The following is a 140,376-nucleotide window of genomic DNA, read 5'->3' as shown; positions in this document are numbered from 1 at the left end:
ATTTCAACTTTTGTTGACCCTGTTCTGTAGCTGTTTGCTTTTTTGTAACTTCAGGGCTGTTTTGTTCCTGTTTGCTGTAGCTTCTGGGAACTTCATAATTGGGTTTTGCATTCTGTAACTATGTTTGTATTTTCTTGCAGTGGACACCAATGCTTCTTATGGAACCAATACCATCATCCGTTCTCCGTTTATTGTATTTAACTACCATAATCTTCTAGTTCCCACTGCACACTGTTTGCCTAGTCTTTGCAACTGCAGCAGTGTTGACAATCCTACTCTGAGAAGCAATGCAGTGTAATGGGTATAGTCCCCGGCAACAGTTTTTGACTACAACTCCCATCAACCCCAGCCACAGTGGGGAAGGCTCATCTTGGGCCTCTGCAATACTTCTTGTTATCACCCACACCATCTCCCATGCACGTTAGGTTTTCCGACACCGCTTGCCCTAGGCCTGGGATAGTCAATGTGGTGCTCTCCAGATGCTGTTGAACTCCAGCTCCCATCAGTCCCAGCAAGCATGGCCAATAGTCAGGGATGATAGGAGTTGTAGTCCAACAACATCTGGAGGCCCACAGGATCCCCGTCCCTGCACTGGCAAAGTAAAGCAGCCACTTCAGGCAGCAGATGTGGCAGGAAGTGACAGAGATGTACTGAAGAAGATCTCTTCTAGCCTGTGATATAGCCTGCTTGCAGGTATAGTGAGAGGAGGGCACAGTCCTGTTGCCAGCATCCAAGTAACCTGCCAGTTTAGCTGGCTTCTGTATGTGGAAGAGGAAGGGGAAGCCATTTTGTCCCTTGCTTCAGGCAACAAAATATATTGGGCTGTCAATGGAAGATGGGATCGCAGTGGAGGAAAAGGAGCTGGACCACTGGAGTGAAAAGGGAAAAGATGGGTGCCTCCCCCCCCCCTGAAAATGCAACCTGCTCCCCCTCTCCCACAGGCCTCTAGCTAGTAATACATTAATTTTTTGAGGAGAATCAATATTAGCGAGCAAAGGGCAGCCATGTTCCTGAGCTGCTGATAGTTTCATTGGAAGAGGAGTAATAAAAGCGCCACAAGGGTATTTTGTTGTTGTTGCCTTTGCCACAGCTGCTCACAGGGAAAGGAACCCACCACAAAAGAACATTTCTAATTTTCCTTTGGCTTCTGGAGAACTCTGCTGCTTTCTCCAGATGAATTAACATGATGACATTTCAGCTCTTGGGCACTGTCTTTAATTAAAATCATTTACTTTGTGGGTTGAGGTTTGCTGTTCTCCAGTCTCAATTACTAGACGAATACAAGGAGTTCTTAATGCAGTGTTCTACCTTGCTTTTCTGCTGAATCTGTTTGAATGGAAAATTTCACTCAGGAAAGTCATAGCAGAGCTTTACAGGCTTTATAAATCTTATTTTGAAGCCTGCAAACCTTGGGGATTTCCCTGAGCCTGCCGATACCTCTCTTTTGTGTGTGTGGGCGATGCTGTTTTGGTTGCATTTAAGGTCTGGCACTGAGAGAATTGAATTCACTATTAGCATATACAAAAGGGACCTGTAACAAAATCCGGCAGTGCAGAGTCCTCTGGTGCCAGGGTTACATAAGGCCAGAAGACAAGATTGCTGGATCAGGCCAATGGTCCACTGTAGTCCAGCATCCTGTTCTCACAGTGGCCAACCAGATGCCTATCTGAAACTCTTAAGCAGGACCAGAGCACCACATAACTCTGCCCACCTGGGGGTCCCAACAAGTGGTATAAGGAGGAATAATGCCTTCAACCATGAAGACAGAGCATAACAATCATGGCTAGTAGTTGTAGATAGCATTGTCCTCCATGAATCCGCCAAACCCTCTTTTAAAGTCATCTAAATTGGTGGCCATTACTGGGTCCTGTGGAAGCAAGTTCCCTGGTGTGGTGTGTGAATAATAACTTTTATTTTCTCTATCCTGAATCTCCCAACATTCGGCTTCATTGGACATCCATGCAAGGGCGTACCCACCATTCGGCAAGTTAGGGCAGCTGCCCTACTCTAGAAGCAGGGCTGGTGGGCAGAGGCGGAGCACAGCCCGGCGGAGCGCGAGTTCGCCATTCCCGCCGCACCGCGCCGCACCCTCCCTCCAGCTCCCCGGCGCGCCCTCAGGCAAGGCCAAGCGCGGCGGGGAACCAGGGAGCGCGGCGCGGCGGGCGGGAACGCTGAACTCGCGCTCCGCTGGGCTGGGCTCCGCCTCCGCCCACCAGCCCTGCTTCTAGGGAGGGGCACAGCCCGGCGGAGCGCGAGTTCGCTGTTCCCGCCCACTTTGTGGCCCCTCCCCTTCCGTGCCTTGGCCCCTCCCCTTGCCCCCCCCTAGTTTTGATCCTGGGTACGCCCATGCATCCATGAGTGACAGTGTTATGAGGGACATAAACTTTCTCCATGCTGTTCATCACTTTTAAAACTTCTACCTTGCCTTTTCGCTCAACTAAAAAGCCTTAAATGCTGGAACCTTTTCGCATGAGCTCATAGAATCATAGAATTGTAGAGTTGGAAGGGACCATGACGTTCATCTCGTCCAACCCCTTGCAATGCAGGAATCTTTTGCCCAATGTGGGGCTCGAACCCATGCCCCTGAGATTAAGAGCCTCGTGCTCGACCAACTGAGCTATATGGATTATTGTCCTTGCTATTTTATTTATATCCTGCTGGCTTGGGAGTACTCAGTGTGTGGGGGCGATGCTGTGTGTGGGCGATACTCAGTGGATCTTGCTTCTGAGTAGACATGGAAAGGATCGTGCTAATAACTACGCACATTTCTAAACAGTGAAAACAGATTACTTACTTTGACTATTTTCACAATCCAATGCCAGGCAGCGAGGACACTGGGCAAAACATTTTTCTGAGACTTCATGTTTTGCCAGTGCGCCTTATCAAACTCTCTATCCTCTTTTCGCTGCTGGAAGTCCTTTGCAGTCTCTCTTCTCTGGTTCATCATTGTAACAACCATGAGGAATTGGACCACCATGACCACTGCCATATTTGCTGCAGGGTATTCACACTCTCTGAATAATTCTCCATTTCCTAGTACCCCCACCCCGCCCTTTGTTACCAGAGGGTGCTTTAAACAAGCACAGCAAGAATCTGGGTCAAGCTGACCCGTTTGTCAACCTAACATAGGGCCATTAGGACTGTGAAAATGTACTGTGCGTAATAGCTACGTGTGATGACTTGGGTTTGTTCTGAGTCAGCCAGATAGCAGGACCACATAGCTGTAATACTAGTCTTATCTGCAAAACTGTTGATTCACATGGCTTGCAATTCAGTTAATAGAATACCCTGCAGTTTCACCATCAAACTTGAGTCCAGCTTGCAATGAAAGATCTTTACGGTATTATTTCTTAGGCACTTGTTTACCCTCTTCCAAAGACCTCAGAATGCACCTCTTCACCTAATACATATTTTATCCCCACAACCCTTTGAGGTAGCTTAGGTGAACAGCGAGTGTCCCAAGATCATGCAGCGAACTTGAAGACTGAGAAGGGATTTGAATCCAGGGCTTCTTGGTCTGAACTGAAAAGAGTTATAATTATACCACCAATTACAGTGGTATCTCGGTTTAAGTACACAATTGGTTCCGAAAGTCTGTACTTAACCTGAAGCGTACTTAACCTGAAGCGAACTTTCCCATTCAAAGTAATGGAAAGTGGATTAATCCGTTCCAGACGGGTCCGCGGAGTACTTAAACTGAAAGTACTCAAACCGAGGCGTACTTAAACCGAGGTATGACTGTAATGCTGTTTGCATGCACACAAAAGCTCATACCAACGACAAACTTAGTTGGTCTCTAAGGTGCTACTGGAAGGAATTAATTTTTTTTTACCTTTCTTTCTTTTTAAAAGATTTTTAATGAAGTACGAAAATTTTTACATACATTATATTCTCTCCTTCCAATTTTTAATTTCCCGTACCATTTTTTCTTTCCCTTCCCACCCCTCCCCCACCCATAATCCATTGGAAGGGTTCAAACAGTTGTCCTCAGCCACGGGCACAATGTCTTTAATTTCCACTGAATGTCTTCTGGTCCAGTAGTTGTTATCCATTGAAGATAGGGGTTCCATCTGGTCCTTATGACAGTAGACTTGGCCTTCCATGTTATTTCCTGTGACGTTACTGCCACGATGTCTGACTGAATAAATTCAAACAAATAATTAGTCCAGACCTCTACTGTCCATTTTTCTCTATCTTTCCAACCTAAAGCTATTGTTGCCTTTCCTGCTAGTATCATTGCTTTGAAAGTGTGCTGGTCACCTTTCTCTATGGCCGTGTTTCCTAGTATACCCATTGTCATAAGATTGAAGTCTATAGGTAGCTTCACTTTAAAAACTTCATTAATAACCTTAAGGATTTTATTCCAAAATCCCCCTACCTCTGGGCATTCCCAATACATATGGGAGAACCATCCCTTAGCTTGTTCACAGTGCCAGCAGTTAGGGTTCAATCCTGGTATCATATTAGCTAGCTGGGCCGGAGTTCTATACCATTTTAGAAAGAATTTTAGTTCGAGCTCCCTAAATTTGCTTACTTTAATCTCATCTATTCCTTTCATTATCCTTTCGACCTTTGATTCGCTAATTTGTTCTTCCTTACTCCATATCTTTTGAATAAGTTGGGTTGTCAGTTCTTTATTTGTAATCATCTTCTTATAGATTTTACCTATCATTCCTTGTTTAGTTTTTTCCATTTGTTTATATAGTTCCTCTATTGGCTCTTCTAATCTCATATTTCCTACCTCTTGGGCTTTAAGAATTTTATTATATAACCCTCCAATTTTTAACCAGTATTGGTTACCTATGTTCTCTGTTACTTCCTGCAATGACTTTAAGGACTCTATACATATCTTGGACTATGTGATATCCCTTAGCACTAAGAATTTTCCACCATTTGGGGTCGTCTATTGCCTCGTATATGCTTTCTAAGGGTGCCCACAGAGAGATCCTTTTTAACCATGACCTTTCTATTTTGTTCAACTTCATTGGCCATTAGTGTCAGTTCTTCTGCAGTTCCTATTCTTTCTTCCAGTAGTTACTAAAACCATTAGGGATGTGATGAGCAATACACTCTGCCTCTTCATTTACTCCACTGCCTCCAAGAATGTGTACAGTATGTATATATGTATCAGCATCTTTCAGTCTTGGATGTTTTTGTAATACCTTCCTAGTTGGCTACTTGGTGAACCCTTTGCTAACAGCATCATTGTAAGGGGCCTTTTAAAAAAAGGCGTTATGAAAGCCTACTTTGTCAGTTCTGACTTATCCACATGTTCATCAAATGCTTCTCCTCCACAGACATGGCTGCTCTCTCCCCGCAGTGGCCTTGCTCATTGCGGTGAGTAAGAATCTCGTTTTACAAACATGTTCTGCAATAAACAAAGAAGAAAGGAGAGTTCAAAGAACGGGTAGCTAGAATTTGAAACATGGCATCCCAAAAGTCAGATCAAAGGTCCAATGAAAGATAATGAATACAAGTGATTGGAGTATGAAATTAACAGGAAGGGAAGAAAACGGTATATTTTGATTCTAGAAATGCCAGTTGTCTCAAGGCCTAGCTTAAATATTTCAGTAGCTAAGGAGCTGGTACTGCTCATTTTAGGTTGTATGGCTGCATCTGCCGCAGTATCTGGAATTTATGAATTCTTCATGATAGCAGATGCGCCCCAGAAGCAGATAAACAAACAGTGCGGCATTTTTGTAGTGTTATCAGAATGCCGATGGCCTATAGCAAGGGGTGGAGAACCTGTGACCCTGTAGGGTCAATGGTCCTCTTCGTATCATCATCGCCCAGCACAGTGTTATAAAATCATATTGGGGGGGGGGTTTGCAGGACACCATTACTAATGAACAGAGAGGGGTGACCGAATCTGACAGCTGCAGTTACCCAGAATCCCTCGCAACACCACCTTCGCCTCTGCTCCACTCCAGAGACCCGCACCCCTCCCGCTCGGATGCAACCCTGCCCTAAGGATCAGCATATGCAAACATCTCCCAACGATGCCATAAACTCACACATTTCCCCTCTCTACCTCCCCTCCGCCCAGAACAAAACAATGTTTCCAGAAGAAGGAGGGGGGGAAGCCGCCCAAATCCAAAGCGACACTTTTCTACTCAAGTTAATAATACAGCCTATTATATGCTCTCTTACCATGAACCCTGCCTTTTTTATATGTCCCCTTATATGCCTTCTTAGCTTATATGTCTGCTCATTTTATATGTCTTCTTATTATGAAATCCTTATGTGTAAGGAAATGCTGCATAACCTGTGCATGACCCCAGCCCACCTGAACCATTTGAATCGCCATCCTGATTCAAAAGACACACATGGACAAAGATGGATTAACTGGGACAGTTTATTCAAACCTCCAGAAGTGTCACCTTTTACATAATCCCAGGGATCATCCTTGCATGACCTGGGGGAAAACACCTGCCGGATGGACCCCAAAGCCAGGAACGGCCCCACCTCAACTCCCATCTAGACTGATCAAACAAAGGGAAACCCATCAGCAACGGAGAACAATTGACATTTCACCATATGAAAAAATAGTCGTCTCTGCACCCAGTTAATCCCATCACCACCCATCCTCCTTGTCCTTCCCCTCTCTCCCAGTAAAGGGATTTTCACATGGGGACAGGAGGGTATAAGAGGGAGCTTCACCATTTCCCTGGGTTCCCTTCCTACATTCTTTGAGGCAGGGACCCTACAGCTGTAGTTCTTTCTTTTCTGTAATAAAAGGATCAGTTTGTTTTTCCTGACAGCATCGTGTGGTCTCTGTCATTTTCCCGGCAGAGCTGAACTTAGTGCAAATTTTGGAGCTTCCGACCCGCGTCTGTCCTTCCTAAAAGGCAACGCATTTTGGGGTACATTTTTCATAACAACAGAATGTGAAGCTCACGCAGGTGTCCTCTAAATCCCTGGGAATAGATTACACCACAGAACTACAATCCCTGCTCTCGTTCGCTAGCTCTTAAGAAATGCATACCCCTGCAAATAACTATGGGGAAATGCTGCCCTAGGGAAAGGGGAGATCTGTGGCCTTTGCTGCAACTCTTGCAAAGCCAATGCTCAGGGAGGACAGGAGCTGTAGCCTGGGGTTGGGAAATGGGTTTTCAGCCTGATGACTGCACTCCCATTCTGGGTAACCCTCAAGAGGTAGGAGGGGCCAGAGGTGAAAGTGGGTGGAGCAATGGATGTAAATTTGGGCTTACTGCACTAGGGCTACTTTCTACAGACATTCTGTCCTCCATCCAGACAAGCAAGTCATAATCAGAGTTCAAAGGCACATTTCAGCCAGGCAAAAATAAAGGATACGAAGCAAGGGGTGGAGGGTGTGGCCTGGGGAGCATTCCAAGGGCCAGACTGGGGGCTGTATTTGGCCCCCAGGCCTGAGGTTTCCAAACCCTGCACAGTCCAACAGCACATTGAGGGCTACTAACATTAAGTGCTAACATTAAGTGATCCCCTTCATGGATCAATGCCTTGTCGTGGCGAAGGGGCTTGAATAACTCAGAGAAGCTATGAGCTATGCCATGCAGGGCCACCCAAGATGGACAGGTCATAGTGGAGAGTTTTGACTAAACGTGATCCACCTGGAGAAGGAACTGGCAAGCCACTCCAGTATCCCTGCCAAGAAAACTCCATGGACAAAGACAACAGGCATATAAAAGTTATGACGCTGGAAGATGAGCCCCTCAGGTCGGAAGGCGTCCAACATGCTACTGAGGAAGAGCGGAGGACAAGTACAAGTAGATTCAGAGCTGATGAAGCGGCTGGGCCAAAGCCGAAAGGACGCTCAGTTGTGGATATGCCTGGAAGCGAAAGGAAAGTCCGATGCTGTAAAGAAAAATATTGCATAGGAACCTGGAATGTAAGAACCATGAATAGAGGTAAGCTGGATGTGGTCAAAAATGAGATGACAAGAATAAATATCGACATCCTGGGCATCAGTGAACTAAAATGGAAGGGAATGGGTGAATTCAGTTCGGGTGACTATCATATCTACTACTGTGGGCAAGAATCCTGTAGAAGAAATGGAGTGGCCCTCATAGTCAACAAAAGAGTGGCAAAAGCTGTAATGGGATGCAATCTCAAAAATGACAGAATGATCTCGATACGAATCCAAGGCAGACCTTTTAACATCACAGTAATCCAAGTTTATGCACCAACTACCGGTGCTGAAGAAAGTGAAATTGACCAATTCTATGAAGACCTACAACACCTTCTAGAAATGACACCAAAGAAGGATGTTCTTCTCATTACAGGGGATTGGAATGCTAAAGTAGGGAATCAAGAGATAAAAGGAACAACTGGCAAGTTTGGCCTTGGAGTTCAAAATGAAGCAGGGCAAAGGCTAATAGAGTTCTGTCAAGAGAACAAGCTGGTCATCACAAACACTCTCTTCCAACAACACAAGAGACGACTCTACACATGGATATCACCAAATGGGCAGCATCGAAATCAGATTGATTATATTCTCTGCAGCCAAAGATGGAGAAGCTCTATACAATCAGCAAAAACAAGACCTGGAGCTGACTGTAACTCAGATCATCAGCTTCTTATAGCAAAATTCCAGCTTAAACTGAAGAAAGTAGGAAAAACCACTGGGCCAGTAAGATACAATCTGAATCAAATCCCTTATGAATACACAGTGGAAGTGAGGAACAGGTTTAAGGATTTAGATTTGGTGGACAGAGTGCCTGAAGAACTATGGATGGAGGCTCGTAACATTATACAGGAGGCAGCAACGAAAACCATCCCAAGGAAAAGGAAATGCAAGAAGGCAAAATGGCTGTCCAACGAGGCCTTACGAATAGCGGAGGAGAGGAGGCAAGCAAAATGCAAGGGAGATAGGGAAAGATACAGGAAACTGAATGCAGATTTCCAAAAAACAGCAAGGAGAGATAAGAGGGTCTTCTTAAATGAGCAATGCAAAGAAATAGAGGAAAACAATAGAATGGGGAAAACCAGAGATCTGTTCAAGAAAATTGGAGATATGAAAGGAACATTTCGTACAAAGATTACCATAATCAAGGACAAAAGTGGTAAGGACCTAACAGAAGCAGAAGACATCAAGAAGAGGTGGCAAGAATACACAGAGGAATTATACCAGAAAGATATGGAGGTCTCGTACACCCCAGGTAGTGTGTTTGCTGACCTTGAGCCAGACATCTTGGAGAGTGAAGTCAAATGGGCCTTAGAAAGCACTGCTAATAACAAAGCCAGTGGAAGTGATGATATTCCAGCTGAACTATTTAAAATTTTAAAAGATGATGCTGTTAAGGTGCTACACCCAATATGCCAGCAAGTTTGGAAAACTCAGCAATGGCCAGAGGATTGGAGAAGATCAGTCTACGTCCCAATTCCAAAGAAGGGCAGTGCCAAAGAATGCTCCAACTACCGCACAATTGCGCTCATTTCACACGCTAGCAAGGTCATGCTTAAAATTCTACAAGGCAGGCTTAGGCAGTATGTGGACCGAGAACTCCCAGAAGTGCAAGCTGGATTTCGAAAGGGCAGAGGAACCAGAGACCAAATAGCAAACATGCGCTGGATTATGGAGAAAGCTAGAGAGTTCCAGAAAAACGTCTACTTCTGCTTCATTGACTATGCAAAAGCCTTTGACTGTGTCGACCACAGCAAACTATGGCAAGTTCTTAAAGAAATGGGAGTGCCTGATCACCTCATCTGTCTCCTGAGAAATCTCTATGTGGGACAAGAAGCTACAGTTAGAACTGGATATGGAACAACTGATTGGTTCAAAATTGGGAAAGGAGTACGACAAGGTTGTATATTGTCTCCCTGCTTATTTAACTTATATGCAGAATTCATCATGCGAAAGGCTGGACTAGATGAATCCCAAGCAGGAATTAAGATTGCCGGAAGAAATATCAACAACCTCAGATATGCAGATGACACAACCTTGATGGCAGAAAGTGAGGAGGAATTAAAGAACCTTTTAATGAGGGTGAAAGAGGAGAGCGCAAAATATGGTCTGAAGCTCAACATCAAAAAAACCAAGATCATGGCCACTGGTCCCATCACCTCCTGGCAAATAGAAGGGGAAGAAATGGAGGCAGTGAGAGATTTTACTTTCTTGGGCTCCTTGATCACTGCAGATGGTGACAGCAGTCACGAAATTAAAAGACGCCTGCTTCTTGGGAGAAAAGCAATGACAAACCTAGACAGCATCTTAAAAAGCAGAGACATCACCTTGCCGACGAAGGTCCGTATAGTTAAAGCTATGGTTTTCCCAGTAGTGATGTATGGAAGTGAGAGCTGGACCATAAAGAAGGCTGATCGCCGAAGAATTGATGCTTTTGAATTATGGTGCTGGAGGAGACTCTTGAGAGTCCCATGGACTGCTAGAAGATCAAACCTATCAATTCTTAAGAAAATCAGCCCTGAGTGCTCCCTGGAAGGACAGATCGTGAAGCTGAGGCTCCAATACTTTGGCCACCTCATGAGAAGAGAAGAATCCTTGGAAAAGACCCTGATGTTGGGAAAGATTGAGGGCACTAGGAGAAGGGGACGACAGAGGACAAGATGGTTGGACAGTGTTCTCGAAGCTACGAACATGAGTTTGACCAAACTACGGGAGGCAGTGCAAGACAGGAGTGCCTGCCGTGCTATGGTCCATGGGGTCACGAAGAGTCGGACACGACTAAACGACTAAACAACAACAACAACAACAACAACATTAAGTGCTACCAACTACCCTAATTTCCAGCTTATTTCAAGGTTACAATCCTATGCCGTTACGTGGGAGTGAGCTGAACACAGTGAAACTTGTGATATAGGCAAAAATCTGCCCTTATTCCCTTATTGGGTTCTCCATCGGTTGGAGAATATAACAGAGGCCAACCAGAGAAGTTTGAGAAGCAAAGCCTTTATTTTTGTTGTTGCAACAGGGTCCTTCCCCTCATGCAGGAGAACAAGGAAGGAACCCAGAAGGGAACCTCCACTTTTATCAGTTTTCCCATCACCAAGAAACACCCCCAATACATAATTCCTACATCACAGCTGTGTAATCAATACCTCACAAAAAAGGAGGGTTCAAGGTAGAAATCTGAGCACTTTTGACACCTCCTCTCACCCCTCCCAGGTGTGAATTCCTAAACACAAAGAGAAATTAACATTTTCGTAAGAGTTGATCACTGTCTTTTGTTTGGAGGAGTCTTCCATTGTGAATGAGATGGCTATCAGTCTGGCACCATTTATGGGGAAATGTCCAGTTGGCAGAGTCTCCGCTTACAGGATTATGGCTCCCAAGTTGCTAGTCATGTGGAAATGTGTCTGTGTGATTCAGTGGGGTGGGGAAACTCCTACAACAAGATGGATAACACTTTAATTCTGGTCAGTTTGGGAGTGTCAAAATGGTTTTCAGGCCTGTCTTCCTGTACTGTTTGTGTGGTACATTTATGAACATTTATTATACCGTATATGTGTGACCTCAAAATTATTATAACACTTGCTTCTGAGCAGACTGCAAAGCATTGCACTGCAGATCTCTCTCCCATCCCCATCATTATGTGCCCCCCACGTGCCAAACTACCTTTATTGTACCACGGTATATAGATAATAGGGACGCAGGTGGCGCTGTGGGTTAAATCAGAGCCTAGAGCTTGCCGATCAGAAGGTCGGTGGTTCGAATCCCCGTGAGCTCCCGTTGCTCGGTCCCAGCTCCTGCCAACCTAGCAGTTCGAAAGTACGTCAAAGTGCAAGTAGATAAATAGGTAAACGGCGGGATGGTAAACGTGTGTTGCTCTGGTTCGCCAGAAGCGGCTTAGTCATGCTGGCCACATGACCTGGAAACTGTACGCCGGCTCCCTCGGCCAATAACGCGAGATGAGCGCCGCAACCCCAGAGTCGGTCATGACTGGACCTAATAGTCAGGGGTCCCTTTACCTTTTTATATAGATAATACAAAGATGTCCATACTATCTGTATCTTTGAATCAGGAAGCAAATCTATCTAGGAAAGGTGAAGCTTTCAGGCCCATGATTCTAGGTTCAGGTAGGTAGCCAAGTTGGTCTGACGCAATCAAAGCAAAAAAAAAAAAAGTCCAGTAGCACCTTAGAGACCAACTAGGTTTGCATGCACACTTCTTCAGACCCATGTTATGAATAAACAAACATGGTAATTATGTCTATTCAAAGGACAATGGTGAAGTATGAAGCACATGACATTTTCTGTGATGTGTGTTAACTTTAACTTTAGACTACTTCTGAAATGGAAGCGGTAACAAGGGGCAGAGCCTGAAATAACATGCATGAACGTAGAACTTTTTAGTCTGTGCATTAAGTCGAGGATGGTGCAAATATATGGTGTTGGAGCACTACAAGCCTCACTGGAGGCGAACTTTGTGGTGGATCAGGTCCCCTGCATGCATGCCTGATGAGTGGAAGCCTGGATTTCATTATCCCTCCCCAACCCTTTTTCAAGGGGGAAAAGTGCACGAATAAGGAAGGTCTTGGGAATAAACAGTTGGCGAGGAAGGTCTAGTTCACAGCGGAGGCTAACCACACGGCAGAGGAAGGTTGTTCCTCTCGTACACAAGGGTGTTTCAGTTCGCCTTGCAAACGAACCAGGCTGCTTCCACTGGAGAGGGACTGTCCCTCAGAGGAAGAGCATCTGCTTTGTGGGTGGAAAGTTCCAGGTTCAATTTCCAGCAGGTTTCACACAAGGCTGGGGACAGTCTTCTCTGAAACCCTCAAGAGCCACTGCCAACCGCCTGACTTGGTGTAAGGCAGCTTCTTATGTCTTACGCAGCTCCTGTTCTTCCAAAGGGAGAGCTTCCACCGGAGAGCTTCCCATGGAATTGTTCCCCATTTTCATTTTTCAAGTGTGGATGGATATCTTAAGCAGAAAAGCATGGTCCTTTCTTGCTTCCTTTACCCACACAGTGAGAACTTGCAGTGACCCTTCCTCGTTTATTATTATTATTTTATTTTTTTACAACATAAATCCACCACAACTCAAATAAACAAATCCACCACCATTAGACATAAACATAACATAAAATTTAACAAACGACAAAATAAAAGACTTTATCCTGCACATGGCCTCCTTGTTTACTTCTTATGAACCGTTTCCTTTATGAGCTGTTATTACGATTTTTCAAATTATGACTTAAAACAAAACAAAACCACAAAGTCTCCTGCAGACATTAATCGAAACAAGACCAGGTATGTATATTCGGGCACTGTTTTGTAAAGTATTCTTTACATTTTCCCCATTCTTTTCGAAATTCTTGTCTGGGAGTCCCCTAATTGCCTTTGTTAATCTAGCCAATTCGATATACAGTGGTACCTCAACTTACGAATGACTCGACGTACGAAAGTTTCAATTCACGAACGGAGCTCCGTCCGCCATTTTGGATGCGGCGCGAATAGGATTTTTACTTACAAATTTTTAATAGGGGTTGCTTCGACTTACGATTTCATTTTTTCCCCACATAGGCTTCTACTTACGATTTTTTCGACTTACAAAGGTCCGTTCAGAACGGATTAAATTCGTAAGTCGAGATACGACTGTAGTTTAGAAATTTATCCTGCCATTCCGTTTTTGTTACCACAAATTCTTTTTTCCCAATTTCTGGCAATTAAGGCCCTTGCCACGCTTGTGGCATAGAGGAATATTTTCTGATCCCCTCTTGTTATACCTGTGTCTGTTATCCCCAATAGGAAAGCTTCTGTATTTTTCATAGTTATACTTAAAACATTTTTTTAAGTTCATCATACACTATGTCCCAGCTTTTGATTTTTTCACAGGTCCACCAAACGTGTATGAATGTCCGCTCTGCTTTACCGCACCTCCAACACAGACCTTTCCTCCTTTTAAAACAGGTGAACTACACCTCGCATCACCCTGACTGACAAGAGGTACAGTTTAGCAACATCTGTCTTAAAATGTGGCTAATGAGATGTTCTCAAAAACGAAGAATAGGTTATGCTTCTTGTACTACATACTTTTCCTATCACCCGAACGGCCCTTTGTATGTGGTGCCCTTTCCCACTTGTCCTCCTGTTAAAAAAGACTGCCCACGTTTCCCACCACCTGGCGAATTGCTTGAAATATAAGGACATTCTGCACCCTCCTCTCGGCTATTCCTCTCCCCCAAACGGTGATTAATGTTTTCGCCGGCTGCACATTAAAGGAGCTCAATGCAAAAATGTGATTCAGTTAGACAGCCTCGCTGTTTCCCAGGTACAGTGCACGTAAGTGACTGCCAGGAAACTAGCAGGGGGTAGCAGAGACATTGATTTTCATGGAGTCCTCAGCAAGTCTATTAAGAGTTAGGAGGCCGCAACCGTGGGATCAAGAGCCGCAAACACAAGACGGAGGCAGAAAATTACATCAGGTCTACAGACTGCCTCAGCCTTTGAGCTTAAGGCAATGAGACACTGTCAGCTTTCATTTCAATGCAGTTTGCTCAAGTGAAGAAACTACCGAGTCCACCTCCAGGCCCCAGGGAGAGAAGACAACAGGGCGGTGGGGTAGAAAGAAGAAAAGTAGGCAGGCAGAAATGTGCAAAGCCACCCTGAAACCAGACAGCACTTTATTGAAGTTTACAATGGAAAAGTTCAAATCACCTCCCACCCTCCTTGCACATCGTATTAAAAGTTCTCCGTATTCATAGTGACAGCTCTGGCAAGGTCAGAGTCAAGTCAGTCCCAAACTTCCCTCCCCTGAGCATTCAGGATTTCTCCTATCAAAGCTGCTTAGCTTGTGAAATCCAAAACATGGACTTCTGTCGAAAGATACGAATCCCATTAAATCTTGTTTTTCACAAAAGCAGCACACTTTTTAAAGCAACAACAAAAGAGTCATAATAGCTTGCTAGGCTCAAAGTTCAGAAGCAGCCTTGGAATTTCAATGATGCAGAAATCAGACCACAATAATGGATTTGCTACAAATGCGCCCTGCCTCCTCTGATTAAAAAAAATGTGGGCTGGCTGAAGTCAAAACATGCTGTTATGTGGCAGCAACACCCTTGAATCCAATGAGTTGGCATGTATCAGGCAAACAGAGTTCTTCTCTCGTGAGCATAAGGGCTGCTAAGTCTTTTTGTCTTTTTTAATTTTAGCGGCAGAATGAGAAGGCAAGCCTCCCTCACTTCAGTGACAGGCAACTACTGCAAATGGGAAGATATACATTTCCAAGGCCCATTCGACCAAAGCAAAGTACAGCATTGTCATAAATAAAGTATCATCTGTCCTAGGCATGCGCCCACACACTGAGAAAGCAACCCCTCTCTCTTCCCTTTATGGCAATATCCACATTGGAGTACGGGCTTGGTTTGCTGCTGTGATCACAAACCTTGAACTCACGCTCTTCCCTCTCGTGTGTGTGTGTGTGTGTGTGTGTGTGTGTGTGTGTGTGTGTAGGAATTTAAAGCTTCTGTTCCTGTTTCAGAACAAATTGTGATTTGTCACTGCGTCTAAACTCGCCAAACTGTGGTTTTCTGTTACTTCTGAATCAGTCCTGTCTTTGAAGGAAGAAAAGTAGTGTATGAAGCAGCCCTGAGAGACACCATTACTTCCAGCTCAGGTTTTTGAGGACTGATATAGATTATGTTAGCCGGCATAGAGAGCAAAAGAAAGTCCAAGGAACAGTAATCAGCAGGAGTAGGCAATGGGTAGCCTGGCGACTCATTGTAGCTCCCTATTAGGCCTGAATCCCAGGCAACCCGTAACTATGAAAAAAGTAAAAGATCGGTGCCAGCTGACAGATGCAAGCAAGGAATTCTTGAAGTCTCTTACTGGCCCTCTCAGACAAGAGATTTTGGCAGAATTCTTCCCTTGCACACCTCGGCTACCAATGCAGGTGCATGAAAAAGGCAGAAAATGAAAGCGGTATGGTTCATAAGAGAGGAGCATAAGCAAAGAACCCTGTAAAAATCCTGGAGGAAGGGACAGAGGAGGAGGGAATTAAACAGCATTTTAGTGGGCAAAGCTAGCATTGCTGGCCCTTTAGCCCTTTCTCAGTTTAAAATAGCCCTCCTTTAAAACTTAGTTGCCCAACAGGGTGTAGTTTCTCACTGTTTATGCAATTGCTCAACGATTCATGTCCTTAGAAGTCAGACAACTCATGTGGGATGCTGTGCCCAACAGCTTCAGTTCCCCCAAATGTTCTCAAAGCACGTTGGGTCTGTCACTTGGAGGACCACGGAGATGCTTCTGAAATGGGGCAACTCCCCTGTACAAGGTGACCACATTTACTAAAAAAGTTTTCACTGATGCATTTTTTTAAAAAAGTGATTCATTGTCCTGAAAGTCAGAGCCTCAGTATGAACCTCTTGTCCTGAAGGAAGCGTCCATGGCAGTAATAGTGGCCCAACAAGTCTTGGGCAGCTGAGAGTATGTATCCAATAGGAAAAGCATGTCTGGTACCAGCAGCAGCATGTCTGAAGTCTTGCTAAGGAGCTCCACTTGCTCTTTCTCCTAAGGCTTCTCCGTTTGATTGAGAAAACAGTGGGAAATCCCGTTACCTCTTCTCGATCTTCTCCTTCTGCAAGCTGAGGGAGGTGAAGCTGGCCAGGAGGTCAGTAACCTCATCCACCTTCCAGAGGGGAGGAAAAAAGCACAAGAACATGTTATAGAAGTCAAAGAAGAATATGATGAAGGAAATGAAATTTGTGAGGGGACCGAATTCATTAATTCACAAATAATGGGACTTGGTATTGTCCTGTTGAGCAAGAGAAATTTCTGCTGCTAAATGACAGAGAGTAAAGAGAAGTATGTCCACAAACATAAGAGACCTTGAAGAATGGGCGAGAGGGTAAGGTCAGTAAAAGAGATTATTTTTTTACAATGATCATCTTTCAACAACAATCATTTTTTAAACAATGACCATTGCAAGCTTTGAAAATGGTGCAATTCATCAATAAAAAGCCACAGTTTAAAATTTGGTCGCCGATTCATGAGGGCTGACAGTGAGACTTGGGACTGTTAAAAGGATCTGCTGCCATGCAGAAGCAGAGTTGCACAGGCTTCCTGTACCAGATTTGATGAAAAAGAAATCAGGACAATGGCTTTCCCTTCTAAGTGGAGCCACAGCTACTAAATAATTTTATTTTCACAGCAAAGCTATTGCGACATTGCTTCTAGCAGTAAGAACCACGTGCAAGTGGAGTGGGCAATGCTCGGTTGAAATCAGGATAGTCTTTAAAATTTAAACTTCTCCAACTGTACTGATGGGTCTTGAATATTTCATCCTTATGTTTCCAATAACAGAAAGTAATGTACCACCACCAATTTGATAAAGTATTATTAAACTAAAGCTTTTCCCCCACAATGTCTTGTAACTAGAGTGTATCATTTAATAAATATATTTTTCTCTACCCTTCTGGAGTCTCAAAAAGGCAGTGTCATTTTGCAACACTGAAATATATTTAAACTCGGTTAAGTCAGATGTTAATTAAATATACAAAATCCCCCCGGTCATTCATTCACCTGCTCTTTTGTACTAGTCATCTGTAGCCTGGAGCAAAGATCATCCAGCTGTTCCCGATGTTCGTGGCGCCCGAGGCGTTCAAGGTATTCCCGCAACATCTGGATGATCTGAAACAAGCAGCATAGGAGAGATGGGATTTACTATGAGCAATGAGGAGGGTTCACACTTCTAAGTACAAGGTCAAAATTTAAGTAAATCTGCTATAGGTTTTGATGAATTCCGAAATAAAATGGAAGCACATTTGACATAAATAAAACAGAACAAATGAGAACTAAATGGGGCAAACACCATGGCTTTTCCACTGGCACAGAAACAAACTAAATATACTTTTCAGAGCAGCAGACTATTAAGATTGGACTTTCCCCCTATTTTATATGCATATTAAATCTGACAGCAGATGGCAGGAGCCTATTTTCCTTCAGGGTTCCTGGAAAAAAAATGGCTTTTACAGAAAAAGCTCCATAAGAAATGTCTATGCACAGAAGACCAACATTTTGCAACCAGGCTCTATTACCCTATATTATGTATTAGATTTCTTGCCCATCCATTATCCTTATTACCTGCTTTACTTCCAGGCGCACGATTTCCAGACTCTGTGAGAGGCCCTCCTGCAAGATGTTCAGCTTCGACTTGGCCAAGTGCAGAGGGGTCCGTCCAGCTCGATCCAAGGCATCTACTCGAGCTCCTGGAAGATGCACATGCAGAAGAAGAAAGGGGTGTTTTAAGGATCAAGATAACCCCCTATGGATATCTATAAACAGGGAAGGCAGCTCTCTAATTGGCATTACCTCCACGAAGCAGTGTGGTGATGATGGGTACATGGTTCGTGCAGGCAGCTGGGGAGGGAAAACACGAGTCACACAACTAAGTAGTTACAGTAACTTGGTGGGGACTCTGCTTAATGGGGTAAAGGTTGGCAAATGGCACTCTCACAAAGGTGCCAAGAAATCCTCAATTCAAATCTCAACTCTGAATCCCTAGGCGGCCTTAAACAAGCCAATACTGCCTCAGCCTCAGCAATCACTTTCAGCAGTATGGAGATAAGGATTCTAGAGATAATGTCCCCATTGGCATGTAACCTAAACCATGGCTTTTAGTGCTACATCTAGAAGCCGGAACAAGTCGGAGCAAAGCCTCATGCGCACATCCTTCGTCCTCCTGCACAGCCAGGGGAAAGTCTTCACCTGCATTTACTTTCAGTTTCTCCTAATGGGTCTTGTGTTTTTTATATTGTCGTTATATGTTGTGGACTGCCCAGAGATCTACGGGTATAGGGCGGTATACAAATCTAGTCTCAGTTTGGTTTCAAACTCCCTAAGGCAGAACAACTTCTTCTAACTCTCTCCTTGTAGTACTTTAGAAAATCCAAATATCCTTAAGCACACAAGTTGCTACTGTGAGGCAAAGGAAGGAAAGAAGATATAAAGGAAAGAAACAGGCAGGTCACAGGTAAGGCCAAATGTGACAACGTGTGTGTGCGAGACGCTTACCCAAATGCAGGGGGGTGTTCCCCAGCCCATCTCGCTGGTTTGGGTCGGCTCCATGGTCCAAAAGCGAGTGCACTAAAACAGAAACAGACCCATCCTAAGTTTGTCTTGAACTTGATGGGCAAAGAAAACCCACCAGATCTGAACTATTTACCTCTACAATAGATAAAAGACTGGCTATTCGACAGCACCGACTCATTAATGTGACAAATATGTTACCATTCAAAATTTAAAAGCATATATAACAGAAAACAATGCTCTAATCATAGCCGCAGCAACACATTTCACTTTTTAATGATTGGTTTCTTGCATTTAAACCCCACCCTTTAGCTAAAAAGGCTCTTGGACTAACTTACAAATACTGTATCAATACTACTACTACTTCAATTCCATCAGCCATCCATAAAAAATCAAGAGCCCCCTAGCTCTTACATATATGCTCACTAAAAGCAGACATTAAGAAGAACATTTTTAGAGCCCATCTAAATGATAACAAGAAGGGGAGCAATCGTCTTATGGCAAAAGTACCCTTGCCCGAATCTCGCCAAATCCATCCCTCACAAAGTGCTCCACAGGAACTAGGATCTCCTGTAATAAAATGCCTATTTTATGTCTCCTGAAACTCTTCTTAAGTTTGCACACAGAGTATTAAGAAGCCATCATATGCACCAATGTGCCATTCTTCCTTGGAAGGAGCTTCTGGCGTTTTCAAAGTTCCTTCCTGTTCCTGCTTTCTAAGATCCTTTTAATTAAACCTTTCAGGACTCAAGACACAAAACCTCAGCTCCTCTTGAAGTTGTTCAGAAATATTCTGACAATCTTACGTGACACCACAATATTTTAGGAAGAATATTCCAAAATTGCATAACATCACTCCTCAGTCTCCTTGCACATGCTGGGTGGGATGCTTGCAAAAAGGATATGGGTGTTTTTTTGGTTTTCTGAAACTCAGCTTTTAAAGCTGGAAAGAAAATGATTAGCAATCTATCCTGGAGAAATGAGGCCAGAAGCTGACAGGCCCACCTCATTTCAATGTGACTCACCAATACTGTCATTTCCATTGCAGGAAGCAAAGTGCAGGGCCGTTCGACCTTTGTCGTCAGCTGCACAGGGGTCCACCCCATCTTCCAGAAGCTGCTGCACTGTTGCCACCAAGGAAGACAAGACAGCAGTCAGAGAGCTGTTCTGTCGGTGATTCGTCATTCAAATTCCAACTTCTGTGTCCGGGCTGTGGAACTGGATCTGGCTGGTGGGCTAGATTATTATCTCCCCCAACTAGGTCCCCTTGAGCAAAATCTGATAGGTGGGCAGGGCAAACGCACACTTTACAAAGTGCCTTTCAAGCACTTCACAGGAGTTGCCAAAGAGCCAAGTCTTTTGAAGCCCTTTGCATAAGGTTTTGCTTGAAAACCCTTTTCACCTGCCCCACACATGGTGTCAGATTTGGCAGCAGGGGGGCATGGCCAAAATGAGCAGGCAGGCCTTGTTAGGTACATGGGCCAGAGGTTTCCCATCTCTTTTCTGCACAATGGATTCTGGCTTGAGGACACTGTTGTAAGAGGGACTGTTGTAAGCTACTCTGAAGACCTTTGACAGCTGAAGAGTGGGTAAAAGTGCTTTAAACAAGTCAAGCTTTTAGTCTGGTTACTGGATACTTCCTCAGTTCACTAATTCCCTTCAAGCTACTGACAAGAGTCTTTTAAAAGGTGTTCCTCCCAAGGGGATTTTGAAGCCACCAAAACCCACAATTCAAAACATTATCCTTACCATGCAGGAAACCACATTCTTGCTGGTTGCATTTCTAGCTTATAAGGCACACATAACCAGAACTGATGTAGAAGACAACAACTCACAAAGATATACACTAGGGCCCAAATGATGTAACCTTACCTGTTTCTAAATCATTAGAATTGGCAGCTTCTCTCAAGCGTTTCAAAGCTGTGGAAAAAGAGAGGGTGAGCTTTTTGGAAAGCAAATAGGACAACAAGAACTGCTTGATTCCTGACTCCTAGGCTCAGTAATTCAGATTTTGCAAAACAGATGCTTATTCATTTCTCATTTCCTATACAAAAGCCATACCTTTTCACAAGGCTGAACTTCTTTTATGGGATACAACATTTTGTGAGTACTCATAAATACAATAAAATAACACATAATTGTATTTTGTGTTATCATATTCCATACTAAGTGTAAAAAATATATATTAATGACCTAGTGCATACTGTAGGTGTAAGCAAGATGATGTCAATTTCAGACACATTTGGTGGGATTGCAAAGAAATTCAAGAGATGGTGGGATAGGTTACGGTAGCAGGAACTACCGGTATATTAATTAACTGCTCTGATACGGGGGGGGGGGAGGACTGGGAATGTCAGAAAAACTGAAAATTCAACCATCTCCATTATTAGAGGAATGGAATAGAAACTTATTGAGCATGGTGCTAATGACGAAGTTCAATTATAAGAAAACCTAGAGAGGGCTTTGGACTTGTTAGTTTTGTAATATAATTTCATATAACATTAAAAACAAAGAAGAAACTACAAAAAATGGAATGGCATTTCTAATTGTTTAAGGGTGAGAACTTAATGCTATGTTATATGCATGATAAAAGTTAAGACTGATTATACAAATAATGTTTCTAATTTATGTCTGCATTTCAGATTTTTACATAATGCAATTTATTTTACCCAGATAAATACAGTTGTCTAGCTAATATTCATTGCGACTGCCATGCAGAAGGCGCTTGTTCAATTCCCATAGACACTAAACTGGGTATTTCCTGCATTTCAATACTATTCTACTTCCATATGCACTCCTTAAAAAAATATCTAAAAGCCCATCTGCTTACCCACCATGTAAGTCCTGTGCAAGAGCGCTTATCTGTTAAGAAAATAACTACAGGTGCAAACAGCAGCAAGGCCTCCCCCCCTTGTCTGATAATCTCATTATTTTGTAAAGTTTTACAAAAGATTTTGAAGGTTTTGCACTCCCCATCTTGTACATGGGAGTGCAAATTTACTTACAGCCTGGCTGCATTCATGTAGCCAGTCTATAAACTGTTTTCTCTCTCAAATCACTTCCTCATTTTGCACCCTCTCATACAAGTGCATTCTGAAGAAACTCTTCAAGTGCCAGTGATGCTGTATTTGTATAAAGAGACAAGTGTGACTCAACAGGGTATTCCCATCTCATTTCTTCCCATGAAGAGATGACCCAGAAGAGAGTATTTTCATCAGAATGACCCAGAAGAGAGTATTTTCCCCCCTTCTCTTTTGCTTGCTATTTCTCCAGGTTCTGCAAAGCCAAAACTGACTTCACTTGGGCTGCAGTCCTATGCACACTTACCCAGGAGCAAGCTCCAGTGGGTCTTCCCACTGCATAAGCATGCTTAATAATCTTGCTTTTGTAAGGCTGCATACTCAGAATTACTCAAAACAGATCAATTACTCCTTCACAGACTTCAGATACCCTTTCTACTCCCAATCAAGATAGTAACATGCCCCAAACCTTCAATAGGTAAAACAGGTAAAATGAAGGTTCCAGTTACTATAAAACCAAGCCACTGTAGTTAATTCAGATTTGAGTGTGCACTATTGCATCCCACCCTTTTTATGGGGAGCTCAGCATGGTACTTTGTGCCCCATAATCACACTTTGGTCGCTACACTAGTGTGGGTCCTCAATGGAGCAGCAGAAGAGCTGAGGCACAGTGGATCACAACTTCAAGGCAGTATGGCTGAAATACCTGACCATGTGACCAAGCACGAAAGCCCAGGCCTGTGGCTGTTTATTCAGTGCACAACAGGCCTCACTTCCTAGTAAGCACATTTGGGGTGGAAGTCCAACTCTGTGCGTGTTTAGTGGGGCACAGCTGCCTGGGAATCCCCACTGAAGTTACACTCCCCTAATGCATATTTGCATGGGTGCGAGCCCCGCTGAACCCATTAGGATTTCCTCCCCGTAAAGCATGCCACAGGTTGGGCTTGTTAGTCGTGCAATAATAATAATTAATAAGTTTATTATTTATCTCCTGCCCCTCTGACTGGGTTGCCCCTGCTACTCTGGACTACTACTACATACTACTGATTAATATTAAGTTTATTATTTATACCACCCCGCTCATCTGACTGAGTTGCCCCAGCCACTTTGGGCTACCAATACAGGGCCCAGCACCTCACCGTGGATCTCCTTGCCGGTAGGCCCCACCTTGCGGTGCAGCCGGGCGGCCTTGCGGCGGCGGCCAACAATCTTGCACACGCGGTGCTCGCACTGCCACGGCAGCTGCAGGTAGTGCAGCGAGGCAGAATCCGGCGCCTCGGGGACGGCCCGCAACGCAGCACCGAGGCCCGTCAGGGAGAACATGTTCGCGGAGGCCGAGCTGGGGTCTCCCGCGCCGCCGCCGCCTTCCATCCTCGCCGTCGAGTCGCCACTGCGCGTACGGATCTCAGGCGAATCGGGCCCAGGCTCAGAGCGCGAAGGCGGGAGCGAACTCGCGTAACCATAGGAACAATAGAATGTGGGGCGGGGAAGTGGGGGGGGGAGAGGAGCGAGACTGACCGCCGCCGCCAGTAGCCGCCGCGTAGCCAATGGCAGAAGACGGGCGGCTCTAAGAGGCGGGGCAAATAACGTCAGAAGAGGGGTCGTGAGCCAAAGAGATGTTTTATTTGAGGAAGGAGCCACCACGCAGGAATCCGCCATATGCGGGGCTACATCGATGGGACACGCTGCTAATGTTAATAATAGTTTTCTTTGCTTTTGGGTTTTTTTAAATAAAAAAGCTAGATGTGCGTGGGTGGGAATCATAGCTGCCAAGTTTTCCCTTTTCTCGCGAGGAAGCCTATTCAGCATAAGGGAAAATCCCTTTAAAAAAGGGATAACTTGGCAGCTATGGTGGGAATGCTGACTTTGGAAGGGAAGTAAAATGGAGTATCTTGGGAGGAGGGGATGGCCGGCTTGAGCTCCGGTCATGTGCAAAGTGCTCGTTTTGTTGCACTTTTCACATGTAGGAATCCACATTGATTTGCATTATAGAGCAAGGTTAAAACACCCTTTCGTTGAAGTGCTTTCTCCCTAAAACCCCCCACTATTTTTGCCCCATTTAAGAAATGCTTTCAAAGCAATTGCAGCAGAAAGAAGCCGTAAGGTACATTCTGGGCCTTTGCAGGTGCAAATTCAACAGGTGAAGCCTTTAAGATTGCGGCATTTCTATCTGCAGAATTGCTGCTTGCCATGATGTATTTAAAAACACTATCAGGGGGTGGGGGAAGTTTCTTTTATACTTTTTAGCGATAAGGAGCATGGCTTTTTGAAAAGACTGGAACGAAAACAAACTGTAAACCAAGGGGTGCCTAACACAGGAAACTCCAAGAGGTTTTTGTGGTCTCCAATACCTTCCAAAATTTGTTTTTGTTTTTTGAAGGCCCTTTTGGGTCCCAGCACTGTGATCACCATGTTGCAAAAAGGATTTTTGTGGCCATTCCAATGACCCTAATAGATTCCCTGCTGTAATAAAGTTTAACCTGACTGGTCTTCTTTGTTTACACTAATTTTCCTTTCTAGAGCAGTAACTATGTTAACTCGGTACCTTGATAATATATTTGATTGACATGCCGTAATTAATAAATTACTTAAGATGTCACGTGACGGGACTCTCTTCTTTCGTATTTATACTGCTCTTGTCCCGCACATGGCGGGTCTTGCCAGCTGCCATTGGAAACCAGAAGTTTGATCAGAAAACTATTTTGACTAGGCCGGGACGGCGCTCAACCAAAGATTTCCTTTACGCTCGCCCGCTCCCGAAATAACGACAAACCAAGGGGAAGATTGACAGCTGCAACAGCCAATAGGGATCTAAATCAATCTTAGTCCACCCTGCACGAATGGCGCTACTGAAAAGTCGGGGTGACTTTTCCCTTGACTTTGCGCCGATTCGTAATCAGACAGCATCGTTTGCCTGTTTAAATGGCTTTAAATGGGGATGGGTCAAATCTATGCTAGATGAGTAAATTTATGGCCATCTTTACGACAAGTCGATGGAGCCTCCAACTTCAGAGACAGTGTACCTCTAAATGTCTGATACCTTGTGAGAAACAAGAGATGTTTCTCACCAGGTTTCCTCGATCTGGCTGGTGGCCGCTGGAAATAGAATGCCGCGCTAAATGCACCTTTCGGTCTTTTCCAACAGCACTCCTCATTCTTTTAACCCCTCCCGTTCAGTCATCTGCTTATACCCCGCCAATATGCGCCAGCGGGGCTCATCCTCAGTCGTGCTGCGCCACAACAACCCGCGTTAAGCCTCGCTTCAAACGAACCGCTTCTTGCGTTTCCGTTCCTCCCATAGCCAATATTCGACGAACACCCGGAGTACTTCCGCCGACGGTTTCCGGTCAGTACCGGAAGTAAGCGCGGGTTGCTGACCGGAGCGCTTTCTCTGCCGCAACGCTCCCTCCCTGACGGTGTGCTTTCCTTTCGCCTTCGCTTCGACAGCCTCGCTATGTCCTACCCGGCGGAGGATTACGAAGAGGTACCGGCCTCGCCTGCTCACTTCCCACCCGGGGTCTTGGTCGGCGGGTGGAAATAACTTGCCTGGCCGGCCTTTGGGGTGCGAGTGCAGCCTAGCTGGCATTGGGAGGCGGTGAGGGTGGTTTTTGTCGGGCGGCCAAGCAGCCCCAGAAAGGCGAGGCTGGTTAGCTGGCAGTCCGCATCTGAGTAGGGAAAGGGCAAAGCATAGGTGCAGGGCTGAATTTAGGTTTGATGAGGCCCTAAGCTACTGAAGGTAATGGGGCCCTTCATATGTCCGGCTGTCCTTTGTCAACAACAAATTGTCGCTGTTTTTTGTGTTGAATATATGCTATATGGTAATTTATGGTTCTAATAGGCCCATACACAACACAAAACACGGTTGCTGTATGTAGGTTTCATTTTATTTGTTTTTATCTTATATTTTTGGGGGGCCCGAGAGAGTGAGGCCCCAAGCTATAGCTTGTTTAGCTTATACGTAAATTCGACACTGGCCAGGTGTGTTGATATTCTGGTCTTTCTCTGTTTTCAGGGCTCATATGATCCCTATACTTATCCAGGGGAGTATGATATGCACACAGGTGAGCCCTTTCGTTCATATTTTATTTGTTAAAAATATGGTGGTCTGCTCTTCGTCGGTATTGATGCTAAATTGTAAGATCTTTTGGGTTAACACCTCACACACATTTTTTATAATGTTTTTGTTATTCTCTCATCTCAGGCTGTAGTACAACAACCAAAAACTGGGATTTTTTTAAACACCAGGAAACACTAGACTAGAAACAGATAAACAGAGAAGGTTAACCCACCACCCACTCTTTTCTTAAAAATCTAAAAAGCCTGAGTAGACAGATATATATCTTCACTTGGTGCCAAACTGGAAATGTACTTGTAACAGGAGGGCAGTCCACAAACAGGATGCCGCTTTTGAAAAAAGTGTCCATATGGAATGAGGCTTCCACATAGGCCTGGAGTACCAAGAAAACACATGGACCTTGCCCACTCCCTATGCATGCTGACAAAGTGGATATGCTACACAAGATGTTTTCATGCTACATTAGGCTGGGACATTGTGGGATACACACAGGCCAGAGCTGATATTTAATAAAAGAAGGGGGTGCTGTACAAAAAGTTGCTAAGAGAATTTTACCAGCAGCAAGTGCTGCATCAGAATTCTACAACATGGTTTGTAATTTTCTGTTTTGGGCTACTATTAAAAGAACCAAACTTTTTCCTGGGTTGAATTTGACAATTCTTGTGGGAAGATTAGATAAGGTACTTTTCTGATTAAAATTTGTATTATCCCTGACTATTGTTAGGGATAATTCCCTGATGGAAATTGTAATCCAACATCTGGAGCACCATATATTTCCCATCCCTGAGGTTCTTGATGAGGGTCCTTCTTCCTGCTACTTTGCTACCCTCAATGTTGTCTCCTTCCATTAGTAGTAATTAATAGGGAAATCTTGACAGAGCAAAGTTACTAATAAACTGTTACTGATTTTGTATTCTCGTATTTTATTCAGTATGAGGGGGATTAACTTGAGTTATATCTATTTACCAAATTTAATGTCTTGAGACCTAAAACTTTCTTTTTAGTAAGCATGATGGTTATTTGTATTTCTTGGATTAAAACGATCTTGCTGTTCCTAGGTTCCAGTATTCTTTTATGAAATGTGTATGGATGTTTGGAAATTAAGCATGTAAAGTAATTATGAAGGGAAGTGGGGTTCTAAGTGCCAAGTGATTTTGAAGGTTGGAATGCAAACTGTTTCCTATTAATCTACATCAAAAGTGGGGAAACTGTAGCCCTCCATGTATTGTTGGACTCCAATTTCCATCAGCCCCAGGTAGTATGACGATTGGCAGATATTATGGGACTTTGAATTCAACAACATCTGGAATGCCACCTTATTCTACATCTTCCTGTTCTGTTTTAATATGCTTTCATGTCTTCTGTCTCACAGGAGATCCAAAACAGGATCTTGCCTATGAAAGACAGTATGAGCAGCAAACCTATCAAGTGATTCCTGAGGTGATAAAAAACTTTATCCAGTACTTTCACAAGACTGTGTCTGACTTGATTGACCAGAAAGTGTATGAGCTTCAGGCCAGTCGTGTATCTAGTGATCTTATTGATCAGAAGGTTTATGAGATCCAAGACATCTATGAAAACAGGTAAGATTCAGTGTTTCTCAGGGAAGTATGAAGTTTGCCAATATAAATGTCTTGTGGTATCATCGAGTCCCTCACATCAACACCTGTAAGAGAATAAATAATTGATGGGACAAAAATGCACAGCAGTTGCCTTGTTTATAAATTCTGGGAAGTTAGCTGAGGTTTGTGTAAAAGTTGGTTTATATTGTTGGCTCAATCATGCAACTAGCCTAGTTCTGTTTATTCTGGCAAAACATCTCAGGTAGTGGCTGTCCAAGATCTTTGGAAGATTGTTTTCTAAGCCATAATACTGAGGATCTTTTTAAGCAGAGATGCTTGGGGTTGAACCTGGGGGTTTCTGTGCTGCAGAGCTATAGCCCTTACAGAAGAAGACTTTTTTTCATTCCATTCTGAAGGGGGTCCTTCAGGTCTCACCAACAGACATGTGTAAATGAAAAGTCTTGCTATTGCTGTCTATAGATGGTAGATTTCTTTCTCACAGCAAATCAGTAATCCATATTTACATATGCTTGATTTAAAAAATTGGAAAAAGCAATGCGAGGTGCAACAGCAATGACTTAATGACTATTGACCATGTTATTTCTTTGTTTCTTTAGTACTGATGAGTGAGGCACTTGATTTACTAAACATTTCTGTGTGTTGCAGTTGGACCAAACTGACAGAAAGATTCTTTAAAACCACACCATGGCCAGAGGCAGAGGCTATTGCACCGCAGGTTGGAAATGGTAAGTATTTTCCTTTCCCTTGGTCAGCTTAATAAGGAAAAGTAATGGGGAGCTTGTGGCCCTCCAGAACTGATGGAGCTCTGAAGGGGCTGCAGGTTCTCTTATCGCTCCCTTAAGGTAAAGACTCATTATGGCCTTTGTCATACATTGGAACAGTTAACCTATTAAAAATAAATAAAAATGGAATCATGACAGTTTGGGCATTTGCAGTGAGCTGAAGCAAGCTTTACTCTGCGCTGCATTTTCACTTGGGCCCCCACTTATGCTTGGAAATGCTTAGTTGTGTTTGACATCTGTGATACAGTTATTCTGTATTGTAGTGGCCGATTGGCTGACAGTTAATTCAACTACATTAATTTAACTGCAAAAAGTTAGATTGAGGAGGTGGCAAGAAAAGAGACAGAAAGCATCTGTACTATGTAATCTAGAGACTTACGATCACCATTGTGTGGGTTCTAAGAAACATGTTTCTGCTTGGTCACAAAGGAGCCTTTAGATTATGTCTAGATCCTTTAGTATCGCAGATTCCTACTTCTTTCATAAATGTCTGAGCGCAGAGAAGAGAGTTTTTAATTGATGGGATTTTTGAGAGGAACACTTTCCTCTCTTTTTCATCATGATATTTATTCTGTTACGTTTCTACTGCACCTTTTCTGTCTTATTACTGCTGTTGATTGGAAAGGTTTATGCATCTAGATGTGGTTTTGATCTTGTTTAGTTGTTCTGTATCGGCCTTCACCAACTTGGAGTCCTCCAAATATTTTGGATTTGTTGTTGTTGTTGTTACTATTGTTACCATTATTATCACCTTTTCCCCCAATGGGACCCGCCTGCCATCAGCCCCAGCCAAGTTGGTGAGCAGCGGGTTGGCAAAAGCTGTTTGAAACTGAATCAATTCATTGGGTGAAGAAATAGGATGCAAATATTTTAAATAAGATAATATATCTATTTTTTCTTGAAGATGCTGTCTTCCTGATTTTGTACAAGGAGCTGTATTATAGACACATCTATGCTAAAGTCAGTGTAAGTACTGTGATGGAAAGTGAATTGACTTACTCAGTTGCTTATCCACCTTGAATACTTGGGTTGTTTTGACTTGGGATTATCATTAGGTGAGATGCTCAGCTAGTATTTGAAGCCCAGAAAATTAAACTCCTAAGCCAGGCATCCCCAAACTGCGGGCTTCAAGATGTTTTGGCCTACAACTCCCATGATCCCTAGCTAACAGGACCAGTGGTCAGGGATGATGGGAATTGTAGTCCAAAACATCTGGAGGGCCGAAGTTTGGGGATGCCTGTCCTAAGCTATATACCAGGGGTGGCAAACTCCCAAGAGACTGCGATCTACTCATAGAGTTAAAGACTAGCAGTGACCTACTTCCTTTTGGGGGCTTCAGGTCGAAGTTGTTGAGCTTTTATTAGGAAGGGAAGCCCTGATTTGGGGGGTGAAGGGCGAAAATGTTGAGCTTTTTTTAGGGGAACCAAACTTGTTGAGCTTCTTTGGGGGGAGCCAGTGATCTACCACAGATGTCCAGTGATCTCCCGGTAGATCACGATCTGCCTATAGTCGGATGTGCCTGCTATATACCATCTCAACTCTGATTCTTTTTTTAATTGCAGGGTGGTCCATCTTTGGAACAGAGATTTGAGTCATATTACAACTACTGCAATCTATTCAACTATATTCTCAGTGAGTTCCTAGGATCTGTGCATATAACTTCTTTCTTTTATTGTGAAAGAGAAAACAGGGATAGTTTATATACCAGGAGCGGGTTTAATCAACCTAGAATGCTATCCTACCCATGCACAAAACAGTGTTGGTGGCTGTTTAGCTGAACTTTTCTGTCCAGCAGATCTTTTTATGTTTAATCCCCCTCCCCCACCCACACATACTGAAAGCAATGGGGGTAATTAGCTATGTCACCTCAAGTCAGGTACAGCTAAGGACCTAGATTGGGCCCCTCTTGGGGGAACAGAGAAACTGTGGATCCATAGCCAGCTCTGCTCCACCCCAGGATACCCTGTTGTAAAGCACTATTCTTTCTACCACTTGTTGGAATACCACTGACGGTAGCTTTTCATCTGCCAAGCTCTCTGTGCATGCAGGTTGCTTCCTCCAGCAGACAACATCATGGAGGTTGGCTTGCTCTTTCAGTCTCTTAAGCACTATAAATCCTTTGTGAATGTTCTTCTCTAGATGCAGATGGACCAGCTCCCCTGGAACTGCCCAACCAGTGGCTCTGGGATATCATAGATGAATTCATCTATCAGGTGTGTAGCTTTAAGTTTGAAAGCCACAATAGAAACCTGGCTGTAGTCAACTGGAAAGTGTGCACCAGGCAATATGGGCTCGGGACTTCACATTGAGGGTTATGTACCTTCTTACTTTGCTTGGCTCTTAGTACATAAATAACCCTCAATGAGAAGTCCCGAGCCCATATGGCAGCCACAAGAATGGAGGATCGGGGAAAACAGCATGGAAACAAATTCCAACTTTAAGCAACAATCTCACCCAAAGCAGCTAGCAATTCACTTAAGTCATTTTCTGTTCAATATATCTACATTCTGTTTCAAAGAAAATCAGATTCCAGATACAAAAAACATGTAAGCCATTCAAGAGTCCGTCCAAGCCTATGTCTGTTTAGAAGTAAGCCTCTTGAGTTCAACAGAACTTACTCCCAGGGAAAACGTATACAGTGGTACCTCTACTTACGAATGACTCGACTTACGAATGTTTCTACTTATGAATGGAGCTCTGTCCGCCATCTTGGATGCTGTTTAGATAGGATTTTTTCTACTTACGAATTTTTAGATAGGGTTGCTTCGACTTACGAATTTTTTCTCCCAATGCATTCCTATGGGATTCGACTTACAATTTTTTTCGACTTACGAATGTGCGTTCGGAACGCATTAAATTCGTAAGTAGAGGTACCACTGTATAAGATTGCAGCTTCAATCACAGATGTCTTCTTGAAGCTGCCATTTTACTTCTGGGTGAAGAAACGTCTGGGAGTTTTTTTCTTGCCCAAAGTTCATATTTAAAATACTATTTAGTTAGAGACCTCTGTTATTTGGGCATGCATGTTAATAAATTGCCTTCCTTCGAGTCTTGCTCTGGAAAACTATTTATTTGGGATTTGTATTCTGTCTCTATGCACAAACTATTGGAGGTGAACATATATACTGACCCAGTTTTCTCCGACATTGTTCTCTGTATTCCTTCACAGTTCCAGTCCTTCAGTCAGTACCGCTGCAAGACAGCCAAGAAGTCAGATGAAGAAATTGATTTCTTGCGTTCAAACCCTAAGATCTGGAATGTCCACAGCGTTCTCAATGTGCTGCATTCCCTGGTGGACAAATCCAACATCAATCGGCAACTAGAGGTCTACACCAGTGGAGGTAAGAAGGAATCAAAGGTTTATGTTAGAGAGAGAATAGAAGTGGTTCTAGGTTGTGGTGTGAAGGCACATGAAGAACCATGCCTAGAACCATGCATTCACCACAAGGTGTTGGTTTCCATGATCAAGAAAAAGCAATATATAAATAAATTAAATAATAAAACAAAGCCTTATTCCCTGAGTTCCTGTCTGATTGGAAACCTGTAGAGGCTGTAAGTTCTCTTGTATAAACTCACTTGTATAAAACCAGCTCTGTATGTGTGTCGTTTTCGACAAGTAGCATAATTTGTTGTGGTTTTCTCCTCCAATACCTTTATTAATTTTCTTTCTGCAGAATCCTATCACTGAGAGGCTTTGAGCTATAGCTCTCCTTATCTGTGTGATAGGTACAGTTTAATCCGCAAGCCTGTTAAGCTAATTCTATCCTGCTCACTTTGTTTACCTGAAGCTAAATAGTCTTAAATATAATGCTTGGGTTTAGCCAGTGTGCAGATTAGCCAGGAAGGAAACTGCATTTTGAATATATTTGTAGGTCTTTTAATCAAACATGAGTCTTAGCAGTTTAGTATAAAATACTCATTTTTTAAAAAAACAAAACCAGCAGACTATAAATGATAAGATGAAAAATATACATAAAACAACCAACAGTTCATAAAAACAATTTACTAGTGGTAAATTACTTCAGTTGAATTGGTAAACTGCATGCTCGAGATAGCATAATATGGATTATTTTCATTCCAATGCATTTATAGTGCAGTTTTCAGCCAGTTTACTCAGAAGTCAGTCTTGCTGAGTTCCTTGAGCTTACTGAGTGCCTAACCATGTCTTCTCAGAAGTAGTTGAATTGAATTTAATAGGATTTACTTCCAAGTAAGTGGGGTTAGGGCTGCAGCCTTAGGTCGTAATTCAGGGTGGGAAAGCTGTGGCCCTCCAGATGCTGTGGGACTGTGGTTCCATCCACCCTTGTCTACATGGTCAGTGATCAAGGATGATGGGATTTTTAGTCCATCAACATCTGGAAGCCCACCAGTTTCCCACTACAGTGGAACCTCGGTTTATGAACACCTCGGTTTACGAATTTTCGGTTTACGAACGCCGCGGACCCATCTGGAACAGATTAATTCACTTTCCATTACTTTCAATGGGAAAGTTCGATTCAGTTTATGAACACTTCAGTTTATGAACAGACTTCCGGGACCAATTACACCCATGCTTCGGGTTAAGTACGCTTCAGGTTGAGTACTCCGTGGACCCGTCTGGAACGGATTAATCCACTTTCCATTACTTTCAATGGGAAAGTTCGCTTCAGTTTATGAACGCTTCAGTTTAAGTACTCCGCGGTCCGTCTGGAACAGATTAATCCACTTTCCATTACTTTCAATGGGAAAGTTCGCTTCAGTTTATGAACGCTTCAGTTTATGAACAGACTTCCGGAACCAATTGTGTTCATAAACCGAGGTACCACTGTACTGACATGATTCTTTGCATACTAACTTGAAACCAATTGAAACCATTGGTTTTATTTCTGAATAAAAATAGGTCAGGCTCTTCGTTCCTTACTCTTACATTTTTATATATGTTGAAATTGATTTTTTTTTTTACTCCGTTTGTGTACACTGATGTAGTAGTGACTGTAAGTACAAAACCAGAGGATGGTGCTTATTTCGGATAGATTAATTTGCACAATAGGGATGTTTGTTCCGACGGGAGGATCTGATTCTTCTAATGTCTCAGTGGAACTAGTAAATTCTCAAACTCCTGTGAGGCTTCTTAAAACACTTTCAGTTCTTGCTCTAGCCTCTACTACCATAGATGAATCCAAATAAACTATTTCTGTCTGATCAAGCTGATTATAAAACATGTTGAAGATTGCATATGGTCTCTTCTCCCCTGTCCTGCTATAGAATGCACAGTGGTACTTTCAAATTCCTATTAAATATGCAAATACTATTTCCCTCCCCTAGGTGACCCTGAGAGTGTAGCTGGAGAGTATGGCCGCCATTCTCTCTATAAGATGTTGGGCTATTTCAGTCTTGTGGGCTTGCTGCGCCTCCATTCACTCCTGGGAGATTACTATCAAGCCATCAAGGTTCTGGAGAACATTGAACTTAACAAGAAGGTAACAGAGCACAGGACTCAAATCCTGCCAGATGCTAGAGCATTAAAATAGAACATCCCTGTTCTTTTCTGGGGTGTTATACTGGTACTCATTTTTGTTGTTGAGGAGTCCTCTGGATTTCAATGAGGTTTGTGCACCTGATGATTTCTGGGTGCTCTTCTCACCTATGCTGTCATGTGTGTCAAATATAAATCTCTCTTGCCCCATTTAAGTGCTGAGTGTAGAGCTAATTTGTGTACATGGAGGGTACAGTCGTACTTTGGTTGCCGAACATCTTGGAACTCATACGTTTCAGCTCCCAAACGATCGAAAAGCGGAAGTGAGTGTTCTGGATGTCGAACGATTTTCGGAAGCCGAACATCTGGCACGGCTTCCGATTAGCTGCAGGAGCTTCCTGCAGCCAATCAGAAGTCATGCTTTGGTTTCCAAACGTTTCGGAACAGATTCTGTTCGACTTTCAAGGTACAACTCTGCTGTGAAAAATATTTCATTTTCAGTTCTATGCACAGTCAAAACTTGGGAGTTTTGAGAATCCAGCTCTTCTGAAAACCTTTTTTACTCTCCAAATTACAGGTGTATATTTGAAAATATGCAAAGAATCTCCTTCAAAGCATCTGTTTTGTCATTTCCTTTCATTCCCTGAGTTAATATTCTGAAGTACCTAAGTGCTAGGAGGCCTGTTATCTTGGATGTTTTATCCTTTGCACCATGATGCTTTTTGTGTACTTCTCCAATATCATTCAGAGGACCAAGAGCATGTTTCAGAGAAGGCAAGCTACAGATATGACCTGCCCATTTCTCACTGTTGCCAGTCCTGTTTTCCACCTCAGGAATTACCTGCCCTCTCCCCAGTACCCATTCCTGAATGCCATATTTAGATAAATGTATCAAAGTGTTAATTGCATTGTCAGCCATTGTGACCAAGTACATTGAATTGAGAACACAACATGGGATCTTAGCACTGAGGAGTGTCAAGTGTAAATGTTAGTACACCTGTAGGAAAATAGGCACACCCCATTACCCTTTTTCATGCTGAAAAATAAATAAATTTTAAATTTTGCTCAGGTTTGTTAGTAAACCAAATAAAATGTCACACCTATTAGAAAGGCAACAGTCACGCCCAGTGTAAAACTGGAATAAATAATATATTATGCCCCAAGCCTGGTTTAAAAAGATAGCATGGAGCTGTTCTGTTGTACCACTTCAGGACTACCACTGATCCCCTTTCTAACATAAGGTACTTGAGCAGAATCCTTCCACCATATCCTTTGGAAGAAAGCTGTCCCCAGTAGTGATTGAAAATTATTCCCTCCAGGCATCTCACTTGAATCTCTTCCCTTCCCAGAGTATGTATTCACGAGTGCCAGAGTGCCAGGTCACGACCTATTATTACGTTGGCTTTGCATACCTCATGATGCGACGCTACCAAGATGCCATCCGTGTCTTTGCAAACATCCTCCTGTATATTCAGAGGACCAAGAGCATGTTCCAGAGGACAACCTACAAGTATGAGATGGTAAGGTGGTAAAAAGTCGCTTGTTGCTTCTGTTCCGAGCGCCTTTTCTTGATGCTGTTGATTATTTCCTCCCAGGCACAGACCAAATTTGTACACAATGCTAAACTATTGTTTGTTTGAACTTCCATTTCTCCAATTAACCACAAGTTGTCTCACAAAAAAGGAGACAAGTCATGACTTGTTTCTCTAAAGTATGGCTTGTTTTCCAGCTGCCCTTGACTTTTGTAGCATGGTAAGCTGCTGAGGTAGCCAAACATATCAGGGTGGGGGAAGCATGGCTGTTTGGTCAACATATAACTCCATACAACAGTTAAAACACAACTGATTTGTAAGCCAGCAATGAACTAGGACAGGGGTCAGCAAACTTTTTCAGCAGGGGGCCAGTCCACTGTCCCCCAGACCTTGTGGAGGGCCGGACTGTATTTTGAGGGGGGAAGTGAACGTAGTCCTATGCCCCACAAATAACCCAGAGATGTATTTTAAATAAAAGGACACATTCTACTCATGTAAAAGCACGCTGATTCCCAGACTGTCCGCAGGCTGGATTTAGAAGGCAATCGGGCCAGTTCCGGCCCACGGGCCATAGTTTGCCTACCCATGGACTTTACATCATGGTTTGTTGGCAGAAAATAAGCCTTGCTTAGTCTGCCGGGCTGGGTTTGCACATTCAGGCAACCATAGTTAGGCTAAACAAACTATGTCTTAGAGCTACGTGTAAAACAAACCATGCTCCTCTACTTCCAGAGTAATTTAATGTATTGTCTACCCAGAAGTAACTCCCATTGTATTTAATTGGACTACACCATGATCACTGCTTTATTGTTATTTCTAGCCTCCAGCATTCTAACCAGATTTTCAAGTTTGTTTTCTTTCTTTCTTTCTTTCTTTTTCTTTTTTTAAAAAACATTTTATATTACCTGCAGTTAAGCCTGATTTGGTCACAGACTTTCTGGCCTTCCTGGGACCCATATCTTAATCCAGAAGGCAGCTGATTAAATCTTTCAGGAGCCAGTTTCTCCTTGGCTCCTTACTGTCTGCCCCAAACACATCAAAATTAGTCTTCACCTTCAAGGCTTTCTTCTGCTAATCTGACCTTGTCTCTTGTTACATTGCTCACACACTTTCCCCTGGCATTAATACCAGCTGTGATGTCCTCTCTCTGTGTGTGTATTCACCCCCCCTACCCCCACCCCTTCACTGTATTAATCCTACTTGCAATAGTAGGAGACAACTAAAACAGCTTCATTGTTTTGATCTGCCAAAACCGTTGCTCTCTTCATTAATTGTGTTGAGTTTGTTCTCTGGATCTCTAAAACCAGTAAGTCAGTATTGGGTATCATGGATGATGAATCTTTGGCTGTAATTGTCCCACTAAGGCTTATTTGCAGTATTTTAGTCAGCTAGCAATGTGCGAGTACAATGGCCTTAAACCTCACTGTTTTACACAAACTCTTGTTGCTTCATTCTATAGTATTTTAGAAGATTTTATAGTACCTGCAGGTCTCACATCTTCTGCCAAACTCCTCCAGAATGCAGCTGATTAAATCTTTCAGAAGTCAGGGTGCAACTCAACCCAGGCCATTCCACTTCTGGTTATTACCTGTCTCATTGTAGTGGGAAGAGAGTGTTTGGGTCAGTTCAGTAACTTTTGTTTTGAGTGGGGAACTGAAGGGTGAGGAGGGAAGTAATAGAGAGTAAGAATAGGTGGGAAATAGCCAGAGGAAGCTTTCTTGACATCCTCCCCCCGGACAATGTATTTCTGGGCTTCTCCCTGTGGGTTAGTAACATGCTTGTCTTTTATAATAATGCACCATTATATTTGCTTAGGTTCACATAGTAATACTTGTAGAAAATGTTTCGTGTACGTTATCTCAGTAATTTTTACAACAACCCTGTATATCAGTATCATTATTCCTGTTCTGCAGCTGGGAGGAAGAGACTCAAAAGATTGATTTATTACATTTCTATCCTGGGGAAGAGAGGAATAACAAATTTGCAAAATAATACACTTTATTCTGTGTATTTTATACTAGCAGCCTCATATCCAGCATTGCTCAGAAATTCTAAGAAACCAAAAAAATCAGTGCAGTTTTGAAAGGTTCGGTCTGCCATATTGATTCAAACCTGCATCCAATTGTATCCAAACATAAATGCAAATGTGCACTTGGATCTTGGGAACAATCATGCAAAAATTAGTTTCTTAAAATATATGGCAGATAAGACATATTTAAAACATTTAAGAAACCTAGTAATCTCTAAATAGTGGCTTTCCTAAGGCACTCCTAATTGGCATTTCTGAAGTTGGCACTCTTCAGTTACCAGTGCAAGGGCACATAGGCCTTACTATGGAAATGCAGGGTAAGAGTGACTCCATTGCCTGAATCTGTGTAGCGAAATGGCCAATGGCAGCTTTCAGTTTAATTCTGGCAGTTCAGGCTGTGTGCCTGTCTATTCTGTTTTGGTCACCGTGAAAGTTACCTGTCAACTCAAAGCAGAGGTGAGATTTGACTGGAGGCTTCTGTCACTCAGACTTTTGGCCACTGTGCTGCATGAGTCCTTACGTGGAAATTTGAAAATACGGAGCAGAGTGTTTCTATTGAGCTTTCTTTGTGTCACAGATCAACAAACAAAACGAGCAGATGCACGCCCTGCTGGCCATTGCGCTCACCATGTACCCTATGCGCATCGACGAAAGCATCCACCTGCAGCTCCGAGAGAAATACGGGGACAAGATGCTGCGCATGCAGAAAGGCGACGCTCAAGTGTACGAAGAGCTCTTCAGCTACGCCTGCCCCAAGTTCCTCTCCCCTGTGGTCCCCAACTATGACAACGTTCACCCCAACTACCACAAGGAGCCTTTCCTGCAGCAGCTGAAGGTCTTTGCCGATGAGGTCCAGCAACAGGCCCAGCTTTCTACCATCCGCAGCTTCCTGAAGCTCTACACCACAATGCCAGTTGCCAAGCTAGCCGGTTTCCTGGACCTGACAGAGCAGGAGTTCCGTATCCAGTTGCTCGTCTTCAAACACAAAATGAAGAACCTGGTCTGGACAAGCGGCATCTCTGCCCTGGATGGCGAGTTCCAGTCTGCTTCTGAGGTGGACTTCTACATTGACAAGGTCTGCCCATTCCCGGCTGTCTGTTCACGTCTCTCTGTCCCTTATAGGAAGCTTTCCGGGTTGGTCAGATTGCATAGGTGACGTGGGGAAGGACCATAACTAGTGGTAGAGTATCTGCCTTGCATGCGAACGGGCTCTTGTTCCATCTCTGGGGTCTCCAGGTAGGGCTGAGAAAAGCTATTGTCTGGGTTCGCTGCCACTAAGAGTAGGCAATACAGAGCTAGATGAACTAGCGTTCTAACTTGGTAGAAAGCAGCTTCCTGCAGAGTTCCTAGAGCGCCCATCTCCAGGCAGCCAGAGGTACCTGCTAGGAATGAGCTCTTCACTGCAGAGTTCCTGGAGTGGAAACGAGCTTTAACCCAAGAAAGGCAGAGGTTAGAGGTTCTCCCAAGAATAGATGCATGCTTTTTAAAAATCCATAGTGCCACCTACCATAGGAGGTACTTTGTTTTCCAGTACAATCAGCCCCCCTCTCCCTCTCCCATTTCATTCTAAAAGGGACAAAGCTATGAATCTTGTCCCAAAGAGTTCTATTCACTCCCACCTTTAGAAATCAACTACCCTCACTCACTCAGTTTTCTCCATCAGTTCATCTTCTGCAAATACATCAGATTAAAGGCATATACATTAGTGATTATACACAAGGGATGGGAACCCTGTGGCTTTCCAGATGTTGTTCAACTTCCAGCTCCCATGAACATCTGGAGGGCTATATCCTGATATCTGATACACACCATCATCAAATCAATTCCCATTCTCATCTGTTTGGATGAAGTTGCATGTGTGTGTGTATATATATATATCATTTTCCTAGGGAGGGGTGAATACAAGGACATCTTCAATGGAGAGAGCATTGGTTGAAGCACCCTGTCTTACTATCTGACAGGCTTATCCTTTTCTTCTTTATAAGTATGGAGTATTGTTATGTTTATTTGTGGCATCATAAAACAGTCTGTAGGCAACTTGCAGAAAGTGGGCAATATCTATCTATATCTATATCTATATCTATATCTATATCTATATCTATATCTATATCTATATCATCTATATCTATATCATCTATATCTATATCTATATCTATATCTATATCTATATCTATATCTATCTACTGTGTTTCTCCGAAAATAAGACACCGTCTTATATTTATTTTTCTTTAAAAAAAACACACAATGGTTTATTTTCAGGGGATGTCTCTTTTTTTATTAAGAATGGTTCAGTTTAACCTACAAGGTTAAACTACCTATCACTATGGCTTATTTTCGGGGTATGGCTTATATTCCTTGAATGCTTAAAAATCCTGCTATGTCTTATTTTATGGCTATGTCTTATTTTCGGAGAAACAGGGTATCTATCTATAATATACAAATCATTGATAGCCGCTTGGAATTAATAATGCATCAACAAAAAAATAAATAAACATCACAGTGTTCATGGACCAAGATAGCCAAGTAATCAGATTATTTCAAATGCCTGGGAAAAGATGTAGATCTTACCTGGCACCAAGAAGACGTTAATGTTGGCCTCACTCCTTCAGTAAGGAAGGAGCCTATCTGAAAAAATACCCCTAGTTCCAGGCTAGAGTGAACTTCATACAGAGCTGTTGCCTGTTAACACCCCTGGGCTGTTCCTTACTGTTGCCTATCTCCTGGCAGGACATGATCCACATCGCAGACACAAAGGTTGCTCGCCGCTATGGGGATTTCTTCATCCGCCAGATCCATAAGTTTGAAGAGGTAAGCTAGTTGCTGAATGAGCAGGCGAAACTTACTAAAATGTTATCATTTGCAAAATTTGATGGGGTGACCTATCTGCACGCTTTCAGCCAGGGTTTGAGGAACAGCTGTGTCTCTCTGTACAGGAGAGAGTGAAATCCAAACAGCATTGCTATGAATGCCAGAAATGAAAACATAGGTGACAGCAGTGCCATCTATCTGTCAGTGGAAGGAGTTCTCCCAATGTCACCTACCCTCTTCTGTCTCCTGCTGCTTGCCAAGGGGGAACATAGTGTAGTTGTTCCAGCTCTCCCACAGAGGGCGCTGCATCACCAGGAGTCCCACCTGGGGGAATGAAAGCTCTATGATGGGGAAATGGCCATTGTGTTGTTTAGACTCACATGGAGAGTGCCACCTTGAGCTGGCTTAACCAAACGCACTGAGCACAGCACCACAGGTGGAAGAGTGCCCTTCTTGGTAACAGATGGCCATCATCTGCTGTACTGTGCACTTGTGTTCATTACTTAAACATGTAAGAATAAGGATAAATACAAGATTTGCAGGTGAGCAGTGAGTTAAGTGTTGAGTTTTTAAGATTCCTAGGTTAGGGAATAGGGAAAGAACTGGGAATATGTAGCACAGAATGGAGGAGAGGAAGAGATAGTAGTAGAGTGGTATTCGGCATTCTAAAATGCAGTCCAAGAAAGCAAAAATACATTGAAGGAAGATTCTGAAGCCATGGGTACAGGTTTTATGCAGCCTACTTCAGTCTGGCTGGTTGCTTCCCAAATGCAAGAACATGGACAGGGCATGATTTTGTTTAAGACTGGGTAAGCATCTCTTAAGCGATATGAACTCTAGGGTAGGGGTGGGGAGCCTGTGGCCCTCCAAACGTTTGGATTACACCTCTGATTATCTCTGTCTGCCAGGTCGGGCTGATGGGAATTAAAAGTCCAACAGCACTGGGGGGCCACAAGTTAGCTTAGGGGAGCCTTTTGCTGCCTGTTAAAGGTAAAGGGACCCCTGACCATTAGCTCCAATCGTGACCGACTCTGGGGTTGCGTGCTCATCTCGCATTATTGGCCGAGGGAGCCGGCGTATAGCTTCCAGGTCATGTGGCCAGCATGACAAAGCCGCTTCCGCTTTGCTGCCTGTTACTAAATACTAAATTACCCAATATCCTTGTAATGCTTTGCAACTTACGCAGTTATGCAAACTTCTATTTGATGTTCAACTCTTCTGTGTTCTGACCTCAAATCTCTCCATCTTGGTAGGATCTAAGTGGTTTAATTTTCCCCATGTCTGCACTTTGCATTCTTGCATGGTGCCCAGATCCTTGAATGCACAGTGCATAGTTCGGATAGTACCAATTTTTTTTTGTGTGTGTGTGTGTGTGTGTGTTTCTACCCTGCCCCCAAGAATTTCCTTGTAATTAGATGTCTGTCTCTTTCAGCTGAATCGCACTCTGAAAAAGATGGGCCAAAGACCTTGAAAGTCGTCTTGAACTCGTCATCAACCGCCTGGTTCTTTCTGTTAAGTGGGCAAACGGGGGGTGGGGAGAGAGAATGAGCTAAGAATTTTGGAATTTTCTGTAGGGCTCTGCAGTTTTTATTTGGATAGCAGACAGCTGAGCTCATATAAAAGGACTAAGAAATCTAATTAAATGAGTGAAATATCTCTTGTGTCTCTGGAGTTATAGTTCATTTGTCCCTTCAGGGGGAGGTGGCCAATTTCCTAGCTTCTTTTGATATCTTAACTTTTGATATCTGTGGGAGGTGTGTAGGGATAGCTGACAGACAGAGCACACATGAGGACACTAATACAGCCATCCACTACTTTGAAAAGTGGTCCAAAGATGCTGTCTCTTCTTTTTAAGAAACCTACAATGAAAAGCTTGCACCTGCCCTTTCCCCTGTTGCTTTGTTTCCTAACATAGGAAGGAGACCTGACATGCTGTATACTGTTAAAAGAAAGAAAGGGCTTGGTTATATGTCTCCTAGGCATTTCTAGGATGTCATGTGAGTTCAATCCAATTTACTAGAGAGTATTATCCCGATCTCAAGCTATTCACTGCTTACCTTTCAGGGGTGTTACTATCACTAGATGTCCTTTTGGTAAACGTATGCTAAGCACTGTAACAGTGGATTCTTACGAGATCTACAATATCAAATGTTTTTCAGACTTCCTTGTGTTGTATAGTTCATGCTGAAACTTGTGGTTTTTACTGGTCCTTTTTTAAAGAAGTCTTTTATAGCAGAAAATATAGCAGTGAAGGTCTGAATGGGCCTTTCAGTTTCCCTTTGTATAAAATAAAAGAATCTGCGGCTGGGGTCCTGTGCATGCATACGTGGCAGTAACTCCCATTGAACTCATTGGAGTTGATTTCAGAGTACTCATGTGTGGGATCAAGCTGCACAAAGCATAAATCTATCTTATTTATATTTGAATCTGATGCCAGGATAGCTTTCAGAATGTAAGTGAGGGCAACAGATGTTGGGGAAGGCTTATTGCAGTGATGGAACAATGTGCTGAAAGAACCATAAGCACATTGTTCAAGTCGTACTCCTTCCTAATTTCCCCAACAGGAGCAAGTATGTGAAACTGACTGCAAATAGCTTTCATCCATCCTCTCAGTGTGAGGTTAGCACCTGTTGGAAACCTTGTTTGCATCCTGTAAGAGGCATCTTATAATGAGCTCTGTTAATGCATATGCTGCAAGCCCCAAAGGATTTGCATGAGAGAACTATAAGTAGGACTGTGCTTTCCTCACTTCAGGGGTTTGCCACAGAATAGCAAAGTTGGGTCCTTCTCACAGTTTGGCATCCAAAGAACCCGCATCTGCTCTCTGTTCCTTTTTATTAAACGTTTTTCATGCCTGGCTGCGGAATAAGGCTTGGTAATGAATGGGGATGCTTTGAAAGCACTTTCGGACAGAACACAGCTGTCTTCCCCTAGTTTCTGCCTCCTGGTGAGGGTTTCCTTGTACAGTTTGCTCACTGCCAATACTCCAAACTCTACACTTCCTTCTGCTTTCCTGATCCTTGCCAAAAAATGGAGGGAGATATCAGATCCATATAAAACCAGAGTCTTGCAAAGACTGTATTTTACAACATTGCTGAACACATTTCATATAACTGCTTCTTGCTGCTGGGTGGTATTTCTTTGGAATGCATGCAGCAACTATTTGTACAGTCAGAGAAGATTTAAACCTTCTAGCGTTCTGTATAAGCCTAAATGGTATTAATAGGTGATTGATGTACATATTTGCAATGTATGATGACTCTTGACTGAAGGTCCTGTTCATTAGTCTGGGAAGATCTGTTTATATGAATGGGTGTCAGAAGTTTACTGTATATAGTTTGCAGGACCGTTAACAAACTGGTTCTCCAACTTTGTCATAGTGAGCTTTCCAAAGAAAAAGAGAAAAGCCAGTATAACAGTTGGCTGTAGTCATGCACATAGCCTCATGATGAGAGGGAATAGGACTGCATGCACATATACTACCATTTCAGAATGGCTAGAGCCATGTGAGACAAAAGAGGCGGAAATATTTGTCCTGGGAGACTCGCACGATACAAAGAGTTGCAGCCTATTGTGACATACATCAAGAAGAAGAAGAAGAATTTGGATTTGATATCCTGCTTTATCACTACCCGAAGGAGTCTCAAAGCGGCTAACATTCTCCTTTCCCTTCCTCCCCCACAACAAACACTCTGTGAGGTGAGTGGGGCTGAGAGACTTCAAAGAAGTGTGACTAGCACCTAGCAGCTGCATGTGGAGGAGCGGAGACGCTCTTAACCACTACACCACACTACATCAGAAGAGCCCTGCTGGATCAGGCCAAAGGCCTGTCTAGTCCCGCATCTTGTTCTCAGAGTAGCCAGCCCGATGCCCATGGGAATTCTGCAATCTGAACCTGAGCAGAACAGCACCCTCCCCACCTGTGATTCCCAGCAACGCATTCAGAGACATACTGTTTGTGACAGCGGAGGGAGAATGTAACTATTGATAGCCCATCCTCCATGAATTCGTCTAATCCTCTTCTAATGCAATTGAAGTGACCATCACAACCTCTGGTGGGTGTGAATTTCCATTTTCTTTTTGAGGTGAGGCGACCAGAACTCTACCCAATATTCCAAGAGCAGTTGCACCATAGATTTTTATAATGCCTTTACGGTATTGGCAGTTTTTCAGTTCCTTTCCTAATGATCCTTACTGCTATGTGTCGGTTTTTCATCATGTGTGGTAAAAAGAATACAACACACAAAGCAGCCTTTGCTTGGGGCTTAAATATGGAACCTCTGCATCTTGCACCTGTTACGCATTCCCAGGATTTTAGTAGGGAATGGCTTATGTCATGCCTTGCACACTTAAGCCACTGTGATCCCCCCACAAGCCGCTAAAGGTTAGGAGAGATTCACTCCAGTCACCACAGTTGACCTCCTGGAAAGAAATCAGGCCAGTTGCTCTTTGCTGCGAGAGGAAGGCCGGGCTCTGTTGGAGTCTGTGCCTGGCACCGACAGAAGGCAAAAGGAATTTGGAGCACGCAGCCACACCAACAGAGTGCAATTGTTGAAACGCTGGTGAAGCTTCTGTGGAGCAACATTGTTGTTGGTTCTCCTCTCTAGGCTCAGCTGCTGTGATAGATTCTGAAAGTTGGTAGCCGTTGGGTAGGTAAAACACTCTTTTCAGATCAGAAAAGAAAGTTATCATTCATGAGATTTTGGAGTGAGGCGTAAAAAGCAAAGGTGTTAATCCACTCTCCAAAATCAATCAACCAAAGTATGACTAAATAGCGACAAGCTCTTCAAGACCTCTTGTGTCAGCAAGAGGTGACGCAAAGGAGGGGGAGGAAACGAGGTGCTGCAGAGCAACCATGCTACCAGATCAGGAAGAAGCACTTGTCTCCACACAATCATAGAATCATAGAGTTGGAAGAGACCACAAGGGCCATCCAGTCCAACCCCCTGCCAAGCAGGAAACACCATCAAAGCATTCTTGACATATGCCTGTCAATCCTCTGCTTAAAGACCTCCAAAGAAGGAGACTCCACCACATTCCTTGGTAGCAAATTCCGCTGCCGAACAGCTCTTACTGTCAGGAAATTCTTCCTAATGTTTAGGTGGAATCTTCTTTCTTGAAGTTTGAATCCATTGCTCCGTGTCCGCTTCTCTGAAGCAGCAGAAAACAATCTTTCTCCCTCCTCCATATGACATCCTTTCATATATTTGAACATGGCTATCATATCACCCCTTAACCTTCTCTTCTCCAGGCTAAACATACCCAGCTCCCTAAGCCGTTCCTCATAAGGCATCATTTCCAGGCCTTTGACCATTTTGGTTGCCCTCCTCTGGACACGTTCCAGCTTGTCAGTATCCTTCTTGAACTGTGGTGCCCAGAACTGGACACAGTACTCCAGGTGAGGTCTGACCAGAGCAGAATACAGTGGTACTATTACTTCCCTTGATCTAGATGCTATACTCCTATTGATGCAGAATTGCATTGTGGTTTATTTATCCAGGTGGTGTACAACAACAGGTATACAGCAATACTTAAGATGTAAAACACCCTTAAAAACAATACAAAACAATCGGGCTAATAAAAAAGTTTTAAAATTCTGCATAGACCCGTTGGCATTAAAAAGTGTCCAAGAGATGCTTGAAAATCACAAGTGAGGGTGCCTGTTGAATCTCTGCTGGAAGGTTTTCACAACATGAGGCTATTCTGGCCTCTGTAACATGGGACAACTTAACAGTGCTCCTCCCAACAGTCTCAGTGATAATTAGCTAAACACCGTAGACCCGGTTTGCTTCCAGCAATCACTTCATAACTTCTAAAGTTGGAAGGGATCCCTGAGGGTCATCTAGTCCAACCCCCTGCCATGCAGGACTCTCAACTAAAGCACTATTTCTCTCAGTTTTAATCCCTCACAGGAATCCAACTCAAGAAAAAAGAGCAAACAGCAAAGAAGCTATCTCTCCTCTTGCTTGCAGTCAAATGGGGGAAAAAACTTTTGCTTTTAAGGTAAACCATTCTTAAATTCCAGATGATCTTATGTGGCTGCTGAGTCCCTTATTTATAACAATAGAGCAGGCTTCCCCAAACTGCGGCCCTCCATGTGTTTTGGCCTACAACTCCCATGATCCCTAGCTAACAAGACCAGTGGTCGGGGAAGATGGGAATTGTAGTCCAAAACATCTGGAGGGCCGAAGTTTAGGGATGCCTGCAATAGAGTGTAGAACAAGTAAGTTGGCTGAAAATAAAGGTTCTCCTCAGGAGTGTTCTGTTCTCAGATTAAGAGCAGCATAGAGAACGAGAATAGAGGATCCTCTGTGAAGAGTTTGAGACATATAAACCTTGTTACCTGGATCAAGGAAGCCACAAAACCGTTTGAAAACATGTGAAGGGGGGGGGCAGTCTGACTGCAGCAAAGGGGATCTTTTCTGGCTTAGTTAAGGCCATAACATCTGCAGCTATCTCTGGAAGGAGCATGTCATATTCTGAATTGCTTGGCTTCCAGCCTTTCTGCTCGCCTACTCCTGCCCTTTCGGCTTTGGAAACCACAAAGAACTCATTGTATCCACTGGTCTGAAAATACTGCTGTTTTCCATAGCTCCTTGCAGCAGGGCCGGTTAACGGCACCGCTGCCAGGTGTCTGGCGGTTAAGAGCCCCAAATCCTCTGTGTACCTGTAAAGGTGAAGTCACGGCTCTGCCTGGATGCAGGACACACCCTTCCGCATCTACCTTGCTTAGCTCCTCATTCCAGTTCCCCTGGTCTGACCAGTTTTTGCATGGGTTTCTTGGGAGACGACTTTACGTGTTTGCTTTCCCAAACAACTGATCCAATATTATGTTATTTGAGGTTTTATTACCGACGAGCAGAATATAAAACTTGTGGGGGGGAAACAAACGATATTGTTCCTGTATTTAATTATTCCATTCCCACCACATTATCATCTTTTACCTAGCAATATGTATGGTGCTTTAAAAAAGAACCATGTATGACAGGTTTCTGCCCCAAAGGGCTTACAATCTAAAATAGACACAGGGAAACTGAGGAAAGTGTTGGGAGGAAATGGGCAAGCAAGAGATGGATACAGTATGTGGTTCTTTCAATCACATATTCCTTAGCTTAATTCCCTGTGGAGAACCTTAGCCCTCCATAGGTTTACACAATATTGTTTAGTAAAAAAAATTCCTTCAATAGCACCTTAAAGACCAACTAAGTTTTTATTTTGGTATGAGCTTTCGTGTGCATGCACACTTCTTCAGATAAGTGTGCATGCACACGAAAGCTCATACCAAAATAAAAACTTAGTTGGTCTTTAAGGTGCTATTGAAGGAATTTTTTTTATTTTACTTCGATCCAGACCAACACGGCTACCTACCTGTAACCAATATTGTTTAGTTTATGCCTGGTTTTGATAATTCTGAATGAATGGCTAGTGACGTTTGATCACAAGAATGCTAATGCTCCTTAATAGCTGGGTCTCCGTCTCCAGCCCTTGGAATGGAATACTCCCAGCAGATTCTGAGGAGGTGAAATGGTTTAGAGCCAGTTCTGCAGTATGAATTTCAAAGGCAGAGTGTGTGTTGATTTGGTTGAAGCATCCTTGGTGTACAGTTGCACCTTTTGTAGACTTCATGAAGGATTAGTAGCTTTCACCTCCACTATGTTTGGCTTGTCTATCTGTTTTAAAAGCAAATATTACAAAAACAAATGCCATAATATTCCTGTGCTCTCTCATTCAAAAGAAATTAATTCTGTAGTGCTGTCCTTGGAACTTCTCAACGCTTGGCAGCGGGGAACATGTAACAATATGCACATTCATTAGTGTCACAGCGTGGGACCAAAATCTGCTTCTCTTTCATTCCCAGAGAGGGTGGGCAACGACGTTTTGAAAGATGCCAACTGGAACTCACTAATTTCATAATGTATGCGATTTCTGTAGATTTATACAGTTTTGGAAGAGTCCTGGTTTTTCATCGCAGGGTCCAAAGCCAAACAAGCAAGCAATATATGCTAAATACGGTCTTTCTTTTGATGCTAAATTTCTGTCTTTCATATGCATTCAAATGATCAAAAAGCAGGCAGTACAAACTCTGCATGTTTTAGTGAGGCAACTGTCTTGAGTGTTAATGGGAGGGTTGGGGTTAGAATTTTGAAAACTTTAGCCTGAGCCATCAAGAAGTTTATTTGCTGCATTGTTTCGGGGACAACCAACCGCTGTAACAATCAATGGGTGGGTCTGCCCTCCCTTGCCCCCTCTATTAGAGCCTTCCCTGAGAAACTGGGTCAGATATTCATTCTATCCTCTGAAGCAAGACGGGTGTGGCCTGGGGAGAGTTCCAAGGGGCAGAGAGAGCCTTGGAAGTCTTCATTTGGCTCCCAGGCCAGAGGTTCCCCATTATTGGCTTACCGGTAGGTAGGCAAAATAGGCAACGGCACCACAAATGGAGGTTGGGGGAAATGGCACCACACATGGCAACGGCAGATTTTAAAAATACAAAAGGGGACAACGACAAAAATTGAGGACCAAGTTGTGGAATGCTGACTTGACTATTTCAATGAAAAACTGGATTATCAGGTGAGAGTGGAATAGAGTATCCTGCCAGAAAGCACTGTTGTAGGTTCCACTCATACTGCACTACTACAGCTGCCCCCTTTCCCCATTGGTGGCCGGAAAGCTCAGGCTATGGTTGCCAGGCTGGTTGGGCTGGTACAGACCAGCTTGGCTCTTCAGTGCGGTTTGCAAAGAAATGCCCCACATTGTTGTATAGCATTGTGCGGACATATCATGCACTGGGCAGCCATAGACTGCATGCAGACCACAAAGGGCACACTTCCCTAACCACAATAAGTCTGTTGTCTATTTTTTGAAGTGAATTTGTTGTGCAAGGGCAACAGAGCACTTTAAGCTACTTAAATTGCACAGACCTAAATTTCCAGCTTGTACTTGAATCTCTCCTGCAAAATAACCAGAATCTGAAAGTGGCCAAGGCTTCACACATGACTCTTGTGATTCCTTTTCTTCCTTCACACTTGTACCTTTTTCCTGCAGTAATGCTAGCTCTGATTTAGCTCAGCTCTAGAGGCCAGGCAATTCTCAGCAACTTTGTAGATAATGTCACTTGCTCCTCACTTCCCTGAACTGTGAGTACAGTAGTTCAAAAAGAAGCGCTGCCAGAGTTCGTTTTTCGTTTCGTTTTTGGCTCTCTCTCTCTCTCTCTCTCTCTCTCTCTCTCTCTCTGTGTGTGTGTGTGTGTGTGTAGAACTGGAAACTGTGTTTCTGCAATATTTTGCTTATTTACCATTATACAGGTAAAACATATCTGGGGTCATAGGCACTCCAGAGGGATCAAGAGACAATGGTATAATTTACTTTCTTCTTCGGACACACACTGATGGTTTCTTCAGTCCCAAATATTTCTGAGTGATCTCTGCATCCAGAAACCATCTTCTGATAATTAGCGCTCCCAGAGAGATTTCCCCCTTGGCCATCCCGGACCATTAACAAACCATCTTCCTAACAAATGAAGGTTTTCCAGACTCTGCAACAATAATATGTGCCAGGCAGGTAGTATTTGTGTTGTAAATTAATGTGAAATGACAACCGGAAATTAAGTAGTCCAATATGCTTACATGAGAATCCATGTGAAAAGATAGTTATGATGACCTGCTTAAATCCCACTGATTGCAAAGGGAATTAGGTGCAACTATCTAGGCTGGATTTTCCCCAAAACATCTGCACTGGTTGGCCAGAACACTAGAGCTGTGAATAGTAGATACATATACCTGCACATTTCCCCCTAGTGTAAGGTTACCAGACGTCCCCGTTTCCCCGGGGACAGTCCCCAGATGTGCAAATCAGTCCCCATTTTACAACACCCATACAAAATCTATTGAAGTTGAAAAGTGTCCCCGGATTCATTGAAAAAAATCTGGTAACCTTACCCTAGTGACTCTGTAAGAATAAAAAGGGGGCAGGATTCAGTATTATTTCAGCTTAATGTATAGATTAAAGGGTCTAATACTCTTATTTAGGGGCATTTCAGTAACAGGTAACCTATGTATGGCCTTTTAGGCAGTCATCATTTTACAGAAAATCAGCTTAGCCCACAGGACTCAGTCTGTGTCTGGGACGTGATATTCCAGATTTGAGTTTGGCCTGGCATTCCCAGGAGAGGATCCTTGAACTCTCCAGTGCTCAGGCCTTCTCTGCCACAACTACCAATCCTTCACCACCCAACTCTTGCTTGTATGCCTGGTCTCCTCCAGCCCAGTGTCCTGTCAGGAAGAGCCCTGATGGAGGGAGCAGACCAAAAACCCATATAGCCCCGAAAGTGGGGAGCCTGAAGCAACCAAGGGACTCAAAACTCCCACCAGCCCGAGCCAACAGAGGCCGATCGGTGTGTGTGTGTGTGTGTGTGTATTGGGAGTTGTAGTACAGCAACACCTGGTGGACCAAAGGTTGCCCCCTCCCCCATTTCTAGACCAAATATCCCGCTTCCCACAGAAGCCACTTCGGTGCTTCCAGGAAGCTCACAGACCCGTTTCCCGCGGATGCAGCTGGCGCTGAGCGGCATGCTGCCTCTGCCCATGGAAGCTCCATTTGGTGTCCCTAAAAATAAACGGCAACTCCGCTGCCGGAGTCCATCCCCTCTCTCCTCTCGGCTGCCGGGGAGCGAGGCATGCCCTCCTGCTCCTCTCCAGCCCGGCGGCCGTGCCGCATCTCCCTTCGCCCGCCAGCTCGCGGCCAAGACGGCCCTCTCTCCCGGGGCTGCCCCATGAGTAACCGCTCCGGCGGGGTCGGCGCGGGGATCATCATCATCATCATGGGCGGAGAAGCAGCGGCGGCAGAGACAGGTCTGAGCAGAGCCCGGCGGTGTGGCTGGGCGAGAGAGGAAGGAGGCGCCCCCCGGGGGTAGGAGGCGAGCCGGGAGCCGGCAGAGGGAACCTGAGCGCGGGCCCTGGAGCTCAGCCTCCCCGCCCAAGCACGGGGCGAAGGAGCCGCGCCGGGCTGGGAGGCACAGACCCGCCTCGACCCGCGCAGGAGCCGCCCGCATCCAACCAAGGCGCGCCCAGCCAGCCTGGCGCGGCTGCCTCTCCGCCCCATCCATGTCCCTCGGCCGGGCGAGGGCGGCGGCGGCTCTCTGAGCCTGGACCCGCGCCCCGCTGCTCGGCTGGTCGCCCGCCCCGATGTCGGGGCCCCGCAGCGCCTTGCAGGCCTGGTGCCGCCGCCAGTGCGAGGGCTACCCGGGCGTGGAGATCCGAGACCTCAGCAGCTCCTTCCGGGACGGCCTGGCCTTTTGCGCCATCCTCCATAGGAACCGACCTGATTTGCTGTGAGTACTGGGCGAGCGCCTCAGACCTCCGCACCCGACCCCACCTCACCGCGCCCCCCTCCGGGACTAGGCCCAACAGCCCCGCTCTCGCCTGGGCAAGCAGTCGGCCCGGGGTAGGACTCCTCTGCGGCTGCGGAACGGAGATTTTAAAAGAGGGCAGGGGTGGAACAAGCCGTATAGAAGGAAGGAAGGAAGCCCCCTGGCCATGGGGCAGGTGTGGGGTAGCTCCCGAGTGAGGTTTAGACTCCTTAGGAAAGAGGAGAGGGAGCCCAGGTTGCCACACCTGGCAGGTAGGAGGGGAAGCCTTGTTGTCAACGGGAACATGCACTCAAGCGCACACCCTTCTGCTCCATATTCATTGATCCTGGGTGATTTCTGTCCTTTGCTCATTACAGTTGCCAGTACAAATTAGGGCCTCGCCTCAAAAATGAGAGCCTAGAAAAGGCTGGAAGGAGAGTCCGCCCTTTTAATCCTTCTTTGATCACCCATAGTTGTACAGTATATAGAGATTAGGGTAGTTAAAACGTGGGAGTAATTAAACTGCCTAAAAGTGATCTCAGGTGTATACACCCATGACCCAGGTTGCGTGTAACCATGGCTTAGCCTAAAGAAGCAGACGTATAAGTTGCTAGACCAAAGATCATAGCTGCAACTGCTGTGTACTATAGTGAGCAAAGCCATGGTGTTATGCTTGAACCCTGCCTCCGCGCTAAGCCATAGTTTGGCTTAGTTTTACATGCAAACTAGGCCCATATATAAGGGAATACCAGACAAAGTCCTTAACCCATATCAAGGAAGAGAGGTTGTAGGCTGTTTTTCTGAAGTTTGGGATCTAGTTAGGCGGTTGAACACATCCTTATCAAAGAGGACTTGGAGGGAGCAGATTTTGCTTGGGCTGCTCTGATGGGAGTGGTGGCCTCAGACTGCCATTGACATAGCTACTCTGAAATCATAGAGGAGATTTCCAGCCAAAAGAGAGGCATCTGATTATTGGTGTGCTGGTGGTGCCATCTTAAAATCTGAATGCCAGGATTCATGTGCAACCTTTGATCGGTTCAGCTTCCTTATCTAACCCAGTACACTGTGGGGTTTTTTTAATCACACACCTGGTTGTTGCAAACTGGTTGAGCCTTTTTTCTAGAAAGAGAGACAGGTTGCCTTTAATATGGGATAGTGCCAACCTCTCCTGACTATTTCAGTATTATCGTTGCCATTTAGTGTAGTAATTAATACTTCACCTTCTAATCTCATTTTGAAAACTTCCTGCATTGTCTCAGACAATGTGCTGCTTCCTTCCATATTGCTATTTATAAACATGACTTGTGAATTGCAGCACCGGAGAATAACATCCATAGACAAAAGCAAGAGATTGATGAATGTGACCTAGTTTGTGTCCTTCAGTGAATTCTGTGCTTGTATTACAATGGACAGTTGCATCTGGTTGCTGCTTCCTTATGATCTGATTAAGTGCTTGGGGAGAAAAATTGGTGCCGTTTCAACAGGAAACTTCCTTATGTAGAGCTTTGAAAGTGTTCAAATTCAGGTCTTACTTTGCAAAGATTTTAATTTAAAATAATTTTTTAAAAAATTAACCAGCATTTCAAATAACCATGTAGGTGAGAAGTGGGAAACATGACCTTCCAGATGTTGCTGGACTACGAGCCCCATAATCCCTGATCATTGGCCATGCTGCCTGGGACTGAGGGAGCTGGAGTCCAACAGTATCTAGAGGGCCCTGCTGCAGACGGGATGGCATTTAAAAAATAATAATCTTGAATTAGGACCCATACGGTAGTTTGGGACAAACAGAAACACAGTCTAGATACTGTACAATATAAATTGGAAATAGTAAAAATATTGTAAAACAAAATTAACATACAGTTAAAACTCATTAAAAACTTGGCCATCATTATTTCTAAAGAAGTCTTGTCTGTCAACTGGGAAGCCATGATCAAAAGGGCCAACTAAACTTTTGGGAGAGAGAATTCAGCAATTGAGTACAGTGGTACCTCGGTTTATGAACACAATTGGTTCCGGAAGTCTGTTCATAAACTGAAGCGTTCATAAACTGAAGCGAACTTTCCCATTGAAAGTAATGGAAAGTGGATTAATCCGTTCCAGACGGTCTGCAGAGTAACCGTTCATAAACTGAAGCGAACTTTTCCATTGAAAGTAATGGAAAGTGGATTAATCAGTTCCAGACGGGTCCATGAAGTACTTAAACTGAAGCGTTCATAAACTGAAACATGGGTGTAATTGGTTCCGGAAGTCTGTTCATAAACTGAAGCGTTCATAAACTGAAGCGAACTTTCCCATTAAAAGTAATGGAAAGTGAATTAATCCGTTCCAGATGGGTCCGCGGCGTTCATAAACCGAAAATTCATAAACCGAGGTGTTCATAAACCGAGGTTCCACTGTAGTAGTTACCAAGAAGGTCTTTTTACTGTTAGCCACACCTCCTTTGGTGGCAGAACAGGGCTTCTGATGGTAACTGTAATGGACAGTAGGTTCGTTTTCATCACGCTATGCTTCAGAGGTTCCTAGGGCATTTTACTGACCTCTGCAGGAGACAGATTGCTGGGGGAGATTTTCCAGAAACGTGAAGTCTCTGGTTTTGATTTTCTTGCAAGGCGGCCTTACACAAGCCAGTAGCCTCTCAGCTTCAGACCCTTCCCTTTCTGCTATATGGAATCAAGAATACTGGCCTACCTTACAAAGCCATAAGGATTATTTATTGTGGTAATGTATGTTAATGGTGCCAAGGTGCAACCTGAAAGTGCATGAGACTTGCTAAAGTCTAAGAAAGCCTGGTCAATTGCCTGGATAGGTGACCATCTGGGCACCTTGCGTACCTTGCATTGGATTCCATAACAGAAGAAAAGCAGAACGTAATTATTAAAATAAATATGCGTGTTATATTATTATCATTATCATCATAATCAAGATCGGCCCTTTTCTTTGAGAACATTTGCTACTCTTCAAAATGGAGACTGAATTGTGCTAACACATTATCTTTGTGATTTCTTCTCTAATTCTGAGATGCTTTCAGTGTAGACACAGAAGGTTAAAGGTAAGGGTAAAAAGGTACCCCTGACCATTAGTTCCAGTCGCGGACAACTCTGGGGTTGCGACGCTCATCTCGCTCTATAGGCCGTGGGAGCCGGTGTTTGTCTGCAGACATGCTGTGGCCAGCATGACTAAGCCACTTCTGGCGAACCAGAGCAGTGCACGGAAATGCCGTTTACCTTCCCGCCAGAGGAGTACCTATTTATCTACTTGCACTTTGATGTGCTTTCGAACTGCTAGGTGGGCAGGAGCTGGGACTGAACAACGGGAGTTCACCCCATTGCGGGGATTCGAACTGCTGACCCTCTGATCGGCAAGCCCTAGCTCTGTGGTTTAGACATCAACTTCTGTTTAGCACAGGTCCGCACCACATGCAAGAGAGTAGACCCACAACCTGTAGCAAACAAGGTTTTGTTGCTAGGACAATGTTCTATCTTCACAGGTGGAGAAGTTCTTGACAAGGATCTCCACAGAGTGCTGTGTGACATTGACGCGCGATGACAGACAGGCATGAGAACAGTGAACAATTCATACATTTTTAGATATGTGTGGCAGCTGTTAAGGGTCCAAAAAGCAGCTGTTTAAAGAGCACGTGGCCTAAGCCAGCATCTGAACAAGTGGGTCAGAAGAGCTACATTCAGCAGTGGCAAACTTCTCCAAACAGCTTTTCTATCCCATTAAGCAGAAGTCGGTGCTGTTAAATATCCAGGACATAAATCTCTTTTCTAGCAGATGGTCTAACTAAGCACTTCTCAGTTTAGTGAACTATATTACAGACTTGACACATAGGACCTTACAAGGACATGGCACGTTAAGAAAGGATTTTCGAAGCGGCATCTAAGGGGAGTGTTGAATCATTTTAACCACTTTAGTATGCCCTGATTTGGAAGCAGGGGATCTAAGAGTGGAAAGAACCACTCGAACAGATCAAAAGCAGACCCTCTTTCCTTCTCTGCATATTAATGGGTTCTGGCTGTGGTTGCAAGGTCCTCCACATGGATTGGCTGTTTCAGCTGAGGCCTTGCAGAACTCAAAGAATCTGCTTAGACCACAGTGAACTCTATAAAAGCCCTGAATGCTCACATGCAGCTGTGCTATTAATCATTGACACAGCTTACACAGACCTTATGATCAGGGCTTTGTGTGGTAAAATATAGAAATGTTGAGTTGGAAGGACCCACGAGGATCATGTAGCTCAACCGCCATTCAATGCCGGAATCTTTTGCCCAAAGTGGGGCTTGAACCCACAACCCTGAGATTAAGAGCCTCATGCTCTACTGACTGAGCTATCCAGCTGCGCTATCACTAAATAAATCAAAGCTCCACTAAGGAAAGATTTCTGTGACTTGAAAAGAATACTTTTAAATTCTTATTTTGCGTACTTTAGTCTGTATGTTTACTCGGCTGTATGTTTATTCGGCTTGCACTAGTTAAAGGGGAGGAATGTCCTGCCTATTGGCCATGCAAAATCTTGCAGTCATTTTGACCTCAGATTTCACCAGGGATTGGTTGTCAACGTGCTTTTAAGCATATCTTTACAATCTTATGGACTAGGAACTTGATTTTTTTAAGTATAGGCACCAAAGAAGCTGAATTGTGTTATTTTCCCCTTCCCTGCGCACCAGTGTGGGATACAGACAGCTCTATTTGTAGGGGGCACTGAAACTGCCTTTGTATATACATTATTGGTGGTGAACTAGATATGGGTTGAGGAAGAGGATGAGAGACCCCTTCCACCCTCTACCCTCTCTCTGTTCATTGTGGCCATTCAGTGAAGGTGATGTGTGGCAACCCATACGTTCCTTGCCATTCACTCTCACCTGGAATAAGCCTTGCCCTTTTGTTTTCAGGGTAGTCACTCCTTTTTCTGACTACACAATGAACCAGAGGAGCCTGGGATCAGACACAGCTTTTCAAACCCTGGGCCAGTGAGTTGCATGTTGGTTCAATTTGACCAATGAGCTCTCTCTCTCCTGTATCAGTATTAATACCATCCTTGGGCTCAGTGAAGTTTTCTCTGGGCTGCAGTGCCTCTGTACATGCCAAGCATTAAGTCACCTTTTATATACAAGCAGCTAGTCAATGTTGTGTCCTGGCTGCATATCATTCCCATGCTTTATTTTTTGCATGTGAGATGATGTCAGAGGAGGTGTTTCATATTGAGATTAACAAATAAATCACAAAGAGAAATCCCTGCTGCTTTAGAGTTAGCAGCTAGAGGCCCTGGGCCAAACCTGGCTCCTGAGAGGCGCTGCCTGGCTCCCTGTGCTGCCATCCTGGGGGGCAAGATGGATATAGAGAAATCACCATCTGTGGGAGGGGATAGGGATTAAGGCCCATCAGCTCCCCCTCACTTCTCAAAGTGGGTTTCTAAGATTATTAGTTGCACAGAGAGAGAGGCTTGCAGTATCGTATGACCCACTTTTGATTCTGCGTTGCCTAAACCCGCTCCAGCGTTGAGCTGAGCCCCTCCTACCTGTATCTATGCTGATATCCCATCCTTTCTGCAGTTGCGTCTCCATTGGATGGATGAGCCTAAAAGCAGTACTGCTAGGAGGCCTTGCTGGGAAATGCACAAACTTTGCTCGGATGAGAAAAAAAGTCTGTTGTCCTCCTGGAGAAAAGGGGAATGTTCAGCTTCACTTGTTTTTGATTATCCAGTTGTGAACTTCCTTGACTCCGGCTATAACTAGCACATTTCACACCATGTTTCTGAGCTGCTGCTGTCAGCTGCATCTTTTCCTGCATGCCTCCCTCCCTCTTTCCCTATTGCTCAGCAAGCTTATGTTGCTCAAGGAAAGTGCATGCAGAACAGGAGTACCTTATATCCCATCTTGCCCTGAAGGATCTAGTAGTTTGTCAATGGCCAGAAGGTTCTTCACTGAGGTCACCTCAGTAATGGGAATACTCACAACCGTGCTAGCTTGGTTTGCTTAGGCTGAATTGCAGATCAAACTTTTTGGGGCCTGAAATGGGCATCTCTGAAACAGATACAGTAATGATACTGGGTGGTGCATAAAAAGCAGTGTTTACGCTAATGCCGGAATGGCATGAATGAATTCTGTTTCTATGCTCTCAGGTCCCTCTTATTTCCAGGACTTGCATATAAGGCTTGGCAGTTTTTGTAAGTTAACATGAATAACAGGAAAAGAAAGACATGCATAGACCAAACCTACATATGTTTGTTCAGGGAGTTAGCCATATGGAGTTCCTGAGAAAGTGTTCATAAGATTTCAGTCAAAGTTAGATTTTGTTATCCTTAAGTCTGCAATTCACAAATTAACACAGGACACATTGCATAGAATGTAAGTGCTAAAGCTCTTTGCTTTGCAGGGTTGAATAGGGTAGCAGGAGAACAGAATAAATTAAAAATAAAATCCTTGTGCAACTGACGAAATGGATCCATGTGAAGAAATGGAGCTTCGCCTCATCCTTAATCAAAGTGCTTGTTTTCTTGCACATGAAGCAGCAGGGGGTTGGACTAGATTACACCCTGGGTCCCTTCCAGCCCTACAGTTCTATCATCTTTGACTTCATCTTAGGTGTGTGGAGATGCCTAATTAAGGGTTTAAAACACACACTCAATTGCTGAGATCATTGGACAGATGGTGCCATCATAACCAATCATGGTTGCTGTTATGGTGGATGTGCAAGAACTCAGACATTTGCAGATCATGCCCCAGCTTGTTAGGTTTCCTCCTTTGCGAAAGGTACTGGAAATCTTGGCAAACGTTACCTCTTTTGCTGAACAAGCGTCCACACCATTAGCAATTAAGCGCCACCGGGTAGTTTTAGACTCTGGATGTAATGGTCTTACACCCCACCCCCTTTAAGTGGAAGCACTAACTTGACTTCAGAGTGTGGCAAACCACAGCCTCCCCCTATGATGATGTTCATTGGTGTACACAAAGTTTTTCTTCAGCCACAGGATGCTAGGGTAGGGTTGCCATATTTCAAAAAGCGAAAATCCGGATACAAAAGTTGTTGAATTTTTTTTGGCAAAGGTTTTTTGTTGTTTGTTTTGGCCAAAATCTTTCAAAAAATTCGAAGTATTTGAGCTATTTTTTTAGGAAATTCGGCCAAACTTCCAACATGGTTTTATGCCTAGGTTTTCCCAGACATTTTTACCAATTTTGGGAAATTCCACCCAGACGCTATTACCAATGGACGAATCCCGGATATGCCTGGGAAATTCCGGACGTATGGCAGCCCTATGCTAGGGGAAATGTCATGTGTGAAGCAGTCCACATGATGGTATATTCCTATTTGGATAGACGGAAATGTCATACGTGCACTGGCTAAGAAGATATTGGTGTAGAACTGTACCTTTGTGGAGCAGCAGTGGAAGTGTTGGTTTTCTTTTGAAAATAATAATAATAACAACCAAAGCTCACTTTTTATCTTTGGTGGCCCTAAAATCGAGGTTCTACGGCCTGCATTTCCTGCCTTTGTGTTTTGTAAAATGCCGTATTCGGAAGCTTTCTTTTCCTGCCTGTAACATCAAGGACAATGAAACTACAAAGGTTCTGTGGTTTGAAAATTGCGCTTTGAAGTGTCTTTGTACTAATGACAGGTAGGTAGCCGTGTTGGTCTGAGTCAAAACAAAATAAAAAAATTCCTTCAGTAGCACCTTAAAGACCAACTAAGTTTTTATTTTGGTATGAGCTTTCGTATCTGACGAAGTGTGCATGCACACGAAAGCTCATACCAAAATAAAAACTTAGTTGGTCTTTAAGGTGCTACTGAAGGAATTTTTTATTTTGTCTGTACTAATGGTTACCTAGAGATGCTGCCTCTCAAATCTCTGTGTGATCTGGTATAGATTGAACTGTGCTTCCTGTTCCTCTTGTAACACCTTCTTTATTTATTATTATGATTATTATTATTATTTCTTTCAGGGACTTTAATTCGCTTTCCAAGGACAATGTATATGAGAACAACCGCTTGGTGAGTCCCTGCCTCTGTCTTCCCTCTTGATTACTTCACTTAATTCTGACCCCATTCTGGCTTACAGCAGGGTTTGAAAAAATCCCAGGTGCCTGGTTGCCCAGGTGTCTAGAAAATACAAGGCTGGTACTCAGATATTTTGACAACTGTTTCCAACCCTGGCTGCATGGTTGTGTTTCTTGAATTTGGACAGTGTGCTTTTCTTAAATTTGGCTGCCACCCCCACCCCCCAATGATGGCTACATTCACTTCTTGAAGTACAGAGGGGATTATCCCTCTTATCTCTTCCCACCCAGATATTTAATAATAGATCTAAATATAAATATGTTGATATCCAGCGAGTTAAAATATTGAAGTATAAATAAATATAAACAGTTGTTAATTAATAATAAATATAGAATCACTCGAAAGATCATCTGCTGTGCCCACCAGGATGATCTTGTGTGCTCCTGTTTTTGTGTTCTTCTAAGTACCCATGTTCTGCAGTTCACTTGCTTGCAAATTCCAGTTGTTCAGTCTATATAAAGAAATGAGGATGTTCCCTTTTCATCTTATGAATGTCAACTGCCTTGTCCAGTAACTACCAGCTTTTGCTTCTGGAAAGTGTTGGACCTTCAGTTTTCTGTAAAGTTTAAATGGATGCATGTAAGGCATGTGAACTAACGTTTTGGATCGTGAGCTGCTTAATGTTTCTGGGATAGAGATGGGCCTGGCAAGGGAATTGGTTTGTACAGTATAGGAAAAGGAGCAGAAATGAAACTGAAAGCAGCTAGTACTGAAAAGAAGGAAGAATGAGTTCACTTAGGCAGTTTGTATTATTTTATCTCAGCTTAATAAGCTGAGATATGAATTAGACTTTTGGCTTCACACACAGACTCTTGGGTCCTTTCTTCCTTGTACAAACAATCAAACCATTAGCTGTAGTTTCCCATTTTGTCTGAACTAGGAAATTATGGTTAATAGCTTCAGAACAAGCTGGAATTATAAAACCATTCAGCTAAATTTTAATCAGAGTAGAGCCATGGAATTTAATGAACATTACTAAGTTGGTGAGGGGCAGAGGGGGGGCTTGGCAACCTGGGAAGGCAGCCCATCTAGGAGGAGGAAAACTCTAATCATAAACCTCCACTGTCTTGTGGGATAAGGCTAAGGAGTAAGCCCTAGACAAATCTGGAGTGGAGTCCCCAAGACGGTTGGATGGTGCCTTTTACACCTCCTTCTGGCAACTCCTGCAGCCAAGCTGGTGCCAAACATATTGCTCTGCTTTCCTTTGGACCACATCATCGAGGCCAAGAAGGTTTTTTTGTTGCCTCTGCAGTCCAGAACCTCCATACACATTGCCCAGGCTTGTGCCCCAGGGAGATCACTTTGGTGCTGCTAACACAGCAGTTTGGTTTCACCCTCGGAGGCACACTCCATTATCTCTCGAGACAGACTGATGCCAACAACTAAGTTGGGTCCAATAACTACTTAGTTGAATACCACCCATAGTTTGAAACTAGATGTAAATTGAAGACTTCCTGACATGTTTGCTTGCTTGTGTGAAGGATGGGGCAAAGGCCCCAAAGACTCTCTCCTCTCCTCATTTATTTATTTATTTGTTTGTTTGTTTATTTCTTTCATGTTATTTATTAATGTCATATGCCACCATTCCTCCCAAAGGAGGCTATGATTTATTAAGATGAGATATGGGCATCTGAATGTGTTCAGTGCACAGCTCCATCCTTATTCAAACAGACAGAATAAAACTAGTTGCAACCAGACTGTATTTGTTAGAAACTCTCTCCCCACCCCATCCCGCCACTCTATTCCTTAAAAAAAAAAAGAAATCAAGTTCAGATTTCCAGGGTAGCATATGAGATTCCACATTTGCACAGCAAACTTGCAGACCCAAATATGCAGCCCAGCGTGATGGGCTTGCCATGACAGTGGAAGAATGTGCTTAGGTTTCTCTTTGCGGCCTGCCAGCGATACCAAGCAAGTGTAAATAATAATCTCAGCTGGGCAAACAAGCGTTGATGTAATTGCAGACTTCTGGCTAGAGATGGGCTGGTTCTGACATAATTCTTTGTGGTTCCATTCTGGAAAAAGCCAGAGCAAACCATATGTACTGTACCATATGTTCAGGCATACTTAGTCCAGAGTGCCTTTATCAAAGTTTGGCCTTTATGTTTCCCTTGGCACTAAAGTCATGGTACCAGGCTTTCTTACCATCTTTAAATTCCCAGCCCAAGACCAAACGGAACCATTTGCTTTGCAAGCAGAAGTTTTCAGGTTTAATCCCTGGTATCTCCAGGTAGCACTAGGAGAGACTGAAATCCTTGCGAGCCACTGCCTGTGAGCATAGACCATTCTGAGCTAGAGGGACTAATAGTCTGATTCAGAATAAAACAGCTTCCTAGCTTCTTACTGCTGTGGTGGGCAGATCTCTCATTTCTGTGTGACTGGTATTTGTTCAATATGCATCTCTTCCTGGTGTTTTGTTCAGTTTGGTTGTCTTATGTTTTATATTGATTGCAACCGCTTTGAACACATATTTCTTGCAGGGGGGTGGGGTGGAAATGGAAGAAAGCAATTTTAAGCAAACAAATAAAATATACGCCTCACAATATGATTTATGCTTTATATTTGATAAGCGCCAGCATTCTCAAACTGAGGAAGAGAGCCTCAAGGTCACCCAGTCAGTCTGTGGTGCAGCTGAGAATTGGTTAGAGTCCAAATTCTGACTAATGGGCCATGCTGGAAGCAAATAGAGCGTCGTCATCTCCATTACTTCTGCCTCATTCTCTGTCCCCGAGCAATTGCTAATGACTGGAGAAATTCACTTTGCCATACTGAAATTTCGGAGGTGTACAACAGAAAAGCTCTGCTGGTTCAGGCCAAAGGCCCACCTCTTCTGGCACCAGATGCCTATGGGAAGCCTGAAAGCAGACCTGAGCACAACACCACTCTCCCAACCTGTGATCCGCAACAACTTGTGATCCCCTGGCATCCAGAGGCATAGTGCATCTGACAGTGGAGGCAAAACATAGTCATTGTGACCGGTAGCAATGTGCTACACTGGAAAGAGGTGGTATGAGCGGTCTAGGTCCCGATACGTGTCATACTGCAAGTTTCTACTTGGCGACTTCTCCCCTTATTTTGTTCCACCAGTGGTGCGTGCCTGTCTCTTTCTCAGAGTCAGCTTCCGCTTCCTGATTGTCTGCTCTTTGTTGCCTTTGCAGGCCTTTGAGGTGGCTGAGCAAGAGCTGGGGATCCCTGCCCTGCTGGATCCCAGTGACATGGTCTCCATGAAGGTCCCTGACTGCCTCAGCGTCATGACCTACGTCTCTCAGTATTACAACCATTTCAATAACCCCAACCAAGGTGAGAGCTGCAAAGCAGGGCATTTCCCCACAGTTACCCCCCAGGGATCAAGAGGAGGAGTTATGCTCTCCCCCCACCCCATGACAATATTGGCATCTTTGCTCACTTGGAGTCCATAAAGTTGTTCACGGTGGCGCACACTGACTTCTCCAAGCCTGATGAATCCATGCCCTTCTCCTAGAGCAGGTGGGGATAACCCTTAGCCCTCCAGATGTTGCTGAACTACAACTCCCATCTTCCCTTGTCTGTGGCCATACTTGCTGGGGCTGATGGGAGTTGTAGTTCAGCTGCTGAGCCACCCATGAGCATGAAATGCTTGCCTTTGGTGAGTGGGTTAGTAGATTCTGGAGTACGATATTGGGAGCAATGCATCACCCCCCTTCCTGAGACTGGCGTGGGGCAGGACACAAACACTTTCCTGCTCCTAATTTGCCAAATTTTGCACATCCCCAGAACTGCACATGGCTTTAATGATGCTGCTTAATGCTTCTGGGCTCTGTGCTGAAAGTCGAGCTTAAGGACTCATCGCAGCTTTGAAGTATAAAGGAGTGGGGTGAATAGTTTGCCCACAACAACTGGAAAGAACAGAAACCCATGTAGGCTGTGTGCTGCCACCCTTGTCTAGATGTTTTCAACTATGAGACAGTAGCAAAGTGAGAAAATCCAGGTAGGGCAATTCCACCTTGTCAAATGCACTGATTCTCTACAACTTCTGGCCCTGAAAGCATACAGGCTAAAAGTGGGTGGGGGTGGATATGCAAATCAATGTACAATGTCCCTGCATTTACCAGCTCTGCTTCAGACCCATCTTGAGAGGGAAAGTCTGAAGGGAGATTCTAAATGCGTTCACCCAACAGGGCTAGAATCCTTCCCATGAGCCTCTCCATGCCTTAGCTGGGTTCTCGATCGCAAGGAGCCTAAGCACGCTCACCCAAAGACTCCCTTTTCTGACTTTCCCTCTGGTTTGTGTTCAGAGATGTGCTTGGGTACACGTACTTGCCCCCTGCCCACTTTTAGCCCACATGCTTTCAGGTGAGCACCTGGAGAGGGCTTCTGTCTTTTCCTGACTCATCAGCCACCGTCATGGATTGGTTCCCATCTGTCTTTACAGCCAGAGTCCTCCCGCCTATGAAGCCCCCTGCAGTTGCCTCCTCACCTACTCTGCCAGCACACAAACCTGTGCCTGCCTCCGAGACCACATCAGCACCCAAGGTACTGAGCCTGCTCCTCTGATTGGTCAGGTGTCTCTAACCTGCTTCAGTTTCCAGTTTCTGAATCAATTCGTTCCCAAAGCAAGTGATTCAAAAAGTATGGCTGATCATTCTGTCCTCTTCAGCTTTGAAGAATTTATGGGTCTCCTTTTGTGGTTACTGCGGCATGGTTTATATTGTTTCTGCACTTGGCACAGAGATATGTATATTTCAGGAAGGGGAATGCAGTGTGTAGAGGAGGCGTTACTCACAAAGTAGAATGCAGCCGGTGTGCCACTAATAACAGCCCACAAAGGCAGGGGTGGCCCTTTAGGTATTTCTAGACTTCCAACTCCCATCAGCCCCAGCAGCTTGGCCAATGGTCAGGGATCGTGGGAGTTGTAGTCTAATAATATCTATAGGGTTAGAGGTTCTCTTGTAAGGGTTTGCTAAACCTTATGTTTATGCTACCTGCCGAGGATTGCACAAAAGGGGTGTTTGAGCACCATGCATGCCACAATACTTGGGTTGTAAATTGTGCAGGTCTGGTGTAGAGAGTTGCTGTTATTCCTGATATCTGAGGGCCTTTTTTCTTAATAATTGAGTATTTTGAAATAACTATCCCTTAGCTCACATCAGTGGTTGCTGTGTTCACAGGATATCAGCCCTAAATATCTTGTTTCACCTTGGAATGAAAACAATTCTATTGTAAACAACCTTTTTTACATGCATGTATTCACAGGGGTCAACATTTTTGCCCAGGGCAAATAGCAAACCTGTTAAACCTTGTCATGCACATTTCAAACTAGGATTCAGTTGCACATAGAGACTGTGAAACAGAGCTTGCCTCTGGACAGGTTTGCTGTATGATAAACACCTGTCTTTCTCCAGTCAGCAATAATGCATGAAGACAAAGTACTGGCTTCTTCCATGACTTCTCAGTATAACACTTTCTACTGCCAACAGTTTCACATGATCATGTCAAACAATAACACAGATGCCTACAATCATCCAGGGAATGGAAACATGCAAAGACGGAGGCGACAGTGAATTAGGGATCCTGCAAAGTTGTGCAGCACATTTGCTCAGGCTTAACAATACATTCAAAATCCAAAAGAGAGTATAGCATGCCTCTCTGCTGAAACTCAGAAACTTTAATCTTTACAAGTGAAAATGTAGACAGACCTTTTACCATAACTTAATCGGGGTGGGGGGTGGGGGCTACTCCAGAGTCCATAGAAAATTGCTTTGGTGTGTGTGTGGATATGGCATGTACACCTCTGGTTGGCCACTCCTGATTACAGAAAACAAACCAGTTATCTGCAAATTGAGAGTAAGCCAAATACTGTAAACCAATTGGAGGTAACAACTGGCTTTCTGAAGAAGAGGGAAAGTCAATATACGGCTTCTTTTCTGAAAAGAATAGTGTAACCTGGATGCTATATCTGTGCCTCTTTCAAGGGTCTTGTTGAGAGATTTAGTAGTTCCCATGAGCTGTTGAGACTTTCACATTACTGTATTGAACTGGTATTGGAAGATTCCCCTCTTCCTCCTTGGCAATCATCGTAGGAAAGAGCATCATGCTCCATTCATTCCAGGACTGGCTGAGAGCCAGAGCATCTTGCTGAGATCTGGGCTGTGGATGTTGTATAAGTCGCTTCTTAATACTTTGAACTGGGTGGGGCAGGAATTTGCAGCACAGTGGAGCCCTAAGTTGGTAAGCAACCCTAGTACCTGAATAGATCTCTTTCTTCAGGTTTGAGGCTCTGCTGTACTAGACAAGAGTCCTCTTGAGGCCAGTCCTGAGAATATCTGAATATCTTTGTTTGTGGAGGCATTCTTATGCCAACTTCCTGTTGCCACAGGATGAGGATGCTGAAGGCCTGGCAGAGCAGTCCCAGAGAACCACCCTGAGCAGCACTTGTGCAGCTTGCCAACAACACGTCCACTTGGTCCAGCGCTACCTGGCTGATGGCAAGCTGTACCACCGCCAGTGCTTCAGGTAAGCTCTTCCTCCTCACTGAAGACCAAGTGGAGCCTCCTGCTCTCCTGTAGCCTTATCCTCTTTGCCAGGCATGGCATTCTAATTATGCCAAGCCCATGTAGATCACCTCTGTTCTCTGAGTCGTGAGAACATACTGCCTGCATATTTTTGCCAGTAACTTCATTATGAAAAGAAAGAAATAAGCAGCAACCTAAAGCTTCTGTACTTGAGTGGGTCCCATAATTGCTACTGTTCTGAGAATCAGGCAGAAGGGGCTTTCCTTGGCTGGATATATAAAATTGTCCAGTAGCACCTTAGAGACCAACTAAGTTTGTTCTTGGTATAAGCTTTCGTGTAGATGCACACTTCTTCAGATACGTTCTCCTTTAATTAGTATTTAACTTAAAAACTTTCTTTTTAAGGCTGCATTTCAGTATAATAGGAGGAGGACTTCTGTTTCATGTCCTTCTCCCCACGCACCCCCAGAATCTGCTCCTGAGGGTCCCCCCCAACCCCCAGAGCTTATTTTGATGGTACGAAGGGGTGCTGGAAATGACATTGCGCACACACACTTCTGTTGTAGTAGTGGAGCTGCCACATTGGATACAGCTCAAGATCCTTTCTAAGAGATGATTCTAAAAATATGACATCAGGTAAAACGCAGGTTGCAACAGCAGCCAGTGAATAGTAACTACAAAGTAGTCAGACTTTTAAACAATGTACAGCCCAGCATAAAAATAGCCAGAATGTCCAGATAAACTGAAGATTAAAACCCAGTCCTCTAAAACCCAGCAGCCTAAAAAGAAAAGAAAGAAAGCTGAAACAGATGGGGCTTCAAGGCTTTTTCACATCACTACTGTAGGTTAAATGATGAGGTCATATCAATTTTTTCAAAAATATGGGCAAGTGTGAGAATATAGAACTCTACTGTGATGTTCTGCTACTAAATACATGAGGCTTGTAAGTCTAGCTCTCATTCCAAGTTGTGACCTGCTTTCCGTGTTACCGGCGTATGACTGTAGTGTAGAAAAAGTGAGGGGCACGTCTGTTTCTCCGGAAAGAGGCACATTTTCCAAACCAGCTTTGATTGTTTTACTCAATATGTCTTTTCTCTGAGGAATAAAATGTACATGATTAACTTTATGGTGTCATATTTGCCCACACAAAAAGAGAAGGCAGATCCAGCCCCAGAGAACAAAACTGCTTTTGAGTTTAAGTTGTGTGAGAGAGATGGCACCAATCTCTGCTCTGAAAACCTTATAGCCTGAGTAAGAAGTGCAAATCAATTGTAATTTCGATGTGGACAAATGAAGACGAGGGAATCAAGAAATAGAGAAGCAAAGTGACTTAGCCCAGAGTGTCACAGGGCATCTTCGGCGAAGTTTGTTCTTCTAAGGGTGCCTGTGATCACAACTCCGCAATTCTTGGCTATCTCCACTGTTTCCATGACAGGCTTTGCTTGTGTCTCTGGCAGGTGTAAGGAATGCTCCAGCACCCTCCTCCCTGGTTCTTACAGGCCTGGACCTGAACTGGGCACATTTGTGTGCACCCAGCATCGTGGCAAGTTGGGCTTGAGTGGGAGGATGGAGCGCAGGCCAAGCCCAGATCTTCAGCACACGGGGGAAAGCGGAGAGGCTGGGATAGTGAGCACTGGTGCGGAGGAAGAGAACGGAATACTGGAGGAGCACCCATCCACCGCAGAAGAGATAGGCAAAACAGGGGAGAGGGTAGCTGATGGAGTGGACAGCGAGATGCCTCTTGCGCAGCCAAAGAATGAAACACTCGCCCCTGCTTCCGGATCTGAAACCTACGCCCAAACGCCCCCCAAACCTCCTTTGCCAGCAAAGCCACCTCTGCTCATGCAAGAGAAGGCTAGCCTGCAACACGGGCAGCTCAAGGAGGCTCGGCCCAAGCCTGCCCCCAGGAAGAGCACAGACACAGCAGCAGCCCTGTCACCGCTAAGCTCCCAGCCTGTTCCGAAGCCCAGAGCCAACGTGCAAAGCGAGGGATCCAGTGAGCCTGGCGCTGGATTGGCCAATGGTAAGGAACTGCACAGAGAGAAGTAGTGAAAAACCCATCTGCAGCACTGTGGCAATAGCCAAACTGAAATGGGAGCCCTGATTTGCAGCTTGTGTGGATTGGAATCTTAGAATCCCAGAAGGAACCTCAAAGGTCATCTAGTTAGACTCCTGAGGCAGGAAACCTGCTGCTACAACATCTCTGGTAGGTGGCCACCCGTGATGTTGCAGGAGCAGATTCCCTGCTTTCTCTCACAGTACAGCTCCATCGTAAACTCTCTCTTTCTCTCTCTCTCTCTCTCTCTCTCTTTCTTTCTTTCTTTCTTTCTTTCTCTCTCTCTCTCTCTCTCTCTCTCTCTCTCTCTCTCTCTCTCTCTTTTAAACTGCACTGTGGCCATTTTTGTTGAGGGGCAGTATAGAATTTTCTGGCAGGGGGTTGTACGAGAAAACCTTTGGAGGTACCTTTCAGTTGTAGCAGTGGGCAACTTGGCGAAAGCCTTTTTGTCCTGTCAAACATAGCATTCTGATGGGACAGATAACCTGGATTCTGTGCCCATGAATTAACTGCGTTCACTCCCCGTGTGATACTTCATTCTTCTTCCACAAGCACGATTTTTTGGTAAGGACCAGTGGAGTCGATGGAAAGAAGGGCGTGGAGATTCAAGGCTGGGTGTGCCTTGGGCATAGATCAGAGAGCTGTAGCCAGAGTGGAGGAAAAGGAGCTGTGTGGCTGTGCAGTCATGGTCCCAGAAGGCAAGAGAAGATTTATTTGGCCACCTTCCTAGTTTTTGAGGTTTCGCAAGATGCTGCGCAGCTGCATGTTGCGAGCTTTCATTCCTGGCTATAAAAACTCTCTTTAAAAACAAGTTATCCCAGCATAATGAATTTGGACATCCTTGCTAGGGGATGAGACACATGGGTATGTTAAGAGCATCAGGAGAGCCCAGCTGGATCAGACCAGAGGCCCATCTAGTCCAGCATCCTGCTCTCACAGTTGCCAACCAGAGGCCTATGGGAAGCCTGCAAGCAGGACTAGAGCTCAAGAGCAGTCTCCCCACTTGTGGTTCCCAGCAGCTGTTATTCAGCAGCAGATTGCCTCTGACAGTACAGTGGGAAAACACAGAGCTATTAGCCATTATGGCAATCTGCCATGACTTTGTCTAAGCCTCTATTAAAGGCACCCATTTTGCTGGCTATCCCTGCGTCTAGTGGGAATGAATCCCATAGATTTAACTGTGCGCTTATGTGAAGAAGTATTTTCTGTTGTCCTGAATTTTCCAACAAATTCAGTAGTGCTTGAAAACTGGTGAGAGAGGGAGAAAAATCCTTTCCCTATCCACTTTCTCCAAACTCTGCATAATTTTTATACACATCTATCATGTTCTCCCTTACTTATGTCTCCCCCCTCCTAAACACAAAAGCCCCTAATGTTGCACCCTTTCTTGTGTTCTTCATTTCCGGATTAGGTAGGCCTCCTGAGCCCTGTCCTCCTGTTCCGAAGCCCAGAGGCAGACCCATGTCCTCCGAGCGGTATGTCCCTTTTGCTTGCAAATCACACAGAGACAGTGAGATAAATGTCGACCTTCCCTCTAGTTTCCTTTTTCCCTATCCATGCAAATCGAGCTGCAGGATAGGGCATGCATTGGGGGTTTTAAGTGAGGGGTGGGGGCTTATTCAGAACTTGTTATTCTGAAGTAGTGGCACCCCCCCCCCCCGTCTATTGAAGAGAGAATCCTGGGTCCTCGCAGAACAATACAGACAGCAACTCCCCCCCCTCAACCTTGTCAAAATGCAAGTTAACAAACAACTGTGTAGACCACAGTTCTCCAACCTGGTGCTCTCCAGATGTTGTTGGACTGCAACTCCCACCATCCCTGAACACTTCCTGTGTAGTCTGGGGCTGATGGGAGGTGAAGTTAAAAAACATTGGGGCACCCAGTTGGGGAAGGGTGACTAGATAGTAAATCAGGCATAGGCAACCTTGGCTCTCCAGGTGTTTTGGAACTACAACTCTCATGATCCCTGACCACTGGCCCTGTTAGCTAGGGATCATGGGAGTTGTAGTTCTAAAACATCTGGAGAGTCAAGGTTGCCTATGCATGTAGTAAATCATACATGCAGGTGAACCCTTTGCAAAGAGTCTTGTGGCACCTTTAAGGACTAGCAAAGCTAAGAAATTGGGTAGTTTTTAATGTGTCACAAGACTCTTCATCATGCTTTAAGCAGCTCTTAGCAATTTCAACCACATAGAGGGGAAGATGGAAATGCTCAGGGTCATGTCTGAGTCACTCGATGTCTCTCAGCCCAGCATAGATGGAAAGGGTTGTTCTCCGTGCATCAGACAATCCTTAGCTTGAAAATCCAAACCTGCTGCTCAGTAGTTCTGTCTGAAAGATTGGAGAAAAAATAACAGGGCTGTGTATATTCTAAACATAACAACAAAAGTCATGATTCAGTACCAAGAAAATCTGCTTTCTGCTTTTCAGCCTTCAAAATAAACACGTGTCTATCTTTTTTCTTTAAGCAAAGGGTTAGGAGGTAAATTAAGATGGGGGGGGGGAGGCGAGTGAATGTTGCGCTCAGTATCAGCTTGTGGTCTTGTGTGGCACACTTGCAAAATATGTGGAGCCTTGGGCTTCAGAGACTGAGCATCTTGGTTTCTCTCGAGCGACAGACAGGTGGGCGCCTCCCTGCTTGGGAGGAGCCTCTTTTCCATTTCGTACTCTTCCCCCTTTCATCCTTCCTTACCCCGTATCTTTTCTCCTGCCAGAACTGGGGAATGCCCACGGCCCAAAGACCCTCCCTGGATTGCATTGGTCCAGGGAGAGCCCAAGAGGAAGCTGGCCCCTCCGCCTCCCCCACCAGGTAGTCGCAAGGAGAGCCCCTCGAGGGTTTCGGAGGAGGATGAAGGTGGAGAAGGCAAAGCGCAAGGCAGGGAAAGCAGGCCCACTCTGGAGGAGCCCAAACCGTATAACCCCTTTGAGGAGGATGACGAAGAGCAGGAGGAGGAGGAAGAGGAGGGAGTCGTCGCGCAACAGAGCACGCCAAAGCAAGAGCAGAGCGAGGACGAGCCCACCTCCAAGGTGGCTCACCCCTGGTACGGCATCACCCCCACCAGCAGCCCCAAGACCAAGAAGCGGCCAGCGCCAAGGGCCCCCAACGCATCCCCTCTTGGTGAGTCTCCACCCTGCCGTCCGACAGGAAGGAAAAGAATGAGCTCTCATGGCTTGGACTGATGTGGCTTGGATAATAATAATAATAATAATAATAATAATAATAATAATAATAATAATAAATAATTTATTATTTGTACCCCGCCCATCTTGCTGGGTTTCCCCAGCCACTCTGGGCGGCTTCCAACAAAGATTAAAATACATTAAAATGTCACACATTAAAAACTTCCCTAAAAAGATGTTTCAGGCCTGGTCCTGCCATGCTTGCCGTGGCCGAGATGCCTTCAGGGATTTGTTGGACTCAAACTCCCATCATCCCTGGCCCACTAGCCATGCTGGCTGAGGCTGATGGGAGTTGGAGTCCAGTAATGTTGAAGGGGAGATGCACAGGTTCCCCATCCCTGGGTTTACACAAATGGTTCCCTCCTCTGAATGGGCCTATCTGGAAACGGTGTTCTGTCATGCTAGCCCAGAGGTGGGCCCAAGTGCTGCCTTCACTCCTGGGTGCTTTGTGATGGGTGGGGCCAAAGTGGCTGGGGCAACAAAGGTAAATTCTACCTTTGGACCAGTAGGCTAGGTTTTGCATGCGTGCACACACACGCAAACAAACAGTCCTCTGTCCTCCAAATGGACAATCAAGAGGCAATATTGGAGTTCAAGGACACATTCCATGCAGGCAAATCGGGGGCCAAAGCAAGGGCAGTGGGAAGTGTGGCATGGGAAGGGTTCAGAGGGCTGGGCAGAGAGGCCTAAAGGGCCATGCTTGGGCCTGAGTTCCCCCACTTTCGCACTAGGCTCTCACCTGTACTTTCCCCTTGTTGCAGCTCACCACCCCATCTCCCGACTCTCCCGCTCGGAGCCGTCTTCCTCCACCCCATCGCCCGCCCTGAGCTTGGAGAGCATCGCATCTGAATGTTTGGCCAAGGGCACGGACGACTTGGATGAGACCTCTGTGCCCAAGAGCTCATCGGAGCCCGCAGTCCACGTCCCGGCCGCCACTTCTGTCGTCTCCTCCTCAGGTCCCCCGCTCCCCAGCCTCTCCTCCTCTGGTGAGGAGGGCCCCACTGCCCTGCCCGGCAGCTCGGCCAACTCCTCCTTTTCGTCCTCCAGCGATTTGGCTGGCGATGGCAGTGAGGCACAAGGGGGACATTCACAGACTGCCCGAACTTCCTCATCTGGGAACTTGAAAACCTCCCCTGGGGGAGCCTCCCCCAAACCTTCGGCCGGGGCCATTCCCACACCTATCCTCTTGGCCTCGGAGCTGAGTGGTGCAGCTGCCAGGAGCTCTCCATCACCCAAAGCACAGCCAAAGGTAAGTTGGAGTTGCTTTCCTAGGTTCTGGTCGTGAGACCCGTCCCTCGTCCCTGCAGGTTTTTGAAAAACAATGACCTTTTGCCATGCCCTGTTACTTTGAAAGGTCCCGGAAATGAACTGTGAAGTTTTTATGTGTGCATGTGCATGTTTGTGTGTGTAACAAAGCATCTGGCCAGGAAGTCCCAGCCGGAGTTATGGCTTTAGTGTCTTCGTACAGTGGTACCTTGGTTTGCAACTGCTTTGGATTGCAACCATTTTGGATTACAGCCACGTCAAACCCGGAAATGCGTGACCCTTTTTTGGATTACACCCCTTTTTGGGGGGGGCGGATTATGGTTGTAAACCAAGGTACCACTGTACAGTCATACCTCAGGTTGCGTTAGCTGTGGGTTGCGTATTTTCAACTTAAGAATGCGGTGGACCCGAAAGTGTTTACTTCCGGGTTTTGCTGCGTGCGCATGCACAGAAGCGTTCTGTGCGCTTTGCGTGTGTGAAGTGCTCTATCGGCGCTTCGCGCATGCTCAAAAGCGCCGCTCTAGATGCGTACTTTTCGGGGTGCAAGCGGCACCCCGGAACGGATCAGGTACGTATCCAGAGGTACCACTGTATTCCCAGAGACATGACAACTTCTTGGCCTGCTCTCCACTCTCGCCTCTAGCACCACCCGCTGGTTATGTTATGTACTGCTTATTTTGCAGCCTTACAAATACTCGGGGGAGAAGCTGCTGTTATGAAGTATTGCACAGTGCTGACAATGCTGCTTTAAAGGTTGCATGCACAATAAAGGCTGTTCTCATGGGAAAAGTCTGTTAGGGCTGCGTTTAATGGTGCTTAGGGCCAGATCTGATTGGGGGGGCTTCTGATTCCCCCACCCCTGCTTTATCTCTCCATCAGTTTTTGCTTTTTGCTCCATTCTCGCCCCCCTCCCATTAACATAGGCCTAAACTGATCAGATGCAGAGGGCTTGAAATGAAGGCTGCCTGTGGCTCATGAGTTACAGAGAAGGGGGCTGACACGAAACTCCCTGGCCATAGAGTGCTGCAGGGTTTCGTGTCAGCCCCCCTCCCTCCATCTTTTACCCCGGGAAATGTAAAACCCACTGCTCCACCATGCAATTCCCTGTACCACCAGGATCCCTTGAACTGCAGGGCAGTCTTACTGTAGCTGGCTTGTCCTCAGTTGCTGAACATGGCTGTCGGGAGTGTCCCCAGGATTTGTGATTTCTTGTGTGCACTGCCTCATTTCCCTTACTCAGAATCAGGAGTCCCTGGCCTGTGTCTTTTGCAAAAGAGGCCTGGCTACTAACCCCCCCCCCCCCCCGTGCCAGAGCTGACTCCCTGCTCCAGAGATATGGTCCTCAAAAGTGCCAGGGTGGAGTGGTAGGTTCAGGGTCCCATTGTGGTGCAGCCCAAGAGGTATATTTTGATATTCTGCTTGGTGTGTTTGTCCCCAGTCATCCTGCAAAGAGAATCCCTTCAACAGGAAGCCGTCGCCTGTCACATCCCCCTCCATTAAGAAAACTCCAAAGGGACCCAAGCCAGCGAGGCCTCCTGCTCCGGGACATGGCTTCCCACTAATTAAACGGAAGGTAACAAGAATTGGGGGCTTCTGCCTCGTTTGCGCTACTTCAATTCCCACAAATCGCTCACAAAAGGAGTATTTAAATTAACTCGGCTAACTCAGTCGTGTTTGTTAACTCCAGTGGGTTCTACTCTGAGTAAAACTTAATTGAATACTACCCCTGTGAAGAGGGATTGCATACTTTCCAGCAGGGTGATTGAGAGCTAAGGGTTGGCGTGCGGCATTTGTATGCAGTGGTTGTGGCTTCCTCTGAAAGCTACACCATAACAAAAGCTGCTGGGGCAGATTCTAAATGCTGAGCCTGAAACCTGGCTTTAACGGTGCTGAAGGCAGGCCTCGCTTGCAGAGGAACAGTTATCTGGCATTGGGTGTGGGGCAGGTGCTGGGGCAAGGCTTGGGGAAATGACAGCACAGGCCAAAGTGGGACCAGGACATGTTTCGTTAGGCCTGCAGGCTGGAGGTTCCTCACCAGTGCTTTATGTTTACTCTGTGGACTCAAGAATTTGTCTCCTTAAGAATGTCGGCCAAAACAAGTTTCTGTCCCTCATGATTGTGTAGGAAACCATCTGAAACATTCAGTAGTGATAATTTTACGTAAGGAGGCTAGGAGGGATTTTGGGTGGGACACCCCTGCCAGGTTCTGCCCTGCATCTTGCCCTAATTCACAGATACATATTTTTTAAAAATGTATTCCCCATGACTTTTATCTCCCTCCTCCCACCCTGGAGTCAGTAGTTATTTTCTAGAAAGCCACGCCTGCCTTGTTAGAAACAGGAAGCGTGATCCTTGGTTCCTTGCCTTTCTACAGGTTCAGTCAGACCAGTATGTTCCAGTGGAGGACATCTATGGCGAGATGGACAGCATTGAGCAACAGCTGGATGAGCTGGAGCATCGAGGGGTTGAGCTGGAAAGGAAGCTTCGCAGCATGGAAAATAATGGTAGGGTGGTGGATCACTGTCTGTGAGGCTGTGCAGGGCGAGGCAGAAGGCAGGAAGATTTGCAGGATATATGAGCAGCATCTTTGGCCATGCTTGCTGGGGCTGCTGGGAGTTGTAGTTCAGCAACATCTGGAAGGCCAAAGGTTTCCCCGCACCTGATATAAAGCAGCCAAGTTGGCTTTTCCATGGCTTGGGCACCACCTGCCTATCTTTGCTTATCCCACTGTGTATATTCATGGGGTGAATGTTAAAAAAATATTCTATGTATATGAATTTCCCCTGTTTGTTAAAATACATACCACATAATACTTGGGTAGGGAACTTGCAGGCAGAAGGGTTTCTGTGTTCAGAGCCAAGGCAAGGAGGGAAGAGGTTAAGCATTGGCAACTTGGAAAAGATGGGTCAGGTTTGAAAACAAAAGCCAACCCTCCAGGATGTTTGGAATTTGTGTCCAGAGATGGAAGTGATTGAGGAAATGCCTCTGTGTGTGTCCTGCTTGTGCTTCCGCTTCAAAAATAGCATTTCTAGGTTTCAGGTGCCTGCCCTGAAGCTAATGTGGACTAACAGTAAGAGCTGCTGTAGCTGCCTCATCCCTTTGCCTCTGTGGTGGGCAGATCTCAGGGAAGGTCTCAGTGGTAGAGCACATGCTGTGCGTGGCAAAGATCTGGGTTCGGTCCCTGGCATTTCTATGTGGGGCTGAGAAAGTCCCCTGGTCTGAAACCCTGGAGACAGGCCCGGCCCTACGTGCAGGCTGGGTGGCGCAGGGCACCATGGCACCGGCCCGCCAGGAGGGCGCCGCAAGCTGCGCCCACCCGCTGGCCGACCGGTCTGCCGCGCAGCAGCGCCTGTTGCACCCGCGCTGCGCGCGGCGCCCACCCGCCCACCGCGCTGGGAAACGGGGTGGGAGGGCGCCGGAACGGGGTGGGAGGGCGCCGAAGGGATCCGGCGGGCGCCGGAGGATCCGGCACACCATGGCGCCGGGAGCGCTTAAGACGGCGCTGCCTGGAGAGCCACTGCCAAGGTAGATGAACCAATGGTCTAATTCAGTATCGGTGTCAGGGATGGGCAAAGCTCTGAAGAGTGTGTGGCAGAGGCAGGGGGACAGGGGAGTGACCCCGGAGAGGGATCAGTGATTTATGGGATGCCACGCCACCCAAAAGGCAGGAGCCGGGGAGGAGCAGGAGCCAGGGCAATTCAAGGCAGAAGAAGAATAGATGGTTCAGGTGAGGGATGGATAAGTAGATTCCCCACCTTCCTCTGTCCCGCTGTTTCCTGGGAGCAGGAGGGGCTTGAAAAGGGAAGAGCAGTGACGACTTCTGTGCAGGAGGTCTCCGATTGAAGGCACGCCACCTGTCAGATAAGCCGGAGGATGGCAGGGGCCCCCATCGTTGCTGCAACTTCTCCATAGGGCCCAGACCTATGGACAGCTGCGTAGAGCAGGCATTCCCAAACTGCGGCCCTCCAGGTGTTTTGGCCTACAACTCCCATGATCCCTAGCTAACAGGACCAGTGGTCGGGGAAGTTGGGAATTGTAGTCCAAAACATCTGGAGGGCTGAAGTTTGGGGGTGCCTGGCGTAGAGGCTAGAAGTGTGTGAGTATGTATATCCAGAGCGTGATGGAAGCTGCTGTAAGTGTTTCTCTAGCCAACAAAGAGTTAACTGTCAGACGTGCATCTTCCTTATCTGGGATAGGCCAGGACAATAAGGTAGCTTCGTACCCATGTAGCCTTCTGAGCTCTTTCCCTTCCTCCGTCCCTTTGACCAGCAGATGTTCCTGAAGACGGCCTGCTGGTTGACTGGTTCAAGCTCATCCACGAGAAGCACATGCTGGTGCGCCGGGAGTCTGAACTCATCTATATGTAAGTACATGTGATTGATTAATGGCCACACACTTTCTAGGGAGCAAGTGCCACTCTTTGCAGGCTCAATCCCAAGCACCGAAGGCCATCCCAAACAGTTAGATCAGAGGTTGGGGGCGCCATATGTTGTTGGGCTCCATCTCCCATTGTCTCCAGCCAGCATGACCAGCGGTCAGCAATGATGGGAACTGTCATCCAGCAGCATCTTGAGAGCCACAGATTCCCCATCCAGGAGTGGATCTTCCAACCTTCTGAAAGAGTCTGGACTTTGCTCAGTCGGCTGTGGTAGGGAATGCCATAATGACAAGGAGGATGAGCTAGTTAACTGGCACTATTACAGATGCCACATAATATTAGTTCTGCACTTGTAAGAAGTAGATCTTGCAGGTGGCCACCACCAAAACTCTGGAACTCACTGCCTATTGACACCAGGCAGGCAACTTTACTGTACTGCTTTCAGCACCTGCCAGAAACTTTACGCAAGCACATAAAAACTGACAGAAATTTTAATCTGCCATTTTAGCCTAGCTGATTTTATTTATATATTTTATTTTTAAAAAATAACTTTAACTTTTATCAATAATTCTAATGTATATTTTATGCCTTTTGTAAACCACTTAGAAGTTTTACTTCCAGTTAAGCGGTGTATGCAAATTTTGTTAAAAATAAATTTGCCTTGCTGAAGATTCCCATCCCACTGCTCCCACATCTTGGTGCTGGTATGTAACTCTCCTCTTTTCCTTCCTTTTAGTTTTAAGCAGCAGAACTTGGAGCAGCGTCAGGCTGACGTGGAGTATGAACTGCGATGCCTCCTCAACAAACCTGGTAAAGTTTTTTTTTAAGTGATCTTTACCGTAGCATTTGAGAAGGACCTGAAAATGATTTTGGATGCATTTGAAGGGAACAGTGTTACAGGGCCTACATGCCAGGCGATGTGAGCTGTTTCTTGTTCCCCTGGTGTGCTCAGGCTTTGCTGGAATGGCCAGTGCTCCAGGCTGCTCACTTTGAGCGTTAGCCTAAGTATGCCTCTTCATGAGGTGTTTACAGTTCCTTCAGTATCCTTAAAATTATATATGTCCGTTTGTTTATTTACCCTACTCTTCAGCCAAAAAAAGACTGAATAGCAATCAATAAATCATTCATTCAATTTATATCCTACCCTTCCTGCCGAAAAAGTCTAGGACTGCAGAAACAGCCATGATAAATCACAACTAAAAACAGTCAAAAACAGTTACAAGCATGTTAAACGCATTTTAAAAAACAGCTATAGACATTGTTTCAGTCAGTGGCCTCAGGGTTGCCAAGAGCAGTGTCTTTCAGCCATCAAATGCCTGGAGAAACAGGCATGTTTTTAGAGTTCGCCTGCAAGTCAATAATGAAGGAGACAGACACACCTCACTAGGGAGGGCATTCCACAAACACCCCTGTCCCTAGGTTTAAAATTGAAAAGATACAACACAAAAGGAAAAAGGATTGGGCAGCAGGAGCAAATAAGTGAAATTCAGAAACTAGTTCTTAGATATGGTGTTCTTTTGACTACCTGGAAAGGAAAGTGTTCAAGGAGAGGAACAGCCAAAAGTTGCTGATTTTGCATCAGAGCCAGTAAAGTGGTCCTGCTTCCCTGCCCTTTGCTCTGCTGCTGTCTGACAGAATGGCAAGATGGTTTGAGGGAGAAGAAAAGCCTGCCGGAGACAACTTCTCAGTGGAGCTGGTGGAGTAGTCCTTTCTTCTGTATGCTTCAGCCTGATGGAATGGCAGGCTAGGAAACTCCCCAATACCTGGGGTCCAGCAGCTGTTCTTCCACTATGGCCTGAGTGTTGCTAGTTTAGACAAGTGCTGTTACTGTGTCAGCTAAGAGAAGAACTCCCTAGTTTGAACCTTCTCTCTGCCATGGGCGCATTAGGTGGCGTTTAGCAAGCCATAGATCCCCAGCCTCAATCTCATCTGCAATACAAACAGAATAATAGCGGCCTACCTTACAGGACTATTCTAAGGCTTGCTGAGATTGAAGGATTTCAGAGTTTCGGCAGGAACCTATATGTAGGCACAATACTACTCTGAGCAGAATATTATCTCAACGCACATTGACTGCCAGCAGAGAGCACTGTTCAATAAAACGAGAGGTTCTTTCCCTACTGCCAGCCTTCAGTCGATGGCATTTCCTGCCCTAGTTAGTTAATGAAAGTCCAACAGGAGGGAAGCTCTCAAAACAGGCTCAAGGCACGGATGATCTGTAGAGAGGTATGGGGAAGAACATAGTGAGCAAAACCCAGTGTTTCTTGAGCCACAATTGACCCTTTGTGAGGAGAACTTGGAAGATGTTCAGCCTCACAGGCAAGAAAGCAACATGGAGCTGTCTTGAACTGAGTCACTGCTTTACACGTTGCTTTGCCCAGCCTAGTTCTGTGTACTCTGAAGGGCAGTGGCTCTCTGGGGACCAGGCAGAGGTTTTCCTTAACTCTACTACCCGAGACCCCTTCAACTCAGGAATGGCTAACTTGGGTCCTTCCAGAGGTTGCTAAGCTAAGCTAAGCTAGAGGTTGCTAAGCTACAACTCCTGTCTGTCCTGACCAACACCCTGTCAAGGACGATGTGGGTTGTAGTCCACACTGAGAGCCAGTGTGGTGTAGTGGTTAAGAGCGGTAGACTCATAATCTGGGGAACTGGGTTCGCATCTCAGCTCCTTCACATGCAGCTGCTGGGTTACTTTGGGCTAGTCTCTCAGCCCCACTCACCTCACAGAGTGTTTGTTGTGGGGGAGGAAGGGAAAGGAGAATGTTAGCTGCTTTGAGACGCCTTTGGGTAGTGATAAAGCGGGATATCAAATCCAAACTCCTCTTCTTCTGAAGGGACACAGATTTTTCTCACCCATTTTATCTGGAACTGACACACACTGTCCCACACAATCCCATGGGTTGTGCCCCTTCATAAGGGCCACCTTTTATCCTTGAAAGCCAGAACTCGCTCAGACTTTGTGGTATTTCCAGCACTGTTTGTGTTAAAAGGAGGAGCACGCTGGGTTCAAGCGCACACTTGTCATGTAATCCTTCACAGAGCAGAAGTGTGACCATCTAACCCTAGGAAGCTCCATCATGTCACTCCTGCATTGCTCTTTGCTGCTATTCTGTGCTGATGTTTTGCTGTTGGGTGTTCTTGTGCTTTTATTTTACGATTTTAATGTAAACTGTACTTGTTTCATTGTCACATTTTTTTGTAATCTGCTCGGGGACCGTTTCAAGGAAGCTGGACTTATAAGTATGAACACCTAGTAAATAAATAACCACCTACTCACCTCTCTCTTTCTTGGCGGACAGAGAAAGACTGGACAGATGAGGACCGCGTGAGGGAGAAGGTGCTGATGCAAGAACTGGTGACCATTATTGAGCAGCGGAATGCCATTGTCAATTGCTTGGACGAGGACCGGCAAAGGTAGCAGAAGGGGAAGTGGTTGGAAATGGCCTACTTCCAAATAACAGGGCTGGGGTGACTGTAAATCTGGCTGTAATTGCATGGCCCCAAATGCTATTTTTACAGTGAACATCTTCCCTAGACAAAACAGAAGAGCTTTGTCCAGGGGAGATAGTGCTAGGAGCTTGCCCAAAACTGTGGTGCATTTGGGATCTGAAAGAATGGCTTTCCTACTTGGGCCAAGGATGGTGAACCTGTGGCCTGTCAGTTGTTTCTGGACTACAGCTCCCATCATCCCTGACCATTGGCCATGATAGCTGGGACTGATGGGAGTTGGAGCCCAACACCTTCTAGGGGAGGGCCATATGGCCCTATCCCCTAGCATAGAAACTATTGGTTGAGCAGGATCGGGAGAAGAGCAACTTCTTGTGTTCTATGGCATAATGACATCTTTTTAGAAGCTGCACTTCAACTGTTCTGGCAAAGGCCGAATCTTACTATTCCTTCCCCTTGTTTTACCAGGGAAGAAGAGGAGGACAAAATGCTGGAAGCCATGATTAAAAAGAAAGGTAAGAGAGGTCCAGGAGTTAAGGCATTGGTTCCTGAATATTATTTATTAAAATATTTCTAACCCACCTTTCATTTAGATAGCTAAAACGACTGTTAACCAGGACACAGTGTGCTTATGTGTCCTTTCCATACTGAACACACTAAAAGTATGCACCCAAGCAATTTGAATTCTGCTCCAAGAAAAGCTGAATTGTATGACTTAAATGCAAAATCAAGTAAATTTGCATAATTTTTCTTATTTATTTATTTATTTATTTATTTATTCATTGTAATCCTGCTGATGACTCAGGAAAGTAGCCTTCTGCTGCAGATGCAGTAGGGGCAGGAAGCCGAGGTGGGGGGAAATTTGGGACAGGATGTCAAATGCTCCTCTGCTTTCTCCCCAAACTGCCTTTGGCCATGGGTGGTGCATGCATGTTCCCTCTGTTGTTGGGGAATATTGCTCCCAGCACAGAGCAACACATAATCCCTATAGCCCAGGTCCTGTTCTTCATCACAGAAGCAGTTGCAATACAGAAGGAGGAAGCTCTGAGACATTGCACCTAAATCTGAATCCTTCCCTCTTAATAGTTGCCTGGGGGGGCAAAGAGAATCTAAGCTTTCTCTTCCCTTCTGAAACAACTATTTTAGAAGAAGAATGAAAGCCATGGAAATTCTTTCATGGATGCATGCTTGTTTTTGGTAATTTGCTAATTTAGTCTCCTTTATGGCTTCTGATATTTTAACGCTGCATTTTCAAGCATTTTCTTCACATCCAAAAAGGCTAGAAACCTTTTTCTGTTGTCCTGTTTCCCCCCCTTTTAATCAGGAAACTAAATTCAGTGACTAAGAAAACATTATGGGTTTTCTTCTGGACTCCTGCAGAATGGCAGGATATACACTGCTTTGGGATCAACCCAGGGATAATTCCAGTTATTTAGGTGCATGTTTGTTTTGGCAAACAGCAAGGGTCACAAATCTATTTAGTGATTGTTTTTCCTCCCTTTTTGCAATGTTCCACAGGTGATGATCCTCCTTGCTCAGTCCCTTGCAGAATAATAATTCCAGATTCTGTAAACAATGCTTGTCCTGACAAATGGCCTGTTGTATGAAGCATGCAAATAAGCAGATTTATGCTAATTTAGCTAATGTAATCCCTTGAGGCATTTGGATTTTCTGGTTACTGAATCTAATTTTAGTACAGAACTGTGGCATCCATGATGTTACAGGCATTTGCCAGGGTATGCTTTGTGTATACTTGTTGCATGAAGATCCTGGTATATATGGGAGGACTTTAGCCCAGGTTCAGTCCCTGGCGTCTGCAAATAGTGTTGGCGACTCCTGTCTGAAACCCTGGAGAGCTACTGCCAGTGCTGAGCTCCTGTCTGACTCAGTTGAAAACATTGTCTAACCTTCCTCTCTTGCCCAGCTCCAGATGCATTCCACAGAAAGTGATCACTGTACTTTCTCTCTCCCCCTCCCTTCTTTCTCCAGAATTTCATAAGGAGACCGAAGCTGATAGCAAGAAAAGAGGGAAATTCAAGCCCATGAAAGTGTTGAAACTGCTTGGGAACAAACATGAGTCAAAAAGCAAGTCGCCCAAGGAGAAAAGCTAAAGCAGGAAGCAGCCAGAAGTGGGGAGGGACAAAATCGGTCCTGTTTGGTTGGCCACCTGGCAAATGGGGCTTGTGCCTCCTGCCCCTTCCCTGCCCTGCCCTCCCACCACCACCACCAATGCTGTGCCTCGCCATACACCAAAGCTGGCTTCCCTTGGAGAAATTCCATCAGCTTCCAGCAACAGAAGCTCCTTTGCCTAGTAAAAGGGGAGAGAGGTGGGACAAGCCTAGTCAGCACTGAAATTGTTGGAGGGACAGACTGGAGGAGGAAGCTACTTGTCTCTTCAGCTTCTAGGTAGGGGTGGGAAAGTGAAATAGCTTTAGGCTTCCTCGGTTGTACGTGTGTGCTTCTTATTACTGGTTCTGAGCAGTGCAGAATTTGGGTGTCTGTGGGAAACTTGCACTAATTGTCCCCCTCCCGTCTCTCAACTGTGATAGTCACATGTGCCTCGTACCCCTCTCCTTCGGGGAGGAGGAGACTTTCCATAGTAGTCCAGGGATGGGGACTCCTCTCCCCTGCTCCAAATCCCTTTTTTCATTAGCCTGCTAGTCAGAAATCCCACTTCGGTCATTTGGAAAGGTTTGGGGCTTTTGGAGCATGGTTATTTTTTTTGTTTTGGCTTAAAACTGTTAAACGGGAAAGGCTTCCATGCCATAAGGGCAGATAGAAGCAGCCAAGAGCCTAACCAGTGGCCTATTTCTCTCCTCCGGCCAATGTGCTGTGAATGCTGAGTCTCTTGGAAACCTTTTTTAGCAATGCAGGGAGGAAAGCTTAAGGGGGTTGGATTTTCATGTACTTGATAAGGTCTGAATCGGACACTCATGGGGCCTTTTCACCCTCTTGGTTGCTGCTGCTAAATTTCATCCATGGTGCTCTTCAAGGGACACAGTGGGCTGGGAAAGGGTCCAATGTTCCCCTCCACTGTGAGGGCGTAAGATCTCATGTTGTACTGAATGCCAACAAGGTTTCCTTTTTGCCTTGCTCACCAGTGCCACCCTTAGCCCATTTGGGAGGGATTCCAGCTGCTCCCCCCTCAGCTTGACATGTATATACTTTCCTAAGAGTGTAAGAGGGGTCCTTTCTATACTGCTTCCTTAGCTTGAATTTCCACCTCTCCCTTCCAGCTTTGTTTTTATTTGTTTGCGTGTGTGTGTGTGTGTTTGCGTGTGTGCTGGGAGGGAAGGTGCCTTCCCACCTTCCTTTCTGCCTTCTCCTCCGAGTGGAGGAGCTATTTATTGAGATGTTTGTTTGGTCTGAGTTAAACACTGATAGTATTGTAGGTGTTGGTTAGTCAGCTGTTAGTCTTGGGTTCTTGTTAGCAGAGTAGACTACCAGCCCAGAGCAAATTGCTGTGCTGCCTTATCCAAATATGATGGAATGTTTGGCCAGTCCCTGGCTATGACGCTCAGCCTACGCTGTCCCAGAAGGGGATCTGAGTTCATCAGTATTGCCAGCGCTGGTTCGGGGCCTTGTTATCAGTCCCCACAAGTGGATGGCAACCTCCTGCTGAATCCTGCTCTCCACAGAAAGGCCACCCCGGGGTTTGATCCCAAAGCACAACATTCCCCTCTAAAATGAAACTGTTACAAAATGCCACCAGAGACGCTCCCATCACAAATCCCCCTAGCCCTGATGGACAGAATTACACTGTATTAACCACAAACTCCACTTACATGCAGGGAACAAACAAATGAAATAAAACTATTGTATTTAGCAACAGTGTTGGTGTTTATTTTTCTGTTTTGAATCACAGTAGAAACAAAACAGACCCTCTCTTATAAAGGTAGTCCCAGGGCATATAAAATAGAAAAGTCTCATGTATATATTTCATACCAGTCTTGTTTTTAAAAATAATAATAATCTGAGAAGAGTATATGAGGGGTATAGTAGCCTTGAGGGGGCAGCTGTATTTTGTATTCACACTTCTGCCCCACAACTAAACTGGAGTGGGTGTTCTTTTTACAATAAAAGGTAAGGGGTGCTGGTTGCCTCCTCTTTCCCCAATTTACCTCTTTCCACTCTTGTCACGTCAGGCATTTGCCCTGGTTCCAATACCAACCATGAGCTAAACAGGCAGAAAATGTTTCACGTGACAGAGCACAGTGAGTTAAAGCAAGTAATATATCAGCCCTCCTTGGCCCCAGCTTTAGTCATGAATGGGGTAGGCCTGTGAATAAACAAACATGGGTGCCCTCTGTTATATCTAGGTTGGTCCTGACATGTTTCTCCATGCTCCCAATCTCATTGAGGTAGCCATAAAATTAAAAACAAGTCCTCACAGTGTTCTTACTAGCTCTGAAGCAGCAGGCACTATTATTTGTCAGGTATAATTGTACGCAAGATTGTAAGAGACAGCAGCATTAACTTTCAGCTTTCACCAGAAAACGTGTGAAAAGTAAAGGATATGAGCATTTGACCCAAACACTTCCTATAATAGGCTGTTCTGATTTTAACAAGCAGAAGCACAACCTTCTAGGGATAACTGCATACTGTTATGTTTCACATTGAGACTAGATAGGTATGGAAGTTCTACCCCTTGCTGGTTTGTTTAAAGGGGAAATGCCCATTCAGTGCCCTTTACTGTAGCCAGGCATTAATCCTATGGCTGCTTTTAAACCACACCCTTGAAAATGCCTCTTGCTGTTAAAGGCTATGAAAATAGAATATTTTGAGTTCCTGCAAAAACACAGCTCCTGGGGGCACTGAAACACTTCCATTTGCCACTTAAGGGCTAAGAGCCATTTCTGAAACTGTCTTGTGGAAAGCCTAGTTCTGGCACCCTTGTGCAATAATGTTCTGGAGTGGAAAAGGACTACTGGTCTTCTTGACTTGTGCATTCAGGGTCAGGTTTGTTGCCTATATTGAAGGATTTAGCCATCGCCTCTTTCAGTTCTGCACTTCTCTGTTTGTCGATGATCTCCATCTCTCGTACCTTCTGCAAAAAGCAGGGGAAGGGGAGGCAGTGAGAATTCCAGACACTTTCATCACAAAATCACATGCAATCACAGCCTGAGATTTACTCCCACCCCTGTTGCATTTTTTTTAAAGGATCTTCATGTCTTTCATATACCTGTCCGTCAAATCTTTCCCCACCTTCTCAAAATACATTATGGCCAGTTATCAGACTAGAACAGTAATGCTCAGTACTATACATGACAATGTCCAAACCAGAAGAGGCCACATACCTGTGATATTTCAGTGAGGATGATCCCTCGGTACAATCTGCCTTGTCCCAGGGCCTCCATTTCTTCCAGAAACCTCTTTCGATCTTGAACTTCATTAACCACTGAGCATTTTATGGGGGGGGGGGAAGGGGGAGAGAAAATGAAACAATATGGAATGAGGGAGCCTGAAGGCAGGAACACATAAGTACTCCCGGAACTCTGACTCATCCAATTTCCTAATTACTATACATATTGTATTCATTTTTAGTATGCTCTTTAAACTTGGAAAGGATCATTGCTGTGTTGGAAAGAAAGCTTGATGACTGAATTGGTTTATTTACATGTATGAAAAGGAAGTCTTCCCACAGTGCCTAATTAATTTGTCGAATATGCCTGCAATATAAAAGTGGCGGTCAGAGCCTTAGGTAACTTTGAAATGGGACTGAGCAATTTTATGGCTATCAACTTGCTGGAGTTCAATATACATCAACCCCAGGCAGCATGGCTCAAGGGCCAGGGAAGATGGGTTTGGTGCCCTCCAGATGTTTTGGGCTAGTTGCTGTGGTTGGAGGGCAACAAGTACAGGCCAGCAGTTGCTTGCCAGAATGTTAGATTGGATGGCCCTTATGCTGATCCAGCAGGAATCTTTCATCAGAGCATTTATATTCTGCCCTTTTAGTGTTGATACACCACACAGGGCTGCCTTAATATACATTAAAAATACAATCTTATTAGAAAATGGTATAAAACAATTACTAAATAGACATGGTAAACAATTACAAATAATGTAAAAATACTGTCCTAAAAATTTAAAATAACATTTTGTTTCCTTTCTATTTTATTTTTATTTATAAAAGTATTTAATTGTATACCATCCTCTCACCAATCATCAGGGCAGTGTACAGCCCTGTTTATGAATGACTTTTGCCTGATCACTACCAATCAACATATTTGAATGGAGAGGAAAATACGCATAGCTTTTCCAACTTGCATGTATGTACATCACCTACTCAGCATGTTTTCCAAATCAAATATGAAAATATTCCCCCACACCATTGGCAGATGCTTTTCAGAATGAGCTCATCTCAAGGTTTTTGATGCCACAGATGTCACTGGCACGGTGAAGGCGTTCCCATGCACATGGGATGCACCTCTGGGGCCCCGAAACTAATGGGGGTCTGCAGTGTGAATTCCCTTTACACAGTGGACACAAGCCCACAATACATGTGCTGTTTCTGTTGTCGCAGGAGTCCATTTAATTAGGCAAACTAGGCTGCCTGCCTAGTCTGCTTGTATATTTGGACAGCTTTACCAAGTCAGGTCTGCATTGTATGTGCTCAGACACGGATCTAGCCCTTGTAACTCATACCCATCTTAAAGGTGAAGGGACCCCTGACATGGCCGACTCTGGGGTTGCGGCTCTCATCTCGCGTTATTGGCCGAGGGAGCCGGCGTACAGCTTCCAGGTCATGTGGCCAGCATGACTAAGCCGCTTCTGGTGAACCAGAGCAGCACACGGAAACACCATTTACCTTCCCGCTATAGCGGTACCTATTTATCTACTTGCACTTTGATGTGCTTTCGAACTGCTAGGCAGGAGCTGGGACCGAGCAACGGGAGCTCACCCCGTCGCAGGGATTCGAACCGCCGACGTTCTGATCAGCAAGCCCTAGGCTCTGTGGTTTAACCTACAGCGCCACCTGCGTCCCAGGTATTAATATGTATTAATCTTAAATATGTATTAATCTTGCATCAGACTGCTGTAGTGCCATCATGGGGAGCAGAAGGCACCACTGACCAAAGTCATGTTTATGGGGTGGAATTTTCCCTGCACTCTATAGTTCCTACTTAGTGAGGTAACCTTATATGACAAGACACAATAAGGGAGATTCCTTAATTTAGGGCTCTCCCTGAATCCAATAATACAACCCTTACTTTCCTCTGACCAATTCCTATACTTCAGAATGGGAGAGCAGCCTCCCCACCATGCATAGAACACCAGATCATTGCTTTCAACCAAGGCAATCCATTGTACATACATTCTTCAAACCGGTCTGGTTCTGGGACCTTCTCTTCTACCTTGACTGGCTCTTTCTTCGGCTTTTTTTCAACTTTGTCCTTTCCCCTTGCAAAAATGTTTTGGAGTCTTTCCTTCTCCTTCTCCAGGTCTCCTACAAATGCCAAAGCAAGCAGATGATGTACAACATGTGGAAGAAGTGCTTTCTTCTATTGCAAGCTCTTTAGGCAGTTTCTGTGCTAGATATACAGAACTCCTACAAAGGTGTCTGCATAGGAGATTTATCAAAATCGCACCACAGACCTTAGGCTGCAGATGCCGTGCATCCTGAAAATGACAAATATTTTGAGTAGAAGTTCTGACACAAATCAATCAGCACTTAATGTGAAACAACCTGAAAACAGCAAGGTATGGCAGGCACCAAAACTGGTAAGAGGAGGGCAGAGGTTACAACACAATCCATTCATATTTACTTGGCAGTAAGTCCCACTGTGTTCAACAGGGCTTGCTCCCAGGTAAACATGCATAAGTCTTGTAGCCTTAGTACCGGTAATGGAAACTAGATTCTATTAAGCTTTTCAGAGGAGAGGTGTGAAAACTGATTTAACACCTGGAAAATTTCAGTGTGTGGTCTAAAAATTCTGCTGAGCTTTCACAAACAGGAACTTTCATAAATGTTACTGCAAAGAAATCTTGTGAGCTACCGCACTGCAGTGGCTAGGAGCTGGAAGCCAGAAATTTCCCAGTTCAGATCCTGCCCTCAGCCATAAACTTATTGGTGGCCCTAGGCAAGTCGCTTATCCATCAGCTTCAGCACAAACACACCCACCCATTGCACATGGAAGGACTGTTAATGCTGACCTGACAGGGCTGTTGTGAAGAGTACTAAACCCAGTTTACATTCTGAAGTGCTACATAAATGCAAAATGTCACAGTTACTTAACTCCCATTTCAAAATTAGCCTCATTTGCAAAGGTCTGCTTCCTTACGGGTGGCCTGGGGCCTGAATTTCTCCCGGATGTATGCATCGCCTGCCCGGCACATCTCAGCAGGCCGGAGACGAGGTCTTCCATATGGACTGATGGACAAAAAAGCCTTTGGTGGTGAGACAGGCGTGGGAAGCTCTGCTTCTTTGCTGGATGTTGGGTTGCATTTCTCAGGAAGGGAGTCACCTCCTAAGGAAGGAAGGAAAGACCAATAGTGGAAGATCAAGGAAGCAGATCTTGTGACTTCCTGATAGAAGTAAGTGAATGTAATCCTGACAGAGGCTTCAAAGGTATACCTGGTAAAAACCAAACATTTCAAGAGCGCAGATTTGAACCAAAGGCCTAACACAGCCAAGCAGATGCACAGTGCTCTACTCACAACCTCTCAGCAGAGGCTCTGGCAATTGGTTTGGCTGCAAATGCATGGTGCAGCATGGTAGATCACATTTAACATTCAGAATCTTTTGATTCTCAGCTTTTAATAAAAACTACCCAAATCTAGTTTTACAAATCTAGTTTTACAGTATATGCAGTGACCAGAACAATAAAACAGCCTTTATTATGTCTCTACAGAGAGAGCTGGCTAGAACTAGTATCTGTTAGGGAACCATCCATGACTCATTTCCACTTACATTCTGTTTAACTGCTTGAGTCAATGCTAATTTCCTTTCCAAAGGGATGACTTGTTTGTTTGTAAATGGCTAACATGAATGTGACTAAACCGTATTTGGACTTTGTGAACTAGTAACAACCAACAACACAGCAGCAATGCTAAGTGTAACAGCAAGGCTGAATTTAGACATAACTCACGCTTTATGCAGTTTGTGAGATGACGTTGCTGGAAGTTGGTGAGTTTGGATTCTTGCATCATCACTGAAAAACAGAAGCTATTTGTAAATATCATGGCCTGAAAATTCCTAAGACATCATCACCTTCACAGGATTAGTTTTAACATAAACAGCAGTTATGCAGGAAGAGCAATGGTCCTACAGATTCTTAAAAGATCTTAGGCAAGGTGTTTTTTGTGTGTGTTTATTTAAAGTATATACAGGAAAATAACTACTTAAATCTCCAAAAGTGTGATTCGCCATCAGCTCCCACTGATCTCAATAAGTGGAATTCTTGGGTGAAATGGTGATGACGACTTGAACTTTTCAAGAGACACCCAAATGGAATAATTGATTCTCCCCATATTTCTAAAAAAGAATACAAATATTTTAAATACCTTCTGAAACACAGAAATCCAAAGGAAAGAGACACTTTTATGAGTTTGTACTGGATCTTTCATTTTAAAAGTATTATTCAGAAAGGCCATTAGACAGAAGCTTTTTTTTTTAACACAAAATTTCAGATCAGCTTAGAATCCATTTCCATTAAAACTTCAGTGGACAGCGGCAGTGAGAGAAACGCAATCTTTGCCGACATGGAGCTAATTGCAGAGCATGGCAAATGGGACATGTGCACTCGTCCCCATGTGTTGGGAGCTTGGGCAGCTTGTGGTAGTGTGCCAGACGCTGCTTCCACTACATCATGGCAGGTGTGGAAATCCTTCCTGACTTGACCTAGGTTTTTTTCTGTAGTCATCGTTTATGAAAGTGGTTGTGAAACTAGGCCTTTACTTTATAATCCCAGTTTGCACTTTCAACACCATTAAAAATTAGTTGTATTATGATGTAATATATATTATTTGCTTTGTGATCTTAAGTGTAGACTTGCATAAATCAGAAGTGTGAGAAGCCCACAAATTAGATAACTCTGAAATGCAAGTCTATTTTCTTGTTGTTGTTTAGTCGTTTAGTCGTGTCCGACTCTTCGTGACCCCATGGACCATAGCACGCCAGGCACTCCTGTCTTGCACTGCCTCCCGCAATTTGGTCAAACTCATGTTCGTAGCTTCGAGAACACTGTCCAACCATCTTGTCCTCTGTCGTCCCCTTCTCCTAGTGCCCTCCATCTTTCCCAACATCAGGGTCTTTTCCAAGGATTCTTCTCTTCTCATGAGGTGGCCAAAGTATTGGAGCCTCAGCTTCACGATCTGTCCTTCCAGGGAGCACTCAGGGCTGATTTCCTTAAGAATGGATAGGTTTGATCTTCTTGCAGTCCATGGGACTCTCAAGAGTCTCCTCCAGCACCATAATTCAAAAGCATCAATTCTTCGGCGATCAGCCTTCTTTATGGTCCAGCTCTCACTTCCATACATCACTACTGGGGAAACCATAGCTTTAACTATACGGACCTTTGTCGGCAAGGTGATGTCTCTGCTTTTGAAGATGCTGTCTAGGTTTGTCATTGCTTTTCTCCCAAGAAGCAGGCGTCTTTTAATTTCGTGACTGCTGTCACCATCTGCAGTGATCAAGGAGCCCAAGAAAGTAAAATCTCTCACTGCCTCCATTTCTTCCCCTTCTATTTGCCAGGAGGTGATGGGACCAGTGGCCATGATCTTGGTTTTTTTGATGTTGAGCTTCAGACCATATTTTGCGCTCTCCTCTTTCACCCTCATTAAAAGGTTCTTTAATTCCTCCTCACTTTCTGCCATCAAGGTTGTGTCATCTGCATATCTGAGGTTGTTGATATTTCTTCCGGCAATCTTAATTCCGGCTTGGGATTCATCTAGTCCAGCCTTTCGCATGATGAATTCTGCATATAAGTTAAATAAGCAGGGAGACAATATACAACCTTGTCGTACTCCTTTCCCAATTTTGAACCACTCAGTTGTTCCATATCCAGTTCTAACTGTAGCTTCTTGTCCCACATAGAGATTTCTCAGGAGACAGATGAGGTGATCAGGCACTCCCATTTCTTTAAGAACTTGCCATAGTTTGCTGTGGTCGACACAGTCAAAGGCTTTTGCATAGTCAATGAAGCAGAAGTAGACGTTTTTCTGGAACTCTCTAGCTTTCTCCATAATCCAGCGCATGTTTGCTATTTGGTCTCTGGTTCCTCTGCCCTTTCGAAATCCAGCTTGCACTTCTGGGAGTTCTCGGTCCACATACTGCCTAAGCCTGCCTTGTAGAATTTTAAGCATAACCTTGCTAGCGTGTGACATGAGCGCAATTGTGCGGTAGTTGGAGCATTCTTTGGCACTGCCCTTCTTTGGAATTGGGATGTAGACTGATCTTCTCCAATCCTCTGGCCATTGCTGAGTTTTCCAAACTTGCTGGCATATTGGGTGTAGCACCTTAACAGCATCATCTTTTAAAATTTTAAATAGTTCAGCTGGAATATCATCACTTCCACTGGCCTTGTTATTAGCAGTGCTTTCTAAGGCCCATTTGACTTCACTCTCCAAGATGTCTGGCTCAAGGTCAGCAACCACACTACCTGGGGTGTACGAAACCTCCATGTCTTTCTGGTATAATTCCTCTGTGTATTCTCGCCACCTCTTCTTGATGTCTTCTGCTTCTGTTAGGTACTTACCACTTTTGTCCTTGATTATGGTAATCTTTGTACGAAATGTTCCTTTCATATCTCCAATTTTCTTGAACAGATCTCTGGTTTTCCCCATTCTATTGTTTTCCTCTATTTCTTTGCATTGCTCATTTAAGAAGACCCTCTTGTCTCTCCTTGCTGTTTTTTGGAAATCTGCATTCAGTTTCCTGTATCTTTCCCTATCTCCCTTGCATTTTGCTTGCCTCCTCTCCTCCGCTATTTGTAAGGCCTCGTTGGATAGCCATTTTGCTTTCTTGCATTTCCTTTTCCTTGGGATGGTTTTCGTTGCTGCCTCCTGTATAATGTTACGAGCCTCCATCCATAGTTCTTCAGGCACTCTGTCCACCAAATCTAAATCCTTAAACCTGTTCCTCACTTCCACTGTGTATTCATAAGGGATTTGATTTAGATTGTATCTTACTGGCCCAGTGGTTTTTCCTACTTTCTTCAGTTTAAGCTGGAATTTTGCTATAAGAAGCTGATGATCTGAGTTACAGTCAGCTCCAGGTCTTGTTTTTGCTGATTGTATAGAGCTTCTCCATCTTTGGCTGCAGAGAATATAATCAATCTGATTTCGATGCTGCCCATTTGGTGATATCCATGTGTAGAGTCGTCTCTTGTGTTGTTGGAAGAGAGTGTTTGTGATGACCAGCTTGTTCTCTTGACAGAACTCTATTAGCCTTTGCCCTGCTTCATTTTGAACTCCAAGGCCAAACTTGCCAGTTGTTCCTTTTATCTCTTGATTCCCTACTTTAGCATTCCAATCCCCTGTAATGAGAAGAACATCCTTCTTTGGTGTCATTTCTAGAAGGTGTTGTAGGTCTTCATAGAATTGGTCAATTTCACTTTCTTCAGCTCCGGTAGTTGGTGCATAAACTTGGATTACTGTGATGTTAAAAGGTCTGCCTTGGATTCGTATCGAGATCATTCTGTCATTTTTGAGATTGCATCCCATTACAGCTTTTGCCACTCTTTTGTTGACTATGAGGGCCACTCCATTTCTACTACGGGATTCTTGCCCACAGTAGTAGATATGATAGTCATCCGAACTGAATTCGCCCATTCCCTTCCATTTTAGTTCACTGATGCCCAGGATGTCGATATTTATTCTTGTCATCTCATTTTTGACCACATCCAGCTTACCTCCATTCATGGTTCTTACATTCCAGGTTCCTATGCAATATTTTTCTTTACAGCATCGGACTTTCCTTTCGCTTCCAGGCATATCCGCAACTGAGCATCCTTTCGGCTTTGGCCCAGCCGCTTCATCAGCTCTGAATCTACTTGTACTTGTCCTCCGCTCTTCCTCAGTAGCATGTTGGACGCCTTCCGACCTGAGGGGCTCATCTTCCAGCGTCATAACTTTTATATGCCTGTTGTCTTTGTCCATGGAGTTTTCTTGGCAGGGTTACTGGAGTGGCTTGCCAGTTCCTTCTCCAGGTGGATCACGTTTAGTCAAAACTCTCCACTATGACCTGTCCATCTTGGGTGGCCCTGCATGACATAGCTCATAGCTTCTCTGAGTTATTCAAGCCCCTTCGCCACGACAAGGCATTGATCCATGAAGGGGATCTATTTTCTTGCACTTATACAATAAAACTCCTGCCATATGGATGGGCTCAAGGAAAACCTGTAGCATGGTGGTAGTATGCATGATGTCAGCCCCTTGTTTATCCACAAAGGCTGGGGAAGACTCCTGTTTGAAACCCTGCAGAGCAGTTGCCCTTCAGCATAGAACAGTGGTGGGGAATCTGTGGCCCTCCACATGCTGTTGGGCTCCAATTCCAATCAGGCCCAACCAGCATTGACAATAAACAGGAATGGTGGGAGTTCAGTAACATCTGGAGAGCCCCAGATTCCCACCTTGCATGCAATCTTTGTAGACAATACTGAATAAAATGACTCAATGATCTGACCTGGTAGAAAGCACCTTTCAGTGTTCATGTAACTGCAGAGACTTTGCTGTATATGCACTTGCTGTTGCCCGAGGTGCAGACAGGCTGCAAAAGAGGGGCAATGGGTGCTAGATGGACTGCAGATTGTGATAGTGAATGTGGATCTACAATCTCAAGGACCTCTGTGCGTGGGAATGCAAAGAAGATTATACAGGGCAGCATGGCCAAATGATCTGGTGCATGAAGCAGGGTACAAAGTTGCTGGGCAAGGTCTACGAAAGCTCAGTCTTGTTCTAATATCTGCTTAACGGCCTTAATTACCTTTCAACAGTTTCTGTGTTTCCTGGCTATATTCGGTTACAATGGGAACATGCCAGAAGCCAGAGCCTTTTGCCACAGCAGGTGTGGTCCTGTCTCGGGCAGCCATTGCAGCACCTTTAAAAGAAAGATAAAGAAATGCATTTTCTGCATTGGTTAGAACTACACCTCTAAGACATATTCCATCACCAAATATAGTTTTACAAATAAACGTTGGTCAACATCAACAAATTTTACCCTTTCACCGTGCTGTCAGGTACTACTGAAAAAAAGATGTGGAGTGAAAATTATACTTTGAGAAGTTACAAGTACAATGGTTTAAATGCATTCCGGATTTGATTGCCTTATATGCAGTCCAGTCCTATGCATATTTACTGGGTACTGGTTGCTAATGTGCTTCCAGGCCATATTCATGGTGCTGGTTTTAACCTTGAAAACCCTTTGTATTCCATCATTGAAGGGGATGGGAACCTCAGTTGGCAGAAGCATATTTTTTACAGCATTTTCTCTCATCCTCAATAATTATCTCAGACCTGAAAAGCTGCAAATCTTTGGCTGCCTTTAGAAAGATATGAGGCTTTCTAACGGCTTTTGGTATGGGTGGACAGGAGGCAAATTACAAAAAGCAGCTGATGCTGTTACAGTTCCATTTTTTTAGAACTGTGTTTGAGATGCTATTTTAAATATTAATTTGTTGTATGTCTCTCTTACGAATAAAAATACACAAAAACTCAGAAATCAGCCTTTCAGACTTTCAGTGGGGCTTAGAACCAAGTAAGATCTAAAGGGCTGTCACATGGAAGATTGAGAAAACTTGTTTTCTCCTGCTCTGGGGGGTAGGACTCAAGCCAATGGATTCAAGTTACAAACTGAGATATGAAAGCTAGCTAAATAGCACCTTAAACCTAGGTTATAGGCACTGCAATGGAGTGTCTAGACACATTTTTTAATAACAAGAATACAAAGCTGAAAATGAGTGAACCACAGCTAAAATATTATGCTCATTTTTCACATGGTTTAGTCCTCATCTGAAGACTGCAAAAAACAAAGTCATACTTTCCCTGCCCCCCCCCCTAATATTCTTATGAGGGTCCTTTCTCCAGTTTTCAGAAAGTGGCTGGAAGTGAGGAGGCAGAAAAAAGCCCCCCCCTTTTCTTCCAGCAGTTGCAATTTTAATCTGAAATCTAAGGCTCAGTACTGCTCTCAGAGCTCAGAAACTGTTCACATTAATGAAATTCCGTGTCGCAAAACACGCCTAGAAAAACAGGAGTTTTGAACGCTGATTCCGACTAAACATCAGGAAGAACATTATGACAGTAAGAGCTGTTCAACAGTGGAATGAACTCCCTCAGAAGGTGGTGAACTCTCTTTCATTGATGCTTTTTAAGCAGGGGTTGGATACCCACCTGTCATGTGATGGAGGGCTGAACTAGCTGGTTCTTTGGTCTCTCCAGCTCTATGATTCTAGGAAACCAAATATTTCAGGTATTATTGCAACATATGAGTTTCTCATGCTGAGGCTGTATACACACCATATATTTAAAGCCGACATGCCCCTCCCCCCAATACTGGGAACTGTAGTTTGTTCATGGTGCTGGAACTGCAGCTCAGTGATGGCTAAACTACAGTTGTCCTGATTTGGGGGGCGGGGCTCAGCCAGATTTTCTCACAAGACCAATTTAAAGATAAAGACATCTTTATTATTTTATTTTATTAAATTTGTATACCGCCCTTCATCCGTAGATCTCAGGGCAGTTCACTGTATAAAAATACAAGATAAAAACACGTTTCATAAGCAGTAAAATACAAACAAAGCAGCAATCCCATAAAGGAACACACAGCCCCTCGTGCATGTTGCTGCAATTAATCCGTGTGCATTTCTTATTCCTGACTGGTTCCAGGGGGGATTTTGGCATCGCACGTGACGCCACGGAGCAGTTTGTTGCCTCGCAAACAACGGGGGGGACAATCTTCTTTTCTCCCCATCCGCCTTACATATACTGTGGTCGCCCCAATCCCACCCTGTTACCTTTAAAAGAAAAAAGTTCCCTCATAGGATCTTAATTGTTCCCTTCATTTGTAAGGGTAAGACGAATACCTCACATCCTCCTCCTCCTCCTCTTGCCCGAGCTGGCGGCTCCCGTCACCATAGCAACCACCTCCGGCGACCACTTCCGGTGACGTCAGCTGCGACCCGGAAAGACATGCGCTGAAAAAATCGTTGCCGGTAGAACGTTTGCGAGGTTTGCGCGCGGTGGCCGGGGTGCTTCTTGGCTCCCTCGTGCGGGGCACCTCGCTTCTCGTCGGAGCCCTTGGTATCGCGAGAGGTCGCGGCGAACCCGGAAAAGCCTCAGCATGTCTGACAACGAGGATAAGTAAGGGCCCCTCGTGAGGGGAAAGGGGGGGTGGGGGTCGGTCGTTGGGGTTTCTGTAGGCAGCAGCGGCGGTATTTACGCAGGGCGCTTATTTTGTGCTGTGCTGCTGGATTCCCAAATATTAAACGCCATTATTGACATTATTCTTATTGCGTCCTCCTTCCAAGGAACTCAGGGCAACCTACCTGGTTATTCCTATCCACATTCTTTCCACACAACAACCCTGTGAGGTAGGTTAGGTGGAGAGATAGGGACTGGCCAAAACTCAACCAGTGAGCTTCATGGCTGACCAACAGTTTTGTGGTGGTGATGGCCACAAAAGTTGGATGATTTTAAAAGAGGATCGACCAAATTCATGGAGGATAAGGCTGCCAGTGACTACTAGCCACAATGGCTATGCCCTGCTGCCACAGTTGGCAGCAGTAATGTCTTTGAATACCAGTTTGTAGAATTATAGGAGGGGAGCATGGGATTTTTTTGGAGGGGGGGAGGACTTTTGTTAGGCTCCCCCCCCCCTGCCGCCTTTGGCTATGCCAATGGAGGGGAGAGCAGTCTTGTGCTTGATTCCAGATTTTGGTAGGTGGTGGTTAGGTTCTTTTCTTTCCCTTTTTCTTATACTGTATTCAGGTGCAAAAAACAGAAAGGCGGTGATTTGTCTGTGGTCGCTCATTAAACCAGTTGCCAAGCTGTCAGTTCAAACTCTCAGAAATTAATATGACCATTAACATATTTCCTCAGTTCTTCCAAACCTTCCACTCAATGCAGTGGAAAGGATTGTGAGAATAAGATGCATTGTTTACATGGAGGTACATGCTATGTATCTCATGTCATGGCAGCCATTCTCATAAATGTCTTACCTTTATAGTATTTTGAACTGGTCCAAAGTGTCTTAGAAAAGTTGGAAGGAATCCAAGACTAGTGGCCCTCAAACTTGTAACTAGCCACTACTGCATGTTGCCACCAACCTTTCCCCAAGTCTTCTGGGATATGTGAAAGATTCATGCTGGGATTTGGAGATTCTTGGAAGATGTACGAGAGCTGTGATGGCAGGTTTTAGTTCTCCAATCTTGGAAGCCTTGGCAAAGGAGATTACAGTAGTTGAACATATTTTGTTGATGATTTTGCAAAGGGAATCTTGCTGTTAGTAAAGTTTAAGCAAGATACATTAACTAGCCAATTCCAAAAAACGTTTTGTGTATTTAGTGGGGTATTATGAAAACAAGCAAGAGAGTATTTGAAAACAGGGATGTAGTAAGATTTGAGCTCTGAAACTTTGTATAAGCCTTTGATACATTTCTTCCTCCAGTTTCGATGGAGATGATTTTGATGATGTGGAGGAAGATGAAGGACTGGATGATCTGGAAAATGCTGAGGAGGTAAATGACTTCAATATATGATGTCCTATAGCCTATGTAAACATCCTAACATTTACCTGCAGTTATTGTATCCGTGTCTGTAACCTGTACCTGCATGGCTCCTATGCCTAACGTCAACAACTCCTCCAAAACTCAGGTGATGAGAACAATGGAAAAAGGTTAGGGAACAAATTCTAATCTATTAAGGTGAACATATCTCATAGCTTAATGCCTTTCTCTTTTTTTGAAATGGTAAAACTTAGTAGCCTTATGTGTAAATCAAATAAATACTTCTCTCTAATGGTTTTCCTCTTTCAGACCTTTATTTTAATATATTTTATTGAAATCTTCTCTGTAGATTTGAATTTGATCTCAAGTGGCTCTTAACAACTAATACACATATAACTCTGTGAATATGGTTATAATTCCTTATATTTGTGCTACAGGAGGGTCAGGAAAATGTAGAAATCCTCCCCTCTGGAGAACGCCAGCAGGCAAACCAGAAGCGAATCACCACTCCTTATATGACCAAATATGAGCGTGCCAGAGTTCTTGGTACACGTGCCCTCCAGATAGCGTAAGTATGGTTTTGGTCCAGGAATATGGATATTAGTCAATGAAGATCGGTAGTACAGTACATATTTCGTGTGTTTAAAGTTACTTCTGTTTACAACTACACCTAGTTCTTATCTCAATACTCTCCCCCTCAAAAGATTTGGCGTTCCAACCAAGGACAATATCCAGGTTAGGTGCTTTAGCCAATGGGCCAGTAACACACTGTTACTGTGTCAGTGACGTGTTGCAGAATACACCCACACAAAACTCTGGTCTTGAGGGACCACATGTGTGTCAACTACGCGTGCAGTGGATCACCAAAAGAAGCAAGCTATGCATAAGGGGAGACAAAGAACAGGTTGCATATAATCTGCCACCTAATCTCACCTACTGAAAGCTTTTCATATGAGCATGCGAAATTGCACCTTTTACTCTGGTTCTAGGTTTTCATATAATTCCATTATATTTTCATAAAATGTAGGTACAGTATCTCATTTTTCTAGAATGCTGTTATGGAGGTGTGCTTTAATTAGCTAAGAGAACGGTGTTTTTTTGTTTTTTGTTTTTTATTATGGGTCCACAAACATGCAAACAATAAATGCATAATAAACAACAAAAACCGCTAAAACTTAAAATAATTAAGCATCAACTCAATAAAACATTGTTTATACTTAAAGTAGTAGTGGAAATGAAAGGAAAAAACACTTGTCAACTTACATACTAATTACTGTATATAACAAAATGGTACATAAGATTTTATTTTTTCTTCATATTTTATATTCTTGTAGTTAGTAAATACATTTCATTTTTCAGTGAATGTATATGATGCACAATCTTCTTTACATTGATAAGGAAGCTTAGTCAAGGAGAAAAGAGTTTTCTTCATCCTAAATAGGTTCCCATGCTGTATCTCTGAGTTAACACCTGTGGCTGCATAACTTAATATGCCATGAATACAGAATCTAGGCCTGTATATACCTCTAGGACAGGCATCCCCAAACTTCAGCCCTCCAGATGTTTTGGACTACAATCCCCATCTTCCCCAACCACTGGTCCTGTTAGCTAGGGATCATGGGAGTTGTAGGCCAAAACATCTGGAGGGCCGCAGTTTGAGGATGCCTGCTCTAGGAGCTAGATCAGTATAGCATGCATAGTTATTTTGCTGAGAATGTTTTTTCAACTTCTCATCCAGGTGTAATATTATATGTGAATGCAGCATTGACTTAGTGCATGTTTTGGTGATAATAATACGTAGGTTATTTAATTAAAAAAAACCAGTATTTCCAGGCAATCTTATTCATGTGCAAACCAGAATTTTTAGAAAGCTAATTTGCATCCATAATTGTTAAAATAAAAACCGTCTTGAATTTAAGGTGTATTGTCTAGACCAGGCATCCCCAAACTTGGCCCTTCAGATGTTTTGGGACTACAATTCCCATCACCCCTGACCACTGGGCCTGTTACCTAGGGATGATGGGAGTTGTAGTCCCCAAACATCTGGAGGGCCAAGTTTGGGGGTGCCTGGTCTAGACATTTTGGTTTTTTTATATAAATAATTTTTATTAATTTTTCCAATTACAAACCAATTATATCACATCAAATATTTCAAATTATACAAATACAATCAATTAAACCGAATATTATGCCAAATCATACAATTTTTGACTTCCCATGCTTCAGAATCTGGGGATTCTGAATAACGTTTCGCCCTGCCATCCTGATTCTAATGTCCAAATCTTCCTCATAGTCTATTCTGTTCCCGATCTTTTCCCATCAAATCCTCTAGATGTTATTTCCTCTCTTTATCACAGCTTTTGAGATGAGCAGCAAACGAGATTTGAGACAGAATTGTTCTTCTGTGTGGGTTTTTTGTCAAATCCAACCTCCCCGTAGCTCCCCTCTTAAACTGGAGTGCCTCTCTGGCCGCGTCGACAATCAGATACAGGCAATCGCCATCTTGGAAGACTCAGATCATATTCCCTCTTCTCCTCAAAAAGTCCATCAAGCGCAAAGATACAGCTTTCCCAGGCGGAACACAGCCCATTAGCAATATGCACAGTCTTTTCAAACAAATTTATGGCTTTCCTGCCCTGTAGCTGCCCTCTGCTGCCTGAATCCTTGAGATAGCTTCTTATCTCAAATTCAAAGTGCGCCACAGCCTATAAATCCACTCTATAAATGTCCAGATGTTACCAGGCAGTCTCCAGCGAGCTCAGCCGACTGGGGAGGTTTTGCTCTTGCAGCTTAGCAAAACAACTTCTAAAAGCATACAGAATATCAGTCCTCTATTATATAAATTCCAAACCACACAGTTCGTTTCATAGTTTCTCATTTGTTCCAAACAACAAGACCGTCCGTCAGGGAAGGTGGTACGTGCTTCTTAAAGAATTGGTCTAGACATTTTGTGTGCTTTGAATAAATGATGTGTGGTCCAAGTCTCTTAAGTTTCCTGGTAATACAATTTTTCTAATACATTGATGCTACGGTACTTATATTAGCATATAATAACTTCACTGTTCACACAAGGGAAGATCTGGAGGGAGGAGGTGGGATATCTATCTAGGCACCAAAATTACTACATCTACTCCAGTCTACTGGGCAAAGAGAAAGGGAAGCTTTAGGGTGAGGTACTGAAAGTACCTTGCTCCACCTGTGTCCGTTGTTACTTAAGATACCTGATGTCTTGCAGAAGATGGATATTTTCCCTGCTTGGCATTCTGTAAAATCTGGAAGTGAAAAACAGCCCTTTTCTGCTCAGGATTAACTGGTCACTGAAAGTGGAGTGATGTCTAGTGTTTGGCAAGATCTATTTAGGGCTTCAGGCAAGCACGTGGAATCAGTGTAATGCAATACAGTACTCCTGAGCTGAGCCTAAGAGTATCTTACCACAACATTGAAAGGGCAAAAATAAATGTAGTTTGTAGATACAAAAGATCCCTGGACTGCTTTTCTCCCTGAAGTTAATAGGAGTCCCACATAGCACAGCTGCTTTGATAAGCCAGCTGAGACATGTTTGCTGGCGACTGTAAGAATAATGTGCGTGTCTGACAATTATATTCTCTGTTTGCTTTATTTATTTCAGATATTTCTATTCTGCCTTTTTGCCTGCCTAAGGTGGCTTTCAATTTAAAAATTACAATAGAGAATTTAAAAAACACAATCAAAACATCTCAAACAAATAAAGCAAAAAATAGCAGCAAGCATAAATCACGAAACTAGGTCAAAAAGCTAACAGTAGAAGGATAAAAACACAGGTTAAATAAAAAATATGACGCAAGATGGAATTCACTGCCCACTCTGAACTTAGAATAGAGCTGCTACTGCCACACAGTATATCCCTATTGCTGTAATGATTTTGGAATTGTTTTCCCTCCCAGCATGTGTGCTCCAGTGATGGTAGAGCTAGAAGGAGAGACAGACCCATTGCTGATTGCAATGAAAGAACTCAAGTAAGTTGGAGATTTTAACCACGTGTAAATGATTTGTCATAGAATGCTCAGCCCTGAAAGAGGAAAGTTAACATAAAGCAATGTGAAGAAGAGGGCTTCATCCCATCTCTTAATATTTGCTGTCATTTCATTCATACGTAGATTACAGACAAGGCTGGTATTGATATGGAGTTTAAATGGAAAATTCATTTTCTTATTAAAAGTGCAGTAGAACCGTCATTAGCTTGAAAGTCATAGTACCGCTTCATAAATTACGTAGAAGCTGTGAAAGAAGTGCCGGTGACTTGCGCGCCTGCTATAATGCAAGTGAGATTCATAACTTCAGCTTCACACATTGTAGAAGTGATGAGAAATAGTAGGACAAATCAATCAACCTTTCCTCACATCTGTGCTAGATTTTTATATATTTCATTTATAGCTAGGCTTTCTCCATAAGAGTCTAGAGATTTGGCTCTTGTTTTCCATATAATTTAGCATCTGTACATCTGTGTCTGTATAACTTCATGGAAACAAGTTTGAATAGTCCAAACATTAAAAACATGTAAGCTTGTTTTGCTGCATGTTTGAGCTGTGTGGAAGGAGTCATGATGAGGGACCTGTTACCAGTTACGCCATTCTGGACACGGCTATGTAATGAATTCTTGTGACTTTAAAAGATTTTCATGTGTTTTTTTTTCTGTTCATGTGCTGCAAGATTATAAACCTGATGTCCTGGACAAATTCCAAGCTGGCTAATTACATTGTTGACCTAAAAAGTCTTACTTAGATTAATCTGGATTTGAGTTTCTTTCCTTTCAGTCTTGAAATGTTCACTTTTCCAAATGCTTTTTCACAGCTATTGTATTCCACTCAAAGGTGGGACCATTTCAGTGGTTGATGAAGTGTGTGAGCTCTTTAGACTCTGTTAGACAGATGTGTTATAGATAGGTCAACATGTGGCAGATATTTGTGTCATCCCAGCAGGATCTTTATTCACTTGTTTCTCCACCTCCTGGGGTGGGGTGGGGTGGGGTGGGGATGATCCATTGGTTGGGATTCAGTATTACTAAATCAGACCATTTATTGCTGAGTTGTGGGGGAACTCCTCACTTAACGTCAGAAGTTTTTGTAAACATTTTGTGTGATCTTACTCCACCAAAGTGCCCTTGGATGCGAAACTCCACGATATGACAAAAGTGCCTTCTTCTATATACTTTTCTTTCCTCCCTGCAGAGCCCGGAAGATTCCCATAATAATCCGCCGGTATCTGCCAGATGGAAGCTATGAAGATTGGGGTGTGGATGAGCTAATTATCACAGACTGATCAGCTATCCTTCTGTGCTCTGACTTCACTTTGACTGCAGATGTTTTTATTTTTGTGTAAATAAATACTAAAACCCCACTATAAATGTTTTGTTGCTTACTCTTCCCTCTCACAACCTAATTCCGTGAAGAGGCCGTAATATCCTTTTTTCCTTTCTGTTTTTCTGGAGCATCCAGGCTACTTGGCCTATTGCTAGATTTGAGCTTTGAAATACTACATCAGCAAACTAGTTGAGGGCCACAAGAGCAGACTCTCATGTACTTGTTTCTGACTGCCATGTTGTATATTTAAGTGTTTTTTAAAGTGATTGTGCAGCTGCCAGGCTGCCAGGTGCCCTCTAAGGCAATTGAGAGACACCCTCCCCCCTGCCCGACCCACACCCTTTTCCAGGGGCCTGTAGTAGAGGAGACCTTTCTCTTGTCTGCCAGCAGACAGGCATGCCTTTGTGCCTGGGAACAAGTTGCCGTGGAAACCCCCAATTTCCCCTCTGATCATGGCTGGCTCTGTGGGCTTCTCAGGAGTATCACAGAGCAACTCTCATCAAATCTCCCATTGTTCCCTTCTTCTGCCCCAGCTTCTTATCAATCAACAGGATCCCCTTACAGTGGCAGTTCTGCAGCAGAAAGCACAGTTGCCTCTATGAGTCCCTACCTAGTGAGGCTCTGTTTTACATCTTTAGGTATAAGCTATGATTAACGGTATGTATCAGTGCACCTCTTTCCCACAGATCCCATCATAGCCTTAATGTAAGTACATCTGGTCTTCCTATTATAAGAAAGTGGGGTTCTTAAATTTTAGTGAATCAACCACTATTGAGGCACTCTGCGGGTAAGAAATGGAAATATTCACTTAAAAAATATATAGTAAAGAGCAGCTATTTGGATGCTTCTGGATGGGTTTCTGTGTTAGTCTGTTCTGGTAAAAATAACAGTGTCTTTTGGCATCTTAAAGACTGACAAATTAATTGCGTCTTTTCATTATTTTTGCTGTGTATCTTAGATGATCTAAAGATCTGCATATAGCACTAATTCCAGGTTTTAGGTGCTGAAAGCAGATTTTAAAGCAACAACCATCCTTTAAAAACCATCCTTTAAAAACAGCAGCACCTTTAAATTGCTGCACTGCAAGTTTTAAAAAGCAGTTGGTGGCAACCTGTAAAAGTGTCAGAAACAAAACATATTAAGCAGATGACAAAGCTACAAAGTGGGTGGACAACTGGAGTTCCCCGGGCAAAGAATTCCAGAAGTGAGATTTTGATAATTTGGGGTGGGGGAGAGAGCCACCCCTAACTATACTATGCTTTTACAGACTCCACCAAATGTAATCCACTCTGTGATCATCAAAGGAAAGGTGGTATGTAAGTGTAATAAATCAAAATAAATAAATACATGACGAGTTACAGAGCAGAGCTTAATTTGCTGATCTCGATGTGAATGGAAGTACATGAGGCAGCAGGCACTCCCTAAGCATGTAAAGTGGTTTTAAAGGTCAACAGCAGCACCTTGAATTGGGGCCGAAATAAAGGTGGGCAGTCAGTGCAGACAGATCAGCATCAGAATAATATGATCTGTCCTAGACAAAGCTGCCAGTAGGTGGAAAGCGCATTCTGTATTACCTTTCCAAACAGTTCAGGGCAGCAAGTTGGAACAGTCTAAACCAGACCTCGCCATCTCAGAGACGATGGGAGCAAAATTCTGGGCTAAAAGAATGTCATAGAAGATGGTTTACCAACAGAAGGTGATGGAAAACATCACTGGACACTTTCTCCACCTGAGAATTAATCAGCCATACAGAGTCAAGGAGCACTTTCAGACTGCATGAATCAGGAGTGAAGAATCTGTAGGACTCAAGATGTTACTCCCACCATCTCTGGTTATTGGCCATGCTGTCTGGGCAGATGGTAGTGGTAGCCCAACAGCATCTAAAGAGCCACAGGTTTTCTACCTCTGATCTATAATGTTGAAAGTCACTGAGGTCAAGAAGCACTGTTACACTCTGTCTGCTGAATTCTAATAATCTAGATCTGTGGTAGCCAATGTCCCTTCCAGATGCGGATGCAGCATACATCAGCCCCAGCCAGCATAACTATTAGCCAGAAATAACTGGAGTCCAACAACATTAGGAAAACACCAAGGCGGCTAACTGATCTAGAGTCTAAGTGTAAACTAACTTTAGTTAAATTCTGCACAAGTCTACCGTCACTTGTACTCAAGTTGCTTCTTCCTTGCAATTTCATTGCCAAGGACTACTCCATAAACCAAGTAGAAATCCCTCTTGTTAGCAACATGAGAGATCATAGAGTTGGAAGAGGGCACAAGGGCCATCCGGTCCAACCCCCTGCCAAGCAGGAAACACCATCAAAGCATTCTTGACATATGCCTGTCAAGCCTCCGCTTAAAGACCTCCAAAGAAGGAGACTCTTGGCAAAATGCCTTTTGATTCCAATAATCAACTTGGCTGCAAACCGGAACACTAGTGCTGACAACATCCCCAGAATGTTTGGAAACCAATTGGATTCATCAGCCCTTGGAGGAAGACCTATCTGAACTGATCTCATAGGAGACAACTCCTAGGGGCTGAGGGGTCTTCATAAAATATTTGAGGGAGCCAGGCCCCACTCCCAAAATTGATGGGCATTGCCATTCAAATGGTGTGATTGCACCGCGTCACCTGTCTCCCCTCCAATATTTTTTTCACGTTGGCACCCCTGATTGATCTACCAACCCTGTGTAAGTGAAGGACTTTCATGACCTGTGCCCTGACCAGGTTTCAGTTTGTCCATGACAGCTGCAAAATGCAAATGTTGCCTTAAAACCCAGCAGTAGAGCACATGCTTTGTGTCAGGAGCCGGAGCCCAGTGGAGGTCAGCAATTCAAATAAAGCAAAACAGTGCAGGCCTAGTCGTCTCAGTAGGTCTTGCCCCCATGTAGGTCTTGCCTAAGTCCCCTCCTCTCCAGGGTTTCCCCCAAGCAATTGGAATTGTGTCTGCACGCAATCTCTACCCTGCTTTTTTTCATTTCTCTATGTGCTCAGGGAGACCAGCGGCGAGGGGAGCTGGTTGCAGCAGGACGGGGAGACTTCTCTCCCTCCTCTGAATAAGGACTGATCTCTGCCCCAGCCTGTTCCTCCTCACTAAACCCTGTTGCCCCTTCAGCTTCTTCCTCCTCCTCCTCCCAGATTGTCCCATCTTCTCCCTCTGACCACTCATCGTCATCCCACCCCCACTCTCCTAGCTCTGAGCCTTCTTTCCTTGGGGGTTCCCGCCACTCCTCTGCATCCAGCCAGTCCAGGACACTTTGCATGCAAAACATCCCAGGCTCTGTCCCAGGTATCTGCAGGAAGGGCTATGGAAAATACTCCTGCCTGAAACCTTGCAGAGCCAATCCCAGCCAGTGGGGATGGTATTGAGCTAAATGGATCAGTAGCCTTGATTTGGGTCTAAAGCAACTTCCTGTTACTCCTAACCCATGTGACCAGTGTAGGGTATTTGCCGTATATGTGCCTTGCCAGTGACCAACAGTTGCCGTGGGTGCCATGAAATCCTGAGCTACATCTGACAAGGGAGATTTGATATGGATGTATCCCCCCACCCCGGCCCCAGCTCTCAAATACCAACAGCCTTCATTCTGTGTTGTCTGTTGCTTCAGGCAACCCATCGATAATGTCTTCCCATGTGAAAATGGAATGCAGAGATGCGAACGGCGATTTAATCAAGGGAGCAGTTTAATAGGCAGTTTTGAGAAATGACCGCTTTAAAGGGATATGATAAGCAGCTGTCAGCAGGAGCAGGGCACCGAAGCCACAAGGAATGTGCTGTGTGCTCGCAGCAACCTGGCCAGGAAAAGGTTAATCCGTGGAGTTAAAGCTTACAGGCCTCCTTGTCCTCCCCGCTCCCCCTGGCGTTTAATCACGTTGGCGTGATGAAATTTCAGTAATGAAATGTGCCTTTGTGCGATCATTTTGGCATCTGCAATGGAGCGCGGGAGTAGTTTTCTTGGTCCTCTTTTTTTTTTTTAAAAAAAAAAAGCTTCTTTGTTTTAATGCTCCCCCCCCTTCCCCCAGCCCAAGCCTTGCATCTATATCAGATACAATTAAAAGGATAGCGAGGGACTCTAGGCCAGCTCCCACCAGACTGCCAAAGGGAACGTGCAGCCCCTTTGTGTCCAGTGTGGAAGCTGGTTTGAACCTGCACTTTATTCTTAGCTATCTTTCCTAACATTTAAAATGGCTTTTTTTTTCCCATCGCTCTTTTTAAAATATTTTCTCTGCCTTGGATTTTCCAAGGGCACGTCTTCATGTGCACTTAACCGCAAGGCAATTTGCTCTGCTGTTGCTTTTGCCTGCGTTTCCTGGGAGGGCTGTAGCTGTGATAGTGTGTTGCTGCAAAAACAGTCTTTGGGATCTTAAAAGACTAATATTTATGCTGGCATGAAGCTTTGGGGATGCGTCGGATGAAGTGGGCTCTAGCTCACCACAGTTTATGCCACAATAAATCTGTTACTGTCAGGAAAGTGAAGGATCAAGTGCCCATAGCTGTCAAGTTTTCCCCTTTCTCGTGAGGAAGCCTATTCAGCATAAGGGAATTTCCCTTAAAAAAATGGAGAACTTGACAGCTATGCAAGTGCCCTCTAGAATTAAGCAGTATCTTAATTTCTGTCTCATTTGCCATCTGAAGGCATCTGAATGTGTAGCCATGGCTGGTACAGACTCTGATTAGTTTCCGGTTCCAGCCAAAGGCCACATTTGCCCAAGTGTTTGCTGGGCATTAGCACTTGAGCCGTATTTGATTATTAGATTTTACTGGGTGTTTTAAGTTTGTGAATAATATATTTTCTTAGTGGTTTATTACACGTGTTGCATTTTTTAAATGGAGAAGGAACTCTGCCCTGGGCTTGTTTTTACAAAGAAGAAGGGGATAATGAGCAGTTCTTCATGTTTCCGATTGCTGACCTATCCCTTCATAATCCTCTTTCTCCTCTTTACTTTAATCTATGGGTATAATGGTGGCTATGTGGGCACTTAACTGAGGCAGAGTACCTCCCCTCACTTGACTGGCAACTTCTGGCACCATGATGGAGGCATGGTCCAAATCGCTTAATTTGACTAGGCATTTAAAGCATTTGAACTGGAAAGACCCTCTGTAGGTGTGGAGCCAAAGATTCCCATTAAAGCCAGTCGGGATAATGTCAGGCCAAATGCATAACCCACTTGCCTACTGCATTTTTGCATGTGCCCACGCGCAGAAAATGGGCAAAGTTCCTGCTCTGCCATGCAAAAACGTGGCATTTTCTAACTCTTTGAAGTGACCTCTGGCTGTGTATCCCCCCCTTCTTACCTTTTGCTACCCTTGGCCTTGTAAAAAGATATTTCAAAGTGAAGAAAGGACGTGTCGTCTGTTCGTCATCTTGAAAGGCTTGCCATGGAACCATTTTATCTGATGGAGTGGAAAAGCCAGGGGAAGCTTCTGTAAATGGTGTTTCTTTCTCCTCCTGACTACTGTGCAGTATGACAGCTCCGAGATCAGAGGGTATCAGTTGCCTTCAAGGGTAGTGCAGAGGCTTGAAACAAAGGAATCATGGTTTGGAGTGGAAATGCCAGTGGTGTGGAGCAAAGAATGGGTTGATGCTGCTATAGGAAATCTGGTGGAGGTGTGCAGGCAGCGATGGGATGGAGGAGGGAGAACATCCTCTTTTACTTAACCTTTGGCTTTAACTGAGCTATGCATGATAAGGGCAGGTACTCTGAGTTCTCTCTCTCTATGTGTTTCAGTATTACTAGAATGTGATGCTACCCAGTGGAACGGATTAGGAGGCTGACAAAATAAAGTCATACTTAATGCAATGTATAACTTGCAGATGCATTGAATCAGTTGCAGGTATGGATGGGGAAGATATTCTGTTTAGATCACAATTAAAGATGAGCTTACCTAATTTGTACTTCCCAAAGATATAGTCAAACTGAAACAGAGCCTGCTTTTGAAATTTGCATTAATCTGAATTTTGCAATGTCATGTGCACAAAAATGCACATATTTGTGGAAGTAACATACAGAAATGCTTTGATTTAGAGGACATTGCTTTGCAAAAATGTGTATATTAGGTAAAGCTGCATACAAAAATGTGTTTATTCGGGGACAAATTCACACTAAAATACTGGTGAGGGCTTTAAAACGAACAGTTTGGGGGCCTGATGTGGAAATGTGAAGAACTGAACTTAAGTCTGGAAAAATGAGAAACTGAAATGGATAGATTTGCCCATCTCTAGCTGAGAGGGACCGCAACGTTTGCTTAGTCCAGTCCCCTGTCAGTACATTCCCACAGAAGGTGGGAATGAGTGCTTCTAACGAAAGATTAGATGCAGACCAGAGAGTGGATCTCATTTGTGATTATCCCTGAAAACTAACTGGGTGGACATTTGGTCACCCAGCAAAGACAGTTCTTAGTTACCATTTGTGCCCTTTCAACAACGTGTAGGGAAGAAATATGAAACACCATTTTCATATTGCATTTGTATTACTGCTATTAGCCGCCTTGACGACTACAGTCATACCTTGGAAGTCAAACAAAATCCGCTCTGGAAGTCCATTCAACTTTCAAAACGTTCGGAAACCAAAGCGCAGCTTCTGATTGGCTGCAGGAAGCTCCTGCAGCCAATCGGAAGCTGCTGAAGTCCCGTTGGACATTCGGCTTCCAAAAATAGTTCGCAAACCGGAACAATCACTTCCGGGTTTGTGGCGTTTGGGAGCCAAAACGTTCGAGAACTAAGCTGTTCGAAAACCAAGGTACGACCACACTTAGAGGAAAGGCGAGATTCAGATCTAACATAAAGATAAGAAGAAGAAAATGTGTGAGCCAGAAGGGTATGTGTAGGGTAGAAATAGTTTCCTTACACCCCTTTTGGGCGGTGGGGGTGGGGACTGAGATAGAGAAAAGAAGAAACAGAAATTGACAAGCATAGCTGAAACCTCTTAAGTTTATTATTCCATACATTTGATGCAAAGTTAATGGTGCTAGAGGGTTGTGGTGCTGGGAAGAGGGGAGGATGTGCTACTTCCATAAATAAGGGTGTAGAGCAGTTAATAGATTGCATGCATACAAGGATTACAGGCATACTACATGTTCTTTTCAAACACCATGGAGAAGAGATAATCACCCATAGCAGAAAAATGGAGTCAAGCATATATAAAGCTCATAACTTTTGGGGAGGTTAGCCTCAGTCGTCTCAATCCAAAGGGGTTAGGAACAACAGCAAGTACCACAATGTACATGGTGGCCAGTTGTGGGTCTATCCTCATGCAACTGCACAGTGCCTGGCCTCTCCGGGCTGTGTTTTTGGTACCGTCTAAGTCACGGCAGCCATCAAAGTGACATGCTCGTTCTCTTTTTTGGAATCATAGAGTTGGAAGAGACCACAAGGGCCATCCAGTCCAACCCCCTGCCAAGCAGGAAACACCATCAAAGCATTCTTGACATATGCCTGTCAAGCCTCTGCTTAAAGACCTCCAAAGAAGGAGACTCCACCACACTCCTTGGTAGCAAATTCCACTGCCGAACAGCTCTTACAGTCAGGAACAGCTCTTACTGTCAGGAAGCTGTGGAATGGGCATGCATCAGGGCCACGGAGAAGAGGAAAATAAAGGCAAAGTTCGATTTAGCTGAGGAGGCTGCCTCCATTTGAAAAACTCAAAAGTGAACATGGGTTCATCTGAATTCTGCACGGCCCTACTTCTTCTTTAAATGCCCATTCCACATGAGTTACACCAGCAAGGTCCTCCTTGTTGTGGCAAAGACAGAGCTGAGCTGTTAACGATTTTGAACATGTGACAGGGATTGGCCCTGCCAGGAGGCAGGGTGCGGCAGCCTCTATGATTGGTGATTTAGTTTATAATGTTTTTGGCAAGCCATGTGCATGCTCTGCCTCGGGCACCAAAATGCCTTGAACTGTCTCTCGTGGGGGAATGAGGATATGCCTGTTCTAGCATTGTGTTCCTGTAGAAGTTCTCCCTCCACATTTGGTCTGTTTTTAAGAAAAGAGGAGAACCACCCTGACCATTCCAGGCACTGCTATCTTTCTGCTTTCCCTCACCCACTCTGCACACACATGTGCACACACGCATATAGACACACAATCACTCTTGTAAGCCGGAAGGAAAAGTATTGGCTTTGGTAGGGTATCTTCTGGCATGTTAGAAAGGTAGCTGGGGGAGTTTAGAAGGGAGCCACAAAGTGTTGGAAACAAACTAGGAATACAAAATGTTCATAACAACAAAGTTGGATTCAGTCCCATTTGCTTTGTTTTTTTTTACGGTCCAAGGGACCAGCATGTATGCACATGCTTACATGCTGCGATGCAAAGGCGGCCAGAGCATATAATGCAGTTCCTGAGTCCAAAGTACTGTGTAGTTAAGTCTTAAGAGAGCCAGGCAGCAGAGAGGCGATGGAATGGATAAGGGAAAGTGGGCGCAGGTGCCAAATATCAACAGGAAAAGCAAGCATAGGTTGGTCTTCCAATGGGGAGCAACATTTCATGCACGTGCGACTCTGAAGCAGGAATGTCCTAGAGCATGGTCCATATCGGACGGCTGCACCATTCTACTTCTCCACCTGTAACATTACCCCACCAGGGTGCCCACCTAGCCTTCACCCACAGCGAGTGGCAGAATTGCGTCCATTGTGTTTTTTTTTCTAAACCACCAGGATGATGGTCTGGACAACTTCAGGGAGGGGGGAGAGAAGGGAAGGGATTATCTCTCAATTTTTTATTTTGTTTTAAAACCCTTGACCTGCTGAACAAAAACAAAAAAACCCGCCATGACTAGTTGCTCCGTGCCTAGAATCGTCCTCATCTAGAAGGCCTACGGGACCTCGGAAGCCAATCAAGGACTGGGATTGTGGGGGGTGGGTGGGAACCTTCCTCTGGCCAGGTGAGCCATCGATAACTGCGGTCAAGATAGACACGCCCGGATATTCTGTGGGTTCTGGCGACTGGATTACACCGAATGACCTCGGGACCCGGAGGCTCGTCTTCTGGGGCTGATTCTCCGGAGCCTTTCCGCTGCTGCTTTGGTCACTGCTCCCCGTTCCCTAGGGTCTTGAGAGGGTTGTATATACAGGCTGCTCCCAGTGTGTGGGGCTATGAGACTGTGGCACTGAAGGTGCCGGGTCAGAGATGGCAGTGTATAGGGGCCGTTGGGAGGGCCCCATATAGGAGAAGGCCGAGTAGAGGCCGGAAGCCTGACTGGAATGGCCATAGTAGGGTCCCGAGGGCTGGTGGTCAGGGTAGTCAAACTGAGGCCTGGATATAGAGGGGAAAGCTGAGCCATAGTGGGGCAAACTGAGAGAGGTGTATGCTATCTGTGAAGTGGAGGGCTGGTCAGTGTAATGGGCCCCCGGAGCAGAGCCCTCTGTTTTCACTTGTGCCTTGGAGTCTACCACCGATGATGTGGCAGCAGACAAGGAGACTCCATGCTGCTTGGAGATCCAGGCCGAGTGTCCACTGGCTGCAGCCAGGGCACTCCCAAGGCCATAGCCAGCAGCTGTGGCATAGCCTCCGACATGGCCCGGGTGAGCAGCATGTCCATTCGGCGGCAGGTACTGGTCAAACTCGTTGACGTCGAAGGGCTCCATGTTGGACATCACTTCATGGCTGATCTCCCCAATATCCACATTGCCAAAGTCGATGTGCGGCTTTCCTCCTTCTCCAAGGGAACGCCCCTCCCTCTTGGAGTCAGCCTTACCGGACTGCAGTTCTGTCTTTGGAGTGGTCGGTGGTGTGGGAGGTCCATGGCTCTGACCTGTGATGGGAAGGCGAGAGAAGATGTCAATTACCACCTTGCCGCGGATAAAGCAGAGAGACCAACTTCATAGCAGAAGACGAGAGCAGCTGACCCCTCTCCCTTCACTCCACAGACCTTCTAGAGCAGCTCCCTAGCTTGAAGCCTTCCAAATGTTGTTGAGTTGCAGCTCCCATCACCTTTAAGCATTGGCCGTGCTGGCTGGTGTCAATAGGAGCCAGAGCCCAAAACATCTGGAAGTCACGAGACGGAGGAAAGCTGTGCTAGCATCGTTCCTCAGAGAAGAGGCAAAAATAAAGTGGGCAGCTAATGAAATACAAAATAACAGCTGGGTTAAATATAGTCCTTAGACTTTGGCAATGATGAACCATGAGGGTTTGTTTTTTAAAAAAAAATAAAAAGTTGCCAAACTCCATAGCTGCCAAGTTTTCCCTTTTCTCGCGAGGAAGCCTATTCAGCATAAGGGAAAATCCCTTTAAAAAAGGGACAACTTGGCAGCTATGCCAAACTCACTTGTGCCATATCTAACTACGCCAGGCCAGAAAAATAGCAACAAAATCACGATGGTACTCTACATTTAGACAAGGGGTAGCCAAGTGATGCCCCTCAGATGAAGGCAAGACTACAACTCCCATCATCCCTGACCATCGGCCATGCTGGTTGGGGCAAATGGGAGTGGGAGTCAAAAAAAAAGGAGTACACCATGTTGTCTACTCCTGATATACCCCAGCTGCTGATCTTCAGGCTATGTCTATGAATTAAACTGTATTATGTGACTAACCTGAGGAGTGTTCAGGGTGCCCGTCAGACAGGGGAGAGCCTTCCCCAGGATGCCTGTGGTCCAAATGGGCGTTCTTGTAATGTGCCTGTATTGCAGCTGCTCCACCAGCTTCCCCTTCGGCCTGGCTGTCATTTTCACCCTGGGCGGCCTTGCCATTTTTCCGCCGGCGTGGCTGGTACTTGTAATCAGGGTGGTCCTTCTTGTGCTGCATTCGCAGCCGCTCCGCCTCCTCAATGAAGGGACGTTTGTCGCTTTCATTCAACAATCTTAAAGAAAGCAGAGGAAGGGGGTGGGGGAGGACACACAGAACGAGTTTGTTAAAAGTGGAACCACACGCCCACCAGAAGCCATAGCCTTGCCATAGCATTGGAGGAAAGAGGGGCAAATAAGTTCCGAAAGTGGATTGCTGCATTGTGACCCCTTTCAACCCTACACTCCCTTTCAGAGGTTTTGCAGTGGCATGGTGAGGCTCTTCGGGCCATTTTATGAACGACCCGCATATGTGATCAGCTCCCCATTTTTTTTGATACAGTTCTAGTCTCAGACAGTGAGCCATCTGATCCATTTATCAGTAGTAGATTGCAATTCAATCACACCAGCAAAGCTGTTGACCTTAAGGACAGTTTTATTTAGATTGACCAACACGGGCAAAACGTGTTAATTCTCTTTATTTTGTTCTGTGTGGTTTTGAAAGCTGTGCAGTTGGGAATGTCCCCTTTAATTATCCCAAATATTGTTGCATTAAAAACAACAACAAAATTCTAGGGTCCCTGTGTACTGATCTCATTTTCCACTCTCTTCAACAGGCACTGCTTTATAAGATGCTGTTTTGGGGTGACTAATTAAATACACAGCACAGAGCCTTGAAAACTAGGGATGAAAGGCGTTATAGAACAGTACGGTCACTCCTGTAGCACTGAGTTTTCTCCAGTTAGAAGAGAATCCCACTGCTCTTCATCACATTAGACATGGGCTAGACAAAATCCTATACCTCTTTTGAAGGTGCTATCAAACTTTCACCACAACTTTTTTTCATACTACATCAGAGATGGCTAAATGGTGACCCTGGAGTAATTTTTTCTGGACCCTGGCAACTCTTGCCAGATTTTAATCAAGGTGTTGTGTACATGCTTGTTGCCAGTTTCCCTCCTAAGAAACAGCAAAGGGCGGACCACGTTTCCTATCTTTGTTCCCAAATATGCATAGTTAGCACATCTAATTTGCTCAAACATAATTTACACAACTTCTGTAGATTCCAAAATTCCAGTTTTGGAGTTGTCTTCTGTTCTGAATATGGTTCCATGGTCATCCTATCTTGCAACACAGGCTGACTGTCATTCCCCACCAACCCAAATGCAGTTCTGCGTTCTACAGGAAACAGAAAAGCTCCAAGGTGAGAAAGCTTCTCTGGTGACATTTCCAGTCAAGACAGACCTAGCTGTAATATCTCACATGCAATTCCCCCCCCCCCCCCATTTATATGCAAGATCTCTAGTAGAAAATTTGAATTAACTTCTGGAGAAAGTATAAACTGAAGAAGCTTCTGGGGGCCTGTGCAAATGCAGAACCAAACTTTCTGCAGAGTCTATTGCTAGAAAGTAAATAAACTTGGGGCAAAGAAATAAAAAAAGGGGAAGGAGCTAATGACAGGAATAATGAACGCAAAGCAGCCCATAGCAAAAGTAGTGGCAGACTTAAGACAGACTTAGGCCCTAACAACAACAGCAGCAGCAGCAGCAGCAGCAACAACAACTACTACTACTACTACTACAACATTTCTCACCCGCCCTTCATCATGGTATCTCAGGGTTAGTTACAACAATTTAAAAAACACAGTATTAAAAACTATTAAGGCCATTGGGCAGACTGAGGACGCTGCCTCAGGTGATGGGTGAGGAGTGGCAGCAAGGTGTTGGGGGAACCTGCCCTGCCTCCCTGAAATGCCACTGCTATCCAATGAAGCCATAGAGGGTGCTGCCTCGTTCACCAAGGTTGAATTATGATCCAACTGCCAGTCCAGTCTGCTTCTGTACACAAAGGTAGGGACACCATTTTGCACTTCACCTCAGCAAGCAAAAGGCCTGGGTCAACCCTGGGTTTAGCTTCTCCTTTTCTCTCTCGGGCAGGATGTCCTGCAGTGGTACCTCTAGTGGAGCTGACCTAACTTCACGCCCGGCTGAGAGGGTCTCCGCCACATAACTGCATTCCAACCATGGCTTTAATCCAGGAGATTAAAACTACTGAGTCACCCTGAGTTCAACACCAGCTTTCTTGTGTCTCCTTCCGATCACACACAAATGTCCCCAAGGATCCTAATTCTCTCATCCTGAATTGCTCCTCGCTCAGTTATTCAACGAGTCCAAGACTCAACTCCTGATGGTTTCCAAGAAGCGGGAGACTTTGGAATCAAACCCATTTTGAAACCTATTCTGGGTGCTTTAGGTGGATCCACACCATATTTACTTTATTTATTTATTTTAAATTACATTTCTATACCATCCTGCCTCTGAGGATCACAGGGCAGTTTTCAATGTAAAAACACATGAATACCTAACATAAAAAGGTAAAGGGACCCCTGACCATTAGATCCAGTCGTGACCGACTCTGGGGTTGCGCGCTCATCTCGCGTTATTGGCCGAGGGAGCCAGCGTATAGCTTCCAGGTCATGTGGCCAGCATGACAAAGCCGCTCCTGGCAAACCAGAGCAGCACATGGAAACGCCATTTACCTTCCCGCTGTAGCGGTTCCTATTTATCTACTTGCATTTTGACGTGCTTTCGAACTGCTAGGTTGGCAGGAGCTGGGACCGAGCAACGGGAGCTCACCCCGTCACAGGGATTTGAACCACCGACCTTCTGATCAGCAAGCCCTAGGCTCAGTGGTTTAACCCACAGCGCCACCTGGGTCCCTAGAACCCAGAATACCTAACATAGTAACAAACAAAACAATACTTCCCCCAAACAGTTTAAAAGGCTATGGATTTTTTAATTAGCCAAAGGCCTGAGGGAAGAGGGATATTCTTGCCTGGCACCTTTATATTTAAAGCACACCCAACACATGTTGAAAGCACATGACTCCCCCCCAAAGAATCCGAGGAACTGTAGTTTGTTAAGGGTTCTGCAAATTGTAGCTCTGTGAATAGAAAACCTACAGTTCTCAGGATTCTTTCGGGGAAGTCATAAGTTTTAAATGCACTGGATGTGCTTTAAATGTATAATTTGGATCTGCCCAAAGCCCCCAAACAGGTTTCCAGATAGTTTAATTCCTGGGTCTCCCGCTTTTTGGAGACAATGAGGAGCTGGGCTTAGACTCGTTGAATAATCGTGTTTGGAACAATTTAGGTAAAGATATTATTTATTTACTGTGGGTTCCCCTGTACACAAGTCTGCATGTATGCGTACTCAAGTTTACATTTACTACAACATTTAAGGGTAGAATGCAATGACTGTGAACAATTTAGGATGGCATAATTAGGATTTTTCTGACACTGGAGGAAGCAAAAACTCATTCCAGCAAAGGATCCAGCCTTTTTAAAACCTGGGAGGTACTAAGTACAACATACCCTCCAACATTTCTCCAATGAAAATAGGGATGTCCCATTTCATAATGATAATTTTACTATTTATACCCCACACATCTTACTGGGTTGCCCCAGCCCCTCTGGAAAGCTTCCAACCTATATAAAAGCAAGATAAAACAATAAACATTTTTTAAAAAACAACCTTCCCTATACAGGATTGCCTTCAGATGTCTTGGAGGTCAAATGACTCCATACACTGGTGGAGGAAGAGGAGTGCAGGGGGGAGCGTACCGCCCCTGGCGGGGTGATCCTGGTAGGGTGTCATCGCGGCTGTCCCCCCCGCCCGCGCTGGGCGCCCCGCCCCTGCAGGTGACATGCCCCGCCCCCAGTATGCGCACCAGCCCCGCCCCGCCTGCTCTCCGCCCCCCCGGTGCCAGAGCATGAAGCTCCGCCACTGACTCCATACCCTCCAACATTTCTCCAGTGAAAATAGGGACATTCTAAAGAAAAGTGGGACATTCTGGCATCAAATCAGAAACCAGGACAGCTTCTCTAAATCAGGGACGTCCCTGGAAAATAGGGACACTTGGAGGGTCTGAGTACAAGCCGGTGGGGAACTGGGTTTCTGCAAGCTTTCCAGAGCTTCCAGGCCTTGCTTATGCTAGTGGACATAGGAAGTTGCCTTATACTCAGTCAGAGTATTGGGCTATCTAGCTCAGTACTGTCTACACAGACAGCTGCTCTCTGGGGTTTCAGCTAGAAGGCTTTCACCAGCCCTACCTAGGGATGCTGGGAATGGAAACTGGGATCTTCTGCATGCAAGGCAGATGTTCTACCCTGAGCTACAACCCCCAATGCACGCACAGGGATGGATTTTTCAATCATGGCACCCACCATATTGCTTCTTCTGAGTTTAGGATGTCATTTCCCTTTACTGTGAAAAATGTATCATGTGCAGCGTTACAGATACATGTTTGTGTTTGTCAGGAGGAAACAAGCCACAGAAACAGCAAACTCTGTTTTCTGGGCAGCCCCCTCCAGATTTGAACTGCAGTGCTCGATAGCAGCCTTCCTCTTGAGATTCCCTGACATTGTGTGACCAAGTCCTCTTTCCGCTCCTCCCACCCCACCCCGTGGCCCAACCCTGCCCTTGTCTTCTCCTGCTATGTCACCTGGCTTCCCTTTGTTCTTCCTGGGGATCAGAACTTCAAATCAGCTTTAGCGAAGGGAAACCGGTATGAGCAGGCAGAGAGGCCAGGAGATTTGCAGGATTTGGATTTCACTCGTTTCCTGCCTTGGCGTCCCCCCTACTTCATGACCTTTCGTGCAATGGAATTTTTGCAGGCACCCAGGAAAGAAAGAAAGAAAGAAAGATTGGCATGTAAATGCAATTGGTATTAAGGCAGCTTTAACTGGACCTTCTCCTCCTGCCTCCCCGTAGGCAGAATACTTCTTGATGCAGCCAGAGTGGCATCTACACTCCAGTTTTATGATCCCAGAGGGGATCCATTGCTGTGCCTTCTACATTTCTAGTCGTAGGCTCATGCAACTAGTCTCTCCTGCTAACCTAACAGTTTGAAAGCACCCCAGTGCAAGTAGATAAATAGGTACTACTGCGGCGGGAAGGTAAAGGATGTTCCGTGCGCTCTGGCTTCTGTCACAGAGTTTCTGTTGCACCAGAAGCAGTTCAGTCATACTGGCCACATGACCTGGAAAGCTGTCTGTGGACAAACACCGGCTCCCTCAGCCTGAAAACCAGATGAGCGCCACAACCCCATAGTTGCTTTTGACTAGACTTAACCACCCAGGGTTCCTTTACCTCCTCCCATCACCACCATGCTACAACTCCCACCCTCCCTAACTGCTACTGGCTGGAGTTGATGGGAGCTGGGGCCTGACAACATATGGCATACCCTACAACACTCCTCAGGTGAAAATAGGGACATACAGTGGTTTCTTGGTTTAAGTACACAATTGGTTCCGGAAGTCTGTACTTAACCTGAAGCGTACTTAACCTGAAGCGAACTTTCCCATTGAAAGTAATGAAAAGTGGATTAATCCGCTCCAGACGGGTCCGCGGAGTACTTAAACTGAAAGTACTCAAACCGAAGCGTACTTAAACCGAGGTATGACTGTATTCTACATCGATATCATCATTGCTATCCCCCGTGCCGCCTCCTCCTCCTCCACCTCCTCCTCAGAGGCAAGGGCATGGACTCAGACGCAGCAAGCTGGAGCCAAGTGACTATAATGGCTGCTCTTCAGCTCCTGCGGCACCCCTTGCAGCCATGGCAATGGCCTTGCAGAAGGCCCTACCCCCTTCGCTCCCACACCCTCCACTTTCTTTATGGGAGTCAAACCGACTGAGGGGTGGGGAAATGGTGAAAAACTTTCTTGGGGGCATTCAAGTGACTTGTTTTCATAAAAACAGGAAGTGACCCCATATTGAGCACGGGGCACAAATCTAAGAAATGTGTTAGTTAGAAGGACGCAGGAAGAAGGAAGAACTGAACTTCTCGTAACACACTGAAACACTCTACTGAAGGGAAGGGCCCTTGGGAATTTGGGACTCTGCATGAGGAAGTGAGATGCTATAATGGCTTAAGGGTTTCCGTGACGATCCTGGCATTGCGAGGGCAGTGGGAGTGTATGCATATGGAGGGCACCACCTTGGCCATCCCTGCCAAAGTATTGTATTTTTCCATTTATAAGATGCCCCCATGTATAAGTCGCCCCCTATTTTGGGGGACTCTGATTTAATAAAATGGGGGGAGATCTATCCGTGTATAAGATGCCCCCAAATTTTGGACATTATTTTTTAGGGGGGAAACCTAGTCTTATACACGGAAAAATACGGTATGTCTATAGTGTGGTGGCTCTATTAGTGGGTGACCACAAAGGATGCAGCTGTGATATATAGCCAAGCCTCTTTACTCATCAGTGTCTGCTACAGCTGAGTCAATGCTATAAGAAGGGCTCAGTCATTAGTCCCATAAAGAGCAATGAGGAGAATTAAGGCAGGGAATGGAGTGGGGGAAAGAGATCAGTTGTATCTATGCATGTGTGTGTAGAGACCCGATGCAGATGTTGCAAGCACAATTTGCTCAGAGCAGCGTGTGCCGAGAAAGATTTGGATGTTATCCACATGCTGAGATCCCATCAACTCATCTGTTGCATTTGATAGGCCTCTTGCCTCTAGCATGCAGGCATGGAATTAAAAAAAACCCAAATCTATGGTGGCCAATGGATTCATTTCCTGCTGCACCAAGAGTGGATCCTCCTTATTCAAACACCCCAAAGACCTTTTACAACCTATTTTGCCATACACCGAACACAGAAGAGAGGGAACTTTAATGAGACTTGAGCATGAATCTGCTAGCTTATAAAAATGTTAGTTGCTATCCACTAGGGCTTGAATGGAGGCAGTGGTTTCCTGTCTCATTATAGGTGTGTGTAATTAACTGTGCTTATTTTGAATACATTTAAGTTTTTAAATGCATTTGTGACAATTCAATTAACGTACAGTGATACCTCTACTTACGAATTTAATGCGTTCCGAACACACATTTGTAAGTCGAAAAAAACTGCAAGTCGAATCCCATAGGAATGCATTGGGAGAAAAAATTCGTAAGTTGAAGCAACCCTATCTAAAAATTCATAAGTAGAAAAAATCCTATCTAAACCACATCCAAGATGGCGGACGGAGCTCCATTTGTAAGTAGAAAAATTCGTAAGTAGAGTTATTTGTAAGTAGAGGTACCACTGTATATGCAAAATAAGCAGAGCAGCAGGCTGTAATTTTTAACCATTTGATGCCACTGTTGACAGTTTTTGCTCTCTGCATCAGAGGTGGATAACCATGAGCCCATGGGCTGGATCAGGCCTCCCAGACCCCTCCTGTCACTCCATGCTCATTCGCAGAGAGGAAAACAAAATGATATGCCCCTGCAGAAAGTTCCCTACATGGCCAGCTTGCTGTTTTCTCTCTTTGAGTGCTGAGAAAGGGGCTCCTTTTCCCCAGTGCCGAGAGAGAGAAAACAACACACACTCATGTATATACACACACTTACAGACATATGCACACTTACACACATTTACACACACTTACACACACACACACACACGTACACCAACATGCTAACTGAGGACCACGAAGGGCAACCCTAACATATAAAAGCATATGCCACAATAAACATGCAAGTCCTAAGACCTAAGGCATGTATTCTGCCTTAAAGGGAAAGCTATCACTTAAGGGAAATCTATTTATTCAAAGGCACCTTTAATATCATTTCACATGTTCACAGTCTAAGGCCTGGCATGCAGATCTAATTCTGAGGCCGATTCTGGGACTTTAGGAAGCATCAATTTTATTCAAAGCCACACACATCTTTTCTTTTCTTTTTAAAGTTTTTATTAAGACTTTCTTGGGTTACAAAAGTACATACATCGGTTCTGTTTTCTGATCATAAAGTCCTTGTTTCATTTATATTCGATGTGAGACTTTGATGCTGCATACAGTAGAAGGTTGGGAGAGGAGAGAGGAGGGGAGAGAAAACTTTGCATAGTGTATGTGTGAGATTTTTGTGTCAGGTACACATGTGTAGGTTCTTTTTCTATTCAATAATTAGTTTTCATTGGGAAATTAGTTTTCATTGGTTGGTTGCCTTCAGCTGACTGCTGTGAGTTTTCTTTCCATGGGGTGTGTGTGGTTTGTTGGGTCAAGTTAGCCGTATCAATTTGAACGCTGTTGGGTGGGTTCTTGCCAGACACATCTTTTAAAACTTTGTTTTAGCTTAGCGAAATTCGTTCAAAAAGCTCTGAACTATGTGCGAAAGTAGTTCCCGTAACTGCAAGGTGAACTGAATGTGGAAGATTTCTACAGTTATCTCCCATTTGTGGAGCACAGTCTGTGGGCATTAAGCTCAGGCTGTTCTTGCGATGTCACAAGCGTCACAACGCTTGGCACTATTTATAGCCCTTGTAAATGTAGCGCATGGATTGTTATTGCATGAGGGTCATAGGCACCTGTTGGGCCCAGCCGTCTGTGATGTCATTCCTGGCAGAAAACGACTCCTCCCTCTCTCCCTCATATTCTATTGGTTGCCAGATCCATTTTGGGGTTTGTCTGGGTTTTTTTTTTAATGCTTCATTTTAGGTTTTGGGTTTGAAGGCTGTGTGCTCTCCCAAATCATGAAGAGAAGCATGTGCGCTGTGGCAGAGAGAGAGAGAGAGAGAGAGAGAGAGAGAGAGAGAGAGAAAGAAAGAATGCAACGAACAGTAAAAATATTCCACTTCCATAACACACTTGTTATGTTTACAGCTGGGATGCAGGGATAGGATCCTGAGGCACTGCTGCTGGTTGCATCACTTGTGCAAGTACTGCAGAAGGTGAATTTTGTCCAGGGCACACTTTGAGTTATTGTATGGAAAGGCTCAATCTGAGGGCCTATTATTTACAGGCGTAGAATGGGTTAACAAGTAACCCCCTCTTTCCTGTGAACCATAGTCTTTTGAGGAGCATAGGAATCTCTAGCGATGGGAGAGGGGTTTGTGAAAGAAGTTTGATTCAGTTTGTACTTCAAGGTGAATCTGCCTTATTCGCACTTTCCGAAACAACACACAAACTGAAACACAACCACCCTTCCGAATTCTCACTTCTCCGAATTTTGCAATGCAGTTCTGCATCCAAGCAATGTGTGCATAAGTGTGCATACTAGAATAAAGCGTGCATACATTTGTGAAAACAACATTAAAAAAATGCATTATATTAGGGGGAAATTGTTTTGCAAAATTGTGTATTTTAGGGAAAAAATGGCACAAACATGCAGCCGAATTTTCACAAGAGCTTCTTTAATTAAAAGAAAATGGATGTGAAAATGTAGAGAATTGAACTTAATACTGAGAAACTGAGAAACCGGATAGATTTGTCCATGCCTATGGATTTCTAACATAATTATCAGAACCTTCACTAAACTACATCTCCCAAGGACTGTCTGGGGAAACCTTTAAACTGCTATAATACAGATATATGTTTCGTGTGTATATATTCCTCCAAAGTTAACATCTCTTTGTGACCAGATTGCTTACGGAAATTCTTGGCCATGCTCAACTGAAATGAAGGCGCTTCAGGGAGAATTTCTAATGCGCCTTGGTTCATCTCACTTGTTTCATAAATTCATGTAGCAATAAATTAATTTGTGTTTAATGTGCCTCAGCACTCTCCTCCCTCCCTCTTTTCCTCCTTTGTGGCAACAACAGCTACTCCTCTGCCGCTCGTTCCTGTGACCAAATTGTTTGTTATTTGACTTCTTGTCCAGTAGAGGGTGCTGCTGCGGACACCAGTATCTTGGCATTGCATTTTTCAAGCAGTGAAAGTTTGATCTCCTGCTGCATTATGCCAGCTACTGATAAATGTTTTGTCTTGCTTCCAAAAGGGCGAGGCTCCTGTTTACAGGCTTTTGGGGAGAATGTCTGTAGATACCCTACATGTATTTGTGTGTGCGTGTGTATGAAAGCCACCACTTCCCTTCCCATAGGTCTGACACCATTGAGTATTGCCAATTGTCCCTGTTTCTCCCTCCATCTCACTGTTTTGACTGTCTTCAGCCTACCTCTTAAACTTCTCTTTAAGTTCAACTCAACTAAGTGGGACTGACTTCTGAATAGGCACGCCTAGGATCATCCTTTTCAGACTTAGAGTGCTTCCAGATTCAACTTAATATTGTAAATGGGCTGTTCAGATCTTGCAAATAAGTTGTTTGCAACAAAGTCGTCGTCCCTCTTCAACTTTGTGAGTTCTTACCCGAAAGGTAAATCCAGATTAATGTGGGGAATATGGGATAGAACCATGAAATTGTAGAGTTGGAAGGGACCCTGAGGGTCTTCGAGTTCAACCCCCTTGCAATGCAGGAATTCTGCCCCTAGTCATCCCTGAGTGAGCTCGAGCCACCAACCTTCTGGCTAACAGCCCGACACACTGACCCATTGTGCCACAGAGACCTCTTGATGCCTATGAAGTTGTGAAGGTGCTGCAAAAAATGTATGCCTAAGCAGCACCTGCCCCACAATAGACACCCACCTGGAACCATCCTTATTCTAGGATTTGACTAAGTTAGAAGGATTCGGGTTTCCTTGTGGCAGGGTAAGAGAACTATCAGATTTCATTGGACTCCAACTTCCATCAGCCCCAGCCAGCATGCCCAGATGATGGGAGTTGTGGTCCACAGGTTACACACACACACACACACACACACACACACACACACACACACACACACACACACCGCCCTAGGGAAGGCCAAGTGAATTTAGCAGCTATCCTGGGTCCAGCATTTTCCTGGCATTCAGTCTGAGGCACTGGATACCGATTTTTGTTATTTACAGGAATATGCGTCAACTAGATTCAACTTCAAAACTACTCTAGGTTGATTCATTTTTCGAGAGAGAGAGGGGGGGGAAGCCAACTCTATATAATTAGCCACACCAAAGTTGGCAAAATGGCGGGGGTGGGGGGCGGTTAAATTTCCATTGTATTTAAGTTCCCAATGAAGCATTGTTGTTAGCTGAACTATCCAGTGATAACCTGCATGTCTGAATCATCTATCACAGATTAGCCCCAGCAGCCTAAACTTCCACATTTTCTGAGGATTACAACTAAATAAAATACTGTATAATAGGGACAGGTGACACATTCAGCTGGGAAACTGGATCATTAGGTAGCAAACCGAAAAGAAGTGGAAAGAAACACGTATGCACACACACACGAACACACACACACCTTGTAACTTCTCTGTTTAAGGGTGCTTCCAAACAGCCTGTTTATTAAGCATTCATTTTGATTTGTTTACAAGGAGGTCAGCTGACACCGTGTCAAAGCAAGTATTATAGCACACTTTCCAGCGCATTCTATGATTCTATTTACTCATCATTTTCCTTTTCGCAAAGAAGTCAGATTTTGCAGGGGGCGGGGAGTGGATTTGTTGTGAAAGACCTCCCCAAGTCAGAGTTAGTGATAACCGCACAACTTGAATTTGCTTGTATGTGATTGAATCCCGCCCTAAAACAGTGATAACCTGGAAGCACCGTAACTAGGGTGGAGGTCGCTAATTCCTTTTTCTCTTTGCTGCATCTAGGGGTTCATTTCTAAAAGTTACAACTGAAGCTGACCCTGAAAGCCGTGCCGTAGGACCTTAACATTTCACATTGCTGCTGCTGCTGTTGCTTGTTGTTGTTATCCCACATTTCAAAATATTTTTTTCCCCACAGCAGCTTACAAGCGATTACAAGGATTAAAAATACATGAAGACATACACATTTATAATTCCATATATTCCATGGTTGAGCAGCTCTAAAAATTTTGTTACAGGGCTGAGTCCTGGTGATCTTGAGCTGAAGCCAAGGTGTAGCATGTGAAGAGTGGTCTGATGATTTAGGCTGCAACCCATACCATGTCTACTCAGAAGTAAGTTCCACTGAATTCAATGCGGCTTACTCCCAGGTAAACTGGGTTAGGATTTCAGCCTCAGTTAACCACCGGAAGAGCCAGCAGTAACATGGAGCATCATGAGAAGACAACCTGAAGTAAATTTGGTGTGTGTGTGTGTGTGTGTGTGTGTGTGTGAGAGAGAGAGAGAGAGAGAGAGAGAGAGAGAGAGAGAGAGAGAGAGAGATTTGTATACTACCCTTTGTAACACTTCCCTCCCAATGTGGATGACAATGCAGTTCATAATGGAAGACAGATGTAGCAGCAGCAGCAACAAAACAACAACAACAACAACAACAACAACAACAACATGCTTTGTAGTCCTATACCAAGGGTCCCCAAACTAAGGCCTGGGGGCCAGATGCAGCCCAATCGCCTTCTAAATCCGGCCCGTGGACGCTACGGAAATCAGCATGTTTTTACATGAGTAGAATGAGTCTTTTTATTTAAAATGCATCTCTGGGTTATTTGTGGGGCCTGCCTGGTGTTTTTACATGAGTAGAATGTGTCCTTTTATTTAATATACATCTCTGGGTTATTTGTGGGGCATAGGAATTCGTTCGAATTCCCCCCCCCACAAAAAATATAGACCGTCCCCCCCCCACAAGGTCTGAGGGTGGTGCCTGCTGAAAAAGTTTGCTGACCCCTGTCCTATACTTTCTGTAAAATAGCTATTCTCAACAAAGGAGATAAATAACTGGAAATTAATTAGACCAATTACTGGTAATTACAGCATGAAAATGAAGCCGTTAGCATCACGGCTGTTGCCACAGAGTCTGAATCTCTTGTAACTGCCCTTCACATTGTCAACAATAATTGTGATGGGAGGTATTCAAAGCTCGTCCTCCTCAGAGTAGACCCATCGAAAGTAATGGACACGACTAATGTAGGTTCACTAATTCCATTGAATCTACTTTGAGTAGGACTCAGCTGAATACGATTAAAACGCAAGGCACCCTGTAAGCGTTATAGCTTATGGGGAAGGCACACAACAAACCAGTGGGAGATATCAGAAAACCGCTCAAAGGCCTGTTTATGTCTCCCAGAGGTGTGGTTTTATCATGACTTGCCCATGGGACGGATAGCAGTTGAGTGTGCTTCACTCAGATTTATTCTGCCATGCTCACAAGCCTGCCGATGCCCGTGCAACCTTTGATTCTGTCAGTGTACAGCGACCCCAATTACTACCTCACTGCCTGACAGCAACATTTCAAAAGACAAACAGGTTCTCTGCAAAATCACGAGCAAAGAAAAAAACAGGCACATGAGAAGGCAAGGATTCCAAATATATGTACATTGCCATGCAAAATAGAGACACAGGCTGCACATATTTTTTTCTGAAGCAAATTACAGGTAAACCACATGTGCACTGTCACTTGTAATGAATGCAACATGTCTACTTTGTTACATGTGCGTTCCTCACTTAAGAAAATGTACTCTTGAGGAATGTGCATGTGATTTCCTAAGTAAAATATACATCTGTGAAGGAAATTAATCGTAGATGAAGTAACTGGCCTTTGCTTTTAAGAACCAGCAGGGCCTAGTAGCTGAGAGATCTATTTAGTTAAAGCTCAACTCAGCTACAGACCTGGTGTGATTATGCAGGGAGGGAGGGGGTATTGGATAAGTCACTCCCAGCTCCTCATCAGTAAAATAGGGTGGCCAGTTATGGACTGCCAAAAAAGAGGATTTGCATGGAGAAAAAAGAGACCACTTTGCATAACATTCACATAACGAAATTCGTATGTATAGACATGGCTCTAGAAATAATTCCTATAATTTAAGAAGAACTACAATACATCACACCATAGCAGGGAAGACACCCTGTCTGTTTTTTTACTGACCAGGGGTGGCTAATTGTGATGAATGGCTTCTAAGCTCCCGATCTCCCTTTCTATAGTTACATATATTTAAACCAGACACAGGGCAGATTTGTTTGTTTCTACATTATGTATTTCTGGTGTTTTCAAATTGTAAACTGCCCTGTGATCCTCGGATGAAGGGTGGTATAGAAATACAACAACAACAACAACAACAACAACAACAACAACAACAACAACAACAACAACAACAACAACAACAACAGCACTTCAAATAGAGGGCTGTCTTCTGACTGCCCTTCCAAACAGAGATATGTAAGGCAAGACATATGGCTACTCTACCGTAAAACAAGACATAACTTACCTAAAGCACATTGCAAATTTAAAGTGCTGCCTATCTTTACAATTCTAAGTGTATTTGGTAGTACTAACTGCAGGTCTTCCATCCCCCAAGGAACTCCCAGGTTCTTTCCAGTTTTTTTTAATTATTATTAAAGATTTTCTTGATTTACAAAAATATGTGCAATGTCTCTCATAACATTTTTACAAATCAGTTTCATTTGTTGAGACATTGGGAAGAAAAGGGGGAAAGAGGTAATTTGGGGGAAGGTGGGTGGGGGTGGGGGTGGGGTGGGGTGACAATATTTCTATTTTACTTAATATATGTGGGGTTTTTTGTCAGCATCGCTTGTGTAGGTTCTCTGCTGTTCGCTTGTGTTCCTTTGGTGGTGAGAGATGTTGGGGTTGGCCTAGGATATGGCTGTTCATTTGTGGTTGGCTGTGGTGGTCTTTGTTTCGTGTGTGAGTGGGGTGGGTGGGTGCTTTGGACATAGCTGCCAAGTTATCCCTTTTTAAAAGGGATTTTCCATTATGCTGAATAGGCTTCCTCGCGAGAAAAGGGAAAACTTGGCAGCTATGGCTTTGGATCAGATTAGCCATATTGACTTGTCTGCTGTTGGTGGATTTTTGTCATTGTCTTGTTGGGCTGTGTACGTTGTAAAGGGGAGCCATACTCCCAGGTCATAGAATCATAGAGTTGGAAGAGACCACAAGGGTCGTCCAGTCCAACCCCATGCCAAGCAGGAAACACCATCAAAGCATTCTTGACATATGCCTGTCAAGCCTCTGCTTAAAGACCTCCAAAGAAGGAGACTCCACCACACTCCTTGGCAGCAAATTTCACTGCCGAACAGCTCTTACTGTCGGGAAGTTCTTCCTAATGTTTAGGTGGAATCTTTTCTTGTAGCATGAATCCATTGCTCCATGTACACTTCTCTGGAGCAGCAGAAAACAACCTTTCACCCTCTTCTATATGACATCCTTTTATATATTTGAACATGGCTATCATATCACCCCTTAACCTTCTCTTCTCCAGGCTAAACATACCCAGCTCCCTAAGCCATTCCTCATAAGGCATCGTTTCCAGGCCTTTGACCATTTTGGTTGCCCTCTTCTGGACACGTTCCAGCTTGTCAGTATCCTTCTTGAACTGTGGTGCCCAGAACTGGACACAGTACTTCAGGTGAGGTCTGACCAGAGCAGAATACAGTGGTACTATTACTTCCCTTGATCTAGATGCTATAATCCTCTTGATGCAGCCCAGAACTGCATTGGCTTTTTTAGCTGCTGCATCACACTGTTGACTCATGTCAAGTTTGTGGTCTACCAAGACTCCTAGATCCTTTTCAGGTCGTGTTGATGTGCAGATATTACCACAATGAATAATGCCCTGCCCCTTGATGTCTATCTCTATAGACAGCGGTTCCCATAGTGCAGTGACTGACTTTGGTGTGGGCGCATGTGGGTGCACACATGTGGAGGACAGAGGAAGAGAAGCGTGGGCACATTTGAAGCAAACTACAGCTCCCTGGCTTTCACCCAGGAAAACATCTTTAATGAAAGATACTTTAAAATGGAGAGGAAGTATGATTCCTATCTTCCGGACACTAGCATTTATCTTTGGCAGCCGTGATAAAGGGATCAATGTCATTCTATAATCATTTTGGTATCTGAGGAGCATGCATTGCAGATCAACACTTTGGAAATAAGGAATGTTTTGGAACCATGGGGTTGGAAACAAAGGACGTGCATTATGATTTATGCAAGTTACAGTGTGTAAACAGCCTTGTTGTTGTTAAAAAGTAAGATGAGCCATGCTGGATCAAACTAAAGGCCCATCTGATCCAGCATCCTGTTCTCACAGTGGCCAAAAATATGCCCACTGGAAGCCTGCAAGCAGGACATAAGTGCAAGAGTATTTGCTACGTTTTGCAGGACTGTAATGTTCTTGGATGTCCCTTAAAACAACAGGAATCTGGAAATTCAGGCAATAGTTTTGCATTCCTTGAAGGGGGAAAGAAAGGCTACTGTGGAGCCTAATAAAACTTTAAAATAAAATAAAAATTTGTTTGGAGCTCCTGTTTTTGCCACAGAATGTAGTCACAGAAAGAGAAGGATGTGGAAACTACTAACAGCACAAGGGGAGCAGCAACCACACCACGGGTCAAAATAAGATGGGCAAGTGGCATTTATATTTTGCCAAAGCGATTCATCCTTTGGCTTTAATGCATCAGCTTTTGGTGGCACCAAGGTCAGTCACTATTTGATCCCAATTCCCAACCTGGTGCTATAAGTGCTTTCATATCTGCAGCTTAAACACCTTTACATCTCTCTTGCCTGTTTGTTTGTTTGGTCCCAATGCAGAATATAATGCAAAGGAGAGGCATTTGTCATTCTGGCCAAGTGCAAGTTTTCCACTCACATTTTAAACCTCATGACATGGGGGGAAAACGCCCTGAAACAATGGCTCTACACCCATCCACTCTTCTGGACCTGGGACCAACCTGTGCAACATGGGACTTACTTATATACGATTCTATCATTTCTCCCCCCCCCAATCTTTCCCTCCTTCCACCATCTTTCTCATTCCTCTAAAGCAAGGGGTGGCGAAGCTGTAGTCCTCCATTCATTGTTGAATTCCAACTTCCACCAGCTCCAGCCAACATGACCAATGGTCAGTGATAATAGAAACCGAGTCCAGTAATATCCAGCAAATACATTTTATCGACCCCCTTCTTTCAAATGTAATCGTAGCACTGCTGATGTAACATGCCAAAGCAGCTTGGGGGGGGGGGGAGAGATAAGACCCACTAGCGGCAAACCAGAGCTCTGGAACTCTTATATTCTGCTTGCTATCTCTCACCCTTTCCAGCTCAAGCGGAACAACAACAATGGAATCTTTCTGGGAATGATCCACTAGACATGGTGCCACTGTGCGGTCCCTATTATTTGAAACTGGCCACTTGTGCGGGAAAAAACCTAAACCTGCCCAAGCCACAATGAAAGGATTGGAAGTCGCAGGATTGGAAGTATTTGTTAAACAGCGTGACCTCTCTGATTTATATATGTGTGTGTAGAATCAAAATAAATAATGACAATGATAGATTCGTAGTAGTATACTGCCTTTCCACGCAACAGAGCCCAGGAAGACGAACTTCATTCTAAGGGCTCAAATGCTGCCACATCAGAAACTGCAAAGTAAAGTTGCATTTCAGTTTTCCTTCTTAGGAAAGTTCTTTTTTTTTAAAAAAAGTGTAAGTGTATTTTGGTGTAGTATTTATTTTAAAATATTTCTGCTGATTTTGAAGCGTTGGCGGCAGCAGAGTATTTAAAAAATGAGGAAAGCGTGTAGAGCCATGTTAGTGGTGAGAGACACAAGGAAGTCTCTGTTAGCAAAAGCAAACAAGGCTAAACAAGTAAAGGCGTACATTGGTGGTGTTTCCCCCCCCTTCTTTTTCACAAGGCAGCCATGTTGATTTGGCCCATGGGTTGTCCTCGTGGAAGCTACTAGGACATGCTGTGAATACGCTCCTAAAACCAGAACTATGCATGCAGGACAAATACCAAGTGACCTAAGGCTAAAAGGGAGCTGAATATTATTCAGACCTCTGCCTTAAACGATGAGCACTCATAAGCACTGTTTAGTACAAAAAGGAAGCATAAGGTCACATGCAGCTCTCTTCACTGCAGGGAGTGCATTAGCAGACCCATAAAAATGCCAGTATCCACAATACAGCTCCATCGTAAACTCTCTCTCTCTCTCTCTCTCTCTCTCTCTCTCTCTCTCTCTCTCTCTCGTACTCTGAAATAAGTTCCATTACATTCAGTGAGCATCATCCAGGCCACTAGTAAGTAAATTTAGAATTGTGGCCTAAATGTGTTAAAGATATCAAATAATCATAGAATCGTAGGGGCTACAAGGGTCATCTAGTCCAACCCCCTGCAATGCACAAATCTTTTGCCCAACGTGGGACTCAAACCCACAACCCTGAGACAAAGACTCTCATGCTCTACTGGCTGAGCTAATAAGACATTAATAAGACAAATAAAATAATATAAGAACAATGAAAGTAAATGCAGACATGAATTAAAGGATATTGAGATCCAAAGATATTGTCATTCTGCTTAGTGATTCACAAATCAGACTAACTAGAGAAGGGTTTAAAAGGCAGGGACTGCAACCTTACACCATCACTGAGCTTGTAGCTAGTTAGGGAAGTGGACGGTACTCAAAAAATGTTGTTGTTGTTGTTTTGCCACCCTCCACCATAATTTATATATTTCAGGTATTTGTTTGCTAGTTGGATTTTTTTCTTACACAGGTTAAATGATGTTATAATTACTGAATCCTTATATTTGTGGAACGGTCGAACATTTGCAATGCTAAAAAAATCATATCAAATAAGGGAGAAAGGAATGGTTTCTGACTGGGACTAGATAAGAAAGTACATACAGACAATTATAACTAACTTTTGTTGACACTCAGACTACTCCTCTCTGCCAACGGAGGCCAAGGCATTGCACACGAAAGCTCATACCTATGACAGGCGCTACTGGAAGGAATCTTTTTTATTTTTTGTTTTGACAGATGTATGTGTGACTGTTACCAGTGCAGTAGAGACACAGGTTTCCTTATTGGTTTATATTGCAACGGGCTCTTTAGGCGGCAATCGTCTGTCCACTTTCCCTAGAGAAAGCCCTACTGAGTTCAACGGGACACACTTCTGAGCAGACATGATAAGGTTTGGGCTGCTGTGGGAAGTCCCACTGAGATGTAAGTCCCATTGAGCTGAATGAAATGCATGCCCAGGTAGGTTTATTACAAATATACTTCTATCCACAGCCAAACTGAGTCAAAGAATCCCTTGAGCCACCATTTGACCAGCAGCAAGAACATTAATATACGCTGGCATTCCCCGCAAATTTTAAAATAAGAGCTACAGAGAAAAATGAGGTCCTTTAATTGAACGGCTAAATGGAATATTTCAAAGAATTCCCTGCCTAGGACTGAACTACAGTCAACTTGTCTGTATGCCACAACAACAGTCAGTTGGGTTAAATCAGGCAGGTATCAGCAGTACTGTATTATGATGATGATTGGTGGATAAAGTAGGAAATGTGTAAAGGAAGAGCCAGGTGAGTGGCGTACACATCTTTCCAAAATCTTAATCAGGTTCAGCAAAGCATTTAAGTCCACATACCAGTGAAGCATTATGGGAACGACGGCTAAATATTTAGACTGAGCGAAATTTATACGTAGGCAGGACAGTTGCTGGGAATCACACATGGGGCAAGTGCCGTGGCACCCGGGTCCTGTTTGCTGGCTTTTCGGAGGAATCTGGATGGCCACTGTAATGGCCTTACGGCCTGATCTAGCAAGGCTTTTCTTTTCAGGACAAATCAACCAGTGCCAAGCCATAGGGATCTCATTTGCAGTCTGCCACATTTCTCCATCTTAATTCTTTGAGGAAGCCATTTTGTTTGAGTTGTACTGCAGGCAGAAGACTTAGGAAAAGAGAGGTGGCTTGATAGACAGAGGAAAATGTTCCCGTGGCGCTATTCTCTATCACCACAGAGGCAAACTAAAGAATGGATATAACCCAAAGGTCCTGCCTTTGAAGGTCTGTATTTAATATTTCAGCCTCGCGCCCACTAGACGTAGAAAGAGGGTTATCTGTTAGATGTAACATGGTGGAAAGAATGGAGACCCAAACCCTTTAGTCTGAATTCAGACTGAATTCTTATGAATTGCCTTAAAGGGGGGGGGACCTCAGTGTCAGAAAGGGGTGTGTCTTTGACCAGTCTAACGTGGCAGTGAAAAAGCATTTCTCCATATAGGAAGTTGCTTTATACTGAGTCAGACCACTGGTTCATTGAGCTCAGTATTGTCTCCACCAAGATTTCCCAAACCTCTGAGTTCATTGACTCATTGATGAGCTTATAAAGTCGTCATCAACCCCATCCCAAATTCTTCGTAACGTAAATGAAATAAGATCAATATAATTGATATTTATTAACAATCGCTCACCGTTACTCATTAGCAAGGGAAGTGCACTCTGTACATGCCCACGGCCTTCATTTCCGAGGCTCGTAATTCCTAATTAATTTTTTTTGTACTGTATCTCAGAAACTTCTTTTCCATGATGACCTTTTGACCCATGGGTCTTTATACATCCCCTGGAGAGTCTCATCAACCCTCAGGGGGTCAGTGCTGATTACTTTGAGAAAAACCCTGGTCTACAATGAGTGGCAAGGGCTCTCCAGGGTTTCAGACCAGGAGTCTCTCCAGTCCCCATCCCACCTAGGGCTGCCGGGAACTGAACCCATGACCTTCTGCGTGCAAAGCAGATGCCCTACCACTGAGCTACGGCCCTTCCTATAAACAAGGAGCCCGAAAAGAAGTAGAACTCTTGGCCCTGCAGCAATCACATGGCTACTGCATGGCTTTCCACAGACAAATTGCTCAGCAAAGCTAATCACATGAACTAGGTCCCTGCTTATCATGAAGGAATGGCCGTTAGGGTGTGGATGGGAGAAGAATTTGAAGGGGGGGGGGAAGAGAGGGAAAAACCCACAGGGTGGCCGGATCTTAAGATTTCAGCATGTTGCATATATCTAAACCGTTCACTCAAAACCAAGAGTCATGTGATAATTATTATTTTTTAAAAAAGAAAAACCCTGCGTCTTCCATCTTGTTTTGCCTTGAGGTATTTTCTAATAATCAGATTTTCAGATAAAAGCTGAAATCCTTACCGTAACCTCAAGGATTCAACTCAAACAGAAAATAATTTAAGCTTTGCCCAAGCCTAACTCGAGTGTTTTTTGTAGGTTTTGAATATTTAAGCTGTCAGAGTACTGCAAGCTGAAATAGAAGGGATATCCTGCCTTGGTGGAATTTGGTCTTAAAGGTTTACGTGGATGAACAGCCCCACTGCATTTCAAATCTCACAGGAGAGCTTTACAAGTCCCAGTGTCAGTGCAATAATGCAGTGCCCATCCCCTCAAAATGCACAACCAGCTTTTGTGCCAAGGGAGATACCAAGTGCTTTCACTCCCAACTCTTAAAAAAAAAAAAAGTCTGATTGATGTATGTTCCGGAGAAGGGAAGTATTTTGCCTGCAATGTCAGGATTCACTTGGGAATGAAACCAGCTAAAGTTAAGTGTTCAGGAGCTTCTTATCAAATCTACCAAAGCAATAAGTCCAGATAAAGCCTCAAGCCAAGGCATGTGGAGACTGGCTGCTGGGGGTACGAAACTAACAAGGTTCTTCTCCATCTTCTGCCTCAAGGATTGCTATTTTCAGCTCCAACTTGCTAGCCTTCTCTTTGCAGGTTAGCATTTGGAGAACGTGAGTTGCAGGCAGAGTTGCGCCTGCCATAGTGCATGAGGGCATGGACACTGCCCAATAGGTGCCCATGACATTCTCACAACTGCATGATTCTAGACACTGCTCCAAACAACAACAACAGTCCTCTTAGGTGGGGTAAATAATCACATTCCCCCACCAGCAACATAGTGTTACTTGAATGCCAGGAAAATGTAACGTCTCTGAAGCAGTCGTGCTTCCTTAATGTAAGATACTTAGATTCCATGTAAATGGCGAGCAAGAGCCGCACAACAAATGCACAATAAACAAATAATCTGGAAAGTCTTGAACAGTACAATCCAATGCATGTTTGCTTAGAAGTAAGTTCCGGTATGTTCAATTTGGGATTACTCCCAAGTAAGTTCGCAAAGGAATGTTGTCTTCAAAGATTTACTATATGAACGTATGTGCACCTGAATAAGGAACATAAAGTGCCTTCTCGCTACCTGAGTGGACACTGGCTTGTTTCTGCTATGGTTGGAGTAACATGTTGTTCCATAAAGAGAAACAACCCCAAATTCTCACAGTCCAATTAGCCAGAAGCAATGCATTGGCATAGATTGCTCAGTGGCAATATAAGGGATCTTATATTCTGATTGGATTTCCTTATCTCTCCATCAGCCCTTTATTACAAGCCTTGTTTATTGCTCATTAGCCTCCCCCCACCCCACGACTCTTCATTGTTCGTATATTTCACAGTTGCCAAATTCCAAATCCAAATCACCTTCAAGGAATCACCAATTATCTGTGGCTAAACTACAATGGGATGGTCTGTAACAGCGGGCTGAGCTTCTGTCCTTTGCCATACTTGCTCCTTCCTTCCTTCCCGCCATGCCAACAGCAGCTCACTCTGTCTTCAAGACAGGTACAAATATATTTAAGGAAGTTAAAAAAACAACAAACAAATGCCAGGCTGGAAAACTCAACAGACACAGAATGTCAAATTCCAAACACTCCAACCTGAACTTTCACAAATCAAAGATTGGTTTAAAATCATGAAATGAAAACCAGCTTGTGTACAGGGGAGCACAATTTTGTCATTTTGCTGCTCAGCCTTTGTTCCATGAAAATCACTTTTCTTTCTCCTCAGCCATGAAAGCTGTCAACTTTACATTTTCGAATTAATCTTTCCGGTAATTTCACCACCATGACACTGCTTGTTTTGGACTTCAGAACTGTTGGGTAAACAGCATGTAGCAGAGGAGAGACTCGTGATTTCACTAGGGGATAAAACTGAAGAAGAACTCCAAAAGTGTAGTAGAAAGAAGGAACGCAACAGGTCAAGAGGAGAAGGTGAAGTGTGCAGTTTATGAAAACCCAACTGCTGAGACTGTGGCTTAGCGGCCAGATTAACTGGGCCTTGCAATGGAATAGGAGCACAGGTCAAATCAAAACGTGGACCGAGTTGTATACTGGAAGCACATAATCAAGAAAGAAAGTGCCTTCTATGCTTTGCGCCCTACGTCCCTCATCTGTGCCTTATTTCCATGATCACCCCACCTGATCTCCCCTTATCACCACATCAAAGCAAAAGTTAACACCAATCAACTGATGCCTATTGAGCTTCCACCGCTCTCTAGTTCACCCCAGTTTGCCCTCATCTTTCTCCCAGCCATTCTTACCTCCAGAGCTTCCCAAGCGTCTTACTAAGCTCTGCATTGTGGAGGTGAGGATACTGATCTGCCAGCTTCCTCCGGGCCGCTTGCGCCCACACCATGAAGGCATTCATGGGCCGCTTGACATGGGGCTTGCTCTTGCTGCTTCCATTGACCCGCACAGGCATGGGCACCAGGGTCCAGTCGTAGCCACTCAGCACCTGGCTCACTGCCTCCCTGATGCACACTGGGAACTTGTCATCGTCCACTTCTGAGTCCTGCTGTTCCTTCTTCACCTTCCCCATCTCACCGCTGCTGGGGTTGCTAAGGTGAGAGCTAGCATCTGATGCCATGGAAGGTCCTGGAGAGAGGCAGTGGTGGTCTTCAGAACCCACAGGACTCATCTCCACCTCAGAAAGGTCTTGATCGTCTGTCATTGTTTCCTCTTTGTTTTACTCCTCAGGTACCAACGTCTTCCAACTGGAACCACACACATAAAAAAGGTCTAAATGAACACTAAAGCTAAAAACGTTCAAAATATCCGAATAATCTGGAAAGGATTTGGTACATACTTAATAAAAATCTGTGGACCCTACCACATTAACATGTTGTTTTATGGGACCTGCAAAAGCCACAATCAAATGTGAGCGGAGAACTTTCTAATTAGCCGGAAACTTCTGACATGTGCCATAAAGTTTCTCTAACATGAGAATCCGCTGTTTTGGGTGTGCATGTTATCTACAAACAAAGATTGGGGAGGTCTTCAAGAGGGTGAAGACCAAAAAACAAGACCTATTTCTTAATTTCTCTTTCCAAATCCCAAATATGCCTGCAGTTTCTTAACTTGCTTTGATATTGGAGTCAAGAATATCAGCAGTTGGGGGGGGGAAATGGGTGATTATAAGTATTAAAGGATCAAGACAAAACGCCTCATGATTGTGTAAGAATTAGTGTATTCGGAGTGCGTCTCTAACATACTGCGCCATTTGAAGCAGACCAGGTAAAAGGCATCATAGAGTGGGCTGGAAATATTTTGGCTTCATATTCCCTTCCTGGTTCACTTACGCTCCAGATATTATTATTTTAAAAGTTTGTGTGCATTGCATATATCCTGGTATCTTATACATATACGTATGTTAAAAAAACTTCTAGAAAATTTGACGCTTCTATCACTTTTCAACCCTGTCAGACATTAACCAACCTCAGGAAAGCAATACCTAAAAATAAAGTTGGCACAGGCACCTAGCTGGTTCCCTAACGTAAAAGAAATTAGCCCCCACCCCAAATTGGCTGCCTTTTCAATATGCAATTCTTCACCCAAAGCTCAGTTGGTGAAGGGTGAAGGAAAACTGAAGGAGAAAACTGTCAGATGTGTTTTAAAAAGGAGAGAGAAAGAGGGGGAGAGAGAAAGAGACAGTGAGTTACCAAGCTCAGGTAGAAAAACTTACATCGGCCGCTCTGTCGGGCAAATCCTGAGAGAGCTGTAATTTGTATCCCAATAGCCCCTCTGTTCTCCTTTCACAAGCCTGGTGGCTTTTCAGGAGCTGTGTGCTGAGGAAACTCTCAGACAAGTGCCATTCCTAAGGGGAGGCTTGGTTTTTCCTAATACCCTGGATGAATGTCTCTGTGACTGGCTTGCTACTTTACACAGGGGGAGGGAAAGACAGAGGGTGGAGCTAAGAGCTCTTTATGGCCCAGATGCATTCATTGTATGCAGGCAGGAGATTCTTAGGCACCCCCCCCTCCACAACTGCACATTTCAGCCCCCATCTCAAAGTGACACTTATAGAGCCGTGTTGTTATTTTTTGTTGTTGTCTTTTTGGGGAAGGTGGTGCAGTCAACGTTTATTTAATTTGTTTTTTACATTGGATGGTTAACATTGGGCATCTTCAGGCCCATTTGGCATGAGAGGGGATGGCGTTTAAGGACTGCGTTGAACAAAATTCCTATATGGAGTGTGTGTGTGTGTGTGTGTGTGTGTGTGAACAACCACACACAGAGATTTTGTTGTAGCAGCTGTATATGCATTGCAGAGCTGCCATCGGCCAGGGTATTGCAGCATATTCTCCCAGAGAAGACCTACATTTGTGTAGCTACCACAAAGGGGAAATTTGAATGTGTAAGCACAGCTATATAGAAGTTCCTTCAGCGTAGAACTTGTATAACATGTATGATCTGGATGCCTTTGTGTCTCCCCACCTAGGCTTTCCTAGATGTCTCAGCGCATGCACTTATTGGAGCCTACGGGGAAGAGAAAGATGGCAACATCTTCACTTTCAGGTCCTTCAGGGTGGGTGTCTTCATCTTGCACACATGGTACAGAAGATTCTAGAAATGGCATGGAACATCCTAGGAATAGCTAGAATCTTAAATATCTGCTTCTGCCATCTCCAGGTTGTGGGATCCATTTCTAGAAGATACCAGGATGGGAAGGTATAATTAAAAGTTTGAAAAGGCTATTTGAGGTTAAGGATGAGGGGAAATTTCATTTTGCATTTAAAGGTGAACCTACCTAGCTTGCACATTCCAAAATAATATGTCAACCAAAACACCGCAATCCTTCGAAATTTGCAATGTTCTGAATTTTGCAATGAAGTTCTCTAGCCAATCTTCTTGTCCAAAAATGAATGTACTAAAGTACAGTGTGTCTAAAAATTTCATATATTAATGACAGCAACATGCCCAATGCATTATATTAGGCGAAATTGCTTTGCAAACATGTGCATGTTGGCCAAAATTGCATAGAAAAATGTGCGAATTAGAATAAATTCACACTAAAATGCTGGTGTAGAAATGTGGAGAACTGAACTTAAGACTGAAAAAAATGAGAAACTTGGAGAAACCACAATTGCCCATTCCAATATGAGCATTTGTGCGGAAAGATAGAAGAGTTCTCACCAAATTATGAACAAATAATTTAACATCCCTCCCTCCAATGAAAACTCTCTAAAACTATATTTTTTGTTCCCTTGTCATAAGTGATATCTTAGGCACTGTGCAACTAGTGCTTGTGACAGTTGCACAAACATTAACACATTCACAACAACAGTATTGCTAGTGGATTGGGAGTTGGAATCAGATTTTCACACTAATGACGGATGTATATAAAAGAAGACATCTCTATCCTCTGAAATAAAGACAGAAAAATTTATAAAATCATAAAAATAAAAATATTTGGTGTGTGTGTAAAATTGATGTCTATCTCCTCCTTGGAGAACAAGGTTTCAAGCCACATGTCCTAGTATTGTCCT

The 140,376-nt window shown here is 44.4% G+C and overlaps 6 protein-coding genes across 12 annotated transcripts; 3 read left to right on the top strand and 3 right to left on the bottom strand.

Moving 5' to 3' along the window:
* Nucleotides 1–12,928: 12,928 nt before the first annotated feature.
* On the bottom strand, nt 12,929–23,461 carry ANKRD54 (ankyrin repeat domain 54). Its single transcript, XM_035127466.2, has 8 exons — nt 23,122–23,461; nt 20,835–20,882; nt 19,988–20,086; nt 18,948–19,019; nt 18,246–18,293; nt 18,018–18,142; nt 17,457–17,564; nt 12,929–16,563 (listed from the first exon to the last, which is right to left on the bottom strand). The coding sequence occupies exons 1-8, from the start codon at nt 23,351–23,353 to the stop codon at nt 16,489–16,491; spliced, it is 807 nt and encodes a 268-aa protein (XP_034983357.2). The 5' UTR covers nt 23,354–23,461; the 3' UTR covers nt 12,929–16,488.
* Nucleotides 23,462–25,319: 1,858 nt separating this feature from the next.
* EIF3L (eukaryotic translation initiation factor 3 subunit L) lies at nt 25,320–41,902 on the top strand. Of its 2 annotated transcripts, XM_035127463.2 has the most exons (13): nt 25,320–25,466; nt 25,995–26,043; nt 27,430–27,640; nt 28,286–28,365; nt 29,327–29,388; nt 29,985–30,054; nt 30,562–30,635; nt 31,592–31,763; nt 33,727–33,881; nt 35,227–35,397; nt 38,016–38,513; nt 40,166–40,246; nt 41,679–41,902. In XM_035127463.2, exons 1-13 carry the CDS (start codon nt 25,437–25,439, stop codon nt 41,715–41,717), a joined length of 1,692 nt encoding a protein of 563 aa, XP_034983354.1. In that variant the 5' UTR covers nt 25,320–25,436; the 3' UTR covers nt 41,718–41,902. The 2 variants fall into 2 exon arrangements, with proteins under 2 accessions (XP_034983354.1, XP_034983356.1); XM_035127465.2 differs by lacking the exons at nt 25,320–25,466; nt 25,995–26,043; nt 28,286–28,365 and having other exon boundaries at nt 27,562–27,640.
* Nucleotides 41,903–51,355: 9,453 nt separating this feature from the next.
* On the top strand, nt 51,356–83,694 carry MICALL1 (MICAL like 1). 3 transcript variants are annotated; one of them, XM_035127147.2, is made up of 16 exons: nt 51,356–51,572; nt 59,537–59,585; nt 62,810–62,951; nt 64,063–64,163; nt 66,007–66,143; nt 67,600–68,165; nt 69,610–69,673; nt 70,914–71,317; nt 72,141–72,628; nt 74,084–74,218; nt 75,020–75,149; nt 76,918–77,008; nt 77,760–77,833; nt 80,323–80,437; nt 80,939–80,985; nt 82,460–83,694. In XM_035127147.2, the coding sequence occupies exons 1-16, from the start codon at nt 51,427–51,429 to the stop codon at nt 82,579–82,581; spliced, it is 2,811 nt and encodes a 936-aa protein (XP_034983038.2). In that variant the 5' UTR covers nt 51,356–51,426; the 3' UTR covers nt 82,582–83,694. The 3 variants fall into 3 exon arrangements, with proteins under 3 accessions (XP_034983038.2, XP_034983037.2, XP_060135826.1); XM_035127146.2 differs by having other exon boundaries at nt 76,915–77,008; XM_060279843.1 differs by lacking the exon at nt 59,537–59,585 and having other exon boundaries at nt 51,518–51,572; nt 76,915–77,008.
* A 431-nt stretch (nt 83,695–84,125) lies between these two features.
* On the bottom strand, nt 84,126–96,599 carry C10H22orf23 (chromosome 10 C22orf23 homolog). 4 transcript variants are annotated; one of them, XM_060279845.1, is made up of 8 exons: nt 96,421–96,599; nt 95,798–95,855; nt 94,395–94,508; nt 89,560–89,622; nt 88,753–88,938; nt 87,786–87,917; nt 85,768–85,868; nt 84,126–85,517 (listed from the first exon to the last, which is right to left on the bottom strand). In XM_060279845.1, exons 2-8 carry the CDS (start codon nt 95,802–95,804, stop codon nt 85,395–85,397), a joined length of 726 nt encoding a protein of 241 aa, XP_060135828.1. In that variant the 5' UTR covers nt 95,805–95,855; nt 96,421–96,599; the 3' UTR covers nt 84,126–85,394. The 4 variants fall into 4 exon arrangements, with proteins under 4 accessions (XP_060135828.1, XP_060135827.1, XP_034983039.2 ...); XM_060279844.1 differs by having other exon boundaries at nt 96,490–96,599; XM_035127148.2 differs by lacking the exon at nt 95,798–95,855.
* Nucleotide 96,600: 1 nt separating this feature from the next.
* On the top strand, nt 96,601–103,506 carry POLR2F (RNA polymerase II, I and III subunit F). Its single transcript, XM_035127150.2, has 5 exons — nt 96,601–96,766; nt 98,073–98,142; nt 98,568–98,698; nt 102,054–102,125; nt 103,338–103,506. The coding sequence occupies exons 1-5, from the start codon at nt 96,747–96,749 to the stop codon at nt 103,426–103,428; spliced, it is 384 nt and encodes a 127-aa protein (XP_034983041.1). The 5' UTR covers nt 96,601–96,746; the 3' UTR covers nt 103,429–103,506.
* A 6,885-nt stretch (nt 103,507–110,391) lies between these two features.
* SOX10 (SRY-box transcription factor 10) lies at nt 110,392–138,731 on the bottom strand. Its single transcript, XM_035128227.2, has 4 exons — nt 138,573–138,731; nt 137,152–137,604; nt 114,002–114,267; nt 110,392–113,220 (listed from the first exon to the last, which is right to left on the bottom strand). The coding sequence occupies exons 2-4, from the start codon at nt 137,559–137,561 to the stop codon at nt 112,511–112,513; spliced, it is 1,386 nt and encodes a 461-aa protein (XP_034984118.2). The 5' UTR covers nt 137,562–137,604; nt 138,573–138,731; the 3' UTR covers nt 110,392–112,510.
* Between the last annotated feature and the right edge of the window lie 1,645 nt (nt 138,732–140,376).

This window comes from Zootoca vivipara, chromosome 10 (assembly GCF_963506605.1).
Source record: "Zootoca vivipara chromosome 10, rZooViv1.1, whole genome shotgun sequence".
NCBI classification, from domain to species: domain Eukaryota; kingdom Metazoa; phylum Chordata; class Lepidosauria; order Squamata; family Lacertidae; genus Zootoca; species Zootoca vivipara.
The sequence above is the reverse complement of the archived record's forward strand: the minus strand, read 5'-3'. Positions and strand labels throughout refer to the sequence as shown.

Excerpts from the sequence above, each read along its gene's own strand:
- SOX10 (XM_035128227.2), bottom strand. The coding sequence starts at position 137,561 with ATGACAGACGATCAAGACCTTTCTGAGGTGGAGATGAGTCCTGTGGGT. Across the intron at positions 114,268-137,151 it reads ACGCTTGGGAAGCTCTGGAG|ATTGTTGAATGAAAGCGACA; the intron begins GTAAGAATGGCT and ends GCTTTCTTTAAG. Across the intron at positions 113,221-114,001 it reads GCACCCTGAACACTCCTCAG|GTCAGAGCCATGGACCTCCC; the intron begins GTTAGTCACATA and ends TTCCCATCACAG.
- C10H22orf23 (XM_035127148.2), bottom strand. The coding sequence starts at position 96,445 with ATGAGGGAACTTTTTTCTTTTAAAG. Across the intron at positions 89,623-94,394 it reads AACACAGAAACTGTTGAAAG|TGATGATGCAAGAATCCAAA; the intron begins GTAATTAAGGCC and ends TCTGTTTTTCAG. Across the intron at positions 85,518-85,767 it reads TCCTCACTGAAATATCACAG|AAGGTACGAGAGATGGAGAT; the intron begins GTATGTGGCCTC and ends TGCTTTTTGCAG.
- MICALL1 (XM_035127146.2), top strand. The coding sequence starts at position 51,427 with ATGTCGGGGCCCCGCAGCGCCTTGCAGGCCTGGTGCCGCCGCCAGTGC. Across the intron at positions 69,674-70,913 it reads AGACCCATGTCCTCCGAGCG|AACTGGGGAATGCCCACGGC; the intron begins GTATGTCCCTTT and ends TTCTCCTGCCAG. Across the intron at positions 80,986-82,459 it reads AGCCATGATTAAAAAGAAAG|AATTTCATAAGGAGACCGAA; the intron begins GTAAGAGAGGTC and ends TTCTTTCTCCAG.
- POLR2F (XM_035127150.2), top strand. The coding sequence starts at position 96,747 with ATGTCTGACAACGAGGATAA. Across the intron at positions 98,143-98,567 it reads ATCTGGAAAATGCTGAGGAG|GAGGGTCAGGAAAATGTAGA; the intron begins GTAAATGACTTC and ends TTTGTGCTACAG. Across the intron at positions 102,126-103,337 it reads ATTGCAATGAAAGAACTCAA|AGCCCGGAAGATTCCCATAA; the intron begins GTAAGTTGGAGA and ends TCCTCCCTGCAG.
- ANKRD54 (XM_035127466.2), bottom strand. The coding sequence starts at position 23,353 with ATGGAAGGCGGCGGCGGCGCGGGAGACCCCAGCTCGGCCTCCGCGAAC. Across the intron at positions 20,883-23,121 it reads TACCGGCAAGGAGATCCACG|CTTTGAAACGCTTGAGAGAA; the intron begins GTGAGGTGCTGG and ends CTTTTTCCACAG. Across the intron at positions 19,020-19,987 it reads CAATGGAAATGACAGTATTG|TGCACTCGCTTTTGGACCAT; the intron begins GTGAGTCACATT and ends TTTCTGTTTTAG.
- EIF3L (XM_035127463.2), top strand. The coding sequence starts at position 25,437 with ATGTCCTACCCGGCGGAGGATTACGAAGAG. Across the intron at positions 31,764-33,726 it reads AGAGGTCTACACCAGTGGAG|GTGACCCTGAGAGTGTAGCT; the intron begins GTAAGAAGGAAT and ends TCCCTCCCCTAG. Across the intron at positions 35,398-38,015 it reads CAACCTACAAGTATGAGATG|ATCAACAAACAAAACGAGCA; the intron begins GTAAGGTGGTAA and ends TTTGTGTCACAG.